Here is a 144,179-nt window from a genome sequence, read left to right as displayed (position 1 = left end):
TGCACCAGCACAATGCACGACATCTAGGGTCACCAGGGTAATACAAGTGTTTTCCTATTGTGTACGTATAGGAGCTAATATGGGCACATCTTTCCAGTAATAGACAAGTGCATTAAGAGTCCATGTCACATGGTCAGTGAGTAAAGTAGCAAAGCCCCTTTTGAGATGTGGGTTTCTAAACTGCAAAGATGCTCCTGAATATTTTGATGTGATCAATGCAAAAATCACACTGAAAACAGTTGCAAGCCATTGCACTGTCTCACAGCTTCCCCAGTAAACAATTACAACATGATAACAACTGTATTCACCAACTCAGGAGTTTATCCTTGAAACACAACAGAGATGCTGAGCCTTTGCTTCTTCCGTTCTAGGAACTTATTGTCTCTCTTACAGACCTTATGGGATGTCTATAAAATAGCTGCTGCACTTGCATTAAAATAATAATAATAATAATAATAATAATAATAATAATAATAATAATAATAATCCTGTGACTTGTTGAATTGCAAGCTCAGTGTTCTTTGTCCTTTATCAATAATGAGACTGTAGCTGTGGGCTAGATAAATGGGACAAGAATTACTTTGACCATTTTATGATCAGTAGAATTAGACTTCCAGCTGTTCCAAAGGTACCTGAAGATTTTCCATGCTTCAGCTTTTATTTGCTCAGTTTGTGATACTTTATGTTGAAAAGTGCCAAGAAGTGAGAAGTGCAGCTGAATGAGAGTTGATAGCACCAAGCCACGAGGACAGCAAGAGTCAACTTCAGGGACCCATAATATATCAGCCTGGCACCACAAGGCACAGACTGGTAAGCTTTCAAACGGTGCACTATATGACTTGCCCTAGGTGGCTGCCCAGCAAGCAGACCTGGTGGTTCTTGAGATTCCTGACAGTCACTGGCTTTTGTACACTAATACAAAGCATTGTTTTGTTGTTTTTGTTGTTTTTTTGTTTTGTTTTTTTCTTCCCACTTCAATACCATCACCCCTTTATGCACAGATGCAGAGAGCTGTCAGTGCAGCTGCAGCATCTCCACATATGAGCTATGCAGGTGGCATAGCCATAGCTATTTGTTTTCCAAACGTCATGGCTACTCCCTTCCAAGAACTGTAGCACAGCTCTTAAATCTTTGCCATAATGAAGTGGTAAACACTACCATCAAACCTCATGAATATTCACATCAGAATAATTCAACTAAAGTCCCAAGGGACCAAGAAGCCAATTGAAAGCACATATATACAGTTGTCTGTTTAGATGATGGATCTGAACAATGCTTCACCATCTAAATGACTCAACATGACATGTAAATAATTGCTTGTGATTGCAACATGCACCAAAGGTTTAGTTATTGATTCTTTAGCTTGCCTGTTGTCGCTAGTTAAATATTATAGGAAGCTGTCACAACAGATTTCATAGAGTGTGTCAGTGCATATGTGGGTGTAAAAGCCCATTTCTTGGCTTCTTTCAATAAGGGAGACTAAAATTGGATTCTTGTAAAATAAGTACAATTTAGGTTGCTGTTGAATGTGTGAAATAACTAAAACCCAATCTCTTACAACTTTAATTAGAGTTACATGATTATTCTCATATACTAATACAGACTGTTTTTATTTAATTAGCCAGTAAATCCTAGTTTGCCATAGCCACTGGATTAGGGTTTGATCCAGTCCATAATGAAGTAAGTAGAGATTGACACCATCAAAGAACACTTCATTTAATTTTTAATTAAAAAGACCCTCTGCCATTGTAGCTACTGCATTTATTTTTGTTTTTCAATCCACAGTATAATAGGAATGCATAATTTGTGAATATGCAAATAACATTCTGGGAAGTATCTACATTTAAAGGCATAACATATAACATTTCCCTGTGCAATATTCATGTAAATTAATTCAGAGAAAAATTCAGTGCATTTTACAACACATACCTTACCTTCAGGCAGAATTACATTGCTGCCACCTCTTTTCTTTCTTCCATTGCTTCTAAAAACTTTTTTTTTTTTTGATTGTTTGATTTCTATCTCAGTTACAGGAAGACAGATTCCATTCAAAAAATAAAAGCAAGCTACTCAGTCTCTATTGTTGCCTCCTCTCTAAGGACCTTATTTGGAGAAGCTCTCAGAAGAGGCACCTAAGACAGGTGAGGTTAATTTTCCCTTGAAAATGTACATAGAGAGAGTCCTGATGGCTCAGGCTAGCCAACTTCCAGATTGCAACAGCTTGATGCTATGGATGTCACCACTTACATGCCTTCATCTCAAGATAGTGCAATTTCCTGTTATCTAAATATCCCAATACACTTGTGAGTAAAACAGAAAGAAAGTAGAGTAGAAAGGTAAAGGTACAAGAATTAAAATGAAACATGCCAGAGAGAAGCCATTGTGTTGTAAGCAAAATCTGCCTTACTTACAGTGGTCAAATCCCTGTTTAGCTACTCAGTTCGTAGCTCCAAAATAGTAAAGAAGATTTACTTTTACTAGCTTGTATATGTTCTAGCCTAAAGTGGGCCATAAAAAGGATTTCTCAATCTAAAGTTTTAGTGTAACTACAATTTTTGCCTACCAAAGTGAAAATTACAATTGAATTGTTATTGGCGTTGGATATATTTTAAAATCAAGTTATAACTGCCTAAAAATGCAGGTTCAGATTGACCAAGACAGTTTGTGAATGTTTTTAAAAAAGTAACATATTGAGACATTTTATTTCATCATTTTTTCCATATCTACAACAGCAAATGACACAGTATGCTTGCGCATATCAGAGACGATATATATCACATACCATATTTATAGCATATGTAAAAAATTATAAAGAATTTCCTTTCAATCCCAAACCTCTATTAATGTCAAGTGGGTCACAAGAAAGGGAAAGCCCAACCCACCACCAGTCCCTAATCATCTTATGTAAATTAAAGCACTACATTCAGCTAGTTCCTGGATAACCAAGTATGAAAAAGAGACAGTGAGCATCTGAACTTCCTTCAGGACGTGTATAATTCTCCATTTACAGAACACGGAGCCTTCTAACACCCCGGTCTTGTAAGTAAAGAAAGGTGGATCTCTGCCTCAGTGGCTAGCTTTTATTTAATCACTTCTTAGTCAACTTATCTTCAAAGCCTTAAAATGTTTGGCCCTCTATTAACTCTACCTCAGAACCTCTGCCTTGCTGAGTTTAAGTCTCTGGTTGATAATCCACTCCTGCTATCACTGAAGGCTTATGTGCATCCATTTTGCAGTAAACAAACAAACAAAAACAGTTCTTTCATGTGCAGGCCATCCTGTCTTTCTCCAACATCCAGTTGTGCAGTGCACCTCAAAAATGGGGCTGTGTATTTCATGATGTTTAGATTGCTCCAGATCAATGTCACCTTCCCTTTACCCCCTCAGTTAGTTAGCATGTATGTTGCTAGCACCTCAGTGCGCAGAAGTGTTAAGCTTGCATTGTGTTACTCTATTGAAGATTGCCACTGGAGAACGAATAGAGACAAAAATATTTCAACACATTGATAAGCCCATTCTAGTGAGCTATGGTCACTAGTATCAGCATGGCACCTAGCATCATTTTGCAACTTGCAATTTTTTAAAACAAGGTTATTTAGCAAAGAGCCTTCATAAACCAGTATTTTGTAGAATGTCATTTGGCAGATCTGAGTTAAACTTGGAAATTGTTATATTTTGTTGTTGTAAGTAGAGTGTCATTTAACTTTATCACACACACAAAAACCACCATCACAGGCAGAGATTGTACAGCTGTGGTCTTTCGAGTACAGTTTGTCCTGTTGTCTGTCTGCTTCATTGACTCTAAACAGACTAAAGCAATGCAACTGAGATGTTATGGAAGACTTATCATGAGCATGTTATTACTTGAAATGGATATTTTTTTTCCTTTCCTTATTTTCTTCAGTGCATCTGCGTAGATTTGGATCATTAATATTAGATTTCAGTGTGAACATACGTTTTTCTCTTAAATTATGTTACAGGATTTTTTTTTTGTTTATTTCTTTTTCACCTCTGTGCCATCAGATACACCTGGATTGCTTTAAAGCCTTTCACATACAATGACAACTGGATGATAACTCTATGCTAATCTTTTAGAGAAAATGGACCAGATGTCTACAATATATTAAACATCCTTTGGTTCCTTATTTTGTTTGGAGCTCACACTTCTGTTGCAAATATCTATGGCAAACTGTCCTCCTGGACTAATCTATCATTTTAAAGAGAGGACCAAAGAAAATAGATTAATCAAAGGGCCTGGAGTTATTGTCTCCCCCTGTTAGCTCCAATTCATATATCATTAGAGAAAAAAAGCCTGTCAGCAGTATGGGATGTTATCTCTTTGAAAAAAAATATTTTCTCCAGCACATTTTTTTTTTTTAATCTAACGACAATACAGCATTAAAATACTGGCTTTTTTAATAGTTCTATACCAAGCAAAGCCAAGTCAAAAGATTCAGTACAGAACTTTCAGAAAACAAAATGTTTCCTTAAACAAGGTTGCAGCAAATACATGCAGTGCTGGTAGTTTCATACAGTGTTTTAATTTTAACGCAATGTCAGGCAAGATACAGGCTTTATTACAGATACCCAAAGGGCTTTGATACAGCTTAACCAAAATGGTAAATTCAGGAGGAGGAGCACTGAAAATTGCTTCTGAGTGGTCTCAACATTGAATTTCAATCATTTTTTTTCCCCACAAGTGTTTTTCAATATTTTTTCCACTGTTTCACTAGATGCTTGATCCAAGCCCTTTGAAGTTACAGGGAAGAGTGATGGTCTTTGTTTCATGTACCATATTCATTAACATAAGAGGATGTGTGTTTCTAAAATGGATATCACTTTTTTAAGACAAGTAGGTAGGAAGTGCTGGATTTTCAGTTATGTGTAACACACGAGGGGCTTGGGTTAGATCCATCTCAGCTAAACCTAGGCACCCAATAAGCTGTCTCCCAAGGGTATTCATGTAGACCAACTGCTACTTCAGTGCCCCCAGTAAAATTTTAAAGTTAGCTGGGATGCGAAGATATGCAAAGTCTTTCTTTTCTCCATCCCACCTTTGCTCCTTCTGCCATCACCTTCTCAGGAGCCAGCTGTCACTGCTGTATGTTTTTTCTGGAGACATGGGCTTTTGTGAAAGCTAATGGGCTTAGTCAGTAAATGTGCTCATCTTTGAAAGAGCTGTTTTTTCAATTGATGGTGGGAATTTACTTCTGCCCATTTTCAGTTGAGTGACATTGGTCCTATGCTCTGCTCATGGCTCTGGCTTGGCTTGACTCTCTAGCAGAAAGTGACCCGAAAGTGGCAGATCTCATGTTCTCCTTGATGAAGCATTGAGCCTGTCTGTCCATATTTGCAGGCTGCATGACAGCTTTTTGCAATTGCACTTGGTTTAATTTTCAGTTTTTTTGAATCTGTTGTTATCTTTGACATATGTCCCACTCTAGTTTTGCTTTTTTGTCTGAATGACAAAAATGATCCAAATCTTTTCTTCTCTAAGGAGATGCCTCAAATTTTAGCTGCTTCATTTACTCTTTTATGGATTTGCTCATATTTTCAGTGTTCTGATCTCTCTCCTTCTTTCCACAAGCATCTATGAGCTAGTGCACCTCAAGGAACTGGGATGATTATCTGTCATCTTCAGACTATTCTTCTACACCTGAACTGTGGAGTGAACAGGTTTGCTCAGAATTTTCCCAGAGCTGTTTGAGATTTCAAGTGACTTTTGACATCCGAGAACAAGAAACCTTTGAATAACCAGTTCTATTTCATTTCTTTTTAGGGATACATGCTCTTTTGCTGAAATTATTGCTGGGTTGCTTTAACGTAACTATCTTATATCCATGTGCCACCTCATCTGTGAGGTTGCCTCCTATGACGGTCTTTACTATAATTTTAAATATTACTGGGATATAAACTACCATTAGTCTGCTCACCAACATTGGCCAGATACCTGGCATTATCTCTGGGGTGAGGCTCAGTTTACATGTAAACATTTTTGTAAATAAGCTTATGCTTTCAAGTTTTAGGCCAACAGGCCTATGAAGAACGCTGATTGGATGGCTCATTTAGCTCAGTATATCAACAATTGGTTTTGGCACCACAAGGAGAGATTTTGCCCACAATAGCTCTGCCCTCAGCCATCAGTAGTGGGTACTAATTTCTTACCAGTATGTTATTAAACAGTGTAACTCCTCGTGTTATTTGTTGTTATGACCACTACTAGGCAATAGCATTCTTTTGAACTACTTTAAAGTCCAACATTACTTCATCTTCGCAGCCTTTCTAATTAATTCTTTAAAGTGGAATTCTGCATTTCAGCTGTCTTGTAGGATAACGTTCCATTCACTCTTGTTTTAGTGTTCTTCTAAGTCCCATTGCCTAAATTATTATTGAACAGCTAGAACAAAACACACAAAGATAATTCTGTCTCCTCTGGTCAAGAGAGGATAAACATACATTGCCAGATGCCAGACTTTCTTTTCCCTTATCCTTTTGAGCATGTACATCAAGAGCTCCTGACTATAACATCCCACAGCTGATTGTCATTGGTCCAAAAATAGTGTTAAGGAGCATATGCCCTAAGAGGGATGCTTGTCACTGGTGCTGGACTGACTCCACAACTTAGATGCGAGTTGAACTGGTTGTTGATCCAACATCTTAGCTGTTAATGATGAATATTGGCAACCTTTTCCACAGTGTGTGTAGGCTGAGAGCTTTTGAACCTGCCACATCACATTGTACTTGCTCTCTTCTTTCACTGGTATGAATATGTCAGGAGTATTTCATCTTTTTACTTTCTTAGTTTTCTTTCTTAACTAAGATAAGGAGTCCCATTGCCCAACTTGTTCTTTCCCCTTTTATGCTGTTTTATGTGTTTGTACAGTAGGGTCCTGCTGCTTGCCCTTCCACCCAGTCCAGATTTCCTCTGTGGTTGACTATATGACTACTGAATAGTTCTCTGCTACTGTAAATGCCTGGCACAGTTTTGTTTATTTTTCAGACATACCTGCTTTCTTTGTCATCCTCAGGCATTTTTCTAGAGTAAGATCAGTTTCTCTCAGCTCTCTCTGCTATATTTAGGTATCATGTGTCCCCCAGCAATCTTCTCTCTAATGAGGACATCTTCTATGTTTCAAGAACTGCAGGATGCCATTTCAAGTCTTTTGTAAAAGGTGTTGAGAGGTAATATTGAAAAGTGCTGTGAATGGTGCTTTGAGCTCTCCTGTTGTACTTCATGTTGGGTGAGCATTGCTTCTCACACAGTCAGTGATCATGTTTCAGTTGATGAGTTGGTAAAGTCCACCCAAAGAGGCTCTAACTTCTTAAACTGCTCCCACTTGATCATTTGGGATGATCTGTCCTTTCTCTCCAGTTTTTATACCTGTCGCCTTATCTGCTATTACATCTAGCTATAAAGTCACATTCAGTTCTTATCCTCTCCCCCTATGAAGTAGTGAAATGAAAGATTTACTTTTATTTTCTTATTTTTATCTCTCTAGGCAGTCTTCTAGGGATGGGTTGTTCTTTCCAGTACTCCAGTGTTTTTGCAAAAATGTTGCCTGGAAGCTCTTCATTACCATTGATCTGGATTCTTCCTTTGCCACATTTCTAGTTACTATTTTGCTCATCTGCCAGTCACCTACATTTCTTTACTGATTATGCAGTTAATCACCTACTAAATACAGACATTGTGGCTCTTTGTTTATATTTTTTTTCCTATAACTTTTTTTTTTTTTTTTTTTTTTAAACTGATAGTATAACTACATATTTCCTGTATCTGCAGCTCCCATTCTCCCCATCTGTACAAACACAATTTCTTTTAAAACATATCCCCCTTACACCTTATATTTGTCTCTGGAAGTCCAATTTAGTTTACTGGAGGCCAGCTATAGGACTGAAATGACAACACATTGGGGGACCCTGGGACCCTGGAGTTTAAGAAATTATATATTAATGAATAATAAATAATAAGCTGGACAAATCCAGGAAAAAGTGATGTAGTGTCTATGTCTATATCACGGAGATATATTGTAGTTGTCTCTGCTGGTTTGTTTGCAACCTCTGTGGGGAAGAAAAAAAAAAAAAAAAAAGTTGAGCAAATCTGTAGGCTGTTCCAACTTCTACACTCTGGGCATCATTTTTGGTTCAGTTTTTTCACATCTGCCATAGACACAAGTCAGTCTCCCTCAGAGAGAGCAATGGCGGGCATGAAAGAATAGCTGAGACTCTGCCTGCAGCCTTTCTGCCCATCACTGTCCCTCTCTCTCCAGGGATCAACTCTGGCATTTTTTGTCTTTGAAGGAAGAACTTGAACTTCACAGTTCAGATTTTGGTCAATCTGTAGCTGGAAGCAAGTAAAATCCTGGAGTTTATCTTTTTTTCTTTAGATATAAAACAAAAAATTGGCTCTATTTCATTCATAACTAGCCTCAGGTTTAATCAAAATGCTCAAACCTTTTGACAAAACATGGGCTGGATACCACATCTGTAGGAAAAGCTGCAAACAGCTGAATTTTACTTTGCTTTGGTTTTCCTAACAAACATTTCACATTGCTCCAAAGTAGACTTTTCATGAGTTAGAGGGATCATCCTGAATAAAGGTTAAGGGGAAAGAGATTATATGACAAGCTTTGTTACCTACTGCCATTTCTATTTCTGCTTTATATTCAAGGGCTAGGGAGAAAGGAGTAAAAGATACAGTAAGAACATATGGTTTCTAAAAGGAATACTTTTAGAAAATAATGTATTAGTTAAATAGTACTGCATCTTGCCAAAATGACATTATTATAACATCATCCCTTACAATTACTAGCACAGCTGAATCAATAATGTGGATAGTCTAAAGAAAAACTGGCTACAATGGAACTGTGAATTATGCAGAAATTATTGTAACAATTTTCTAGTGGTTTGGACTAAGCTTCCTAAACCTCTCAACCATTTCAGCATATTGTTTGCCCATACAACAATTCTGTTAAAACTAATGTTTGTTTGTGGCAACATATTTTTTCTAGTAGAACCTGGGGAATTTGCATCCCATGGAAATACAGTTATGTCATAAAAAGGTCACTTTTGCCTGCAACTTGCCTTTAATGGCTTAAAGTATTCTAGTAGATTTCAACCTGTTTTTCTAGATACCTGGGTCAAATATACATTGTGAGACAGATCTTTAACTTACATGAATTAGCAAAGAACAACTGAGATTAGAAAGAGTAATGTAGTTTAGCAGAGGAACCATCCCTTGTTTTCATCTAAGTGCTATTTCATTTCCATTTTGTATGCTACAGTGAATAAAATTTGGAGCATAATAAAATTAATTGCCGGAATATATTTGGTCTGTAAAGTTAAACTGACATTATAGCAATTCTTTTTAATACTTCTTGCTGTTAATTAGCATGCCAGTAGCTTTAAGAAACAGTGTTTTTCTGCATTTACTTCATGGGTGGATGAAACTAAAATATAAATTATTAAATAATAATCAGTTCCAAAAAATGTGAGTGTTTTCAGATCTGTGAAGAACATGATGTTGTTTATGAGATTATATTGGGCTGGTTCACCTAATGACAGCACTCATTGGCCCATAGCTAATTGTGTATTGAAAAAGAGATGATTTTCAGCAAGTGTAGAACCCTACCAGCATCCCTTTTCATTCTTCAGAGTTGCAAATGTTCAATTCCTAGTTCATCAAGCCAACAGATGGTCACAATTTAAGGAGACCTATAGGCAAAATAACCTTCATTTGCTTCAGGCTCCCAGGCTCTCATGATGTTGAACATTGATATGCTTGCTTTAAGTGTTTTGTGGATGAAGAAGCTATTACATATTACGTAAAATAGGTGAAGTATGCTCTGTTAACAGACCACAGCACACAGATTCACTCCACTCCACTTCACTTATTATAGGCCTAGTTTAAAACCTGTTGAAATTGATGGAAAGATTCCCAGAGGCCTTAACTTGGTTTGGATTGTGATCTGTGAACAGATCTGGTATTAATATTGGTCTTTTTAGTCTGTGGACTTCATGAAATCAGGGTGGTGCTTTGTTGTTGAAATATTGGCTGACATTTGAGTGTCTTACCTCCTTCTGCTTGTCCGTGATTGTATAGTTTATACATTGTTCACATGTTTTGGTTAGTATAAACAACAAGATATACACTATATATACATGCATATATATATGTATATATTTAAGTAGCTCAGCTTCTTGATCCACATCATTCTACAGACACAAGAACAGTATCAAAGAATGCTCAGTAAAGAGCTCAGCAAGAATGGGTAATAGAAATAGAGATAGTTAGGAATAGAAATTAAGTGGAAACAAAAAAGATTTTAACATAATCTTTTAATGTGTTTCCCAGTTTCTGAAGGGAACAGATTTCTTCAGAACTACAAGCCTTGCTCAGAGAGGCGATTCTATATGCTGACTTATGGTTATCCCATAATGAGACACAAATATCATGCTTTCCATTTATTTCATGCGGTAAGAAATTATCTACATTATAACCTTTGCAACCTTACTCAGGGCTATCTACTGTACAATTGCCTGTACAGCTTAGAAGACCAAGCTGTTTTGATGTAAAAAGAAGCTCCTACTAATAATTCAAGTGAACACAGGCCATCATGAGTTGTCAAGGTTGAATTCTTGCTGCTTCTTTCATGCTGTCTAATTGACGTGACTTTTGACATTGCAGTAAAGTATGCTTATATTTTGGGGTTGGAACAAAAGGACAATGGATCTAGTGGGTGGGGAAAAGCCCTCCAGTGGAGCAAGTCTCAAGATTCATTACACTCTCTAAACAGTGACATTTCCAGATCAGCAGTGCAGGAATGTTAGGGCATATCGTATGTTTGTCTGCTGACATTAGAAGATTAGACTCAACAATCAAACTAAAGAATCATTAGTGCCACAGTTCTGTTATCCATGGATGTAGGAATATTATTTCTTCTCTAACACATTGTCTCATAAGCCATCCATCTGAACACAACAGAAAGATTCAAACAGACTTTTTTCTCACTAAAATATATACACATAGGTAAATAATACAGTGCTCCACTTTGTTTGATATTGATTCATATTCGCAGTAGCAGGGATTCATATTTGAGAAAGAAATATTGAAAAGCTTTCTTGCATTCATGGGTGTCAAATAAACAGTCACTACACCTCAGGCAAAGCGTTTAGGCTGGTGAAAATGCTCTCTACACAATTGGACAGACTACTGCTTGCTTTACTAGACTTCCTAGGATTTCCAGCCAAGATGCAGATGTGGATGTTTGTGTCATCAGAGGCATCACAGCCCAATTCACTAAGATCAGAGCTTGTGGGAAGAGGGAGTCTGAGGACATTGCAGGAAGTCTACATGTATGATTAGTTAATGTCTATGATGGTGTCCATTGACTAACAGCAAGCAGATATAGAAAAGGATTGAGTTCCACGGATAGAAAAGACAAAGGACTGATATGGATAAGAAGCCCTGTGAAGATGCCTGAACTGAAAGAAAACATTGAGAGCAAACTGTAAGAGGAAAGAGCACACATTCACAGGAACAAGGAACACCTATGACTGATGTTTGGACAATAGGGTCTACTAAAGTAAAGGCTAAGATGTCCAGAGAGTGTCACTCTATAGGTGATGCACCTCTAGAAGTGACAGAAGTTGTCAAGATTTTAAAAGTTTTGATTTGTGTGTGTATGTAAGATGAAATCTCTGTTTTCCTGCATTTTTTTTTCCCCACTTGATGTTATAATCCTTTAGAATCTGGCAGTTATGAACCTTTTAACCACTTTTGTACAGTCCTGAATTAAATTTCTACACAAACATAAGCATTGCCCATTTGTTACTCTGATGGTAATCTGGACATCTGTTTTTTAAATTATAATTGTCCAAAGGTGGACATTCGAGTGCTGTGCTAGACTAAAAGTGACATGATACTTTCCTGTGAGAGGCATCTAAGCTTAGTGAATCTTGAATCTTAACAGACCAGCCTCCTTCAGACCCATGTAGCAAGTATCTATCTCTTAGCTAAATTCTACCTGTAGTTTAAGTTTTCAGTTTCACTTAAAATTACCTTTCAGCTTTGTTTATAGTCAAACTGCTTGGACGTTATGCTGAAGTTGTTTTTTGAGTGTTATGCTGGTACAGAACTGACATAGATATCTGTTAGTATTTAGTGTATTTTTCTTCCAAAGCGATGATGATGATGATTATTGAGATCCTGTGTAAAGTTATTGTGACATTTCTTCCTCACACATACGACATCCAAACACACACACAGTTCTTTTTATGAAATCCATCAAACAATCTGATTCTATTCATAGCAAACATATATATATATATATATATAAATGGTTGTATAAAATTAAGATCATAAAAAGTAGTAAATATTATTTTGATTACTGTTTCCAATGTAATTGAGAAACACATATGTTGGTCTTTCCTTCAAGACTTAGATACAATATCCTTTGCAGTTAATAAGAAAGTTGTTCTGACTTCGGAGGGCATGGTATCAGATTATGGCTATATAAACAATGAGTCTTCAGTTGTAGGAAATATAGAGATAATGGACAAGTGAGGCACTGACTGAGAGGTCTCCCTGTAAGTTTGCTGAAACCTTTAGGACACACACATTTCCAGTACAATCATCATGATTTGCAGACTGGATAATGTTTCTTCTTTTCTTTATGTCTGGGCTTGTCCCATGTTTGTATATGAAAGAATTTTTTTTTTACATTTGGAAGGCTAATATTCTTCTCCTTCAAGGTATCACCAGACCTTTACTCATCCTGATTAGATTATTGGATAAACATATTTCATAAGGACAGAAGGGAGTATTATGACCAGCTATTGTGATGTTATGAATAATACAGGAGAAACAATATTTATCCTGTAGTTCCTGCATAGAGCTTAAATATTGCTCTTGTGATCATCCTTGGGTACATGTCTCTCCTTAGTCCTTTCTTGGTATGACTTTCAAGGAGAAATTGAAAGCTAAATGATGTCTTCTCTAAGTTATATCTAGTGTATGGAGATATAATAAGAAGGTATCTCTTCTCATGTCATACATGGGAAGAAGGAATTTCACCCAGGAAAATCATTTCTACAAAATAATTTTATTTATTAAAGTACATCTGCGAAGTTAAGATGTTACTTTTTTATTATTATTATTATTTTAATATTTTATTTATTTATTTATTTATTTATTTTATCATTGATAGTTGAAATGATTTTTTCTAGCTATACTCATTTGTGCATCAATTTAGTAAAAGTGTATATTGGTTCCTGTCCTGCCTGGTCTTTTATTGAAGTAAAATTAAACAATTTCAGGATTCAATTATTAATACCTTCCATCTATAAACCATGTCTTCATCTATAAACCATATTGACATTCAGTCTAGACATCTCAAGAGGGGATTCACTTCATGAATATCAATAAACAGGTTGTAAGAAGCCTGGGAATATTAAATTATTTCAAAGCATTTGACAGTTGACAATGTTAATACAATAATTAAAAGCTCACATCCCTTAAACTAACACTGCTCAGCATTTCCATGTAGCAAGCAGCAAAGTCCTTAGAAGGTACAAATCAACATTGCTATGCTGTCATTACCGGATCTGTATAGTTTTCCACCAACACCTGCAGAGCCTTCACAAATAAATAAATACTCTTTTTGCCCCAAAGGTGTCCCCAAAACTGGCTTAATCTAATTTTATGCCTGGTTTGGCATTAATTTTTCAGCCAGGAGGAAGTGAAAATTCATTTGAAAATGCAAATCCTATCCTGCATTAGACCTCTTCTTTAAAGAGGCTGTGGCAGATAACTCAGTACACCTAGCTCCCCGCAGCATCTGCAGTTTGGAAAGCATGGAGACAGAGGGCAAATGGTAAAAATTCACAGCAGAGTCTTTCTGCCTGTCTCAGTGCAGCCTGTGTAAAGCTTCCCTGGGTAGGAATCCATCAACTCAGAAAAATCTAATGATGAAAGACAGCAGATTTCTGTCAGGCATTTGTCTTAGCAATGACCTTCTGTGAGAAAATAGAACAATTGACCACAGGAACACAAATCATGTCAGGGGGCTTCTTTGAAATTGCTTCTTGAGGTGGTTGGAAACTAATATCAATATTCCATATGTTTGAAAACAGGGAAGGCAAAAAAAAAAAAAAAAAAGAAATCATAAAGCATTTAGGGTTTTTTAAAAAAAGATAATGCAATAAATATAATACTGTACTATTGGAAGTATTCCACCCCTTTTTATTTTTTTTCTATTACAACATCACTAGTTTAACACATGTACAGATTTTTCTGCATAATGGACTAATAATGGGATCACTGTGCTTTCCTCTTCCTACTGCTTGGACTTAAGGAAGGCTAAAAATTGACTGCAATTTTCTGATGGGAGATGGGCAATTATATGGATAAATAAGAATGAAAATTACTATTGTTAACACTAAAATCTTGAGAGAAATATTTGGCTTCAGGTAGTGGTTAACATGTTCTTTATTTCAGTGGGATTAAAACCTAATGACATTTAATTTGAGCAAACTGAGAGCTTTTCATCCCTCACTGTTGTAACTCAAACTTGCCGTTGTGCAACACATCAGTTTAAACTGGTTCTAATTTTTGCCATTTTGAACTTAATTAACAAATATTGAAGACAATGTCAAGCATACCTATTTTGCATGTAAATCACATCTCCTACAGAAGTACGCCAGCAATTTCAGTTGCAACCCATGGTTTTGCTCAGGATGCTGGGGCTGTTCAGAATCAGGTCATATCCCTAAACTGATGACACTTTAAGAATCTGCAGGAACAGTCTGAGGTGTGAACTTGCTCTCATGACAGAAGCATCTCAAATCCAAGTCAAAATGTGTGTTCAGGATCAACATTGTCATTAGGTCAGTGCACCCCACTCCCACTACTGCCTCTTTTTCCTTCTGCCAGACCTCCACCACTGCCTCCCTGATGCTTCTCTCCTCCTTTGTTCCTTTCTCCCATGTTCACCTCCCCATCACTGATTACAGGAATGCCAATACAGAGCCCAATCTAATGAGTTTATCTGTTTGGGCTCTGCCCAGGATCCTGTTTCACAGATGTAATTGCTGTGTCCTGCAGATAAGGAACCACTCACACATCAGTAATGCCAGATATAACCCATGAGATTCATAGCTAGTTTGCGCATAACTTGAAGACCTTGGCTGTGATACAGTAATCCCACTGGACCAACCTGATACTTGTGAGTGGACATCAGCATGACCTTCATGTTGCCCTTAACTGTGTGTTAAATTGGAGCCAGGAAAGGCCTTTGATGTGTTCCTTTTGACTATGCATGGAACAGAGTCTTGGACAAAGACTCAAGAAAATGAGTGTCATAGCATCTGACAGCAGCGATCTCTTCATGAAATACCACTGACAGCACAGGATTTACCATCTGCTGCAAACTACTAGGTGATCATCAAGGTCCAAACACCCTCCCTAGCAGCCTGTGTCATGCCAGGGAGCCCCTGGTGATTGCCCACTGCATGGAAATGATTTCTTACAAGAGGACACTCAGCAATACCAGTGCCTGGAGGGACCAAGCAACATAGTAAAAGAATGGCCCTGTGATGTCAGTGGTGCCCCTAAATCTTGCCTGGGGTGCTGGTCCATCCTGTTCCCTTCCTTACATCAGCAAGGGATGTCACACATTCACCACTGGCCCTGAAATTCCTTTCAGATGAAGGGCTATGTTTATCCTGTTGCCCAAACTCTCCAGAGGGTTACTTCAGATTTCTGTCTTAACCAGGGTGGCAGTTTGTAGCACTGTTTTGGGAGAATTATTGATCCTCCATGGTCAAAATATACTAATGAATGTCCTGGTACTTGCCTTCACTTCAGACAGATTGTTCTTCATTATGAGAGAAATGCTGCCCTCCAGCTGTCAGGGCAAGTTATTTGTAATTCTAACTGATTTTATACTTCAATAAATGCACTTTATAAAAAAGTATCAGAAAGAATAATGAGCTCTTCTCATCATCAATGTTTGGTCAGGACTAGAAATTGCTGTCACCAGAATATTCATGAGGTGATACTGGCTTTTGAGACAAATGTAAGGTATAATTTCTAGTTTTCCATCAAACAATGTAAAAGACAAATATATATATATATATATATATATATGTATATATATATATATATATATAAAAGCTTAATTTTATAAATGATCTAAAGTGTATATAAGATAAATATTTCAGTAAGTTGTACTAGATGCACTTCCATTTTATTCAGCCTGGGGTTGTTTTTCATTCTGCTTTTAACAGAATCTAGGTGAATACCTGTGTTAGAATCAAGACAGTTTTCTTTTAAGGAATGGTGTCCAGTGGATCATTTACATGCTGAATGGGCATGTGCTCCTAAAAGTGCCTGCAAATGCAGATTTATTTCAAATCAGTTAGACTGAAAACTGCCCTTTTTGCTTGGGGCTGGTAAATTTAGATGTGTGTATAGATGATTCTGAGCATGGGAATGGGCTCCTGAATTTCGCAACTGTGTCAGAAACCCATGCAGGGTGCATGATAGCTCCCTACTATTCTTCCTACACCACTTCCCCTTCCTTTTTGCATGCACTCATTGTAATTAAGCATGGAAAAGCATGTCTTGGGAGATATTTTTATGATTTAGTAACTTTAACGCTATCCTATAATCTCTTAGTCATGTTTTTCCCACTTTACTATCCTATATAAGACAATAAAGTTAAGAATAATTTGCAGACATAAATCCTTTCCCCTCCGATTTACATTTCCATTTAAACGAGGCTGATAAATCACTCTGTAACCAGTAATCTGTGTGGGTACCTTCTGCATCAGGCTCTCGTGTTACTCTCCAATGCTAACAAAAAACAATATGTCAAGGTCCCTGTCATTCATCTTGCTTGCTGTGGTATATTGATGGCATCTAAGTGTCCCCTTGGATTGACTGCTGGCAAGCGTGGGGCTGGTAGATGGCTTTGATCAGGATGCTGAGGCTGTTCAGAAATCTTTTCATGAGTCTTTTACACTTTCTCTTTTTGCAGTACAGAGAAAATCTGCTTATAGCACAGACCAGGTCCTCTTACTTCAATGTGTTGAACAGTATCAGCTCCAGCTCCCTCCAGATTTGGAGTTGAATCATGGCATTTGTAAGTTTTTTGAAAGGAGGAAGAATGTTGTGTGGTGATGCTGGGGGAGCAGAGGAGTTCCCAGCTCTTGTGCTGCTGTAATTGTGCAGGGGAGCATACACCCTTTCTTTTACAGATATGTGTATCCTTAGGTAACAGAGATCTCCCTGTTTGCCTCCTCTGATACTTTCTTTGCAGGACATTGCTTAAAAAAAAAAAAAAAAAAAAAAAAAAAAAAAAGCCTTCTTTTATTGCTGTAATTTCATACTAACTGGTACAACCCCAAAAAATGCAGAAGGAAATTCCCTGTTAGTTTACATATCTTACATTCCATGCTTTGCCTCATTTTCTCTGAATAGTACTGTGATAGATGTAAATAACCTATGTATTCTTTAGCCAAAATATTATTTTGATTTTGATTGCACCTGGTTTCTTTCTTGCAAAATGCCTCTGAACTAACCTTAGATGGTATTAGAAATAATTATTTTAGCAATTATAAAACCTATGTCTGTATCAATCACAAAACTGATGCACAATATATTGAGAATAGAAATTAGACAGTAACAGAAGAACATCACTTTGGAATAAAACAGCAATTATTTACAATGCTTTAATCATCAGCACACTTCAGAAAACTCCAAGACGTATCCCAGTACCAATCCCAGAGGGACCAGCTGGACCAACAAACTGTGTATCGATTACGTCCTCTGGAACCCATAAACTCTTCAAGCCAGTTTTAATTGCTCAAAGGAGGAAAAGTAGTAATTGGGAGAGAGAAAGCTGACTGTTATTTTCTGGAGGTAAGTGTTTTCTCCGTGTCTCAGCAAATCAGAAGGTTTTCTGTTGTTTGTCTGTTCAAACACCCTGTCTTGATTTGGAAGAAGACAGTCAATTAGGGTAGGTAGGTAATCACCAGGGATTAGATCCACTTGTAATTGGGAATGTAATTTGACAGGAAACACTTTCTTTAGGGAGAAAAGAAAGAAAAAAAAAAAAGAAGAAGGGTGGGGGGAAATAAAAAAAAAAGAGAGAGAGAGCAGTGCTGAGCTTTTCAGTGCCTGGAGCAGAACATGTCAGTGTCTCGATTCCAAGGGTGGGGAAGTCCGTAAATCAGAAGTATCTCTGGTTTCTGTGGGAATACTGAACCTGCTCCTCGGTGACGCATTTGAGAATTAAAGAATCCCAGAATACTTGAAACTGTTTTCAAAAGGTGCACGGAGCTAATTACTAGAGGGGTAGTTCGTTATCAACTGTGAGAGGCTCCGTGTTGATCTTTTTGTGGGATATGATGCGAATATTAAGTGTCAGACACCCTGAATATCAGAACTGCCAGACCTTCTGGGCAAAACATGTTGCTTTTCAGCAAGATGTCTCATCAGGGGCAGGCTTTGCCTCACTGTTAGCACTTGCTGTGGGGTACCTGTTACTGACAGAACTCTCACAGTTTTCAGCTGAATGCGTGAGGTGTGTTTTCACTCCAGGGCTTGTCTCCTGGAGAAGGTAATGTGCTGAAGGGCAGGGTGAGCATTCACAGCCAGAATTTGGAAGAGGAGTCAGTTACCTCATGCTTTCTGTGCACTAAAAGCATCTGCAAGGAGCGTTAGTGCACTGTAGCTGGCATATGGCAAATCCCAGCCCCAAAATGCTGCAACAGCTCTTAAAGAGCTTTTTAAGAAGACAGGTTTGCAATGATGTCTTGAGATTTAGTGATGTAAACTTTCCCACACTGCTAGAGTTCACAGGCAGTTGGCAACAACACAGAAGAAACAAAAAACAGTATGCAGACAGCACGAAACATGCCATCTTTCATTTAAAGATATTCATTTCTCTCTACCTGTGAAGAAAAATGGAGCTCAAAAGCACAGCCTAGTGCCTGCACTTCTGGGTAACATTAGGCAGAGCTCTGCAGCAGTTAGAGGGATGTGATGCTTCCCCTCTGCTTTGAAGGACACAAACTTAAAAATAGGAAATTGTGTTTAAATATAAGAAAAATTCTTTTCACTGTGACCAATCATTGGCACAGGTTGCCCAGAGAGGCTGTGAAATCTCCATCCTTGGTGATGATATTCAAAACACAGCTGAACTCTGTCCTGGATAACATGCTCTGGATGTCCCTGCTTAGAGCATGTGGGTTGGACTAGGTGATCTCTGGAGGCCCCTGGCAACCTCAACTGCTGCTTCCATGATTGTGTATCCTGACTGAAGGAACCCCCTGCTTCTCCTGTCCCCAGGAGTCAAAGGCTGGTTTCCTCCAGCCCTCATCTGTCTTTCCTCATCACAGTCAATGCCATGCTTTGCACCCCCCTTGCAGTGTCATCACAGGGCCTGATAAATGCTAACAAACGTTGCCAATGTGCCTTGCTCTTTCCTTCCTCCTTGCTGCTCTGGTACACCCTTTATATGCTCCTGCACTGTTTCAAAGAATTGGAACAACGAAAAGAGTGCCCCAGTATGAGGGAATGTTGCCTGTACTTATAATCCTTTGCTTCATTTTAATTGAAGCTAAAATTGATGGCAATCGTGAAATGAGCAGCATGTATGTACTCTCTTCCCTCTCCTCTCTTTCGTCCCCCTCTAAAATGAGACATCCTTTCCCCTAAAGAGAAATGAGAAAGATCCAAATTGCATTGATGCAATGCTGACACTACCTTCTTTCCCTGCGCGGAGGGTGCTGGATGTGACGATGAGGCTGTCTGACCTCTTAAGTTAAACTCCATATCTGCAGCTGAAAGATGGTTGCCCAATTTGTGTACCCACCTAACCTGGGTACACAGCTGGTTCCCACTTTATTCTTGAGGGTCAGTGGCTCAGAGGTAGGAGTGAAAGGAAGATAGCGGACATCTGAGGGTGATGTGTGTGCCACATAGGGAGTGGCAGGAGCTCTGTGCTGAGCAACTGGTCACTAACCAGAGAAGGAGATGATAAGTGGCAGATGAGGGAACAACAGTACTGAGGAGCACTGTGTGTGATCAGAACTGAGAAGGACACCATACTGGTCATTTAAAAAGGACTTCAATGAGGTCCTGCATTCTTTCGAGGCTTGTATGAGAATAAGGTTAAGGGTTTGCTGAAGCTCTTTGGGCAGAGTTCTTGTGCAAAAGGGTCTGGTTTTCTTCCTATCACCCTGAATGGTGGATGCATTCACATGTGATGAACCACAGCAGCTGACTTTGTGAGAAAGGTGTACCAGTACCATAGCAGAGCAACACAGCCAGCAGGGCTGAGCCAGTGGGACCTGCACTGGATCACTGTTACTGATGCAGCCTTCTCACGTCAGGGTTCCTTCTGCAAAAGTAACTTCAAGAGAGCTCCAGAGAAATATGTGTAACATCCTCCAACGAGTACATGTACTGGGCAGCGATGACAGAAGAGAAAGAAGGAAAGATCCCAGCTCAAATTAAGATTTCATCAATGAATGACCCTAATGCAGACACTGCTCAGTGGTAATGGTGAGACTAGTACATGTCATGTGCAGATCACCAAGAGGAATATAAACTAACCCCATTTTACAAAGCTAAGGTGTAAACTATGAAAGGTAGCATCTCAGTCTGGAACAGCCCCTGCTGAATTTCACCAGGCTTTCAAACTAGCTGGTTTTGGGATGCAGATTCTCAGCCAGGTTAAACAGCACAGAGCTATATTTCTTTCTTGGCATTTATGTTACCCATGGCAATGCCAGAAGTTTCTTAATTTCTGCTTTAGTCCCATAACTGCCAATCAAACCATGCGTACAAGATGTGCAGACACAAAACAGGTACTTGCAGGAGTTGTGCAAAAGGTCCCCAGCAAAGTTAGCACAGGGCTCATGACTGACAAATGCCCCTGCAGCCTGGAGCATGCACAAGCTGATGCACGAGCTGATGCACGAGCTGATGCAGCTTGTGCTGGCTCTGCTCAGCTGAGTTTTTTAAGGCATTGCTGTGAAGTACTGACAACAGGAGGAATGTTCTAGGACAAAACCGTGACAGGATTAATGTTCCTGCTTGCTTCGCATTGATTCAAAGCATTTGGCAGGAGACACAGTGAATCACTAAACTCACTGCCGTGCAAGAATTACGCTAGCGTGATTATGCCTGATGGTTCTTGATGCTATTGTTCCTCTACAAAAAAAAAAAAAATAAAAAATCTCCTCCCTGTACCAAATACAAAGAAACCCAAATCCATGGTACACCAAATGTGATGAAAGCTGAGGATCGGAAAGCAGTGCCTTAACAGGAATGAGAAAGAAGTTTGTCAAATAGTGGAGTCTGTTCCCTCGGGACAATGTGATGTTGCAACATGGGTATATCTCTTGCTCCAGATACTTCTCTGCACAAAACACAACATGCCCCTAGTGTGCATAGTGCCTATTTAGCTGGGTGCAAACTCTTCTGAAGGTGCAGTTAAAGTCTGAGGAGGAGGAAATGTGGATGAAAGCCTGAAGCCAGAGGACACAGAGTCCAGATTCCTTGGTGTTATGTAGAAAGAGGAATACTCCGTGGGAACAATCTACCAGTTTCCATAAAACAGGACAATTTCCTTTTGAAACCTCAGTAATTGTACCGTAGTCTAGTAGAAACAAAACATTTCTCTTAAGTTTTCCCTGGAATAAAATATTTTAAATATTTATATATATTTGCTCTAAATCAGAATGTCTCTGTAAACAAGCCAAATGTTTTATTTTGTATCCGTGCAATAAATCTTTGTCCTTCATTTCCCTATTAGCACACTGGTTTATGCAAGGTGTGATCTAGGCCTCCCTTTACTCCTACTGCCAGAGAACCATGTTTCTCACAACTCACTGTAGATTTCCTGTGACTCATGGGTGATTACCCAGGTTTCAGAGAAGAATGAAAAATTAAGATACAAATACTGGCTTCTTCAAGGCATCTGGCACTATGGGAAAATTGCATGCAACACCTAAAGAAAATGTTTTTAATGCTCAAAATGTTTTTAATGCTCAGTAAATAAAAGCAAAATATTTACATTTTGTGAACATTAAAATAAATAAATAAATAAATAAACAAAATCTCACCCAAAATAGCAAAACAACAACAAAAAAGAATGCTGCAAATCAAATTAAAAAATATATATAAATAATAACTGTTTTTTTTTTTTATTATTTTTCCCCTCCAGGTTTTAAAGTTGAACTGAGATCAAAACAAGTCTAATGCTGGTGTTCTGCAGGTTATCCTGTGCAGCTTTACTTGTTCTCGCTATTGATTTAAATACTGAAAGATCATGGGGAATTCATAAAAAAACATAATCCCAAAGCATGTGTCCATAATGAGGCAATTTAAAACTAGACTTATTTTCAGTGAATTTATTTCTTGATTTAATGTCTACTACTAATTAGATAATTAACTGCTTTTAAAACAATTTGGTGAAAAAGATATTCTTTAGTTTAAAAACATGATGTTCTTTCTGCACTCCCAAATCTTTCTAAGTGGTTTTGTCAAGAACAAAAACACTTTTAGCATCTTCCACTTGCTCTTGAATGACATTTCTCCAGTACTTTACTGGAGAGAAGAGCACCTGCTTTGCTAAACCTTACTGTCTACCACACTAATTTTACAACTAATGTTAACCTGGCCAGGATGTAGTTATACTAACTGACATAAATTGGGTTTTGCCTGTATAAACTAGATGAAAATAATTTCATAAGTCATTAGGGAACCATATGACACTTTTAAACAATTACAATTGCAGAATAGTTCCTTTGGTCATGATTTTAATAGGATCTGGTCTGTTACACAAGAAAAAAAAATAAAATAAAAAAATAAAATAAAAAAAAAGAACATCTGAGACAAGTGTGTAGTAATTTGGTTGTAATTATGGTGTAGGCAAAGCCAAGAAGAGCAGAGGCAGGAGCAAAGTTCGTGGTTCCATCCACGATGGAGGAAATTCTAGGTGAGGTTAAGGTGAACTTAGGACAACTTCAAGTATCCATTTTACAATCTTGTTGCCACTTGCTATTTGTTGTATGAAAGCACTCAGTATTTAATAATCCAGGTGCTATTTGTGCAAAGGAAGATAGCCACTGCAGCAAAAAGCACCCTGAATAGAAAGAACATAGAATTAATTTTTTAAAGATATTCAACAAGCCCTTGCCCTGTTTTGCAGAACTGGAAAGTCATCTTGTAACCGAACCAGAATACTAAATCTAATTGCAAATATCTTAAGGTCATTGCTGAATTATGAAATTCAGACTCAGCTATACTTAGCGTGCAAATGTCTGTTTTGTTTGCCCAAGAGAAAATGTGGATCTGAGCAATACACATTCTTACATGTACAGGAGCACATCCTGCACAAATCTAAAATGTCTTCATCTTTACTGCAGGTCAAGGTCTAACAGTAAAAAGCACAGGCTGACAAGATTGGTATTGTCACTGTAGAAATGTTAGAGGAACAACTTGGAAGCACTGCAGAAGGGACAAGGTAGGTAATTGTTGCTGAGTTCATTTTCTGTCTCATTTACTGTATGAATGCATTGTGATGAAAGCTCACTCTTTACATCCAAGAAATTAGTGTATTTTATATGGACAATTAGCTGGACTGCACGTTATCTGCTAAAAATCAAATAACCTTGGAGAAGAATATGCTAACTTCAACAAGAGTACTGGCAACAGCTAAAGTGTGTTTCCTTTACATGGACTCATTGTCATAAGACTTACTCTTTTCAGTACATCAGTTAGCTTCATTATAGTATTCTTGATAGTGTATTGTGATTAAACTGCAGAATCCATAAATGGTTCAGCAGCGGGGTTATACAGTACTAAATTATGAAGGACACAGTGTTAAATCTATCAAAAGATAAAGGAGTAAAAATATCTTTTTATTATAAATTAGCAATGAGTTGTTAAACATTAGTTCTGCCTAGAAAAGCAAATCAGGCACACTGGGAGGCATATTAAACAGATATAGACCAATTTTATGCAGCCCTGAAACATGACAACTCCGTATGTCTTTGCTTGGTAGGAAGTCTGGATAAAAAATGTAAATGAAGAAAATGCTAAATTTTCTATAGAACTGAAAACCAAGTTTTATTTTATGAGATTTGTGATAGATATTATTTGCAAAGTAGGTAATATATGGATTAATTTCAGTTTTTAGTACAGGTACCGATCACAGACTGTAGGTGTCCTGTAGGCATCAATTAACAATTCAAAACAAGCTGAAATAGTTATTTATCTAATTCTGAAAATACTTGCATACATGATTAGTCACAGATATACCTAAACAGGTCAGGAAAATGCTCAACTGCTTTGGATTGATAATAATTACAATCTTCATGAAGCGGATGTCACACAGTCTGATCTGGAAAAGTAAAATCTGCAGGTGTATCTTTCATGAAAAATTTTCTGAAGTATGGGATTACAATGGGAGACTCATCTGGAAAGCAATTATTTTTTTGTTCTCATGATTATTAAGTATTACTTATTAAGAATCATGAGACAAAGGTCAGAGATTTATAGGGAGATTCCAGTCTGAACAGCAAATCATTGTTTAACAATAGGGATAAAGACATTATGTAGGTTTCTTTCAAGAAATTTTGTTTTCTGAGAGTTAATCCACATCTGTGGCGTTATCAAAAAGTGCCAAGCCATCCAACAGAATGTAGCTTTGGAAAGTTTGTATTCAAAGCTAAATGTTACTACTATGGGTAGGAAATTATCTGTGATGACATTTCTCACTCCATTATTTGACCATTTTATTGTAAAAAGAATTATATGAACAAAAACAGTCACACATTTTAAAAAATATGTTATCATAACTTCACCCACACACATAATTAAACCTCACTTTACAGAGATAATTTGACTATTCCAAACAGATCACAATTTTTTTCCCAAGGGAAAAGAAGTTTCTATAGATTTATATAATTGTTTCTAAATTAACTCAGTCATTTCGAAGCCTATGGCATTGAGATTCTCTGGATAACATTTTCAACTGCAAGTTGCTAGAATTCTAATAAGGGTACAAATATCATAGCATGTTTCATAATAATAACAATAATAATTATAATAACAATGCTGTTTTTTCTAAAAAAAAATAAAATAAATAAAATAAATCTCTGAAGAATTTATTGCCAGACCTACTCACTGCATGATTTCTCTGAGTACTGGAAAAAATCCAGCCTAATATCCATCTCCTTTTCAATAGGATTGTAAAAGGCTCAAGAAAGCTTTTGAACATCAAATTCAGGCTTTTAATTGACCTGTTCAAATTTTAAAAAAATATCTTATATTCTAATTATATAATATTCCCAGTGCCCTCTTTGCCTAACAAGATCTCTAAGAGAGTGAGGAATTGCAAAGACAAATGTAAAAATGACATTGGACTAGGAAATTGGGACACCAGTGCATCCATCTCCCATGCTAGTGGACAGAGATGCAGAAGTAACACTTGTTTCCTTGTTTGTGCAGCGAACCAGGAGAGTGACCCCAGCAAGGGCTGCTGGCATGCACAGATCTTTGGTTCTTGCTGGACTGAAGTGGTTCTTTTAATATTTCTGGATAAACTTCAGTTCACTCCAGTGACTAATGTGTTATGCAGAGATACTCTGTTGGGAGTTTCTTGCATTTTCATTTTTGGAGGAAAGGTGAAGGATTAATCCCTATGGAAGGTATCGTAAGTAATTCTCATACATATTTGCATATGCATAGAGTAGGCAAAAATCCCTCTTGCAGAGCAGAAATTGGATTGTGAGGGACACCTAATAAAATTACATGTGATTATTGAAAACTTGAGTATTTAATTACATTTTTTAATGCATTGGCTCTCAGACTCCCCACAGGAGTTATAATCAAACTGTGTCCATATTGGGAAAAATAAATAAATAAATAAATAAATAAATAAATAAAAATTCGTAACAACATTCAAGATGACTGCTGCAAATGGTAGCATTTTATTACAAGAAATGCCAACTTGAAAATATTTGAGGCCACTATAACAAGAGATAAATACCTTGTAGAATCAGGATGGATAAATACTTTAACTCTATCTTTGCTTTCCACACATTTTAGTCACACATTCTGGTTAAATTTTGTTCCAGCACTGTTCAAATGTTAAGGCTGTTAGCGGCATGGGCACGATGGTCTCAGCCGGTCCATGTCACCTCAGTCTGGTGCAGGTGACTGGGCTCAGATGCCCTAGAAACTTTGAGTTGTGGAACCAAACCACCATTTCAATATCTCCAGGCTGACAACATTCAGGCTGTGAGGATACTGAAACGGGAGAAGTCATAACCATCTTCTCCCTTTGTTACAAAAGGAGGAAAAAGGTAAATGTGCTTCCAGAAGATGCAACATCTGCAAATGAAAAGAAAAAAATAATATTGCACTGAGAAAGCTGGAGAACAAGAAAGAGCCTCAGGCAAGTGGTAGGATATCAAAGGAGACATCAGACAGACCATAGGTGCTGACTGGCTCCAGCAGCTTCTCATTCCAAAGTGTTCTCTGATGCTGTGCAACCTACAAAGAGGCACCTTAAAATATTCTCAGAAAGAAAGTGATGAGGATGTCAATCACACTGCAAAGTCTTCACCTGCAGAAACTGGCTTTCTGGAACCCTTTTGCTCCATTCTTAGAACCATAAAACCAGCCAAGAAAAGTCAGCCCAAAGGTCCACCTGGCCCCGTCTCCTGGCTCTGCCACTGGGCAGTGGCAGATGCCTAAGAACATAAAAAGCATAGATTATCCAGAAATACCTCCCTGCACACGTTTCAGCATTCAGTAATATGCAGCTCAGAAACTTTCCGAGGCAGTGGTAATGTCTCTGAGTGTAACAGTCCTTGCTGGATTTTCCAGATAAGAAACCTTTATTTTCAGGGACCTTCTATTTCTCCAAACTGTCTCTTTCTATCAAGAGAGGATGATATCATTCACAGCCTGCCATACAGGGTGACATACCCGGGGGATAAAAAGTCTTACCTCCGCCCACAAGGTCGAGGATATTATGATAATTTACTGCTTTCTAGACTCTCTACACAGTTTTAGTTGCCTGAAGCGGGCAGTATATCCACTGGATGAACAGAAACATTGAGGAGAGGAACTGAAGTAATCTCAATAGAAAAATCTTTGGTAAATTAAAATCTAAACAATGAAGCAACAGGCCCTGCACAAAGAGGCTTCAACAAATGCTAGTGTGGAGGCATTTTTGAACCATAAAACAGGTTGTCTGATGAAAGTTGGATTGTGCAAAATAGACAGAAAATCTGTTTGACATGTGGTTACATTCAAAACATGGAGAAGTAGAGACTTAAACAGAGATAAGATTGTTTCATACATCAAGGATATTTATGCTGGTAGTAATCTTCCTAGGCACTTGTAAGTTTGGATATATTCCTACATGCCTGCCTTACTTACATCACTTAACACATAATAGTGGTGTTTACTTTTTTCTTTATAATGTATACTTGCTTTCCTTCCACCCCCTCCATCAGACAAGAAAAAAGAAAAAAAAAAAAAGACTAGTTAGGGAACACCTATGTACATGAAGACTTTTCCTGATCAATATTTGACATTTCTATGCTCATTTTCTATTTGTTGTTCTCATAATCTTTGGATGTTTATATATGAAATAAACCGTGTTTTGCCTGCCAGACTGATGAATTAAGCAGAGCAATGTATGTTATGAACTGGTACTGACTGCTTTCCCCTTGGACTGTAACATTAGATGATAACCAGATAAAATGTAATCATCTGTGTTGTGTACATGTTTTCATTAAAAAAAAAAAAGTATAATAAAAATATTTGTAAGAAAATAAAAGGACCCTTTCATCACATGGAGTTAGTCCAATAGCCATTTAAAGCAGGAGGTAGTACATGTATTGGAAAAGAATAAGTTACTAAGACAAAGTCAAAAAGGATTTGTAGTTTGAATGCAATGTCAGACCTAATTTGCCCTTCCTTTATATGTTCTTCTGAACTGAGGAATGGCAACAATGTAGGTTTCTGACCCTGGAAAATTGTGCTTTTTCATACATAACACACTAATTCAAAGCATATTCTCATTTTATAGCTATTTATAACAGCTACCTGTCTGTCACTTAATGAATATGAAAAGAAGAAAATGTTGGCACTGCACTACCCATTACCATAAGAGAATTAGTATTCACTAAAATCCATTCATGAACACATTAGTTTACATCGTTGTTTTAATTAGAATACTTTAATTAATCCTTCAGTTCCACTGTCTATATATAGCACTGTCAATGTAAGACATTAGCTTCTCTATGAGAGCAACAAGCATTTAGCTTGGATCAGGGTGAAATGTTTCAGAATGGCCATTAAGAACATTAACGGTGTTTTTTGTTCTCAGTATATTTATGTATTCATAAAGAATAGAGGAAGAAGGGGATGAAATTTGCATACTAGATCCTTATGATCATTCATTTGCATCAAAATTTATAGATTTAACAGACGGGAAGTCATTTTACAATAATAATAATAATAATAATAATAATAATAATAATAATAATAATAATAATAATAATAAATAAAATAAAATTTAGTTGTTTTCTTTAAGCAACTACTTAGAATTAGTAGGATTAGTTCTTAGTCTTATTGGGAGCCTTCCAGACTTTTGCACAACAAAACAAAATGTGATTTGCAATCTGTTTGCAGTATACAAACAACACAGTACACTAACTAGAAGGAAGCAAAACACAATAGCTGATTAACAAAAGGCAACAGAGGACAACCTGAAACTATTATTGAATACTTCTACTATATGTCTTTGTTCTGTGCATTCCAATCTGTGACACAATAATAATAGTAATAAGTAACTTGTCATTTCCATAAAGTTGTTCTTCCTTTGCTTAGAATGGTTCTTTTCAGGTTTACTTCAGATAAAACAGGTCAATACCCAGCTGACTGAGGTCAATCAGGCCAAAACTACTCATTCACCACTTCATTTTCAGGTGTGTTCTTGATGTTATCAGTTGCACACAACCCTACTTTCACCTGCTCGTAATTCCTCTGAGTAAATGGAGCAAGAGGAAGTATCTGGATTAGATATGAAATAGCTCTGGGAGAATATACTCCTGACCTCTTGTTGGTTTTGTCTTTAATTTACCTTTAGCTAATAGATGGTTCTGTAGGTTAACAACCGAGTAAAGAGAAAGCTAGTTAAGAAGAGTAATGTGAAGATAAACAGTTTCACAAAATGTAAACAACTCCTTTGCCCAAACAAATGTTGTGTGCTTCTACCACTCACTCTTAGGCTGAAATGGTTTCTGCAGTGCAAGCCCAAATTATATCAGGTAATTCAAAACATGTCTAAGTTAACTATTTCAAATGTTCATGGTGTTTGTAACATGATTGTGTGCGACTCTAACCAGCATCAGTCTGACGAGGCTTCTGTTAAATGTAGTAGTAAAATTTCCTTCATCCCTGTTGGAAAAGGGATGAGGCCTACACCAAAGGTGTTGGAAAAGCTAGTCACCATCTGGAGATTGTCTACAAGTTTTTTGTTTGTTCGTTTGTTTTCTAAACAGGCAATTAAGTCTGAAAGCAGTGAAACAAATAACATTGGGCTTGCTATGAGTTTGTGTCATGGTCAGATAGATCCCCAGGGGTTCTTGGTAATGCGAAACCTTTGGCGCAGGACTTAAAGTTGTAACATTTTCCTTAGCTGTCTTGTCAACAGACTCCCTTTACATGCCCATCTATCCTCCCTTTTCTATTAAAGCAGCATCCCATAGGCCTTGCTTCTTCAGGAAGCCTGGATTAAAAAGCATCTCTGGTGAACTTGATTCTTTTTACATTCCCTGGATTTCACTTTTGTCAGTATGTTCAGGATAAAACAGGAAAAATAGGTAAATTGCATTTTTTCTTCCTTCGATTAGTTCAACAAAAGATGCTGTTTGGTTCACAAAGCTGAAAATGAAATTCACATGGAGAAGAGGAGATGAAAAAGATGAGAGGGAGAACTACTTCCAGTGAGACCGAAAGGTAGGGCTTGGGGTATGAAGCAGTTTTAGAAGACCTCTGTAAGGAGGTGCAGAAGCTGTAAGCTGTCATCTATGTGGAGCTACTTAGATGATACAAAACTTGGTCTCAGAAGCTTGATGTGTTGTGTAGTTGGAAAATAGTGGTTGAATATCTGGCTATTTTTGGTTAGAGACCTACCTTCTTTGCATTCCTTAGTTGGAAAATGCAGAGTTCACCATACCCAGGAACATGGCAGGTTCTCTAGATGTAGATGACACACCTGGATCTACCTTATTACATGTAGGAAAGGATTTGAAAATGTTTCACATTCAAAAAGGTTGCCTATGGAAACACAGACTTTGCAAGAACTGCGTTGCTATTTGGAGTTAAGTACACATCTATCGATTTAGCAGGTTGAACCTACAGGAATTTCAATAGTGCAGCAAAACCTGTTGTCCACAGTGAGAAAACTTTGAAGAAATCATTATGAATGGAAACCCACAGGAAATTCCTGTCTTTTAAGCAGGTTTTTCCTGTACAGGGAATAGCCTGGCCCGTTACTACTACTCTTTTGTTTTCCCTCTCACATACACGCAGAGGACATAAATATTGTTGAAATGTCAGTCTCTGTTCACACTCTCTGAGCTGCAGAATGCATTTGCACATTGTACCACTCCTGATGTTAACCCAGAACATTTCACTGAACAAAGAACTTAAATGTGTCTTCTAGTAGCATCAAAGACCATTATTACCTTGGCAGAACTAAAGGCACAACTACTGAGTAATTTCTATTTTATAAAAAAAAAATAAATCTCTATATCTACTGATTTGAATTTGAATCTCATTTAGAACCCAAATATAAATGAACTGACATTTAAAAAAAAAAAAGTGTCTTTTTTACTGAGCTAAGCAAGAAATAGGTTTTTGTATTCTAATAAATAAATAATCATCTTTTTTATTATTTTAAGCCATAGCTGAAATATAAATCTTTCTAATGTTTGCCACTGTTTTTTGTTTTTTTTCCTTCTTTCTTTCAATGACAGTTGGAAATTTAACACAACACAATTACTACTTTTTTTTTTTTTTCCCAAGTATTGTCATATAGAAACATATCAATGTCTCTTTGCCTTGTAGATCCATCAATTCTACATGTTAAATTTTTTGAATTAAAAAATAAAATAAAATTATAAATGCCTGTCAACTCTCCACTCTCTTCAAATTATAAGAATATCTTCACTGACTTGTAGTAATATGGAAGTGCTGAATCAAAATTCTGCCAGGAGAGTGACTGGAAGGATGACTTTCTGTTCTTCAGGCTCAATCATACTTGAGTTGACTTCTACAAAATAATAGAGTATATTTCGTAAACACTAAAAATTTAATTGAACACTTTTATTAAAAGACAGTCCCAAATCTTACTACACTAGAGTATAGAAATGTTTTTCTCGTTTCCAACCTTAATGAGTTTAAGGGTAGCACTAATTTATTCTGAGACCAATGTTACCTTTACCATAAATAGTCCTTTCCAATACTCATGCTGATCCCCAAAACATATTTATTGTCAGCCATCTCATCGTAGTGTTCATTTTGCTAGGTATCTTTTGGTTTCAAGATATGTCTCTACATGTCTTGAGTTAAAAATTCTACCTTCTACATGGACAATGGTTTGGTCTAGTGGACTGAGCTGTTTTACATGGTCAAAGTGCTCTATCTTTATTGTCTGACAATTTAGGAATAAGTACATGTAACTCTTAAGGACACAAGCAAAAAAAAAAAAAAAAAGATACAGCTAATTATTTCCTTATAAATGATGAAGAATAACTTCATAATCCAGTGCAAAAATGTATCCCTGATTTGTCTATCTCTTTCTTTCCTTCTGTGACAGTATCATAATCAAATGACTTTTACTTTCAAAAGCAACGAAAGTTAGTGAGCACATTATGACTTAACAAGAGAACTAAAGATTGACATTAATTAAGATGATAGTTACAGGAATAAACTGAGAGTAGGCTACATCGTTTCTTTACCATTCCACATAATTTAGGATCATTGCTACAATTGTTATTTATATTTTGAATTTTTAAAATTAATGACCTCTATGTTTTTCAGGTAGAGTGTGCAGTAATTGCTCTTCCCAAGTCCCAAAGCAATAGGCAGCAAACTTGGGTCTCATGGTGGATATCAGCCAAATCTAAGTAGAAAAATGACAAAATATGGAGAATTGCATTCTCCATACTGTTGAGAAAGGTTGGTAAATACTGCTGCTAAGAAAAGTATTCTCATTTTCATGATCTATAGAGATAGACTATCTCAGCACCGTAAATCAGTGAATTTCCTTCTTAGACAAGGAGTTTTTGGAATGTGTTATTACTAAAGATCTGTTTGATGCATCTTTGACATACATTCAACTGAAACAGGTCACACTGAGATTTTGAGAACATCTCTAGGTTTTCATTCCTATGTATTTACCTCATTCTGATCTACCATGGTGTAATTGCAGTGTGACTATTTACAGCAGTGGGGCTATACCTGAGGAAAACCTAAGTAAGTAACATACAAAATGAGTTTTAAAACACTTGCTTCTAATTCAAATTTTGAATGATCTGAAAAATTCAGACATACTGTCAAAGTTACATTCCATGAGATTTCTGTTCAAATAGAAAATGCCATAAACATTATATGGTTTCTGCACAAAACCTTGCACAGTTACAGTTGTCCCATTTTTCCCCCACAAAATCACTGCAAAAATTTGAGGCTCTGAAGAAGAGAGGAATTTGTAATAGAATAAAAATGTTGATATCAGTGTGAGCTTTATACTGTGTCCCTTTGGTGAGAGTGTTCCCCATTGTCCCTAGGACAAGTCCTGAAAGTCTTCCTCAAATACCATATTGACAGCTAAGTATGTTGATGTTACTTAGTGGAAATCATGATTCCCTAGTAGAACTAAGACACATATAAGATGGTCACAAATCCCACCCTAAAAGTATTCTATGACTCTACCTTATTTGCACACTGAGGTTATATCTTGAAAGTCTTATCCCTGAGACAGAGCTTCCCCATGGTATTAGTGTTTATCCAGCTGAATGAAACATCTGTAGGAACCTCCACAGCTCTCACAGGAGAGAAAGTGAGAAATGAAATTCAAAGGCTCTCCCCATCCCTGTGTATTCCTGTGCGCCTTTAAATCCAGGCCAAGGATTTTGCTCATTATTAGCTGTAGACTTATTAGTGATTTCTTTTACTGAGAATGACACACATTCTGAATACACCTAAATCCATCCTCCCCTTGCCCCGAAGGTAGCTTATTCTCTACTTAAACCTGCCTTTGGATAGTTTGAACAAATAGTAGCTCAGACTAGTTCAGACCTGTTTTTCCCCTGTTTTAACTGTCTTGCCAATTAGCTGGGCTTTTTTTTTTTTTTTTTTTTTCTCATATGATTCACACCTGTCCTTCTTCTGCCAAGCATGCTATGTATATGTGTTTAAAATTACATACATGGTAGGAGTTAGCCCTGCTTTTTCTTTCAATATAAAGGTGTAATACCCCAAAGTTATATCATCACTTGTCTTTGACACATAATATGCTGCAGTTAGCTTTATTTCTCATTACACATTTTTATTAGGTCTTTACCATCAACAATGCAACTATTGCACTGGAGGAGTGGGGGGAGCAATTTAGTAGTGATAATAATTCTGGATGGCATGTTTTCTTCACCCAGCGCAGCAGTGGGTGTCTTACTGATAATAATTGGCAGTTTTCAAAATGGGAATATTTTCCTAAAAAAAGAAAAAGGTAATGAAAATGAAGCAATATCTCTAAAAAAATCTAAGTGTACATTTAACAGTAATAATGATATGATGATAACAGTATATTAAATTCAGGGAGTGAACAATCAACTTGATTATGGACTCCTAAGTAACAGATTTCTACTAGTGATGCCCATGTACAGAGGCCCCACCTGAAAAGGTGACACATCATTATAAGTACTGTGCTAAGAATCAGAGTCCTCAAAAATACACAGAGGTTGGTAATTGAAGTGACTTGTCTGCCTAAAGTCACATGGGTGGTCTGTAGCAGAGCCAAAAATAAAAGAGAGGTCTCTTAGATCCTACTCCAGTGGTATACACACAACGGTAATGTCCTTCTATACCCCTCAAGACATTTGACAGATTCCTATGTGCTGTGTACACAGCTAATTTTATGCTGTAAGCAATTCACATGTTATCCACGAAGTACAACATGGCTACACACACACACACACACATGTTAGCAGTGAAAAATATTTTATCCAGTTGGCATTGATAAGTCTTCAGTTTTTCCAAATACGAAACTAACAAATAAGGGAAACATGCAAGGTTCCCAGTATATGATTTTCCCCCAGCAGAATATTAGTCTCAAAGATTTGGAAGGAGTTATGAACTCTTAAGTGTGGACTGTTGTTATTTTACAGACACATTAAAAGCAATGTAGCAGTAGTATCTGGAACCAACAAATAATGTACTTTATTCTCTGTGACATAGGTCCACCATCTACTTAAAAATATTTACTTTAAAAGCAAGAGTCATTGGGTAATGTCAGGTTTTCAGAATTTGCAAATATCATCTCTTGACCTGTTTCTCAGTAATAAAATAGTGAGTCTTATTTGAAAAGTCCTAGCCTGAGAAAGGAGTTGTCTTTAGCTTCAGGATCAAGCATTCATTAACCTTGTTCAAAGGCAATAGTCATCTCTATGGGATAGCTCTAAAAGGAGTAATAAAGATCTGATATGTCTATGTGTATGTCTAGGGGTTGCATGAAAAGAGTCTGTACATTGGTAGATAATTATTTTGTATGAGTTCTGGATGTTAGCCCAGATAAACAAAGGCATTTAGGAGATGAAGCTACAGTGGTTTCATGCTGAAATGTTTTATAAAGCCTTTCCAAGAGCTGTCAGTTCTTTTAGGATGACCTGTGGCAAGCTGAAATAAGATGGTACATGTTTTATTTATGGTGTTTTATTTCTATCTGCTCATATATTTATTGCTTTGATAGACAGTGTTATCTTTAAATGATCTTTGTTTAGCAGTATCCACTAAAGATGCCTTGTCATTAGTAAATTGCTTTTTGAGATGTAATCAGCAGTGACAGTCAGACATCAACCCCACTCAGGAGAGTGCCCAAGGAGTGAAAAGACATCACCAATAAATAATAATAATAAATAATAATAAAAACAATAAAACCCTCTGCTATCTTTAATATGCAAATATGGTTGTCTTTGAATCTCTCCTTGTTATCCTAGAAAAAAGGTGGAGATTTTCCATAACAAAACCTCCATAATACTAATCCCAGAGCCCTTCATGCCAGAGTTCTTCCTGGGGTACCCAGAGACCAGCAGGGACTAACATTTCTGGTAAAGAAGAAAAGGTACTGTGGACCTCGGAGCCTGAGAAGAAATACAAGACTTGAGTATGACCATCTTTGACAAGATATTAATCTGATACCAGGTCTACAGAATGCTTACAAATTCTTAAAATTTTATGTAGGATTGCATGTCACTGAAAAAGGCATTTCAGATGCCTGTGAGAGATTTTTTTCTACAGTATATTCATGAATGCATTTGTGGTTCTGCTGACATGGATAAGCTAACTCCAGCTATCATAGCTTTTAGAGACAAGAGCCCTTTACCATGCTGCTTAGAGGAAAAGAAGGATTGCTCCATTCCTTCTTTCCCAGCCAGAAGATACATGGAGCAGGTCTGGGCACAGCTGGCAAGGCCAGTTAAATAGGATGCAGCGCATTGCAAGAAAAGAACACCTTTCTCCCATGTATAGATGAGTTATAAGGATGCAGGCTGTCTCCCTTCAGCTAAAAGTCAAATGGACTCCATAGCAACAAAATTCCTAATATTCCTAGCACAGACTCCATCCTTTAAAGAATAATCCATTCCTCAGTGTAGCAAAATGCATTCATGTGGCCAGAACCACAATGACTCCACAACTAGCTCCGAGCTATTGTGTTTTAGCTCACACAGCAGACTCAGAAGAACAGTGCTTTATGTCTTTTTGTCAATACAGCACATAAAAGGTCAGAAATGAGGTGGGACCTCAGGCTTCCTGTCATGCATGTCTGTACTCAGGCCCTGGGGGAAGGAGGCCAAGCAGTACCAACAGAGGCATCTTCATGGGTCACTTTTGCTCTGGGACAGTTGGCTAGTCAGGATGTGATAAGCAGCAGCTAGGACACATGTAATGTGGAAGCTTACAGCTACTTGATGTGATCTATTTTGTGGCCTCTCATCTGCACTCTGTTAAGCCATATCTCTTCTTGATCACCATAGTGGAGTTCCAGTATAACATTACTAAAATCCTTCACATTAGCTCATATGTGTATTGCTAAGAATGAAAACTGAACACAGCTCTTGAGAATTAGCATTTGCATATCTCACTATAGCAAATGAATTGCACTGAGTCACCATGAAAATTGACTGGGTAAGCTAAATGCGTAGTTTGGCTAGAGTCAGCAAGCAAGATACTTTGTCTCCACTCCCACAGACAGAAATCCACACCAAGATTTTTTGGTGTGCAAATGAGCCTGATTTACTTTGATTATAAAACAGACTCATAGCTTAATAAAAGAAACCAAATTGCCTTAACTTGCATGTGCATGTGGAACCTCCATAAATTATGGTCATATATAATGAATGGAATAAAGCCGCAAAAGTTACATGAAAGAAAATGTACCAATCAAACTTATGCTATGGTGCAAATCTGAAGTGACTTCACCAATCCCAGTTAAATTTCTCTGAGTTTACATTGGCTTAAGTGAAGACAGATTTTCCTCATTAGCATTCAGCTGAAACTTTCACATGACAAGCAGCATCCTCAGGCAGATGTTTAAAGGGGCACTGTTCCCCACACCAGAGCTATGTGTGAGTTTCCTGGTCTTTGTACAGCCTGAAAGTAACGTCTTTGATAACTATCACCTCCCAAACAGACTGTTCAGTTGTGAACATTTTGTATTACTGAATATTTCTACACCTGTGCTAGCCCCTTGACATATCTAACAGTCCCCCTTTCACAGGTACAACATAGCCAGCTTCCAAGCAACAGTAGCAAACAGATTTTACTTGGCTTTCTGTTTCCAGTATTTATTTCAGGGAAGACACTCTGTATCTCCACTGGATTATGAGTGTTGACTTTTCCTATCAGGAGTACAGAACAGATCCTTCAAACTTCCTGAGACAAGATAGCTGGAATGAAAGCACAACCCTGTTTTAAAATTCAACATCCATCACAGCCATTGTTCAAAGCTTCAGACAGATGGAAATGACAGCAAACCTGTGAAACTCCAGACACCATGTATTAAGCATGCTGAGGGACTGGTACTGTAGCCTTGTGTTAGAGAATTGCTTCCCAAAGAGAGAACAAGCATCCCTTTATACACAAGGCTGGGTGTTCCGGTAGGAGTGCGTTATAGGATACTAGTGTAAGCCCACCTCTCTAGTAGGCAGAGCTGAGAAATATCCCCTGAAATCATCACCTGAGACGATACCCCTTCCAGCCACTATAACACTGCAACATCTCCAGCTGCAGGCTGATAGGTTCTTCAGTGTATTAATCACTGGGACAGTTTAGCAAAGGTGTTTATGTGCCTGGCATAGGAATGATTTCTGCTGCTGAGCTGTGAATAAACTCACAAGCATACACTATGTCCCTCTCTTACCCACAGTCTCTTGACTCTGAAAATTTGAGCCCTTTTGACAGGAGAAGATAAACGTTAACTCTAGTTTCACATCTACCCATGAGCAACAGCATTGCGTGGGAGTAATTGCTGGCAAAAATTTTGACCAGAGTTAGGCCAAGTAAAGTCACTTCAGATTCACTTTTCTCTTTCTCACGCACAGGAATGTTCCTATAGAAGGATGTTGTAATAAGGGCGTGACACAAAGGAACGTCAGGAAGAAAATTAACTTCTTTATTTTCTGGCATAAGAAGGTCTAGGGTAAGGGTTAAAAAAAAAAAAAAAAAAAAAAAAAAAAAAAAAAAAAAAGAAAAGAAAATGTTAATGCAGTTTTCTGAGATGAAGAAAACTGTTATCAGGGACCTTTCTAACTTCAGAAGAAATCTGTGGCTCACCAGTGGAAAATTGGATTTGCTGCCATGAAAGCATGTCCCCTCTTCCCAACATCTGCCTTTTAGAGAGGTGAAATTTTCACCCCACATAGAGCTGTGAACTTCAGCAGGAAGCTGAACACAGCAAGAACCTGACAGTCTTGGTGTCCTAAATAAGGAAGATGCTTTGTGGAAAACACATGAGACCTAGGAGCCAAAAACACCTGCCCACCACTGCCAAGTTGGGCTGCCACAGTTCCCCCCATGCTGCAGTGAGCAGCCAAAACCAGGAGCAGCTCCTGCCCTGGAGGGAAAGCATTCTGAGCAGGGCTTGTTCCTGTTCCTTTTCCTCTGAAAAAAAATAAATAAATAAATATTTACTGATGTTTAAAAATACACACAAAGCTATGGGTGACTGCCACATCCTTCCCCACTCCAAGCCCTGTTTTTATCACAAGACAAGGGGCTGTGCTAACAGCTACCATTGTGTGATGGGGAATGCAGGGCTCAGTTCTGGAGAACAGATTCATTAAAGAAAAACACAAACAACTCCCTGGCAGAGACAGGCTTTCTGTTTACTGTCTCTCCAGAGTTTCCAACTGAGGAGCAACATGAACCTTACTCTGTCTTGTGGTTTAATGTTGTTTTTATTCAGCTTCACATTGTGAAGGCAGGTTTGAAGCTGTTCTCTTCTCACCTGAAGTCATGACTGAGGCCAGTGCTGGGCAATGGGATTGAAGGCATCAGTCTAATTCCAAGGGAAGCACGTGATGGGGACTATCATTTTAATCTGCTCACCATTTACCAGAGATCAGACTCAAAGCAACAGCAGAGTAGTGCACAGGAGGACTGGCTTTCCTGAGAACTTTAAAATTGAGAAAAAGAGAGAATGAACAATTGCTGCCAAATGTTTAGGTATCAATCTACCCTTCTTCACTCATGCAGCTCTGTAGTGCCTCTGCTGAGGCTGTATTGTGTGTTTTGTACTCTGGAGACAGCAAATGGGCAGCTGGGTCCCAGTCTGGTGACAACAGATTGTGACCTCCTCTGTGCCGACTCAGTGACAGAGGAGGCAGTGAGATAGCATAACACCATCTCCAGCTGGACCCATGACCAAGCCCATCCCATGAAAGGTGTTTAGGAAGAGGCAGGTGATGAGGAACCTAAAGAATGGGTTTTGAGCTAGACAGTGGAAGAACATTTGATGAAATTGGTTTTGGATGTCAGGCCAAAAATATGAGTCAAAATAAAATTAAGAGAATATTGATACGAGGGATATCTTGCAGAAGCTGCTGGGATAGCTCAGTACTGAGCCAGGAAGGATTTTGCAGCCAGCTCTGAGCTCATCTTGACAGAGCCAAGAAGGGCAGTGTTAGGCTGTGAGCTGACTGGGGAACCTTATCCCACTGTTCCTCATTGTCTAAAGTTGTTGAGAGCTGCTGGATGGTGCCAAAATGAGATCATAGGTGTAACAAGGATCTTTGATCTCCCAGCAGAAACCCATAGGGATAGACAGACAAAGAGAAGAGGGGCAGACATGTACCCTAATACTGCAAGTGTTCTGCAGCAAAAATATCTCATACTCAAGTGTAAGGAGGACAGCGCATTACAGCATCGTTTTACTTCTGGAAAGTTACCTCAAGTGATTTCTGGTGAAAAACATTTCAGTTGCTACAGTTAGGGCCTTTAGCTGATCAGATCAGATTTCAGATAGATAAATTGCAGCCAGATAGACAGAAAACAGCAAAATATTTCGTTTGACACTTCCAATTTCAAGTTCAACTCAATGTCACATCAATAGCTATACTTAGAAAATATCTGTGAATCAAGACACTTAGTACTTCAAATAGATTCAACAAGATCTGTCTAAATAGCTACATTAGCAAAGAGATAATGTGTTCAGCCTCTGCATGCAATAAGGGAGAAAACACATAGATTTTCTGTCTGGTTCTTTTTAACTCTTTAATGAAAAGTTTTCATCTGTGTTTCTAGACTTTGGGATTTTTACCTGTAAGTTGGTAGCAAACTGTACTTCACAGTTTTAGTGTGCTGGAAAAAAAAAAAAAAAAAAAAAAAAAAAAAGCATGAGAATAAAGAAAAGTGATTCACAATGTATAGAACCCAATCTGCTGAAGGACAAATAGAAAAATCCCCTTGTGGTGGAAAAGATACAGAAACAGCAACATTTTAATTTTAAAAAGTACCAGATACTAACCAGCCCACCCTTCCAGAAAACATCCATGAGTTGCTGAACTGTTGCAAAAACATAGTCATTGTGTTGCTGAAAGAGAGTTCATGTTTGATTTAAACACAGCTGCAAAAAATACCTGGGCACAAACTTTGGGTCTTCAGTCTGATACTGTTGTCAAAATAAAGTAGGATGACGAGGAAGACCTACCACATGTAATATTTCCATTTTATTCTCAATCAGTTTACAATGTATATGTAAACAATCATGAGACTTCTTGTTTTGTTACTAAATTTTACCAAACTAATCACAGATAAACTTACAACATAAGAACTGCTCAGACAAACTTCTGAATCAACCTGCTAGTGAAGTTTGGCTCTCTGCAGAACATAGCCCTCATATGCATGCTTCCTTTCTCATATTTGAACTGGAACTCTGAAGCACCCTTGGACTATAAATTATTCCACCCAGCAGTTTATTTCATCCAAAGACAGACAGACATTCTGAAAACTGAATTTTGTGAACTACAGATCCAGAGCCCTCTGAAATGGAGAGAAAGGTTCCCCATCCGTGCCTGTGCTATCAAGTAAGTCAGCTGCAGGTGGAAGCACAGTAAACCCTATCATTCATACATTTTCTGTCCATACTGGTGGCTGTGGCTTGTCAAATAATACTTACAGTTTCATTTTACATGAGGGATATTTGTTACTAATTGTAGGTGTCTCAAGGGAAGGTATCTACATCTGCACAAGTCACCCTGAGCTGCTTTCATAGTGAACAGAGAGTTAATTCATAAAATCAGTTCAGACTGCATGTGATGTAGCTCAAGAAGATGACTGTAAGCTCAAGGGACTGTATTGGCACACTCTTTTGGGAGGCTATCAACTATTTCACTTGTAGAAACTACACTGTAGTCACCTAATGCTAAGAGAGATGAACCTCTTCCATAACCTCTGTGCCAGGCCTGGAAAATCAAGACTGGGGTATCTGACTCTATAATTTACTGTTCAAGGCTCTTGAAGTCCAGGCATCATGAATAAGAGCTTGAACTCCTGCTAAGGTATTCAGAATACCCAGGATTTGCTGCTCCGGGACGTTTGGTTTGAGGAAGGTTTAAAGGTGTGGGTGCGTCTTGAAAGATTTGTTGGCCCAGGCTTAAGTGACAAAGTGCACATGCCCTTGTTATCTTCTGTAGATTTTTGATCAGATACCAAATGTACACAACCATTTAAAATAAAATGACCTTCTACCTTTTTGGCATTACCTACCTAGATGTTTGCTTTTTCACCTGTATTGTCTATGTCTGCACTAGCCTTAAAAGTCTTTTCTGGTTCCTGTACAGGTAAAAAAACTGCACGTTGAACACAACAATATTAGAGACAATGGCCTTGGTTCCTAATGCCAAGAAATAATAAAACTTTGAGGAATGCTTGTAAACAGATATGTCCCAGTTTTGTGTACTGTAACACTTCAGAAATCAAGTTTCTCACTTCTGTAAACAGCCATTGTCCAGCGTTACATTGGAATCGAAGAACGAAATTGCATTCAGTGGGAATGGAGGCAAGCAGTTAACTACTGAAGTAGCTTCTGGTTACATTGGGCAGGACAGGAAAAATGAGTTCAGCTTGTGGCAAGGAAGATTTACGTCAGACATTAGGAAATACTTTCTAATGATAAGAATAGAAAAACACAGGAATTGCCTGAGGATGCTTTAAAATCAGGCCACAGGCACACCTATCACAAGTGGCCTTGGTATAGATCTTACCTCGGGCATGTGTAGGTGCTGAGTAACCTCTTCTCAGCCTCGTACTGCCACCATTTGTGCTAGTACCCTATAATCTCTTTTTGGAGGTTGAAACTGAATTGAAAATAGAAATAAACTAATCAGGCTCTTTGGATATTATTCACAACAGAAAGCTTACCAGGATACAGGGAAGTTTCCAGGAAGATCTCAGGATCCTGAGGCCCTCTAGTCCCTCCAGACAGAAGAAATTAGACTTAGATTCCCTTGCTTCAGATGAGACCCAAGATCACAGACAGTACAATGGTGTTTTCAGGGCTGGGGACTGGAACGGTAGCCATGACTCCCTGACCATTATGTCACCCAATGTTTGGGCTCTGGATTATCACTGTGTGTGCTGTGTAAATGAAAGAGTAGAAATGTCTGAGTGTGCAGAGCTCAAACACGAGAACCTGTGAGCAACAAAATATGTCATTGATCAAGCAGAAACATTGCAAGACCCACTGAAGAAGGGGAAGATAAGTCTTTATTGAGTGTTAACAACTTGCAAATTGCAAGCCTAAATTCAAGCATATGTGGAAAATGCCAAGCACATGGAAGGCACTTTTCAGCCAATACATTGGGAGAACATGATTTAGCTCTTGTCTACAGTAATCTCTCATGAGCTACAGCATAGTTGTTTCAGAGCTATATACCAAATATACCAATATACCAACAAATAACGAATATACCAAACCTGATGCTGGCTGGGAAAATAAGCTTCCCCAAATTGAATTTTTGGTGTTATCACCCACAAATGGATGACAGTTATATAAGATAAAAGGCATTGTAAATAGCACTGCACATAGACATGCAGAGGCAATCATGGAAGAGACTGTTCTAAAGAACTTACATGTATAAAATCTGGTCAACAGTACGTAATGTACTTCAAGTGCTCCAGTTTTTCACCTGCCACCCTTCTGTCATACACATAGAAGTTCAGGGACTGATACAGTGCAATCAGACACAGAGGTTATCTCTAGATTTTTTTTTTTTTATTATTATTATTTTTCATTTTTAAAAGAAGAAAGAATTGGGCTTAAATGTCTTTATATTATGTGGTCTTGGTTATTACCTACACGCACACATGCATTCTGTTCCTTCTTCCTGAGCAGACCATTTCTCCCATCAAGTTGCTGAGGGCTTTGCCAATTTACAAATTTATTATAAAAAGAAAATAAAGAAGAAAATACTATGTAGTTACTTCCAGTAGCAAGGAAAAACAATACACACAGTGACTCTGATTATTACTGCCTGGGGTAAGTGTGTGCCATGTGCAACCCATGAACAGTCTTTGGGCTAAAGTTCACTTGCACAGTAAAACATTCTTTTTAAAGGAATTCAAATAGCAAATAGAGATCTAAAAATCTGTTAATTCCCAAACTAAACAGATCAAAAGGGAAATAGTCTCAGTTTTCTATATTGTTCATTGTAATGTCTAAAGCCAAGTTTTAATTTGCTTTAAAATCCAGAATAATCCCACAAATGCGGCACATAGTGAAGCAATTGCCAACAACTGCTGACTCCTTCTCACAGATATTTACAGGGGGATTATCAGAAACACTCAGCACTGTCCAAATACTGTTCTACTGTTGTAAATGGGAGCAAAAATCCCCCAAATAAAGGTCTGAAAATCTTAACTAATAGTTATGTGAGGAGAATGAAGCTTGAATGACATTTTAATTATCACACTTTCACAGTGAAATACATTCACTTTCATTGAAGTCCCCTGCCCAGTCTGCTGTCACAGGGAATAACAGAACAGGACATTTTCCCTCATTTTAAATGTGTTTGCAGTAAGAAACCTGTGTTTCTCCTTCACCCTGCACTTAACATTTCAGACACACTACACAAACATAACAGGAAGAGTTTCTGAATACTAGTTAGTTCAAAGGCAAATGAGCATAAGTAATAATAATTGTCCATACTATAGCTCCTGCTCACTATTAACCCATCATCTTCGTCAAACATCAGAAGTAGCCTTGCAGATATCTCACCTTGAAAATGCACATGCTTATCATCAGGACAGACCAAAAGGAAAGATATTTTCCAATTAAAGTGCAAATGAGAGGTATTTAATAGTGCTAATCAATGTTGCACAGGAAAAATAGTGTGTCCTTAAAAAGATAATGGTAAACAGCTGATGGACAGAAGGGTTTTGTAGCCACCCCCTGCGCTGCCCACTGGTGCTTCTGGGCAGTTGTTTCATTAGGAGAAGATTCACATTAAACCACACTGCTTTTTCAAATAGAAAACTATCCAATTAAGAATCCTATTTCTTCTGAGCAGCCAACTATGTAGGCTTAACTGAGCTGCCGCTGATGACTAAATCTTTTCAGCCTTTGTAATATATTTTTGCTGTGTGCCCCTGTGTGAGACGGAAATACTTAAACTGATAATGACAACAGGGTGGGCATGTATGTGTCAGGCAAAATGCTGTGACTAAACTCCCATTTACGAAGAGGCAGCAAGCTCAGGCACTGGCACAAAAAAAAACTCTCTTTGAATCAGCACTTCCCAAACCAGTGTGTGAAACTGAAACATGCAGCAGCATTGCCAAGTTTTGCAGCAGAGAACAAAGGATGCCTGGGAGTTGAATTGGATTCTAGCATTTAAAACTTTCCTGTATGGGATGCTGCCCTACTTCTGATTCTTTGGGTAGCATGTGCTGTATTGGCTTGGGTGTCTCTACAGCTCTATATAGTGCAGACAGACAGACTCCTACTTTCTTTATTCATCCTTTCTCCCTCCTTTTTTGCACTCTTTTATCTGCTTTTAGGATAAATAAATAAACACTGCTCAGCTCCTATTGAGATGTAATAATGGTCTAAACCATGGGAGTGGGAACATTTCCCTGTTTCTCTTGCCACATTTTGCAAGGCATGCTGCTGAAGGGGAGGGTGTTCACAGGGAACTCAGTGATCTTGGCTTTACACACAGAAAATTCCTTGCTCCCTGGGATGGTTTTGAGAAAGAGAAATCATCCTGTGACCCTGTTACTGAGGAGCTTCAGGCTGGTGTAAAGCTACACCTGCCAAGCTTAGAGGGAGACAAACCTTTTGCAAATGGCAACCACTGTACTGTCATCTGTGAGCATGCTTTAGATGTTCCTCCAAGAGACTACACATGTCCTGACTGGTGAAGCAATGCAGTTATTACAATTGACCTAGACTTAACCTTTGATCCTTTGAGAAGAGCTCTTAAGTCATTTTTTATTAGTCATCTCTTCTGGGTCATGCCTCTGCATCTTCCTCTGTCACAATCCTTTGCTAACTCACCTCCAGGACAGATACTGGCTGGCTTCTGGCTGTATATGCCAAGGGAGAAATACGCTCTACCTACTTCTGCTAATACCCCAAGGGCCTCACTTATCTTTCTGAAGGAAGCTTGGGAAAGTCTAGTGAAAGCAGGCAGGGCTGTCCTTTGTACCTCCACAGCATCTGATGAGAATAAGAAATGCAGCACTCAGCACAGCATTGACTGAAGGCATGCCTCGAGCCCACTGACTCTGCGGGCAATCCCAGTGAGTAAATCACAATCTTGCTTGTCTCCCTAGACACACCACTATGGTGGCAATCTCCTGGTATGGGGATATCTACATGTTTACACAGCCCCTTGCAGACTGAGGTCCTTGCAATGTATGCTTGGAGGTGCAGGCGATAAACCATCCGAACAAGGATGTCAAAGCTGCATCTATTGCCATGTGCAGGGACGCAGGAAGGACTTGAGCCTGCCATCTTGAGATGGCTTTACTCATTATTCTGATTCTTCTTGTGCCTGAGGATTTAGCACTACTCCCTGCCAGTCTTCTCACTGTAGTCCTAGCATCAATGCACTTCATGTCACCACTCAGGCTGTCACTGTCATAGAGAGCCATAGGCAGGCAATATCTCATGTGTGTTTGCTTCCAGGCCTTAAATTCTCCTCAAATTCTTTGACTGACTGTTCCTGGTAGTTTCCTAATGCAGTTGGCCAGTTGCTGCCCTTCCTGCCTTGGAAATGTCCTCTGGGGAAGATTAAGAACGTTTGGCTTGCTGCAATTTTCACATCAAAAGCATAAAGCCTGGTCAATCCCTACTAGCAACTCTGCTCATTTTCAGGACTCAGAGATTTTGGCATCTCAAGAGTGCATTTTATTTTTTATTTTTTTAAAGGCAACATTATCTTAACTACCACAGAACACGTTGAGGAGGAAATATAGAAAACACACTAGGCATATAGATGGCTATAAACAGGACTGCAGCACTGCAGACTGTGATAGAGCTAATACATAAAACATACAGGATTAAAACTCATGGTATCTTGACCCAGCTCTAAATGGAGCTGGGATTCGCAGCACTTGTGACATGGGCTGTTAGTCCAGAAACAAAGAAATAATTCATCATTGACTGCACACCACTGGCCTTTGGTTTTAAGTAAACGGAAGTAGAAGTGCTGTCAGATAAATGTTTGTGCCCTGCCTTAATCTTAGCACAGACTTTTTCAGTCTAGATCTGCTCAAGGTTTTCCAGCAGAGAGCACAGGATGGAGCTGTCCTGTCCCTGTGCAGAGGGGTGAGCAGTGGATACCCCAACAGCAGGGGGTGTGTGTGAGCAGGGAGAGGCCAGCAAAGACGGAGGCTGTGCTGCAGGATGCTGCTGTGGCAATGACATGCAGGGAGGCAGCCACATTGCTTTTCCTTCCTTTTGCCACAGCTGAGGCCCCAGATGTGTCCACTCCCCCATGACCCCAGCCTCCCTGTCCAGTGTCCTGACATACCCAAACTGAACATCAGTACCATCAACACTTTTGCACCCAGTATTAAGGTATCTGTTGTGTTCAGCTCCTGATGCTGACCCTGAGTCCAACCCACTGGAAAAGCAACTTCACTAGCTGAGCCAAAGTACATCTGAGAAGCTGAGTTTTGACCTGTTGACAGGGTAGGGAGGCTTTGTGCCAGCCTTGACAGCTCAGTGAATCAATCCCCATGTGGCATTTTCCTCCCCCTTGAGTCTATCCCTGTGAAGGAAAATCACAGCACCATCTACCTAGTGATGTTTTGGTTTTAGTTTTGGTTATTGGCCTTGAGAAATAACCTCATTCACATCACAAACAAATGCATCAGACTCCTATATCCACTTAAATATATATATATATATATATGTTTTTTTTTTTTTTTTTTTTTTTCTGAAAAGCAACACAGAGGGCAAAGAGCTGTACAATTTTAATGTGCAAGTTCATTGTCAAAAGAGTTGACTAATATTCTCCTGCAAGGGCCAGTATTTACTATATGAACCAACTATCAAGTTCAACTGACAAGTTAATCCATTAACCTAAACTTCATCTAATAAATACCAAAGAGAACAGATTCCCATTGATCTCAGCTGTCACAGGGATTTTGGACTCTTTAAACTCAGTACTGCCTGTAGCTAATGGGTCCATCAGAGTTAAACCCATCACATACATTTTCTGCTTTCCTATGTCTTATAAATAATTCTCTGAGCCATTCTTATCTGCCCTAGCCACTTCTTCACTTACTTATTTGTTTATACTTATCCTGTGCTCTCACACTGAGTTCATCCCTGAAAAACTTCAATGAGCTCTTTTCTGCTTCCACAGGGCTTAGCCCACCTAATCTGATTGCACGTTCTTAAAGAAGCCATACCATAAAATAGGTCTACTTGTCTCCTGTGATCACTGTTTCTGGGCTCTGTCAGTGGCACACGAGCAAGGAACTGTTTGTGGAAACCCTCTTACCCATCACTGGGAGTTATGAAAGTGTCAGCTCACCTCTACACTGAAAGGCACTATAGGTCTGGCAATATGTGAACAGCAGAAAGCTGAGCATTCACTGACTGTCAGCAATCATGTAACATATCAGAATGGTGCAGTTTGATAGTAGTTTAGAGGTATAACTTTATTTAAAGGACTTTGCATTAGACGCTGCCTAAGAAACTTTTACATGGTATTCAGCCCACTCACAGACCCCCCTCAGCTTTTGGCATGCCAGGTTTGAGCAAACAGATCTTAACAAGTAGGACCTCAAGAGTTGCTGTAATGTGGGAATCAAATTTCAGATTGGAGGAGTACCAGGAGCTGGATCAACTCCCATTTAACCCAGGTTGGTTTTGTAATCCCATCTCTATCTTATCAGACCTAATTGATTTTACTGAATTTCCTCTCCCAGGAGTTCCCCCTTCTCCCACCCACTTTCTCCCTGGTCACTCCCTTTGTTGCCATGTAAATTTTGGGTCTTTTGTGGCATGTCTCTGTTACACATTTTCAAACTGCAGGCTAGGAATTTAGTGTGAAGCAACCCCCTTCTGCTTCCCATGAGCCCCCATTAAAAAATAAAATAAAATAAATCACATTACTGCTCTCTCTTATGTTCTTGTGTTCCCCACAACAGGCAGATGGAACATTGTCCATTCAGCTTGCAGAATGTATCAAGTCTAATCTTCTTGAGCTTTAGCTATGTAACCAACCTTTTGATATTGTATCTGTAAAAAATACCCAATAAACTTCAGCTTTTTGTTTATTGGAGAAGACTTATCTCACTCCTTTCTCTTAGGTTAACCATAAGATTTCCATCTATCTTTTATTTTGTTAATGATTTATTATTATCACATTGACTTAGAGCTCAGTTGTTAGAATAGACAACTTTAGAAAGTCAATGATGACACCACAACATTTGTAAAGGTGATTAAAATAAAATCTTGTAAGCATCAACAACAGCTTGTTAATGAAAATAATCAGGCTGATTTATTACTACTACTACTACTAGTACTTATAGAAGAATGGGAATTCTGTTCCAAATTTTCTCTGTAAATACTATTTGTCTCATTAGGTCTGTACTGCTATAGAATGTTGGTGTCTTTTTTTTTCCGCCTTTGTTTTCCTTTTGTTTTTACTCTTTTTAAAGGAAAAGCATCATTGAAAGGAAAAGGGAAGCTACACCAGAGCATAAATGTCAGGGGTATAAAGCAAGCCATCCTCAGCCACCCCTAGTGAATAATAAATGCCAGCAAAATTCATTCCACATCTGGAATGTGGTCTGTAGAAAACCCGACAAGTATAAATCACCACCCTTGATCGGCATATAAACCCTACCATGATGCAAATAATGCATAGCTCGTATGTTTGTGTATTTTAGTGCGGTATCATGAGGAGGAAGGAAGGGCCAGGTGACAGGATACAGGGAAGTTAGAAAATAACTTTGTCCATTTCAAGAAACAATGCACAGCTTCCACCAACAGAAGAATATTTTTTAGAAAGGAAATTTACTCTCTCCTGCTTCACCAGTGCTAACTCCTTCTCCCCCAACTTAGAAGCCTCTAGTGAAAAAAAAAAAAATTATAAATAAATAAATAAATAAAAGAGATGAAGACATGAACTCTGAAGTCAGAAGGTCACAAAATACCAGCTTGGCTATGCAGGCTACATTCACTTCTCTTTTGTACAGCAGTTATTTCAGATCAGATGCAAGTGTATGTCCTGCTTCTTCTCCTTGAAAATTTGCTCCTTCCCCCCTCATTCCCTCACTGCAGTTCACCAGCAGGTCACGCCAGCAGCTTCTCACTGCTTTGCAAGAGACCAGGTCTCACAAAGGTGACTCCCAACCCATGCAATTGAGTTAACATTGTCTTTCTCTATTTTTTTTTTTTTTCCCAGAATGCGGTATGAAATATTTATCCAAAGCCTTCAGAAGCAAACAAAAATTTAAAGGGAAACCCTTTATAAGGGTTTCACAGTATGGATGTATGGCAACTGAGTCCTTTTCTGCTCTAACTCTGAAAAATAAACTTTACGTCATGGTCAAGTCAGCATAGCTGTGGTGATTGACCCAGACTCAGCACCTCTTCCGTGTATTTGCTATTTGTTGCTTTCTTCATAACTCCTGCTTCACCCTGCGATGTTCTAGATTGCAAAAGGAAGGGGTGGGAGAAGGTAGAAGAGTTAATAAAACCCATGATTAAATGATAAAATGTCAGTCTGAATCTTTAGTGTCTATGGAGTCTCACAAGTCATGCTATTCATCTCCTTTTGGTATTTCCTAGGCATGCAGGGCTTACATATATCACACTACCTGTGTAATGTCCATTACTGAAGATAGAAAAGCTGCCTTTTGGCATGTTAGTGGAAATCAGAAAAGCCCCACTAAACTTATTATACTGTTTATGTGTATGTTATCCGGGAGAGATAACAGAGATTTGAAGGAGCACATGACAGATGTTCTTCACACAATCAAAGTGGACAATTCAGCTTCCAAGAGGATGACTGTTAATGTAGAATAATTACATTTGAGATTTATGCCATCGAAGCTGAAAAGAGAATTGGGTCTTTTATGGCATTTGACAAAGATATATGCCAGATCCTTATGTTAGCAATGTGTAAGGTGTCCCTTTGCTTCCAAAGTTTTAAAAATACTTTTTATTTTTAATTAAAACCAGTTTTTATTTTTATTAAAACCAGTTACTTAGCTTCATCATCTATAATGTAAAAATACCTTCATGCACATGCACAGTGGGCTGAATCTTCAATCACTACTAATTTGTAGTGATTCCTTCAGTGTCTGACCCAATGTCTTTTATGTACGATAAAACCAGAATACTTGTGGAAAAAAGGTAAGTCTGTCGAGATATGGTCTGAAGATTAAATGATTTCTCTATTCCCTGGAGGTAATTCCTACTATGCAGGGGAGACAGAAACCTCTGAGTCAGTACTTACCAGACCTCCTTCTTCTATCCTTCTCAATGGTACTTTATTTATCAAAATCACCTTTATTTATTTATTTATTTATCCATTTATTTATTTATTTATTTTGGGACCCTTTAGACACAGATATCATGATTAGGATATAATATAATATAGGTGGGAAAAGCTTAAATGTGCCATTTCCATTTCTGAGTGTGCCTTCTAGCCTCTACTATGGGGTATGAAACTATTCTTGAACTAAAGGATAAGGAAAATTTACCCACACCTCAAGCACTATGATTCAGTCCACTGACTTTAGGTAGTCTGAAGCAACCCCTCAAAATGCAGACACTGTGGACATGGAGCACTTGATGCAACCTGTCCAGAGCTACTCCTAAAAGGCAGCACTAACAAGTATTGCAGAAATGCCATGCTGCATTTCAGCTGTAGCTTTTTCTGGGAGGAAGTTCCCATAATTTACTTAGACTGTAGGAAATATCTTGGTGTTCAGTACAAACACACAGCAATACGGGTCTATATCAAATATCTTTACCTTAAATTCCAGTTCCCTCTCTTACAACAAAAATTAACCATTTTGGAGAAGAGTTTTTTGTTTGTTTGTTTGTTTGTTTGTTTTCCCAATTAGACAGTAATTTGTCCTGATTTTCCTAGAAGACTTTTTTGAAGAACAAGTTATGAGACTACATGTACCAAAACTTCCTTCTGTGGTCTAAAACAACAAAAAAGGTCTTTGCCACTTTACAGTTTATCTTGATGAGACACAGTGTCCAGATCAGTCTCAGGTGTGTTCCTGATGGTGCCAGGTGTCAATAGAAAGCTCAGTAATTAAAGGCTAATTAAAGGCTTCCCTTCCTTGAAACACAGCTCACTGAATCTTAACTATTCAGAGCATGAAGCTGAAAGTTCTGGTAGTTACCTGATAGTTCTTTCACTTACAAATAAGGGAGCTTGACTCTATCAAAGGTTATTCTTGAACCTCAGAGGTTTAAAAACATTTTTTAAACACTCTCTGCTTTCTAAATACAGCAGAAATGCTATGAAGTTGTGATTTGGGCACTACTAAATTTTATGTTGCCAAATCAGTTTCAGTGAATCCTCAGGAAAATTAAAAAAAGACAGCATCATGAGATTGAGATCCTCCAGTGGCAAGGGAGAATCTGATGGGGAAAGATGTGTTGGAATACAGAAAAAAAATAAGTGTTTTGATTTAGGAGAAGCAGTTAAAATGAACTCCCTCTTCTCAGATTTTATCCCTAATATACACTGCCTTGTGAGCTGCTCATCCATAAAATGTGAGCTGTAGCAACTACATTCTTACTAAATTTCAAGTCCGAGTTTGTAAGTTTATATGGGCTCCACAGCACTGTAGAGTTTGGACATTTGTCTTCTAAAATTCTCCCAGAAATATGCTTTTGGTCTTGAATTCAGCTACAGACAGATTCAGAGTTTGAGTCACTATGGTTTAATAAGCAGCCAATTCTCAGCAGAGTAGTTTAAGCTACCATAGATCTGGAAGAAAACTGTCACTTGGGTCAGTCATAGCAGTCCCATGGGTACCTCAAGTCAGCCACAACACAGGCTGGTCCTTGGGAGACCTCTTTAAAACCCCTTTCTTGTGGCATTTCTCACCTCTTCCCTCAACTTGTACCACACTTTTCTTTGCAAGTGTAGATTATGCTCAGGTCACTTCATCTAACTCTGTTCCTTCTCCAACATGTTTTTGTCTATTAAAGAAAGAAAGGGGAGAGAATTTGAACTAATTACAATTTCTTGTTATTGAATTATAATTAGTCTTACAAAGATTTTTGAAAATTTCCTCAATCCTCATACAAATCTTTTTCTAAATAACAAAACACCCCTTGCAAATCGGTAATCAAATAAAAACTTTGGCAGAGTATGTTCAATATAACCCACTTTTTTAATGTTTCTAGCTTGAGTTGTCATTTTTTGAGCCCTTCTTCTTATGTGTTGAATCTATGATTATATGTTATGCATTTACTGTTATATAAAACCAGTGTTTTTTACACGTATAAATATATATGGATATTTTCACCTAGATATTTACACAGAAAGCAGTACTTAGCTTATTGAAAAGAAAGAAAAATAGGACTTCTGGCAGGGCTTGTTTTTATAACACATGGCCTTCCAATAAGCTTTGTTGTAAATCTTTCAGAAACCACTAGTAATGCAAGACTTCAAGGAGTTTCAAGCAGTGACCAAAACCCTGTTTGCACTAGTGCAATAGTTTGCACTGCTGTGCTGTGAACTGGAACAGGGAAGTAACCCAGATTTTCCAAGCCTTGTCCTCTACAAACTGTTGAAGTTCTCAGAGCCACTTTGCAGCATCGCTGTACAAGCTGCTGTATTATCATAGCTGAGAAGATGTGCTAAAATATGGGTCAGAGTCATGTGGTAGGAAAATAGTAACACATCAAGCTGGTCCTGCTGGTGAAAACTGTATCCTGAAACCAGTGTCCCATGATAAGGAGTCTCCTAGTTCACTGTATCCTGAAACCAACGCACATGATAAGGAGTCTCCTGGCTCACTAATCATAGGTGATAGTGCAGCACCACCATATCTATCCAAGGCTACTCATAGATGTTTTCTATGGGGGTGTTCAGTTGTTGAGCCAACAATTGGTCTTTCTTTGAGATAACATGTATCGTTAATGACATATGCACCTGAACCTGGGAACTCCTAGTGAAGATCAGTAAGTAGGGTTATGATGAAATTTATATTCACATACCCAACAAGACTATACAGAACTGTAAATATTGCTATCAGATAAACACTTGCTTTTCAACCTCATACTTCAAAGTTTAAGCCAAAATCTAAATATTACAGATGTAGAACCTGTAGTAGAAGACGGGAGTGAGGGGAAAATATTATCCTTTATCTTCCAGTTATGACATTCTTAAACCTTCCTCTAAAACAGCCAGTCCAACACCTTGGTGGACATATGGAAACAAATACTGGACAGACCTTTACTGTGTTCCAGGATGCCAACTGCTGTCTTTCTGGTTTCTATTGATTCTATTGACTATATGGATTTCTGCTGGAACACAGATCATATAATGAGTGGACTAATAGAGGAAGGATTTATCATGATCATTCCTGAACCCAACAGGGTCTTCAAAAAGTTTCCAAAAGAAAACAGGAAGCTGCCAAAAAGAAGTGGACATCTCTAGTCCAACAGTTGGCTCTTTTGTTTGAAATCAAGAAAAGCACCATTCAGGACTCTAATTGATTAAAACTGAGAGCAATTGCCAGAGCACCAATAATTGCTGGAAGAGGGCAACGGTCACTCTAACACGTTGTCACTTCAGAGGAAGCAGAACACTAACAACCAATCAAGCAGCATTAGTTAAAAGTAACCTTTTAACGACCCCCGATTTCTCCTTCAGGAAATGTTTTCTACACAATTTGTATTACATTTTTAATGCTAGCCTGTGAGTCTCTGAATACCTTATTTATTCTAAATTCTAAAATATGCAGAAGGCTCAACTGCTCCGTTCTGGCTGTGTACTCTAAATACCTTCTGACATGATTACCAGATGAGCCCCAGGAATTCTGTAGCTCATCAAAAATTTGTCCCATCCTTGCCATTTTTTTTCAACAAAACTACTTCTTTTGATAATTCGTCCGCAGCTGCCATTAGCTTTACTTGTCTTGTTTTGTTTGATTACTTACTCCTGATTAACTCAGACTCCCACTTGACTAAGTTGTATTTTCTCATTCACTCACTTACACATTGTTGTACTCAGCATTACAAGAATGCTACTGATAGTCTCATAAACTTTATGTTTTCTTTACAGCCTGAAGGTTAGATTAAGATGTAAACCCTGGAATCACCACTCCTATTTACAGAGAAAGAAAAAAAAAAAAAAAAGGCTGGGAGGGGGGTAAGATTGCATTTCAGGCTTTTTCAGTAAAGCTAGGAAATGTAACACTGTTTCAGAAAACCTGGTGCAAATAAAGGAGAACTCAAAAGATTTTTTTGGAAAAGATTATCATTTTAAAAAGGATTTCATGATCTGTGAAAAATATTTACTCTTCAGGTCATCCAGATTTTTCTCTCTAAAAGAATTATGTTCTCTAATGTGCCAGAACCTCTGGAAGTCTAATACCAGTTTAATTTTATTTTGCTTTAGTGACATATTTCTTACACACAATTATTCTCCTAAGTGATGTATGCATATTAAAATGCCTTTTTATAAACCACAAATATGCATTACACAGAAGAATAAAACCAAGAAAGCATATGTCTTGAACATCCTACATCCCTATGTTCTTGTATTCTCATAGTTCACATTCCTCCTTCTCCTTGGCCTTTTTTTATCTTTTACAGTGTTATCTGAAAATACAGTGTAAACACTTAAGAATAGGGACTGCCTTTTGTATGTTGCCAAATTGCCAGACACATACAGAATGTTATTATAAATATTAAATTAATATTATTAATAAATAAACCATCTCTTCTCAAGTGACAAATGGAGTTCTGAGAAGTAATCTCACTCTGTCAAGACAGAAAAAAATCCCAATCATGAAGAGTCCTGTAATTAAGCAGAAATGTCTGAAAACCCAGTCAGATAATCTGTCTGGATCACCTTCCTTAACTTTAGATATTTATAGACAAAATGCATACAGCAGAGCTGGTCACACCATATACAGTCAATGAAGAGAAATATGCCCTGACAGTGTTTCTTCATCTCAACCTAAAGAAGAAGGCTCAAATACATCAGCTTAATAGTAGTTGTTCTTCTAAGATATGTTGTATGAATCCCACCACCCTATGCCCTCACAAGATTCCCTCCCATGACAATGCTTTTACCTGGACCACAATTTCCACCTTCCCCAAGTGTTTTATGGTACTGCTTGCCTGCCAGCCAATTCCTTTGCTCTTTATGGTTTTCTTCACCCCATTTTTTGCCCACTGTGGATAAAATCTGTGCTTATGTGTTCGCTTCTACCAACATCCCTCTTACGGAGCCTGCTCATCCCACGGTGGCAGAGTTCAAATTGTTCCTACTCCAGCTGGAGCCCTTGGGAACAGGTCTGACATGACCTGAATATTACTGGAAGAAACATTGCTGCTGAGAAAGCCAGACCTGCAAGGAAGAATATGAAAGAGAGGCTTGTTACTGAGTTTATGGAAGGCTATGAACCATGAGATGGAGAAGGTACTACTTGGCAAGATCATGAACTTGTAGTTGGTGACTGTGTTTTATGGGAGTCTCTATATACACACAGAAAATTATATAAATATGAGCTTAAACTGTACACTTGTACTCACCTGCATAGTGCATATTGCTCGCTCACAGAAGTTGTCACACAGTATGAGAAAAATCAGAGAAACAGGGCAAAAGTTTATTAGAAATATATTTTTATTTAGTGGATATTTGTTCTTGAGAAAGTGAGTTTCACTACAACATAAGATTTCTCTGTTTGGTAAGCTGGCCCTATATTTTGAAAGCCTTACAAAGGAGGCCTTGTGAGGAAGAAAATATTTTAGATTTATTGATGCAGATTGGTCCCCAAATTAAGGGTGCCTTCCACCATGAGAAGGAGAGTACTTCACCATTGCCCTTCCCAACACAAAGATCAGATCTCAAAGCAGAGGAAGCCCCAGAGCAATAATGGGACAAGGAGGCTTCCCCTCTGAGCAGAGATGGAAAGGAATGTGTCCCTACCCATGAATTGACACCAGAGGAAGACACTGGATGAAATATCTTTCAGAGCCTTGAAAGAGAAGACTAATAGCCTCCAAGGGAGTGATGTGACTCATTACTGAAGAGTTGGAAAAAAAAAAAAAAAAGTTTATCCATTTCTCCTGTATTTGGGAGCTGTATACTTGTCCTGGAGGAGACAAACTCATTCAGATCATCAGCTTGCCCCAAACATCCTTCAAGATGGAAAACAGAGGGACTGTGTCCCAGCCTGGACCAGGTACCTTATTTCATCACAACCAGACTGAAATAAGAGATAAAGGTGTCTGGGAAATATGAAGGACAGAAGTAACTGAAGGGGGATTTGGTCTGGCTCTACATGTCAAGCATCTCTCCATCTACAACATGGGGAGAAAATATAACTTTTGACTCTGGAAATAAATGGTCGGTGTGAGCTGTGGTGCCACCATTGTATATGTGCTGGAGTGTTCATTTACTACAAGAATTTTGTTGTCTAAGCTTTGCCTCAGTTTCTCTGTTTGCAAAATAAAAGGTGGTGGATGTGTTGGTCTTCCACTAGACAACTTTTTAAAAAGACTTTTTCAGCTCCCCTCAATCTTTGTTTTCTTTTTCCAAGCTGACCAGAAAACCTCTGCATGTTCTCTCCTCTGTGTTCTTAAAATAGTTTTGGCCCTTTTTTCACTTCTTGTTCTCTCAGCAGTATCAAAATGCTGCATTCCCCCCTTCAGTTCTCTTTTCATGTTTTAGCTCCTTTTGTTAGTTGAGGCAGATGATGCATTTGGGATTCATTTGTAAGGTTCAAAAGCTTTTAGGCAAAACATCTGTTTTGTCAAAATAGTGCACACCATCCCTGGTGTTGGGGAAGGAAGCAAATATTGGGCTGCAGCATACTCCCTGTATAAAGGGGAAGCGGCCATTCCTCTGGGGTCAGAGTCCAGAGGATCTGGACTTTGTTCACTCTCCTGCCTGCAGACAGGGCATCAGGAAACATAAACACCTACCAGATAAAAGCAAAACCTAACCCCAGAGAAACAAGCCTGGATATTTACCTCCACAGATCTAACTCCGGATTAGATCCATGAAACTCACATTGGAGCATACCAGCAGCTACTGGTGTTCATGATATTGTGTGAGAAGGACCCTACAATTTTAAGAACTGCCTTCACAGACAGCCTAAAAATCAGGCAGGAAATCAGACACAAGGAAGGATATGGGACAGCAAGATAATGTTATTTTATTGTAAGAAGAACAGGAATCTTTATACAATGGGACATACTGGAGAATGTCAGGTATGTACATAAAATAAAAGGTTGTTGCAACAAACCCAGAATATTTTGCTAATCGTTGCTGAGAAATCAGCATGAAAAATTCATCATTGCAAAGTCAGCTGTCCCTGTCATGTCTTGCCCAATCTACTTGACCTAGCCTATGATAAAATAAAAGGCAAAAGAGATACTGGTTTCTGATGGACTTTCCCTTGAGAACCTGTTGCCAGAGGGAAAGGTCTGGCTCAACAGAGAGTATGCAGAGCTCTGTAGTTGGTGTCTACAGGTGCCCACAGGGGTAGAGACCTCTACAGCTCTCCCTTCTGCAAGTTTTTCTCTGCCTTTCTTTTCTTCACCCAACAAATACAAAAAATAATTGTTTTGTAAGCCTGGTCTTCTGGGCTTCAGCCCCATTTCATCAAAGCTATTCAAGTGATATTGCTTATCATAAATCTGTTCATTTTAATTTCAGCTGCTCCATCTTCTATCACCATCAAATTGGTGTCACTGAACAAAGATATTGACTAACTCTGCAGTCCCTAATTTTCTTCTCCTCTTTCAGGAGCTTTCATGTGTGGGTGTTTAAAAGAAAGCATCATCCAGACTGGAGTGGAAAAGAAAAAATTGACAGGCTGGAAACACACTTACAAATACACACACAAATTGACTGAGGCACCTTAAACTATAAGGATTGGACGAGTCTTGAGCTCTGAAGGTGAGACTTGTGCAATGAACCCTTTCCACCAACTGTTCAGACTTAAGTTCACCCAGTTATATGACATTATTTTACATCCTCTCTTCATGTCCATAACTTATCTGTCACATCCTGATCTGCCTGGGTACAAGTAGGAGAGAGGCTGTAGCACTGAGCTGCAACCTGGAAATGTCTTCCTCTTCATGGGTCCCAGCTCTTAAAATCACCCTCCTGTTCTGCACCCAGTGCCAGCCTACTTACCTAGACATATGCTAAATGTACAGTCTACTTTGGGGATTTCATACACTAGGATTGGATAAATTTTAGAAGTCAGAGGGCAGAATGAATGTTATTTACCATAGGTAGAGCCTTCCAGACATGCTGTCTGATGGGTAGGATAGGTGTCTTCTGCTTTCAGAGAAAGCAGTTGGAGTCAAGCCCAGAAATTTTCTGCAGCTATCATAATTCAGCTGCACTGCACACAAACCTTAAGACATTAAAATGATACAGCATTAAAATGAAAGAAGTGCAACAGTTTCGGTTTAAATTGCACCGGGTATCATGATTTCACATTTCCTAGCTATGTGTGTGCTTTAGCTCTCATCCACAATGTACTAATAGCAACTTACCGCAGACAGTGCTGTTAAATAGGAGTCATCAAAAATGTAATATGTACTAGTCTTCTCTCCAGAAGCTAGCACTATAGTCCGGCTTTGGAAAAGTATGTGCTTCCCACTGGCCTTGTGGATAATTTTTTGGGGGGGAATCAATGAACAATATTAAGCCCTCAAAGCTTTCAGCTGGTCACTCCAACAGGTCATGCACTATTGTTATTTCTTAAATCCTTATGTTCCTTGTTGTGTCAAAGAGAGGCTGCTTCCCTTCTCCAAGTGGATATATTTCAGTGGTGAGTGAACAGATTCTAATACAAAGCAGGCTAAATTCTCCACTGCTCTGTACTTTTTTGTAACCACTTACTTTGCTGCAAGGTAGGGATGGAAGGCTGCCAGATCCTAGTGGTTGCCCTTCACTCTCCTATGCTATAGGTTATTACAGTAGTTACAGGGCAATGAAGCTATCAGACACATATATAAACTTAGGGCTGTATGTCTACATCAAGAACCAGTTTAACAACAGGTTGTGTTTTTGCATTTGATGAAGGGTTCAAACTTACAAATTCAAAGAAAAGGAAATGAAGAACTGGCACCTGCATTTGCTGTTACAAGTCACTGTGATCCTGATCACTGCAGCACTGCTAAGTAAATTTACACAGAGCTTCTTTGACTCCAGGAGCTGGTGGCTAGCAGAAAAGTAAGAAATAGTTATCTGTCCAACAATATTATAGAAAGAAAAGACAGAAGGGTGTAGAACCTTTAAGAAGATGCTTTATCAGCACAATATTGGACTATTGCAATCACAATCAGGGTACCAGAATATGCTTGGTAAGCATATTTTTGTCTTTTTAGAATGGTCAAAGATCATTTGCTCCTTGTGGTAACTTACTGAAAGGAGTCTAGGAGCACAGAATACTAAATTATCAGTACAGTAAAAAGTTATGTATTATTTACAAGCACAGTGTGAGCTGTCAGGTCAGTTAAATCAATTATTCACCATTTGTTCAATTTAGCTTTGTATAAATCTTCATTTTCTCACTCAGCAAATTCCAAATATACTACAAAGCCTTCTGCCATGTCTGTAATGAGAACAGACTGAAAAGTATAAAAAGGCAGACAGCTTACTAAGTTTATAAGCAATTTCTTGAAAAGAATTATCAATGTCTACACTTTGTTTTATTTTATCTGGAGTGTGATTTTTGATCACAAATCATACATTAATATGTACTTAAATATATAATATAAATATATCTATATATTTACATTTCAAGGAATTCTATTCCATTCAATTTTTGACTGCTACATACAGTAAGAGACATTCCCATAAGAACTGAATGCCTGAGTAGAGGAGGGATTCACGGACTTTTAAGGTCAGAAAGGACCATTACCATCTATGACCTCTTGGATAATACGCACCACAAAACTTCACACTGAAATGACTACAACAAATCCATAACATTTGATTGAACTAGACCATTTGGAAGAACTTTGTTTCCTCTCTAATTTGGCCATAACTTGCAGTCAGACTAGATCCAAAGTCTGATCTGTTGCATGATATACAACTGGAATGTATTGCTAGGAAAAGTTACTGATATTAGAGACCTGAGGATAGCATTGTTCACAATGCATGGAAACTGTGAGCTTACATATGCACTTCAACCTTGTCCAAGAAAAAACACTCAGCAGAGACATCAAGTACAATCTCTTTTCTTAGCATACCCAGCCTTTTCTGACTGGACCCTGGCTTTGTCACTGGATTGTGAAACAAAAAACAAAACAAAACAAAAAAAGTATGCATGAAAACATATGATTTATCAGTTTATTGATTAAAGATTATCATTCATTAGCTGCACAATCGTAGCTGGCCATATGTACCTTTAGTGTGTTCCACCCATGAAGCAAAATGAATTGGCTCAAACCACATGAAACTTCAGATGTAAGGCGAGTCTTTATTTATTTATTTATTTTCCTGCAGTGGTTTCTGTAGTGATCATTGTTTTATTCACTGAAACGTAAATAATGAGGCCTCTGGTGTAGCAAGTGAAAAATTTCTTCTCTCTTCTCTCTATACTTCTCTCTTTGTGCGTGGAATTCAGTGACGAGAAAATGTTAAATCACACCACATTTTTCTGTCTAGGTCCAAAATTTGAGGTGAACAGAATTCTTCAAAGAAGAATCATAAGTTATATATTCTGCATTTTGTTTAACATCTTATAAGATGTATATCCACCCCCATCTCCTTCAAATAAAACATTTCTGGTTCTTTGTACATTGAATTAGGCTTACGTAGCACAGTTGTCTTCTCTGAGCCCAGTCTGCCTCATGAACTGTCCTTGTCACTGGGTACTTTGAAGGTGAGTTGTGTTACTCACAGTAGAAATTGGAAGTGAACTGGCAGAAGAATTATAACACGTGGAAGACATCCCTAGAACAACAGGGACAACAATGGTTAAAGTCTGTAAGGTCTGAATTCTTGCATTTCATTCATATTTCATTCTGTTATATCCAAAAATTCATAGAGAATGAAACAAAGCAAACCATGCAATCTCCTTGTTCATTTGGGGTTAAAGATGGATTAGAGAGGTCATCAGACTTGCCAATTAAAGGTCACATGAATTCAGATGAAGGATTAAATATATTTTTGTAGTCCTTCAATTTCTGACTATCATAATTTCTATTGGTGCTCAAGGCCTCCTACCACCCAGAATGACACATATACATATATTTACACATACATATACATGTATATGTATTATTGAAACAAGGGTAATATTGTTTTTGCACAGTGAAGTGGGGATGGTTAGAGACCACCTGAATAGAAATGAGAGGCGTTCACTCTTTCTATACTAAATAGACAGATAGTGGAAAAGGTGAGACAGACTGGTTAATTTTAAGGAACCGGAGTGTAGGAGGAGCTTTATGTGCTCCACAGCAAAAGCATAGGTGGAGGCAAGATGTAAATTCATGCTCATCCAGGTGTTCCTGTTCATTCTCAGTCTGTCTTTGTAGTTGACTGGACCGAAAGACATCATAGGGGATGAGCCATTCACTGCTACAGAGCAGGTTGCTTTCAGTGCTACATAGTTATCAACTCCCTCTGTGACAGTTCAAAACCTGGATAAGCAGTGCAAATTACAGATAGGTGTTTGGAAAATACAAATCATTATATACATATATATCCCATATTTTTCAATGCAGAGAATGGAAGAAGTATTGCATGTTTAAAATCCACAAGAGCCTCTACATTTTCTAGAGAAGCCTGATATGGACAGAGAAATTTAACTTAAAGCATGGCTGCTGTTCTGTATCTTATCCTGTTATTGACTTCCCATTCCCATTTGAGGAATCAGTTGCTTTCTCTGTGTTTTTTGTTTTCTCATCAACATGACAAGGACACAATATCACTAAAAAGATAAGGGCATAATATTATAAGGTATTCTGAAATATCATTTAAAAATTTTAGATGTATCTGCCTTTGAACCTAAGGGTATTTGGAACAAAAACAATACATTAGAGATCCCAATAAAATATCAAAAGTCAGCCTTAGAAAAATAGCTTTATGAAATCATAAATTCTTTAAAAGCTCATCAGTTCAGTTAGTTGATGAAGACACTTGCTCCAGAGAGGCCTCCTGCAAGATTTTGATCCCATGGAAATTAGCATGTCAAAATACGTTGCAAGTCTGACATTTTTTCCTTGTCTATCCATGCAAGAATGTAATCGAAGAAAAAACTAAATTAAACATTTATGATAGAAGCTGTTTGAAAGCTGAAATAGTAGCTAGCACTAATGTGACAGCTTTCCAGTCTGGTACCTTGCAGACAAGCTTTGTTCCTTACTGTTCTGTCTATGTTTCTTGGCTATTTAAAAAATATTTTCATTGGGAAAACACCCCTTGTTACTTAGGCAGGAATTGATTCAATCTCTGCCACTTCTAAAAACGATTTTTTTTTTTAATGGCAAAATTTACACCATCTACCCATCTGAAGCATCTACCCATGTGCTATGAAGCCAAGGGGTAAACTGGCCAATAACCTCAATGTTATGTACAGAAAAATTAGTTCCTCAAACTTGTCTTCAAAAATGAGAGTACCTGGCAGCTTCCGAAACCAAGAGCCACCATTCAGCTGCTTCTCTAGAGCAATATATGGTGTGTCAGTTGCAAAAGTGGTTTCCAGCACAGTGCTTCTCAGAAATAATTCTGTCCTGACTCCCATTTCAGCCTCAGTTTCACTAGTTCAAATGTCTGAAACAATCTGGAAAAGATGACCCACATCATGACCCAACCAAAACATTGTCACCCTACACTGGTTCTTCAAATCCTGCTTTGACATCAGGCAGCTTGGTTTTGTCACAGGTCCCAAGAAGGAAGCAGAGGGGGAAAGATAATTGTGCCAGTGCTCCCATTTGAAAGGGAGCTTCTGGTTCTCTACAGCTTTGATGAAAAAAAAAAAAAAACAGTCTTGGCTATTTGGTCTGACTGTTAGGAAGTACAGAATCTAGGAAGTCTTTCTGAGCAAGGACTTGACAGACAAACATTTAAGACTTCTTGTCCTTTTCCCCTTCTTTTAAAGAAGAAGGGGTATCTCTAAGAGGTATGACTTTAAATTAAAAAAAAAAAAAAAAAAAGATATAATAGAAGATAAATGAACAAAAGCCTTGAACCCTGAATCATCAGGAAAGATAAACAAATATAATGGCTTTTACTGTGGGTGGTCACTGCTGAATATCTACAGCACAGCGTAGGAAATGGACCACCGTCTAATACATCACGTCCTGTCCTGAGACATGGAATTCTTTGAATAATCCTGTTATTCTTTCTCACTCTGAGTTCTCTATGGTCTCTATTAAGGCAAACTCATGTTGTGGAGGATGAGATATTTTTCCATTAGCCACCTCTCTCCTCTAAAGGATCCTCTCAGGGCATCTGTAACTTGTCCTGCAAAGGCCGAATATATAGGCTCTGATGTCAGAGCATACCAACAACAGTGTTTAGCAACATCAAATCATCTGGCTTTGTTGGTGATATTTTCCAAATAAACCCATTCAGAATAAAAATAACTTGCTTCTTTTATTATTTTTTTTTTTATAATGTCAAATTAAAGGACGAGCATTGCATCAGCAGACTTTCACAACACATTAAAAATCCCAGAGAAACAATATATCATACATGAAGAGCTTCCTACCAGATTCATGCAGCTAATGAAATTCTACGCAACTTCTTCCAGGAAAATAGCTTGTGTACTCTGAAGCTATATCCAGGATTTTTACAAACTGTTCTGCATGATTCATTCAGTGCTCGGTAGATTAGATGTTATTGAATTCACATGAGTTCACGTTAAATAAATAAAGTGAAACACAACAGCTGGGGCTACTCATCACTCAAGCATATGACATCCATTGCCAAACCCAAGAGAGACTCGGCAGTGTTGTAATTACCAAACTGGGTCAGTGGTGAAATAGAAAGTGGGGATTGTTAGAGCAGCAACTCCTTGGATTATCTGTGCTCAGAATGAACTATCAGACTGGTAAGCGCCAATGGTCCAGGCCTCTGCATAAGGAATCACTATATGCATCATTATATTTCATCCTGTAAAATTTAATTACACAGAAAAGGGTATGATCGAGCAGCCTTACCCTACCCATTACAGTGAATTGAATGGCCTATGTTGCAAGCACTGCACATACAGAAATCCAGCAGAGATTAGGGAGAAAAAAAGGGGGGCAAGCTGTGAGCACTGTATCTGCTTCTTATTCCTGACGTTGCTTTAAACTTCCAGGGATTTCTTCCTTAATGGCTGCTCAGAGCACTGTGCCTGACCTGTGCTTTGCCAGGGCCAGGGCAGGAGCAGAAACAGAGGAAATGAACTAAAAAATTGGAGATATGTGACTATAGAGCAATTCTGTGTCAAGTAAGAGATGGGTCTTGAGATCAATGTGTGCTAAATGCAAGTAGAACAGACTTTACTATATGGAAAGGAGGGAGGCAACTCAAAGACTTTTTATTCATGTTACCATAGCCTCCATAACAAAGGTTCATCCCAAGCCTATGCACCATGCAAGCTAGAAATATTAACGTGCATCAAGAGGAGTCAGGGGATCTATGTGACTAACAAGGAGCTTGGCTTGTTTGAACTTTCCAAGCCTGCAGGACCAGAAACAGCTGGAAAGAAGAAGATAGTGGCCTTTGGCATGAGTCTGCTGCAAGACTCAAACACGGAGTTTCCACTCCATAGTAAGACACCTTCACCACTCGGTACCCCTCCCCTGAAGTGTGCATACTCATTCTTTGTTTTGATAAGCAAATCAGTACGCACTTTAATGTATTATACCTGGGGGAATTTAACTCAGTATGCTGTGCTGCAGTTCCAAGAGGATGTAGTTATTTTTGACGCCAGTAATTTCTGTTTTGTTTCTTTTCCAAATAGGACCAAAAAAAAAAAAAAAAAAAAAAAAAAAAAAAAAAAAAAGTTAGAGGCTAGATTTTTGCCTGGTTTCCCTTCAAATCAACATTTATCCCCTGCTCAGATGACATCAGTGGAAATGTCAAAAATCTTCCTTTTGTATGATAGCAGAAATTATACGGATATATAAAAAATAAAAATAACTAAAGAAGACACAAGAGTCACTGCTTTTCTCTTGCTCTCATCCTTGTTCCTGTCCTCATGAATAGCAGGTAGCTCTGCTTCACAGCCATCAAAGGATGGACATGCCTGGGTCCTACCTAAGGATCTAACTCACATACTGCAATTCACAGCTTTGGCTCAGCTCTTATTTATCTGGAAGCCTCTAAAACTTCATGCATGCCTCAATTTTGACCTAGGAAGTCACCTAAAATCTGCCTTTGTACATATGGAAATGAATCTGTCTTTCTAAAAATAAGCAGTGAAAGGTCATAAGCAAAATTTAAATGCTTCAGAAGATATTTGTTTCTCACTTATGTGTTTCTTGCTCTGAAATATGAACCCCAACCAGACAGAAGTAACAGCAACTACACTCTTGTAAGACTTGGGTTTGTGGGATGCTGAGCTTTGCAGGTGGTGTGACAGAGGGATGGGAGAAGTTGGGTGACAACGTTGATATAACCAGTCTTTGATGTTTGAGTTGAAGCAGTACAGCATTAGCTCATATTGGTTCAAATCAGTCGTTGATAGTTGTCATTAACAGCCATAAACAGAGACACTCAGGACATTTTTTCTCTCTCCCAGACTCTTTCTTTTAATTTTCATTAACTTACCTGCTGCTACAGTAAAGACTTGCTGCAACTTTCAGCTCTGATTTCCAGTTACTCAGCCCCTAAGAACACAGAGCCAAGGACAGGAGCCCTTAGCAGGCTCTTCAGTCAAAATTTTAGAAATTTTAATAGGTAGAGAGTTTGGGGGTTCAGATGTCAAACGTTATCTGTTACACCTTTCTTGGAGAGCTATTTATAATGCAGCCAGCCAACCCAGCAGGCGCAGTGGGGCAGGGCCACAGGATAGAAACAGTCCACTTTGTGCTGAGGCTGGCACTTTATAAGGCTATGACAGGTCAAGAAATAGGGAGAGGGAGCCTCCATAAATAGCAAATGTCTCACAGCTTAAAAATCGTGACAAGTCTTTCATTTGAAACAACTGCAAGGAGGGTGCTGAGAAGACCGAAACTCTGAATATCCCTTGTTCAGCAAGCTGCCTGGCTGGGCTGGGAGCGTGTTGGAGCTTGCAGTCCTGGAGTCTAACATGCTCCCTCTGTTCCTCTGTTCACTCGTCCATGATTTTATAGCTGCTTTTTATAACAAGCACACAGGCACCTTACACCGCCGGGTGTGTGCAGTAATCAGATTTTAGCTGCTGTTCCAAACTGCAGCTGGTAGTTTTAAAAAAGCTGCAACATTTTCCTTTCAGTTTCCACTATCCCTTGAGGCTACTCCTGGCATTTTGGGACAAAAAGAAAAACAGAGCACCCAGATAAAGCATTTCTCTGTGTGTTTGCATTTTTATGGGAGAAGAGCGTTTGAGCCACACCCCAGAAGATTTTCACTAGAGCCAACAACTGTCCTCAGATATGGATACATAGAGGCAGCATCTAGCTCTCCTGAAAGACCTGCCAGGACTCATGTACTGAGCACAAGATCCACACAGCCAAACCCTCCTCCAACAGCTACCGCTACCTCCTGGCATCTCTGTCTGCCTCTCCTGCATTTACAGCACAGCCTCTCTTGTCCACGGCTTCTCTCCTTCTTTTGGACCTGGTTAGCCCAGTATGTGGGCTATCTGGGCTTCTCCATCTCAGTGATGGGGTCAGCTGTCCTGACTGTGGACCTGTTCAGTAACCCCTAGACTCCTCCAGTGCATGTGTGGTGGTGATTTACTCCACCACCCCCCAACCCTGGGTGGCAATCAGCCTTCAGCGAGCCTTTCCCTGTGATCTGCCTACAGATAGCATTACCCTGTGTGTCAAAAACATGCTCTGTATTTGGTTGCTGGAGGTGACAGCTAACACTAGGCTATTTCCGTATGTGCTGCTATGTATCCCACTTCATTTACACCAAAGTTGTGCCAGTTTTGACAGCTCCATCTCTGCCTACATGGGACACAAGCATTACAGGTGAAGCTAAGTGTGAGAAGCCCTCCAAGCACATTTGGCTGAGAATCACATCCCAAACACTGTGCAGATCTAGAGCCAGATTAGTGGCTCAAGCCATCTGATCTGACCTCCCAAGTGATGCAGAACACAGACATTCATGTGGGCATTCAGTCTGTGCAGCAAGCAAAAAGGCAACCATGTAGATCAGATGGTTTGACCACAGGGAGGTATCAATACTGCAGCAAACAGGGGGATTCACTGCTCCTGTCCCGCCTGGTTCTGTCCTCTGAGACTGCAGTTAATTAAGTTTAATGACCTTGGATCCAAGCAGCTGCCATAGGACACAGCCCCCAAGTCCTCAGAGTTCAAGGGGGAATTCAGGATGGCTCCTGTGTGATCCTGCTTTTGGCAGCCACTTCTGGGGGACTGGAAGGTGGCAGCAGATGAGGAAGCAAGGGGCAGTCTGGATGACTGCCCGGGGCAAAGAAGTGCATTCCCTCATGTTGTTACAAACACAAATGGTAATTGCAGGATAATTTGGGTTGGATTTCAAACTGCACTAAAGCCCCTTTCTGCCACTTTGGCAACATAAGGTGACCTAGCTGAGGGGACAGAAACAGAAGATGGCCACGGCAAGGGCACAAGCAAGGAAGAGTATGTGACCCTCTCGGTGACTGCCTAAAGGGTAGGGTCAGGATAAATATATCCAAGCCCTGCTGGCTGCTGCTATCAGCCTGCAGCAAGGCAGGTTTGCTGTGTGGTCTGGGAGGACAGGTTGAGCTGCGGTCACTGGTGAGCAAGAGGTGACAGCGGCAGCGAGAAGAAGGGGCTGGGGGCCCTGCCTAGCACAGGGCAGGATGCAGTGACCCCAGATGGAGCTGATGTTGGGCCGTTTTGCTCCTAGCCCCTGTTCATCTGGGAAAGCCTGGAGGCAGGCTGGGGGTGGAGGAAGCTGCAGCTGCAGCCTGGAGTGCTCTGGCTAATCTCTTCTCAAAGCTGCTGTGATCTGGACAGCCCCAGGCTGCCCAAGAATAAGGGGAAGAGGAAAGGTTATAGAAAGGCCTGTGTGTCCTCTTCCTTCTTTCTTACCCCAAGGATGGAAAGCAGACTTGGGTCTGCTGGATTTCTACAACCAGGATGCATTTCCTTAGGAGAAACCGTGGCTCTCTGCTCCATAGCATAATTTGGGAGAAAACCCATCCTTTCTAACCCATGCATGCCATAGCAGAGGGGGCAGTGTGGCTGGGGGCTGAGGGTGAGAGGAGACCCAAGCCAGTGCTTTGGGGATACCCTGCCTAAAAAATCCTGCTACGTGTGTTTGTTCTTTTGTTTTACGACATTTAACACCGAGCACTTGAAATCTAGAGCAATTATCTTTTCCTCCTGTTTTTAAGGAGGACTTTGGCAAAGGAAAACATTAACTTTTGTCTCTTTGATTTATCCCCCTTTCCCCTCCCTCCTCCTGCCTGGCTGTGGTAGGAAGGAGCAGGGCGGGTGGCCCGGCGGTCCCTCGGCGGGGACATGCTGCCATCCAGCGGCTGCCGGACACCAGCCCCGAGGATGGCGAGGTCCTGGCATCCCGCTCTGCCCTTCCCTCCCCTCGGGGGATGGAGGAGGCTTCTGGAGGGGGGAGAGGAGCAGAAATGGTTGCCCACCCACCTCCGAAACGGTTGTGCTGGGGTCCGGTGCCCCCCGGGTTTTCTGTTCCCCTGCTTTTGCAGCCCCTGTTGCTCACGGTACCCCACGACCCCCGCCTCAGCCCCCCAGCAAAAGTGTTCACAGAAAGGAGAGGAGGGCGTGCCCTTCCTGTTTTTTATCCTTTTCTTTTTTGTTTGTTTGTTTTTTTTTTTCTGCTTCACCTCAGACAAAAACTGGATCTTAAAACCTCATAGACGAAAACTGGATTTTAAAAGATTTTTAAGAGTTTTTAAAGACTTATAAGTGATGTCATTTGTGGTACCCAGCTTCAGCTCTCCTTTTCTGCTGATTCCTCCCAAATCACCAAGGAGGTCACATCCAAGACAAGATGGTGCAGTTAAGTAAATGGGAAATCACAGCCTGGCACAGGTTGCCTAGAGAGTGGTATCTCCCTCCTTTGGAGATCTTCAAAAGCTTCCTGGACGTGGTGCTCTGGCTGTCCCTGCTTGAGCTGGGGTGGGACCAGGTGACCTCCAGAGGTCCCTGCCAGCCTCAGACATTCTGGGATTCTGCAAATGTTCATCTACAACCACTGTTTCCTCTATGCATCTCCTAAAGAATGGAGGTCACTACATGGGACAAACTTGCCAGTACTTGACACCATGCTGTCACATACACCCCAGTATTTGGGATGATGCTTCTAGCTCAGGTATGCCCCATCATGCTCTCCACCACTCAGTCCAGCACTTTGTCCTTCCCTCTCTTCACTTTGCCCCTTAGGCATGCCTATCTCTTTTATTTTCATAGAGGTTTCTTCCTGAATCCAGGTCACCAGGTAATTCTACTACATACAGTGCCAGCATGAAGAGACAAGAGGATGTGTCAAGGCAGGAAACAAACCCTATCCCAAGACACACAGTGTCAGGTCACCTACAGGATGTGTGCACTACATTGGCTTACACAGCAGCTCAGTGCAGTACAGAATAGTGTCTTGAAACAGGGCTCTTAAGTACAGGAACTTTCAAAATAGCAGACATCTAGCAAAACAGCACAGCACCTACAGCTATATCCAAATTCATGATCCAACTTGCCGTCCAACTGAGTGTGACATAGGAGGAAATGTCATATTGCCCCTCTGGGAATATATGAGGTGTTGCCTTATCTGTGAGGAAGTATGAGGCAAGAGTCAAACAGATCAGGTGTCGCATCCAGCACAAGAGGCCTGACAGTCCTGCATGACACAAAGGCTGTTGACTTTACCTGTAATTGTATATACACGTGAAAACACTCACTTCTGATGGCAAAGCCAACAAAAAACAAAAACAAAACACAACACCCACACAGCATTGGTAACTGACGTCAGTGATTTTGTATGACTAATGGATATAACAAAAGTCTTAATTTCCCCATCTGTGAACTATGAATGTTTTGTGTACTAGCAAGATTGAACTTGGAGAGAGTGACAAGCCATAACTGCAAACTCCAGCTGATACACCAGAGATGTTGTTTGCTCCCATCCTGCACAGCTGGGCACGTGTGCGTAGATCAGGGGTGAAAACAGGGCATTCCTCACTTAGCCAGAGTGAAAAACCCAAAACCAGGCCCAGACCAACTAACCTACTGAGTAATAAACCCAGTACAACACAAAGGAAAGGAAGAGGATTGAGGGGGAAAAGGGGAGGATGGGACAAGGGCATCTGGGGCCATCAGTTGCTCTGTGGGCCTGCTGGTATTTCATGGAGTGGAATTTGCCGGAGGCGAGCTGCACTCATTCCAAATTCCAGATGGGTATCGTATAGCTGTATGCAGAAGGAATGCTCCACAGTGCAGGAAATTGTACCTTATTTTTCAAACCCTTCAGCAGGAAGGAACCTCGACTGCCTCCTTGGAAGGACTCAGTTGTCCAAACACTGGGTTTCCCTGGGTTAAAGGACTCATTGAGCTTTAGTCTGCGACTGTCTTTTTGGTTCGTATTTTCCTTTGCTTTTCACTGCCTGGTGATGAGAGGTTTTGAGGTCTAGGACTAAGGACTCACAGGCATTTCAAAATGTGATGCAGCTTCATATAGAGAATTTTCAGCTAAATGGAATTATGGTTTACCCTTTTTTTGATGAGAGCCCTGCTAGTCTCCTGACCATACTGTCCTGCTCCACGAGGATTCTAGAGCTTTCCATACAACACAACCCATTGACCCTTAGGGCTCCCAAATTAAAGAGGAAGATTGAGGCCACAGGAGGAGTATTTTCACAGTGGCTAAATTACACTTGTTATCCCTCAGTAGTTGTCATATCTGTCCTGGCCTCCACACTCTGAGCAGAGCAGGGCTTTAAGAAAGAAAGTGAGTAATGCCTTGAAACAAGCAGAGATCTGGGGGGATCATTTTTCTTCACCATCAATGTTGATGTGAATGAAAAAACAACAGCTTAAGTGTCTCCTCACCATCTGATCCTTGAGCACATTCACAGTAATAAATGGAGACCTCTAACCCTACCGAATTCAAAAGAAAAAGCGCAGGCTGTGGGATTTCAGCAGCTTACAGATGGGTGATGATTCTCCTATAATTTCAGCTCATTCTCAAATGCATTTATCTAAAAATTTGCTAGGGCCAGTTCAATCATTTTTTTCTCTTTGTGAAAAAGCATTGTAACACTGAGGAGCAAGAGAACAGGACACCCTGCACCACCTCAAAAGAGCAAAGGGAGGGGGCTGCTTCAACATTATGTTTTTCTCCTCTAACCAGTTTAACTGGGCTACTGAGGGACCTGGTGATCAAAAGAGAAGTTAATTCTCTGGGTTTATGTGAAAAATCACCTCCCTCTGCTACATCCCTCCCACTGCCTCTCCACTCCTCTTCTGTACATCTGAAGCCATTTGCAAGCCCTTTCCACCCCACTTAATCCCCCCTCCTCTTCTCGTGGTAAAATCAACCCTCCACACTAGACTTCAGCTGTTTTTTGGAGCTTGTCTGTTCACATCACTGAGCAAGAGATGAAGTAATGAAAATTACAAGCTGTGGAAATTTGATCTCTCTATTCTGTAATTACTGTTCTCTGAAATCTGAGAATATATATTTACTTTAATATTCTTGCAGAGGAGGGGAAGTTTCCCCAAGGCATAAAGCAAAGAAAGAGCTAGGAAGAAGGAATAGCATGAACCCATTTGTACTTGATTAAATGCTATATACAGTAGTGAGTGGATCTTGCCTTTAAGGCTGACACAAAATCAAAGCATTCAATGCATGTTGGTATTTAGAAGCAGTCAACACTTCCTCTTTGCAACATACATTTGTATACAGTAATTGGAAGGTGAGGAGTCATAATCTTCTCCAGCTACTCCAACACATAATTGCCAGTATCATGAAACTACTATTTCACGATAAGATACAGGCATTTTGCTTAAAAGCATAGAATCTGGCATCTTGTGAACACAGTAAGAATCATAAATGTCATTAAAAATATATAAATAATAAAGTGAAATAAATTCACTTTGTTGGTCTTGAAGTTATCACAAAAGCTGGAGAATATGAGAAAAATGACTTCACAGTTCTAAATCTGTAATATCTAAATGATCTACTAGAATTTGTTTTAAATGTGTCTAGAACCATTGAGAATGCCACAGCATTGGGAAAGCAATTTGGCATTGGCTATGTCAATATTATTGTTGTTACAGTGTTTCCTAAAAAGCTCCAAACACAACTCATGTGGTAGGTCCTTTCAAAAAGTAGTCAGCTTCTGCCCTGAAGTACAGTATCATCTATGGGTTAGCTTTACTTTTCAGATAAAACCATGGAATAAAGCTAACTCATAAGACTTAAGGATTAAACAATTTCTGGCCTTCATCAGTTTATACCTTTAATGTTTTTCTTTGCTGTCCCTCCAAAATCTTTAAAGAAAAAGGCCCAGCAGTTGCCTTTCCAAAATTTTTGATTTTCCTTTCTCAAAACATTCTTCCACATGTCTGCATAGTCTCTGTTGTCTTCCCGGCTCTATTGCCTCTTGGATTCCTTCACTGGAGAAAAAAAAAAAAAAAAAAAAAAGCTTATAAAATTGCATAAACAATCAAAAAAGCTAAAAACTGTCTTGTGTGAACTATTTCAGAGCCATCTGAATGCCACGGCCTATTTTTAAATCCTGATCTGATCTAGTCCAAGAGTCAATGCCTTCATCCACTATCCATATTATAATAAATATAATTATTGCTGAAATATCAGTTGAGTAACAACAAAAGTCTGGCAACTGAGTAGGCTTCAGAAAGTCAGCCAAATCAACCTCCCAAGGTTTTCTCCTTTTTTTTTTTTTCCTCCAGGAAAAGTATGTCATAGAGTCATATCTCTCAGAATTTCAGAATTAGGCTTTTAAAGCCCTATTCTTCCTGGTAATTTGGTATCATAGAAGCATGAGAATCAAAGCAGGGAACACTTTAGAGCACAAAATTTCTATTGAGTACAAGTTTCTGATCATCAGCTAAAAGTGGCTAACGTATTTCAGGAATAAGATCATTGTTCAAGCTGTTCTATATTCCTGTTAACTTTCTGCTTGGGTTACTAGAAGGAGCAGGGGCCTGAACAGGTTCTGTCTATCCCGTGTAACTCATTATCTTCATAAGTGCTGGGAAGATGCTACTAATGTTATATGGAGAAAATCTTATGTTCCCCACAGATTATTAATTATACAAAGAAGAATCTGCTTTCCCACTGTGTTTTCTTTCACTGTTTTCATGAACATAGATGGACCTAGCCAAGTAATAAATACAGGCATTTGACTTGATTTCATGTTTTGTTTGCTACGTGAAAAACATGTACCTGTCAGCAGTGGGCTGTTCCTAGAAGATACAGATTTTTCTAGAGCTTTTGCTTTTATAAGCTTCTGCTGATATTGAGAAGAAAGCATTTCTAAGTTTTATTAATAAAATATCAAAGGTAATGCCTAAACAACATTGGAAGCATTCTGCTTAGCATAAATTTTCCCCCTCAAATTGCTGCTGGAAATGTGGCCAATCAAACTACTAAGTTCAAAATCTAGAAATCTATATAGTAACCTTTTAAAGATTGTAATTGTCTGGACAACAAAGCTGTAAAAAAAAACAAAATAATAATAATAATAAAAAATAAATCTTCTTCCAATATTCTGGCTTGCCTATATTTGGAAGATTTTTTATACATTGTGCTTAAACACAATTATTGTGCCTCACCCTATCTTCTTCCACCCCAGAACAGGAAACAAACCCTCTTAAATTTAGCATGCTTCTATCAGTCTGTGGGAACATCTCTCTAGTTTGAGTTACTAAAATCTATCATTCACTTCTTAAAAGCTGGGTATGTAAGCTCTCTGTCTTCCATGTAGACAAAACAAACACATCTAAAGAGAGGTTTTTGTCACCAGCTTAGCTCAGAAAATCTGTAGAGAGTCTAGATGACTAACAAACTAGATGTCTAACTTGCAGATGACTTAAATAAGGTAAGTCACATCATAAGAGTTTCCTAGATGTCTCTATGTCTCATAACTAAAACCAAGCTAGGTTATAACCACCTCTAAACATACAAATTTTTTAACAGTTCAAATAATTCCTTCTGTTAAGAGTAATACAAGACACTGTCTACATGTATCTAGTAATTTTTTTCTTTTTATCTTTTTGATTTTTACTGCCGTGGAACCATTTTTCCTAGAGTTTTCATCTGTTTCTGAAGTTCTGCAGGTATACACAATAACAGTAAGTCAATGAAATTCAGAACATCCAAAAGCCTCCAAGGATTTTGCTTTCGCTGACTAATCCACAGTTAGAATATCTGAAACAATATAGTGAAGAAGTTGGTAATAAACATCTCACTACATCCTCCTGCCACTCCAGCTACATCCAATATAAACTCAGAAGATACATGGGTAAAAGCTTTAGGCCTTTTCCAACAGTCTTTTTTCTGACAGAAGCTAGATGACAATACAAGTTAAAGCCAATGCCACTGCAAGTTCTTCCTTGCTTTAGGGAAGCTCTTTCCAGATTAACTAGAATTGCTCTTTACTGTATATTACAGTATTTAGGCAGATATCCTCTCCTCCACAAAGATCTAGGGTACATTAAAAACACAAGTCATTCCAATCAATTGAGTCAATGACACAGCAACTAAAACTACATTAAGTAGGGCCTTGATACAATAAACTATGACAACTCAGAAAGGAGTTGTTTGATTTTATTGGGACATTGATCTGTGAAATAAAGTTTCCCTAAGTTATCTACTGTAATACTTTCTAACAGCTACTTTAGAGACATTGCAATGATTTTGGGGTCAGTGATCTAAAAAAAAACATAAATCACTAAAATCACTACATTTTAACCTTGGAAGAATATCCTTTATTCATAGAGCCGTAGCAGAAAGGTATATTTAGTGGACTACCTTTAGTTGTACTTGTTACTTTCCTTGAACTTACCCGTGTTTTGGTCAAATAGTTCTCTGTCCTTTTTAAACAGAGAATATGCTTCAAATACCAGTCAATAGTTTTGGTCATCCTTCTTCATGAGGTCTAATATCTTAAACTTAGCTGTATAATCAGAGGTAATTGTCAAGACTCCTATTATTTTAAAGAAAATATTAGGAATATCTACAGGGTGATTCATCCCACCTGCTCTATCCATGATGGGCTGAATTGCTTTCTGGAAGTGCATTTAAAAAAAAAAAAAAAAAAAAAAAGCGGGGGGGGGGGGGAGAGGTAAGCGATGATGAGTACTATCTTAGGCTGAATGCCTGTCTTTATATCTTCACTTGCTTTTATCTCTTTATAGTCCTTCAGTCTATTAACTCATAGCCTCATCTGTAACTGGGCTGAGAGTCATTGCCCTATTGTCCTCAACTGCGTATTAAGGTGCTTACCTAAACCATCAAGTTGCCTTGTAGCTTAGTACTCTTTCTTAGCCTACTGTGCAATCAATGCAGTCAACACAATACTTACAACATATTTCAGAAAGCCAGATTCCATGTCTTTTGCTGAGTCACATAGTATATTAATTGTATTATTGTAGATTCACTTTCTTGTCTAACAACTGTGGATTTATAACAATGGAGGTGGTCTGCATCATTAGAATGGATTTTGCAAGTCAGCTTACACACCATGGTGACCAGGGTGTTGATACAGACTGAATTGCAATGACTTGGATGATAACCCATAGCTGCTTGAAATGCAGACAACTCTGTTTAGGTGATAAAATCAAAAGAATAAAAGCAGAGGTCCTATATTTTGTGACAGTTTCACATGTGAATAAGGAAAGGCTGCACATAGGCATTTGTCTTTTCTACCTTCTCCCTTTCTCCAATAAACACCAGGTGTATCTCGTGCTTGTAGCTGGTGACACATTTTCATAGATGCAGGCACATTCCTGGGGGCTTGTTGAAGCAATAACATGGTGTACATTCAGGAATGTACCTGCATTTATTGATCAGTGGGGCACCAAAGCAACAAGGAAGATCTGAGACAGTTAAATGAAAGAGGAAAACTCAGTTAAATGCAAGATGAAAACCTGCCCATTGGTTGTGCTGACATGACACAAGCAATGAGTAATAATACCTTGCTCATAGCAAGAGGTGAACTTTAAAAAAAATAAATAAACTTTGCTCCATATGTTACACCATAATCATTACCACAGCAGTTATTTTTCATTCTGAGTTGTGTAGAGCATTCAGAAAGAAGGTATAAAAGTCTGACTGGAAAGGAAACTTGCATGATAAATAGCACAAGTGTTTCCTACAGACCGGCTAGTTCATGCCTGTGTGACTATGATGATAAATAGTCACTTGTTGACGTACTACAGGGAGGATGATAATATCCTCAGATGAATATCCATTATTTCATTGGCTTTGTCAAAAAGGGATTAAACTTTTCCAACCATTTAGTTGTTCTACCACCTCCCTGAGAAAAAGCAAATGCTTTCCGATGAAAGATCCTACAACACAACTTGGATCCAAACATCGAGTATCCAATATCATCCTACTATATCCTAAGTAATGTGTCCCGTTTCTGCACAAAATGCTATATAAGCTTCTGAGAAAGAGAGTTTAGCAAAGCAGTTATGTGAAGCAGAACAGGTGGATCTCTAGACATAAAGCAGATGACATAGGATTCATGACTGAACTCTTCTATCTCTGTGATAACAAAAATAAATCTAGAGGGAATTCCAGTCAATCACTACAAACTATAATAGAGTCACTTCACTGAACTGAATTATCTTAGAGTTACTTTCATACATACAAGACCACAAAACTAAGATCTTTGTGTAAGCCTTATCCTCATGCCTTCTCCACTGTTTACATGTTGGAGGACAATATTACAAAGGCAGGAGTATACACTGCAAATATCTCAAAAGAAATATTGAAGCAGAAAGGGTGATAATCTGGTGAGAGTGAGGCATTTAATCATGGTGAATCAAAAAGAGTTGTGCAAGCAGTCTTTTAGAGTGCCTCAGATTCAGGCTAGAAATAGAAATGCAGCAACCAGCAACATCCACAGAAATAGAGCAGCTGGACAACCTGTACCCATATAGCTATACATATATTTAATTCAGAGAGGTTATTATTCTTGCTTTATTGTTGCTATTGTATTACAAGAGTGCCTACATATTTCCTCTGAGATCTGTGCACAACTGTGTTAGATGCTGCATAAATAGGATAAAGTAGTCCCTGCTGAAGTCAACAGAAAGATGCTTTGAGAGAGTGTAGATCAGGCTACAGATGTCCTAAAATTTGCCAGGCTGTAGCTATTAATAAGCTATTCCTTTCCATCTCTCAGTTCAAAATCACATGGGGGGAATTAACAAACAAAAATACCAGTACAAGGCTTAACATGATGCAAAAGATCTCCTGCTAGAAAAGATGGTGCAAAAAGGAGGACAAAGGCAGGTGTATCCTACAATGAGTGGTGTTAGGACAGATGCTGCTCTTTAGTTTAATGTATTAAACAGCCTGTGGAGCATCCATTTAGCCAGCAAGGTCACTCCATCTTTGAATGCATGTCAGCTCAGACTTGGGAGAATTGGTTGGTTAAATCTCTGTGTACTCTTGTACTAATAATGTAAACATTCTCCACCCTCAAAACAGCCCCCAATGTTTGTCTTTATCATCTTCATATAAATGTCAAACACTATTTGCTTACATTTGCATAGAGCCTCTGTGCTTGTCACTATGATTAAAGATCTGGTATCACAGCTGCGCAGCACAACCTGAGGGGGAAGAAAGAAGAGTCAGTCTTTTCCTCTCAAGCAGAAAATGTTGTGGAATTTCTAGCATGTTGGGTAGGTGCACTCATTCAGGGGACAGAAGAGAAGCTGCATTAAGCAGAATGAATAGCAGTAACAAAACATGTTAAATGATAAACTATATTTGATACCCAAGGCTAGGAATCTGCACGTCCTTTTCTTTTCTCACTGACTGATTTTGTGTTTAGGCAAGTCACTTCACCCTCCTGCCCAGTGTTTCCCCTTCCACAATTTATTTTAATCTTTAAAGATCTTGATGTTTTCCAAGAAAGGTTTGCCTCCTATTCTATTTTTGTACTGCACCTAGCACAAAGTGACAGCAGTCATTGTTTAAGCTTCTATTTACTACAATAATAAATGATCTAGATGGTTATTTAGAAAAGGAAGTTAAGATACTTGTGGGAATAGATCGGTAATTAGGAAGGATATGAATACCTTTTGTAAAGAATAGGATAGAAGCTTCAGGATACCTTTGAATTTCTCTATAAGGTCACTGAGTAGCAAAGGGAAGCTTATCCTCAAGCTTAAGTTTCCCTTGATTCTGGAAACACTCAGAAAGACAGAACCAGACAGCCCCAAAACAGCTGATCTAGGCCTTACATCAGTCAGTGTTTTGACAATCTCCATGTTATTGCTAATAACTTGCATTTATGTAGAGTTTCTTATCAGTAAACTTCAAGTGCGTCTCATTCTTCACTTAATTGAATACCCTGAAGCTTAGACAGCTCGTGTGGGGGACTCTGGCTGTGTCCTATTCCCAGCCAGTTAGTAAAGCAGAAAGGCCATGTTGGAGATGGAGCACTGACTAAGAGGTAACAAGCTCATAGTGAGCTAGGAACAGAGTACAGTGATGACAAGCTGTGCTATAACCATTAGGGAAAATGGCCACACATGTCGCCAATTCTATACCTAAAGAAATTCCTTCATAATCCAGAAAATGAAGGGTCAAAATCTTAATAACCACTCTTCTCTTCATAAGCAGAATTGCCAGTAAACTCCTATCAAATTATTTTTAGGACAGAGTCTTCAAACTTGGTTGTTAGAAATTCTAGGTAATGCAAATGCTTAAGCATGAATTCAGGCACATAATTTCAAGCATACAGGACTTAATAAAAACAAAACAAAACAAAAAAAAACAGTCTGTTTCGTTGGGTTTACTAGGGCCAGTGGTGTCACTGATGTGGACACTCTCCCTGTAGCATTCCATATGTCTTAGGAAAATGTTCTTTTAGAATTTCTATGCCACCAGAAGTCTGTATACAGTCAATTAATAGTAACGGCAAGAAGGATCACCCATTTTCATTTTATTCTATATACATTTTGCATACATGTTATCCTGATATCACCCTTTCTCCAATGACCCTTCAAAGTATATAGAAAGATGATGGATAACATAATTCATAAATCTATCCCTCCATTCCCGTGTGTGGTTTATTTTCCATGCCTTTGATAATTTCTGACATCTACCTCTGCCTCTCCCTGCTTTTGTCTTTTGTCATGTCTTGCTATTCCTGGATCTTAGACAGACTTTCAAGCTTTTTTTGTAATATTTTCTGGTCTCTCCCACACTGTTGCTTTCCTCTGTCTTAGTTTTCAGCTGCAAACCCAGAGAGGGAAAGCAATATGACAGCAAGCCAAGGCTTCTTTAAGTTATCTGTCTCTGGACACGTACTTGCAGCATCCTCAAAGTGGCTCAGTCTTCTGTTGTATCTGTGGGACTTTAAAGGAAAGGGATTCAGCCATTATGCTCTTGAAAGTCACTGAGCTACCAAACAAAGTGGTTTCTTTGCTTTTAACTTCCTTGGGAAACTCAAGTGACTTCAGGGAGGAGAGCTGTGTGCAAATGTTCTGACCTTCACTGCTTTATGTTTGTGTTAGCATCATCTCTCTTTCCCCTTAAGTACCCTGATTTGCATAATGTTATTCAGGTTTCTCCATTAGCTCTTTATATCCTGCACATCCACCTCGTGGCTGCCCAGCTCCAAATGCCCTGTGGTCATTCCTCAAGATTTGTGCATTGGTAAAGGTTCATGAAGTTTTCTTGCACTCAAGTGGCCAAGCACTTCTGTTAGCAAATGTTGTACATGGGGTGTGCCTCTGGGAACTCCTCTAGAGAAATTAAAAGTGTTCCACATCAGGACATCAGTTCTTGCCAGAGTTTTAATCTGTGACTGAGCGCAAATCCGACAGCACTGTGGCTGCTGTGGGACAGTCATCCCACTATATCCAATCAACTTCCACAATAACTGATAAGATCTTTTCTCATTTGACTGTATACACCTAAAACTTAGGTCTCTGGTGTCAGCTGATCCATTAAGTTGCTTTGACAGCCTAGAAACAGAAAGCTTTTAGTGGGTTAATTATCCATCTGTCTTTGACACCAAAACAGGATGTATATGTAATTAAGTATTTCAGGATCTTTGTATTCTTGAAGACAAGCAGCACATAAGAGGCCATGTGCCAACTCTAACAAGCTCCATAACATCATGGCAGCATCTAAACCACACCTAGGATGGATGTGGAGAATCAGGTCCCAGTGCCTGGGTGCGTACCTTGGCTTTCCTTCAGGGACTTGGGTTGATATAGCCCTGGAGTCCAGAAGGGCCTTGGCTGTGTTGGAGCTGTGCAGCCTGGCCTCTGCTTGAAGACCGAGCCCCACCAGGGAAGAAATGCTCCTCACCCTAGATTTCATGGCATAGTTATTCTCAGGACAAGAGATCCCTGTAGCCTCCAGGCTAGAGGTTATTTTGGAACTGATATATTTATTCATGCTTCCTGTTGAAGCTGGCCCACTGCATGGAAGAGAATTCAAGACTCTTGGGTGAGGTAAAGGAAGCAGAAATAAGCCTGGCTCTGCAGCCTGTGAGATCACTCACTTGGCAGAGGAGTCCTGTGTTCCAGTCTTTTCCTTTAGGGATTATTCATGCTTCTTCGTCAGTGAAGTATTCAGTGTAAAATGCATAGACAAACCCATGGAGCAAACTCTGTAGTCCAGAAGTCACCACCTAGGCATATGCACTAGTCACTGTGCCAAGCATTGCAATACCTAAGTCCCCTCTAGGGTCTAGTCTGCATTTTATATTACATAAGGAGCCCTTTCATTAATGGATAAGCAGAGCCAGCCAGTCACAAAAGAAGATGCTTCAACAGAAGGACCCACCCTGTAGGCCCCATGATAGAAGAATATTTGGTCCTAGGGGCATCTTCACATGCCCAGTGTCACAGCACCCAGCCCTTGTGTGCCTCTTGCTGCCATGAGTTAAGGCTCAGTCCCCCTCCTGTGATGGATTTGTCTCTGACAAGTCAAAAGGAGATGGCCTCAGCATAATCAGCCTGACCACTGGAATTGTCAGTCCAGCAAAAGTCTTTCCCAATGAGGTCGTTGTACCATATTAGATGAGAATTTTTGGCTTCTTCTTGAGGTTCGTGAATACGAATTATTTGCTAACTGTCTGTCTCTCTGATGGAATGCCAGACTCTGCCAAGAGGCATTGCTCTAGACACTGCTTTCTACTTATTATGAAAACTCAAGGCCAAATCTGCTCCTGATAGATTCCCTATGGAAATATATTGGTTTTAATGAGATTGTGTTGCTTGTGAATCAGGAAAGACTTTAGCTTTGAAATCCTGATTCTATTGATTCATAATCTAATAGATATAAAGGAGCATTATGCCACTCTAGGCAATAGCAATTGCTCAGCAAAGAAAATAAACTTTCTGGAAGTGCTGATGTTGATCTGGATACACTTTGGAAATAAATGCCAGTTAAGGAAAAATAGATTGGCAGAGAGTGCTCTTTGAAAGGAACCTCTGGACAAACAAACCAGTGTGGTTACCCAGAGCAGCAGAACTGTGGCAAAGAGGGGCTTAGCATCTCAGGATCGAGGAGATCTTCCTTGTCCTAAGTTAGTAGTGGGGCTCACCCACTCAGATTACCTACACTGCAGTCACACAGTCTCTACCAATGGGCAGCATGCTGAATTACTCTTGCCTCACAGTGCCTCAGCATCTCCACTCCCTGGTTACTTCAATTTGCCACGTGGTGTTCCTTCTTTAAAAAGCACTTCCTTCCCCAGCTTTTCCTTTGAAACCAGAGGCAGAAGTTGCAAGTGTCTGTACATATGGCCTCACTTTTCTCGTCCCTTACTGAACAGCTGAAGGCTGATAACTTCCCTTCTCATATCTTAATTTAGGTGAGAAGCTTTTTGCTGGAGACAGTGACCTTTACTTCTCTGAAAATGCTATTCACAATTATGCTGCTGTCTAAATAATGTCTGTGGTTATATTGAGGTGAACTAGGCACCTCGTAAATAATTTCACTAAATTCCATTACTGCTGAACCAAAGAAGAGAGTGAAACTTATTTACGGGAGAGATTTTCAATTTGAGACACTGCCTCATTTATTCTCCTTCCTTCTCCTGCCCCACAGTATTAGAAGAGATATAGCTTTAAGAGAGAAATTTTAAAAAGAAAGAGAGGGAGGGAGTGAGGGGGGAGGAGAGAAGAGAAGAGAGTGAGTGAGAGGAAGAAAAAAGAAAAGAAAAGAAAAGAAAAGAAAAGAAAAGAAAAGAAAAGAAAAGAAAAGAAAAGAAAAGAAAAGAAAAGAAAAGAAAAGAAAAGAAAAGAAAAGAAAAGAAAAGAAAAGAAAAGAAAAGAAAAGAAAAGAAAAGAAAGAAGAAAAGAAAAGAAAAGAAAGAGAGAGAAAGAGAAAGAGAAAGAGAAAGAGAAAGAGAAAGAGAAAGAGAGAGAGAGAGAGAGAGAGAAAGAAAGAAAGAAAGAAAGAAAGAAAGAAAGAGGAAAGAAAGAAAGAAAGAAAGAAAGAAAGAAAGAAAGAAAGAAAGAAAGAAAGAAAGAAAGAAAGAAAGAAAGAAAGAAGAAAGAAAGAAAGAAAGAAAGAAAGAAGAAAGAAAGAAAGAAAGAAAGAAAGAAAGAAAGAAAGAAAGAAAGAAAGAAAGAAAGAAAGAAAGAAAGAAAGAAAGAAAGAAAGAAAGAAAGAAAGAAAGAAAGAAAGAAAGAAAGACTTTCTGAAAATATGCTATACATTCAGGAACATGCATTTAGAAATTGGACCATTTAGACAAATTAAGTTAAGCAAAAACAGATTTACCTAGTTTCAGTATATATCATGTATTTTATCAGATATATAACACAACTTTCCTAGTAGGGCAAAATGTTTCTAACAATACTCTGTGAAAGTCTGAAATTATATTAATGAAAACAGATGAAACTCAAGGAATACAAATGTATTTCTAAGTAAATAAAATGCTGCTTATGCGTATTTTTCACCAAATTTGAAAGAAAAAATAATTTTAAAATGCTGGAATATATTATTTTATTTTTGCTTAGAAACTCAAGTCATTAAAAGAAAGCACACTAAGAAAAGTGGTCATTGAAGTTATTGAGAAGACATAATATACATGTATATATAACTATATATAGATAGTTATAGGACTTAATTTTACTTCTTGCTTACTACCATTTTCCATTCACCTTCACAAAATGCAGTACAGATGTTGCCAAACTCCATTTCAAATGCTTCAGGGAGTTATTAATTTCCAAGACTGTGCAGCTGGACCTTTCAGTGAGTGACACAAGTAGTTAGCAATAGCTGGTTTTATTTACTATTATTATTATCATCCTATTGTTAAAGTAAGCATTACCTGCCATTCAGGACAAATTAACTAATTGCCAAACAATTTTCTTAATGACTAATGACTAATGATTGACTGCAACCTAAAGACTTCATGGACGTATACATGGTTGCAACAGCTGCCCTCTACAAGACGTTTTCTTATGTTGTGCCTCACCTTTGGAGATGATTTCTGATTTTTTAGGGTCAGAAGCTATTCCATGTCATAATGAAATTGATATCTACTTGTGGGTATGGCTTATCTGGGTAAAAATAATTACACTTATGGCCCCTAATAAAGGAGATCTTCAGCTGGGCACCACCATGAGCAGGACCTGAGACCTTTTGGAAGAATCATGAGCTGGAGCGCATGAGCTGGGGTGCTTGACCTGTGAAGAGATGCTTGTTCAGCATGGGAAGAAGAAGGTCTTAGGAGGATCTAATAGCAGATTTCCAGTGCTTACAGGATAAGACAGAGCTAGACTCTTCACAGTAGTTTATGGTGGAAACACAAAAGACACCAGCGATGAGTAAAAACAAGAGAAGTTCAGTCTGTTTCTAAGAGAAATTCTTTCACAATATGGACAGTCAAACAGGGGAGCAGACTGCCCAGCAAGGTCGGGCAGTTTCCTCCTGGAGGCTTTCAAGTCTGGATAAAACCCTGAGCAATTAAATCTGACCTTGTAGGTGACCCTGCTTTAAGCAGGAGATTAGCCTAGATGACCTCCAGAGGGCTCATCCAACCTGAATTTTCCTGTGATCAGGTGACCTGGTGATTCCTGGGTAACTTCTGTCTGGGAAGGCTTGTTATGTAGTCCATTTTAATATTATATACATTGGTCCCTTGATCTTACTTCTCCAAAATTATCCTCCTTGCTCTGTAGAATTACTGTTTGTTGATAACTGCAATAAATCATTATTGAGGGAGTGTCCAGTCCACATAGCTGAATTGTTCTGATTCTGTTCAATACAGAAGAATGTGCTCCATATACACAAGTTAATTTACAGTGTTAGAACAGTAGTGACCAGGTGGTATTGAACTTGAAGAACAGCATTATGTGATCTCTGAACTTGCAAAATGACCACTATTTGCTTCTGATATATAGATAATGATTATAACAGTTGGTACAAGACTTATAGTTTTCTATACTTCATAAAGAAAAGAACAAAATAAAAAGGGGGCAGGGAGGGAAAATTACATCTGGAGACACAGGCAAGCATTATGTTACCTTTCTAGGGGAGTCCCAGTACTTACTTTCTTAGATTGCAGTTGAAACGTTTCACTCGAACAATTTCCTTATAAATGCACGTACTTCAAAGGTCAAGCCAGAGCCATTGTGAAATAGGCTTTAAGAGAAGCATAAAACTCCTATCTGACACAGAGTCACTGGCAATTGAAAAAGCAAAGACTGGAAGGGTTAAAGGCTAATTGCTAGAAGAAATCTGGCCTGCTGGCCTAAGGTATTTTGAGTAGGAGCACAGTCAAATGGCAGTTGTGGGATTAATTGGGTGAAAGACATTGTCACCTTGACATTCATGAAAGTACTTGGGAAGAGCACTTTTTCCTGATATACTGTGGACAGTTCATTTAAACCATGGAGGTAAGATTTCTTTTTTCCACAAAGATTTTGCCTTTTCTTTTTAATTGGTGTCAAATACAAAAATTAAAATCTCCAGTGTTAGAAAATCTTGCACTTATTTTCTAAAGTTTGTAAATGTCTCTTCCTGATTGGTTCTCGCCATATAATGAAAAGTAAATGTATATCCCAAGGACAAAATGTTCAAGCCCCTGGCTTAATAAAATGAAGAGAACAAAACTTGCAAGCTACAAGCCCCTTTGGAGCTCTTTGTGCTAGTGGGAACATAATGAGCAGTTCTTTGTGCTTCTTATAAATAACTCCAACATCCACTGATCAGCAGCATGACCTCAAGCCAGGCAATTTAGATCTCTACTTCACTTTGCCCAATATTTTTTGTCCATGCAGTAGGTATCTTATGGTTAAGGATGACAGTGCTCTGGCTGCAGGGGAATCAGGTACCGTCCTATGCATAATAAATGCTGTTTGCTGCAAAATTTTACTGCAGTCATGTCATATCAGTGCACAAAATTGTTCTTCTGTTCTTCTCCATCATTTAGTCACTATAATTCTCCTGCCTCGTGATATAAGATCTGTTCATAAAAGTTTACACTTTCCCTCATTTTCTTTTTTTCAGTCAAGAGGTCAAAACAGTTCCCCAGAAATTTGCATTCAGCCTTCAGGGTACTTTTGAAGCACAACATAGGAGATAGTCAGTTTTGTGAACTGGAAACGTAAATTAACTGAAATAGCTGAAACTTCATTATTAGTGCTTCAGAAATGGCAAATCTCCTAATAAAGGATAGTAAGTGCAGAGCAGGGTTATCTCATTGATCAACTTGTTATTTTTTCACCTCAGTATCACACTGGAGTAAGGAATAAAGGTTCTTTTGAAATTCCCCAGCTCACAAATCTGCCTACTGTCCAGTATGTAAATCTTACTCTTGCACTACATCATGATAAACATGGTAAATGTTGAGCTGAGACAGCACAGATCCACTACCTTTCAGTACACCTAAAGCAGTTGCCAAAGACTGCACCGGGTTTCCGTGTGAGGTGGTAACCCAGTAATTCCAGCAGAATCACACCAAACATTTCCACAGGGACAAAAAATTTGTACAACTGCAGTTTGGCCTATTATGGAAGGACTGGTTGACATGGCCTCTCCAAAACTGGCCACAGTTCCCTGGCTCTGAAACTGAAAAAAAATAAAAATAAAATATGCTTCAGTCAGCTTTTCAAGCTACTTAAAGATACAGAGATAAAAAGTGCTTTAGAAAAGATAATCATTCTCCAAATCCTTAGCTGAGTTATGATTCTAGCAAAAAGGACTGATCTTTTTTATGTGTGAGAGAGAATTACCTTGTAGCTTTCACATCTTAAATCTGTGATATGAAATATTCACTCTGCTGAAGCCAATCAGTGTTTCACTGTCAATGGAAGTAGGTCCAGGCTTTCAGGCAGAGAAAATCAAGGGCAAGTTATGTGACTGGATATGTGAGAGCCAAAGGTCCTTTACTTTCATTTGAGTTCTGAAGGAAATATACATCCAATACTGTATTTTAGTAAAAGTAAGTGTCTGTGTGAGCATTTTGAGCAAGCTGAATTTCAGAAGAAGGGAAGAAGCAAGAATACAACTGAGTAAGAATCTTTCTTTTTGAACTTGTCCTTTCAAAATCTTCAGGAAGTGAAACATGTCCAGTACATGTATATGCTGCTGTAAGGGTGTTTTCCCTATTTCTTACTTAGAAAAAAATATCCGGTTTAAAACAGGGACAAATACTCAGATTGTCAATTTAAATTGAATTTTGAGGTTGCTATTTGACTTCAAAGCAACATTATCTTAGGCCAGAAGTTCACTCTTATAAAAAGTCCTACTAGGTTTCAAGCTACGTTTTTTTTTAAAAACTAAGCTTCTTTGGGCTAAAAGATAATGCTTGTCATAATAAAAAACACATGAAAATTGTACCTATGTGTATATTAGAAAGCAGAATCTGGTTTCTGTTACCAGAGAAGTTTGTTTAACTGCCTCCTAAGTATAAAAATAAATAAATAAATAAATAAATAAATAAATAAATAAAATGAGAATAAGCTAAAGATGGAGCTTGATCAAGGTATATATGGGATCAGGGATATCCTTAGGCACACAAAAAATACACAGCTGCTAATACGGATACTAGAGTGATTAGAGCAGCCAAATCAAATGGGAATTGAGTCGATTTACCAGATGGCAGTATTTCAGAGCTGACTAAGGAGTTGAACCTACGCAAACCTTTCATCCTTGCTAAGAAACGGCCTCATTCTATCTACTTGGTGCATTGCCTCTGTAACTCATCGTGTCTCCACTACCAAGGTGAAGGAAGCTGTGCCAGTGTTGCCTTAGCATGAGGGAACAAGTGCTGGATTACAAGTCGGATGCATTCCTTTGGTCTTGAACATGGTGTTGAGTGGACATGGTACCAACTAGCAGTGTTGGAAGGTCATGCTTACAGAAAGAGAAGGCACATGCCATCTGTGCCTTGTGCTCAGGAACAGTGGTATTACAGGGTAATTAGCAAAGTGAAATCTGCTTAAATTATTGAGAAAAATGAACTGCCTGTAGTGGTCTCCAGTTTTGGACTTGGTTTTCAGTCCACATTCCTGACTTTATTCCTCATCAGTCAGTTCTGACCCAGCCTCTTGCATTATGAAGACTGATTTACATATCCAAACAAGTGGCTCTAGAAGCGGGAATTCAGGCTGACAAAATGTAACTCATCCTCATTCTTTTTAGAGTTTAGAGTATTTTGCATAAATGAATAAATAAATAAATAAAATATATTAACGAACAAAACCAGGGAGATAAAGAAAAAGATTTCATGGAACCAGTGGGATTTTTGAGAAACTATTCAACTATCCATGTACATTTATGAAGATGGGGTTGGGAGAAGGGAGATTTCCCAGTTGACACGTTTCTCCACTTGTGAACATGTTGAAAGATCACTCATATGTTTTCAATGAAGTCACTGACAGTCAGGAATGCTGGAGGCAACAGCTGTTGGGGATTGATTTACCCCAAGGCTATTTAATTTCTCAGCCTCTCATAAGGATGCTTGCTAGGGGGAAGGTAAAGAAGCACAACTAAAAATTGTATTGCTTTCAGCAGCTGTTGTTATTCCTGAAAGCCAAGAATGGGTCAAAAAAATGTGATGAAAGTCTTGGATTGTTATCAGCTATAGGGGTGGCCAAAGCTTACTGCTTCCTTTGGGAGTAAAGTTTCCTTTGTGGAATGAAATACAGTAAAATTACTAACTCCAAGAGGGCTTAGTTGCCTGGGAGTTACCATGAAGTATATATGTGTCTTGGAATTTCCAGAATTATAAGTATATTATGTCAGTTGCAGTGATATAGGTTGTGAAAGGCGGCCCTTGTGTTCAGTAACAGGAGCTGGGACAATCGGATAGCAAGAAAAGATAACATAAAACATTCATTAAAATGGTGGAAAAAATGACTGAAAAGCAGAGTGCAGCTGCTGTGTGTGTCAGTTACTCCTTCAGAATGGTCTCCCTCTGTGAAACGCTGGATTCTCATTAAATCACATCGTCCAGCCATGCATTAGACCACCAAACTGTAAGGTATCTGCCAACCTAGTTAAAAATAAGAGACATGCATCTCCCAGCAGAATTTCTTTTTGTAACTATGCATTTTCCACAGCTTGCTAACAGGACTCTTCAGAAAGAAGAATTAACATGGACCACAGTTTCACTGGGGAAGAAAATAGAATAATGGTTTTGTTTCACTTGGGACTTCATGGCTGTGAATACGTGAGATGACTTGTGGCTTCTCAGACTGCATCACCAGGCACAGAACTTGTGTCTTTTCCCTCCAGCAATGCAAGCTGTTTCAGCCAGTGCCCCATCCTGGGCATTAGCTGTCTACAGCCTGACAGGTCCTTCATCCATTCCAAATCCTTACAGTGGCTCACTCAGGATGTCTACACCAGGGTTTTAGTATGGATCAAGAGTATACTTTTGAAGCAAATCTCCTGTTATCCCCACTTACCGTGCTTTCTTTCCCATTATGGATCTGTTTTGGAGAGTTTGAGCCAGATTCATTCCAGATGAAACTGAAGTGGAAAGTGTGCTCCAGGAGCATACTTCATGTATTGTACCATAAAGGGCTCCACAAGACCAGAGTAGAGCTAGTTCAGCGTAGGATAAACCTGAAATGTGAATAAAGGGACATTAGACACTTAGTACTAGTTTCATTATGCAGATCTACTTCTACTGGCCCACAAACCTTGATGATATAGTTCTACACACCTGCCAGTTAATTAAAAGCCTCTTCATTAAAAACAAATAAATAAACAAAATAACAAAACAACAACACAAAATCGTCAACAACAAAAACCACCAGGTAGTGGGAGAATGGATCTGGAAGTCAATTATCCTCAAAATTACTATGTTCAGATGAGGATGAGAATTTTTCATGCCAGTGCTGTCTCATAACACTAGCAGAGTTTTCAGGAGCAACACACAAGACTGCAATGACAAAAGAGTTCAAAGACAGCAACATTTGGTTAACATGGACATAAAATTGCTTTGAATATTCCTCAGATGCTAAAATAAATGATGAAGTCACAGAAATTATCATAATGCTGAAAAATAGGTAGCGTGCTCTTGAGTATCTTCATATGCTTTGCTCCTATGACAGCAGTTAATTGTACAGTGTATGTAGCCACACCACACTAGCACAAGACTGTATGGGAATTACTCATCAAAATGCCTTGGGATTATTATTTAGTCCTGTGGACACACAAAATTTGATGCATAACTACGGTTTATCCAACCAACTCAAAATCTTTGGCCTGAGAAAGCTGGAAAAGTCTGTGGGAGTGGTTTGGGACTACAAGGAAGGAATCATTAAATTACTGAAAATTTCTGTCCCACAAGTACTTAAAAGAACAGAATAATAATTTTTCTTGTGGCTTTTCAGCACTTCTCTCTCTGGGACAAAATGGAAATGAGAAAGAGGAAAAATGCAGAGATTAAGACAAATGAATTATGGACTGTGTCCAACAGAGTTCTGTAACAGTTTTTCTGCTGATTACACCGAAGATTGGATCAGGCACTTTTCATGCAGAAGTCTTCAGAATATTTGATAGCTTCATATCCAGCTCCCTTTCTTATTCACCAGCCAAGGTGCCATTGGAGTGATAGCATATACAAATCCCATAGCACAATGCACTTCCTAAACGAGAAGTGTCATTAAAAAATTATTTAACTGTTAATAGAAGTCTTATACAACAACAAACAAACACACACACACACAAAACAACAACAACAACAAAAAGCCCAAAGCTTGTGAACTATTCAAAAAAATAAATAAATAAATAAATAAAATAATAATAATAATAATAATAATAAAAAGACACCCGTCCTTACCCCTCAGAGACTAAAAAGTGACAATAGTCTATGGAAAAATGGAAGAATGAAAATATTTGACTGTTACATGCTTTTTACCCTATGGAACTCTAACACTGTATGCTTGTACTCACCAAGCTGAATTGTAACCTCTTCTGGCCCATGGATAATCCTTGTCCTCTGAGGACCACCTGCACAGATATCTGTGCTCTTTTTGCAGTAACATTAGGCACAAAGGGAGGCTTGCAAGGACCTGACTGAAGCTCTCGCTAATCTCACTAGCTGTAGAGTACAGCCTGTTCTTATGGCCAATTCCTAACAACTGAAGGATAAGAGATTGTTCAACTCTAGCTCCAATGTTTATAGAAGTGTTGTCCAACAAAAATCCACCTGTGGAAGTCTTCAGGATGGTTTTCTTTTCCTTGTAAATTTGATCCCATCTTTCAGAATCTTCTATTCCAGACATCCGATGAGGACCTGGTGCACCCAGCTCTCTTACCATCTTGTAAAATCAAGAAAGTGATTTTGTTTTTTCAGCCATGAGACAAATAAATTTCTACACTTTACTTGAAAACATTTATTTATTTATTTAAAATCCAAACCTGACATTTCAATTTGTTTGGGAAAATGTTCAGATTTTCCTTCAGATTCACCCTGGGCTTACTCTGCAACACTGACTATTCACAGACAAACGTTGCTTACAGGAAAGCTTTTGTGTTAACAGTTAATGAAGTACCAGATCAGGCACCAAAAGTATGGAAACGATGTTACCTAAGCTTGCTCCTCAGCACAAGCTGAGTTCATATTCTCCTCATATAAGTGCTGTTTCAAAACAAACCTTTATGCAAGCAGAGGAAGAAAGCTGAAGCTCCCAGTCTCCATCAGCCTGGAGCCAGCTGTTGCTGCACTCCTGGGTACAACCTGGGCATAGCCATGGTCATGCTGGCTGAGCCTTTCATTCCCACCTCATTTTGAATTTGTGTAATACTGGGCAGAGAAGTGAACTGGAATGTTTCCTGCAAAGGCTCTGTGTAAAGGGAAGGAAATCAGTGTAGGCAGTGTAGGCAGCAGTGCCACTGGCATTTTGCTGCTGTAATGACACATGGAGCTCAGGTCAAGAGCAAAGTCTCAATGACAGTGAGTAGCAGTGTGTAGGTTTAGCAAGGGACCCATTTGTATCATGATATATTTCAATGTGTTTGCTCTGAGTCCATAGAGCTTGTCAAGTTATAGCAACAGCTGATGCTATTATAAATGTGTGAGCTCAAGATGTTATAAATCAGATAAAGAACATACTTCTCAGCCCTCTTTCTTTCCATAGACCTATTTTCTTAATGCATAGTACTTTAATATGACTGTCATGAGGAGTCCTAGAGACTGTGGATAAATATAACTCAATTTCATGCAGAAAGCCTGGATCAAGACACAGTTTGTGAGGTCTCATGTCATTGTAAAGCTTTCCCATAATGCAGTCTCTTTTGTACTGTTGATAGAACTCTTGAGGGCAAGGAGACAGTTGCTTCTGTCTTGTTCTTAGGCGTGAAAATCAGTAGGAGAATGTGAAAGGGTTAGAACATACCATCCTAGAGAAGAAAGTCTCAGCTTGCAAAGGAGACTCTAGTTAGGCAATGACAAATTCCTTCCTCTTATTAGAGACAAGTTCCTCAGCATCAGGAGACTTCCCTGGAATGTGGCTTTCAGCTCCAAGGTCATTCTAATGATGCTTTAAAATAAATAAATAGATAGATAGATAAATATGATGGTCTAAAGCAAAAGCCTGCAAAGCAGCTTTCTCAGACCCTACAAGCCACTAGTGAAGGAATGAGCAGCAGCTTGCTTGGAGACATTGAGAAGTTATGAGTTGTGTTCTTTCAGTGCATGGAGAGGTCAGCTCCTGGGGCAAAGCACAGAAAGGCAGATAAGGCACCACCCACATCACCTGCAATTTCAAAATCAGTATCTGTGCAGAGCACTGTTTTCCACAAAACAGGGTGAAAAGAAAGAAGAGGCATTTGTGGCCCTTTCCACAAATGGTAAGCATGCATTAGGTTATGGCAGAAAGTGAGGAAGCAGATGCAGTTCCCAGGCTCTTCAACACAGCACAGGGACAGCGAGATAAATATGACAAAGTACTAGAGAATGAGGAAAGATACATAGAGGGTAAAAATAAACACTTTGATTCACCCAGCCTTGTCAACCATGAATGAGAACTCATGGAAGCTAAAGAATAACACTAAAAATGGCTTTCATCAATCTGTCTGTCCCTCTGCAACCAGACACAATGCATAATTCAGAGGCACCAGGTATAACTGCAACAAAAGGCAGAGGTACAGATACAACAGGGGATTAGTCTTGGTACTGAAGAAGAATATAATTTTTACAGAGGGAAATTAAAAGTAACCATGGATTCATAGGAAACGTTGTTGAAGAGTGTCTTGTAAACTTACCTGGTTCTGACCTCTAGGCCAAGGAATACAATTCATCTGTGTTCAGGAAAATTATATATTCTGGTTTGCATATAAATGCTTAATTAATTACCTATTACAGAAGTTTTACTCTTGCATCTAACACAATGAGGCTTTTCTTTACACTGTCACTGGCTGAACATCAGACTAGACAACCTGAACTTTAGAGGGCAAATCTAAGTTCTGAAATGGTCCCCTCATCTCTTAGGATGTCTTGGTTATTAAGGGAAAATAGGTCCTCATATTATCAGATTTCTTTCTACCAAGTGACGCATTTTGTTGTTGAAAACATAATATCTATAAGCAAACTGTGTATACTTAAGCAGGTGCACATTCACTTATGAAGTGTTAGTATGTTATAGTCAACACCAGTCCCAAACTCACAGCCCTTTAAAAACAACCAGTCAGATTGCTGTATGAAGTTGCATGGGAAGGCACTCCTCTAAAATACTTCTTCATATAAAATGTCTTGAATGAGAGCTGCATTACAGGAGAGTGCATTCGTGTGTATGTGTGCATGCACACATGACTTCAGACTGGAGGAATGTTCTGTCACACAGAGGAATTTCCATATCCCAGATTACTGCAAACGGGGTGAAAAAAAAATTAAAATTGGTATGATGCCTAGTCCTATTTCTTAATTCCTCGTGGAGCCTGTAGGCACAAACTATTCAGCAGCTGGGCTGGGAAAGAAAATTCCCCCTCCATGAAACATTATAGCGCAGTTGAACACATTTACAGTTGAACAAAACTTTTCATGGCATCAGCTATTTCCTTTTGGGAAAGGCAAAATACTTGAAAGCACAGCCCTGCTCTACTACTGCAATTTTCTAAGGAAATTTTCTCTTTTACCTAAAAGAATAGCCAGTCATGAATATGCATGCAGATGCAGGCACTGGGCAAGCTGGGAGAACAGAGCGTCTTTCCCAGGCAGCCAGCCTGCAGGATGCCCTGGAGGGACTGGCCACTTCCAATGCACAAACCTTTAGCCTCAAAACAAACTAATGGCCTATTGGAGATGATCTGAATGAATGTACTTAAGCACAGTGCAGCAGTACATTTCCCTAAGGAATCAGTTCTAACGCCATTTTAAACTTCTCCTTACTCTCTTTCAGGAAAACCACAAAAAGCAGGATAAACAGTGAGAAAAACTGGGAAGCTTTTTCTGTTTTAATATCTGGAGACCAGAAGTGAGGGCTGTGTTGTTTGTTTGCTGTCATTTCCTTATCACCTATGAAGTTATGTTGTCTGTGCAGGATGTGGTGAAGAAATATTTAGTCGTGTTTTACCTTTCCTTATCTTGAGTTCAGAGTCATTTTAGAGTTACTGGATAACAAGAAACCAATCCCCTTCCAGGCTTGTATTGACTCTATAAGCAGGATGACCTTGAATGTTTCAGCTCCTTTCATGTTCTCCAGAGGAGCAAAAGAATAGCTAAGAAGGTATAGGAATATATGTATAGGTAGTGTGAGTCAGGAAAGAACGGGTATTGTGGGGGTCAGAAGAAGAGGCAATTTTCCATAATGAAAGTAACTCTGGAGGCTCTGTAGTATGCCTCAAGATCTCAGGAAATATACCTTAAAATGGGGATCCACAGAGTGTTATTTATGGTTTTCCTTTTAATTAGGCGTGGATCAGACCTCCCTAGTTTATAGGGACTTGACCTTCTACCATATCATCCCAGCTCAAACACATTAATCTGTGAAACCACAGAACACCACCTGAAGCAGAAAGTAATATATAGGTTTTAATGTGGTGAATTGGTGAGAAAAAAATATTTTCAATAGATTTTTTTTTACATAGTTCCCAATTCTGGTTACAAATCTCAAGAGATTAATTTCCAGAGTACCTGCAGGTACTCAGCATTTCTAGCAAATAGATTCCAATATGGCCCATCATGTTCTTTAAAATTGTAGAAGCTAGTTTTGAGCCTTCATTTTTAGAATAGCTCTTTCAACTGGCTTCCACTTTCTTAATACTTGTTCTATCTTATCACCAAATTCATTTGTGTAGAAATAAACTCCAGAGGCCATGTTCTGAGATTTCAAAACCTGAAGTGAGTAAATGTATTGATGTCTGTTGGTCACAGAAAATGTTATCTGCATCTGCACAAGATACGACTTCCCTAGACTATAGGATTTACAAGATATGAGATGGGACATCCCACAGATCCAGTTCTGCTTATTTATATTCAGCACATTTTTTTCTCAAAGTGGAATCGGTATGATCATAAAAACTGTAGTAATCTTCCTCATAGGAATAAATAAACCCGAGATACTGGGAAAAAGAGTTCATCTTATTAACTTCAGAAAGAATGCCTGGAGATACTAACTGATAGATATCGTCCTGTCTGAAACTATGATGTCCATTACAAGTATCTGCAGCGGTAGAGAGGAGTATGGAAGTCAGAAGGTTAAAAACACAGCAAAACAGAGAACTTAGCCTGCCTGACTAGTTGGGCAAGTGATCAATTGTAGAACTTTGTCTACCTTTGAAAACTTTGTCTACCTTTTTTTTGAACACAAGGATCTGAAAGAGGGTAGGGAAGAGAACAAAAAAGTCAGTCAAATCAAAGACCTAGCAATTCAAACTCTTTGTTCAAGAGGCTTCTGTTTCCTTATTTGTTTAATTTTTATTTTTTAATTTTCATTCAGTTACTAAGAACACTACTGCTACAATTACTACTCAGATCTCAGAGATTACCAGACCCATTTTCAAGAGTCTACCTTGATTTGAATGCTGTCCAAGCAAACTTAGACAACATTTTTAAAACATCTAACTGACAGCCACAATAACCTTACGAATGATCTTTCTCAGCAATGTTTTTGACACTATTATTGAATCTGCATTGCAAAACCTACGTATAAGAAATACTGAAAACATTTTCAACTATTGATGGTTTGGCATTTCTTGCAAACAAGAAGATTCAGAGATGCTAAAAGCAGCTTCATCAAACTGCATGTGTTTACAGTGCAACCATATCCATGTTCATTGCCTAAGCAGTTTTTAGTTGGTGGCAAGTTATTCAGTGTAATTTAGGGTGCGCTTTCATACTAAAACACACTCTCACATCTGGTTCAATGAATCACATCCTAAATGCAATTGACTTTATTGATCAGATCTCCATTGACTTTCAGGGGAACTTAGACACCTTACCCACACACATTATGCATTCTAGACACCTAAAATAAAGTGACATAAATACCAGCTTAAGTTCTCACTTTTGTTGAAACAAAAGGAAGGATACTTTCTAGAGATGTCTCTTTGCTATAATCAAGGCTAAAGTTTGTAATTTAAAATCTTTTTCTTAAAAACTGAACAGCAGATTTCCTTCATTCCTTGTGCTTGGATCCACCTGATTTAGTCCCACCACCATCTTATCCCATACTTTTCTCTCTCCTCCTCTAAACCTTTTTTGATACAGCTGTAAGAGGAAGGTTGGTGTTACCCCAAAAGCTATTTTTTAGTACTACAAATCCAGCTGGGATTAATCTCAGTTCTTCAGAGTTTCTCAGAGATGCTCATGCAGCTGGTTCTCTTTTTTCCTTTCCATTTTTAAAGAAGTTGGTTCAGTCTTATATGACATACCCATAAGAAGGGAAGCAAGGGAAATAGCTCCCAACAACTGTGATGAGTTCCCCTTCTAAAGAATGCTAATGTCAACATTGCACTTTGATCTTCAGTCAGTCAGAAATATTTGAAAAATATCTCTTTATTCAAATATTTAACAATTTCCATAGACCATACACACCAGGTGACATAATTTAGAGGTTGTACAACTCAGTTCCATAATAAAACACACTGCTTTCCTCACACTTAGCTGCAACAGATTTTGCTCTCAGTGTAGAGTCAAAAGACCTTTTACCCTGGTATAGATCTGGGATAACCCTGCCAAACTCAACAAAATTAAAAGGCTGTGAAATAGAGTAAATCACAGCCACAGCAACTCATTTAATTTTAACAAAGTTACTTCAGGTTCCCTGCAGTCTAACTAATTGTTTGGCCTTGCTCCACTTTCCCTAAAGACCGAAGCATACTTATTTTCTTTCTCTCTTTCTCTGTTTTTTTTTTGTTTTTTTTTTTTTTTTCTTTTTCTTTTTTTTTTTCTCCTCCCTATGAAATGTTAACAGAAACCTATGCATTGCTTGTCAGAAGATGCCTAACAAACCTAGCATCCTCCAGCAACACTCTCTGCAGCCTAACCCCAACTGCTTCTCTGGGCTTTGCCTCTCTTCTAACTCTTAACGTAACTTTAACCCGAACACGAGGTTTTGTCTGAGTCTTAGCTCAAGATCCTCAGACATGGCCCAGACAAAAACGTTTTCAGGGGACACTTCTTTGTGCAGTTTACCCCTTGTTTTGGTAGCCCCTTGTCAGCCCCACTCCAGCTGAAACTGGATTATATTTAGAAGGATGCTAAAAAGTGTAATGGGAGCAAAACAATAGAAACAGAAAGCACACCCGAGAGTAAAGTAGCTAAAGGAAAACACAGAAATATCTGAAAATGTGAGTACTAACTGAGAAGGATAACAGCAGTAAGCCATTGTCCTAACAGCTGTACTCCATCCACTCCCATATTTTTCAGCCCATTTATCTTTTAATCAGTGACATTCCTTGTCATACCCTTCAAACCTCACAAGTTTATTGCTGTTTGCACAGTGTAGCTTCCATCCCCAAAGGCTATATGCCTGACAGGGGGAGAAATGTATGCAAATATGACTTTCCCTGTGCTCGCTTTGGCAGGCAGACGGCTGCTTGTCTTCCATTCTGAAACCTGACAGTTATAAAAACTTGTCAGCTACACTGGTGGGATTTGGGGCCAAAACGGTAGCAATCTAGTGAGGGACACGGAGACAGAACAAGTACGACTGCAAAATCGTCTGGGTTTTGGCTGGAAAGTTCAGTGCTCAGGTTCGAAGTAGGCTGGGTACAAACCTCAGATTCCTAGACACGAAGGCAGATTGTAAAGTGATTTGGTGCCCTCTAATGGCAAGGATCCTTCTTACCAAAATGTTATGAACGTTAACCCCCAAAACGGTCACCACCAGTGCTAACAAGCTCAGTTCAAGTAGCATAGTCTTATTTTCAAGCATTATTTTAGTTTTCTGACTTGACTGATTGGATATCTCTCTCACTGGCTAATTTATATTTCCATTTATCATCTGGGCTTTGTAAAGGATGAAGTATCATGTGAAGGCAAGTCATTGACATCATACTACGTTTTATGAGCATGGCAAGGACATGGTCACCCCATCAACTCTGTCATGGCAGAAACAATGACTGCTTGCCTCATCTAGGCTACATCCTATGCTGCCAGAAAATTCTGCTCATGCCATGGTGGAAACAGAGCCCTATCTGCGGTGAGACCAAAATAAGCACCGCGTGGGTCAGAAATTGTGCACATTTCTTGTGTGGATTAATTTGATGGACTACAGAGTATATTTCTTAAAGGTTCGGAATTTAGTGAAGTGCAGTGAGCAGTTCAAAGATCCCTGTGATCACTCAACCATTCAGTTCCTGGAGTCAAATCAGGGCTGTCAGCCTCAAAGAGGCACTTCAGCTGCTCACTCATCAGGTCATACTACTTGGGTGAAAAGGGGAAATAGAGAGAAATAAAATTCTCTGCCTAAATTTAGGCTTTTCCTTTTCACTTTTACCCTAAGCTGGTGCTATTTTCTCCAACAGCTGTCTAAATATCAGGGCTTTATATACACACACACACACACACACACACACACAGATATATATAACAATATATTTATATATTTAGAGCTTTTATAAAATAGAAGCACTTGGAACAATACAGGTAGCTGCAAGTTTCCATGTGGCTTCTATGCTCTGGCTGAACAGAAGCTAACTGCAAAAGGATGCATTTTGTTCACTTGCCTTGTGTTTCAGTTAATGAGCCCTGGAAGAACAGCAGAAGAATCACAAGATTCTGAGTGTCTGGATGGTAACATAACAGATAGCTTTGATAAATCCAACTCAATAAACACAAATAAAAACAAACACAACTGTATCTAAATACAGCGATGGCCTCTAAATCAGATTTCAACACGCAGTGAAATGATCTTGCAATGACTGTGTAGTGATTGTTCATGCAGTGACTCTGGAAGAGGCAAATTGAATCACTGAAGAAAGAGTAGATTAAACAAAACATCATTATGATATTATGTTCAAATCCTATAATGTGTCTAGAGCTGTCTGTGTCTCTGGCAATCACAGCTTAAAAACAGACTGTGGAACTAGAAAGCACTCAAAGAAGCGTGACAGGGATGAGCAACAGCATAGAATAGTTTCCATACAAGAAACAAGTAAATAGACAAAGGTGAACAGAATCATAGAAGGGAGAGTTCAGAGAGACTATCCACTGTTTTTCATAGCACAAGACCCAGGGGCACCAAATGTTTTTAAGCTGTGGGTTTGAAAATGAAGTTCTGCCTTTTCTCACCAACCTCTCCCTTCCCCCTACACACAGTTAAATGTTGAAGTATTGTTACAGGATTTTGTGGGCTAAGGATGAGCTGGACCCATGTTTGAAGGCTGGATCCATCAGTCCAGCAGGGAAGCAGGATGGACCTCAAGTTCAGGGATTCTCTATTATTCACTTAGGTCCATGGTTTAGTGGGTGATATTGGTAGTAGGGTGATTGTTGGACCAGATGGTCTTGGAGCGCTTTTCCAAGCCTAATGATTTGATGATTCATGGCTAGAAGCTGGGTGGAGGAAAATAGGAACTGTTCATGGAAGCAGTGGAAAGGACAGGTAGACAGAAGTTTGACTGAGAAAGATCTACAGCTCTGCAGATCTTCAAGATCTTCGATCATTCTCTGCCTTAGCACTGCTGAACACGAGAGAGTGTGACCTGTGACCGAAGTGATATTGAAGGAAGGTCTTTCTAGTGGCTTGAACAGATCTTTCACTCTTTTCCTGAAAATCCCAAGAAACTTACAAAGCAGATAGAGGTGGTTCTTATTTTAGCAGTTACCAATACAATAGAAGTGTGGTGTTGCTCAAAATGTTCTGTGTCAAAGATTCAAGTATTAACACAAGTATTAATTAAAAGCTATGAGATGTCAATTCTCCTCACCTGTCATCCAAATACCGTTATTTTCTTCTCAGTTGTCTTTAAATTTTGCTTAGTGACTTCTCTTCGCTTTTTGTCTGCCCCTTAGAAAGACCACCAGTTTGGATGTGAGGGTATCAAGAGCTGGCAGATACATTGTTCTTGTCAGTTCATTTCAGAGGAAATTCTCCTTCATCATCAAAATACTTACCTCATTATCATTCGAATTCATCCTGTTTTTGCATTCAACCATGAATTCTTTGTATGCCATCTACTAAAAAGATTTTGAAACCTGCTGCTTTTCTCCCCTCAGAGGTGATCACACACTCCGATCACATTTCTTGCAGCAGTACTATGCAGTACACGTGATGAACCATGGACAGAAAACTCCACGAAGGGCAGCATCACTCCCTTCCTCTTGCCTCCACATCAGTTAATGTGTTCCCCTGACTGACACGTTTAGAAGGATGCACTACCGGGGCTCGCAATATCCTTTTGGATAAAGGATAAGCAAATAGAGCTCTCCAAGCCTGTCAATAAAAGTATCACTCTTCAGCCTTTGAATAGATAACATATATAGTTCTATACTATCTCTTCTCACTTAATATCCTTTTTAAAACCTGGGGAATTGAATTGTATATATGTTTCCTGTAGTACCACAAAAGGTGCCAGAGGCAAAAATCTCTACTCCAACACTAGTATTTTTACTAGACTACCACACCAGGACTTCGTACCTGATTTCTTGCCCAGTACTCCCTTCTTCCTTCTCATTTTATTTTTCCGGAGTGCCTGTGATTGAGGAGACAGTCCCTGCTCAGTAAGTCTGACCCAAATATCCTTCTCCTAAATGACACAACTACTGTGAAAGCCAATTACTGCACAGTGGGTTCTTCAGATCTATATCTTCCCAAAATTCAATATAGGTGCTGGAAAGTATATCAGAAAATAGATTAATAATGGACAGTCTGAGTCTTGGTGTGCTTCCCTGGGATTTACGCTTAACCTCTGACTCAGTTAAAGGCTGTGGAGGGACCATACACAAAAGAGGTGCTTTAATTCCTTTCCCATGCAAATTAAATCCCAAATGGATATCCAGTATCTGCAGGCACCACAAATTACAATTCAGGGAGTCAGAGACAGAAGCCTCAGTGAAGTTCCTGGTGTCTGGGCATTGCAGCCTCCTAAGGGGGTCACTCGGGAAAATATGACAGAGGTGACTGGAAGCAGGAATAAGGGAGAGATGTTGCCCTTGAGAAAGCCTTCTATCCACATCCCAGCACTTTTATTAAAGAGCACCACAGCTGCAGAGAGAAAGAGAGGTTAAGCTGTTAGAGCAGAGAAAAGCTTCATTATGGTTCCACACCCTCAGGCATGCGAAAACCAATCTGCACCTTCCAGAGTTAGGCCCATAAAGATGGGAGGAAAATATATGTGAAGCAGTGAGCTATTAGAAGACCAGATAAATAGTTCAAACAGAGTTATTTATTGGTGTGGTTGGATATATTTCTGGAGCATGGTTACATATCTCCTCCTTGCTATTATGTACCTGTGCAAGTGGTTAGTATTTTGGAAGCAAAAATCCCTGCATGGCTCTACAATAGAAGGTCAGGATGCTTTTCTTTCAGGGTCTCTGCTTAAAGGCTCTTTTACGCTACAGAGTCTGAAAAAGAGGAACAGCTGCCTTACTCTGCTTTGAAGATGCGTCTGGATCCATCACATAGAAGTGCCTTACAAAGGCACTATTTGACAAAGACTTGCATTTGGGGGTTCATTAAAACCCCCAGTAAAAAAGAGTTTGGGATTGTGAAGACAAGGAAAATATTATTATTATTATTATTATTATTATTATTCCTATTATTATTATTATTATTATTATTATTATTATTATTATTATTATATTAGTTAAGTAATAATAATAATAAGAATATTTAACATAATATAATAATAATAATAATAATAATAATAATAATAATAATAATAATAATAATAATAATAATAATAGGAATAAGGCAAAGAGCCCAGAGCCTTATCTTTGCATAGACGATTAATGCATAACCTGAACAACTCCTCAAAGACCAGAGTAGGCTGGGTCCTCGTCCCCCTGCAGTTACTAACCACAAAAGAAAAGCAACAGAAAAATGTGTTGCAGAAACTGTCTATAAAGACTGTTTCTTGGTCCCCTCTGGAAAGTCCTACAGACCGCAGTAAGGATGATAACAGTATTTGTCAAAATCAGAATAAGGAATGCGATCCCTCTCACTAAGCAAAAAGAGCGCTCAGCCTTCTGCATAGGGGAAATCCCTTTCCCCCTACAGAAAGGGATATTTCAAGGTGCTGCTTCCCACCCAACCCTAATAAAAGTGGAAACCTCCCCGACCTTTCCCAGATATCTCTGGAACTCAAAATGAATTAGAAACTCTACAGGAAAACCATAACAAAACAATATCACCATGCAGTATTTGCTTCTAAAGCACATATTAAGGAAGTATTTTCAAAGAATGCTATTGCTGCCTTGAAAAAGAATACCCCAAGCTGTTCCCAGCAATGCAGACAATCTCTTTACTCAGTCCCAGCCATTCCAGAACCTATTACAAGGATGTCCAGAGAGGTTAAAATGCTGAAGGACTACATCACCTGATGGTGCATGAGTACCTCCTTCTGTGCCTGGCTTTACTTCAGGCCTGGGGACCAGAGGTTGGAAAAGCATGGATTTTCTGTCTCACTGTTCACAGACATGCCCAGTAAATGTTCACATTATAGCAGTGTTGGAAACTGCTGGCAACTCAATAAATAATAGTGGCCAAGTGCTTTAGGATCTTCTGTTACCACAGTAACTAAATATCTCCCAAGTTTTGAAACATCGGCCCAAGTTCCTCCCAACTATTCCATAATAGTTTATTTTTTCCTGGCAACGACCACATGGTGGTGGTGTATCACCGTGAGTTGTGTTCAGGCCTGACTCCCAGGAACTGAAGAGTTGGTTAAAGGAGCTGGATATTTACGGCACAGCACATTTACAAGGATGCTTGTAGAATGAACCCTTTAAACCCACTTTACCTTTGAAATTATACTTATTTCTTAGCTGCCTTGCTTGCAGGGCTGTGTGGTTTTCCAATCAGGAATCTCCCGGAGTATTTTGAACAACATAGGCATCACTCAGAAGTCCAAGTGCAGAAGTATTTGAAGTTACATGCCATTTATGTGTCAATCTGGTTCATCTCAACCTGTATTTTTTTATTTTTATTTTTTTAATTAATCCTGTGATACTCTATCCACTTCCAAGAAAAAGTGTTTCTGAGATCTCTATTAGAGTCAAGCAAGGTTGAATGGTCATTGTTCTGAATTTGTTCTTAAAACTCTTCTTCCACGAAGTTTTTCAGCCACCCTTCACCAAAGAGAGGTGCTAAAAAGAATGTGTACTGCATTGTCATTGTGCTTTTCAGCCCATTCACAGTATAGGCCTTAAATTAGCTGCTGTATGTCCTTGACTGAATGTAGACAGTGACAGCCTGATCTAATACTCAGTGAAGTCAATGGGAGCCTTTCAGTTTTCCCTCATTTGGCCCTGAATCAAGTTCAAAGTTGTCTGGTTCAGGAACCAGATCTTCTGTGTTTGTACAGAGATGATTATTCTCCAGTATGGATGTAGGTTACAAAAAATCCATTAGGACTTTTGGCACAAAAGAAACTATACGTAACAAAGACAGCATGTCTCAAACCAACAGAGAGATTAGCTCCCGTTTAATTGGTTTGAAACAAGGGCACATCATCAACAGGGACAGGAGAACTGGTTTGGACTTAATGAGAAATGCATCATTTCCCACTCGCAAACTTTTACTGCAAACTCACCCTGAACTTTTTGAGTCAAAACTATTTTAATGACCCTTTTCTTTGCATTGTCATAGGCCTTTCTATCTTAATGTTTTGTCAGGGATCAGAGAAATTTATACCACCACTGCAAGAGGGCTCTTTTTGCCAAGGGAGTCAGTACATACAGGAAATATCAGATATGTCATTAAATATTGTATTCCTATATAATTTCTTGACCAAATGTACACAGGCTCTGACAGTTCAGATTGGCCACTCAACATTCTGACCAAAAAAATCCTTCTGTGCATTGCAAGTGTAGTGTGCTTGGCATCACAACCCTCTTTTGGTAAAGGCAAGTAACAGCATGCCTTCTTAAAATCTTTGGAACTTGAGAAAATATTAACCCACATCCACCTATTTCAAGCATTTATTAGATAATTTAAGTCCTTGTGAAGATGCTACTTACCCAGGAATAACTGAAAATCCCCAGATTTTTCTTTTTTTTCTTGCTGCTGAATATTCGTGGATCCACCCAAGTCCCCCTAATACAAAGGACTTGGATATCTACTTCCTTTTTCCTGACTTTGGGGCCAGCTCCACCAGTGTTTAAAAAAAAAAAAAACAAAAACACAAAACTTATTGGATCAGCCCTCTCTGGAAGGCGAAGTCTGGAAGCCCTCCTCTTGAAGCTGGAGCTTAATGAGCTAGAGTTCTTACTGAGCTCTGGTATCTTCAGGTTTGTTCACCTGCTTTGAAGCAGGTCTTCAATCAGTCTTCCAATGCTTAGAGCAGATGCTGAACCTGGCCACTAGAACAGTTTGTGGAGGTCTTCCCTGTTAAAATTTTCTTATACAAATTCTCTAAATAGTCAGGAAAAATAACGTTTGAAATATCTATAGATATTTCTGTGGCTATTTTCCCAAAAATACAAAGAGCAAGTGGGTTATTTGGTATGGTTAGAAAGGATATATCACTCTGAAAACAAATAGTTGTCTGAATCAGATCTATTAAGGCCCCCTCTAAGCCATATGTTGCAAATCAGGTCCATTTATCCTCAGTCACTTAGCCACAAAAATAATTTTACAAAGAAGAATATGGCAGAAATTAGACCAGTCATTTCTGTACCTACTTTTTTTTTTTTTTTTTTTTTTTTCCTGGAAACTGGCAGTCTGTGCTAGAGTTTAAGTTCAACCATAAGCACTAGTTGTACTTAGAAGGTATGAAACATTGAATCCTCTTACTGAAGATTTCTCTCCGTTCCCTCAGTGTTCCACTCTTGGCTCTTCTCTGGGCATAATGTGACCACAGCAACATTCAAAAATAACATGAAATTCTTCCAATGCTTGTACTACACTAATCCAAAAATATAAATAAGGGTGCTACTTGCAATGAATACTCTCCTGAAAGTCCTTTAGAGCCTCACTAACAATGACAACTTCAGAGGTGCAGGCTTGGCTCTTGGCTTTTCTGGGAATGACAGAAAAACAACATCTTGCCTGGAATTACAAAATAAGACAAGTTAAGGCAGGATGAGATGCCCACTCCTTTGCTTATTAACCTTCATAAACACAGGTTGAGATAATGTTGAACAAAGAAGAGATTTCAGAGTTCCTTACCTGCATAGCACCAACAGGGACATCCTTTCTTTCTCTTCCTTCCCCTGGCACCACAGACACACGTCCTATCCTCCAATAGCCTCTCCAGGCAGAAATCTTGCATTACACTACTCTGCTTCTTTGGTGTGAGTAGACTGAAACTTCTTCTTCTCTACCAATTTACCTTCTGGTATCTGCTCAAAGGAAATAACTCTGTGTGTTTTATTTTTTATTTTTTTCCTCTGCTTTCGCTTATCACTGCCTATTGTGCTTATCAGGGACTGGATACCAAAGGTTCAGTGATCCTTTAACAGTGTGGGTGGAGGAAAGAAGTGGAACCAGGCAAAACCTGTGCTTTGATCCTGAATGAGCCAAGGACAATTCACTCAAATCACTTGACCCTTTGTGCCAGAGGCAACTCAGCTGGGAAATTGAGTGAAAACAACAATTTCACTGCAGATCAGACCCAACCTCTGAGCTGAGCTCTCCTGGGCCACTGAGTTCCAGTGCTTGAAACAGCTCATTTGAGCACAGGATCTGATTAAAATCTGAATAAGGTGGTGGAATTAACATAGTTAGTTCTTTATAAAAATGCTCGGCAGGACTTAGGCTCAGAAACATTGCTTTGTCTGGTCAAAGCTAATCACAGAATTGCAGACTGGTTGAGGCTGGCAGGGCCCTCTGGAGGCCATCTGGTCCAACCCTGCTCAAGCAGGGACACCCAGAGCAGGGTGCCCAGGACCCACATGCAGGCAAATTTGAAGATCTCCAAGGACTGACTCCACAGCCTGTATGCCTGTATGGACAACTTGTGCCAGTTTTCACTCAAATCTTTTCTGCTTTTCTCTATAATGTCCAACTCCATCTACTCTTTTCTTTTCACTGAAGGTTTTTGTTTGTTTGTTTGTTTTTTGATTTTTGATTTTTTTTTTTTTTTTTTTTTTTTTGGTGGGCACCTCTAGATATCTCATTTAGAAGTATAAATTGCTGCTTATTGGTCAAACCTGGAATAACATCATGGAAGCTCCCTCTTTCCTTCAACCATAGGAAATATTCCACCTAGGACTGCAGACCACAGAATGGTTTGGGTTGGAAGGGACTTTAAGATCACCTAGTTCCAATGCCCTGCCCTAGACAGGAAGGGACACCTCCCACCAGACCAAGTTGCTCAAAGCCCCATCCAGCCTGGCCTTAAGCACCTCCAGGGATGGGGCATTCACAGCTTCTCTGGGAAACCTGGTCCAGTGCCTCATCACTCTCATAGTAAACAGTTTCTTCCTTATATCTAATCTAAACCTAACCTCTTTTAGTTTAAAACAATTTATCCCTTGTATTGTCACTACATACTCTTCTAAAAAATCCTACCTCAACTTTCCTGTAGTCCTCCTTTAAGTACTGGAAGGCCACTAGAAGGTCTCCCTGTAGCCTTCTCTTCTCCAGGCTGAACAACCCCAACAGATGTGCACATATGGATTAATATTTATGGGGCTTTTCATACTGCCAACAGGAGTTTTTCTCTCACCTCTGGGCCCAATAGGAGAAGAAATATATATATATAGAGAGAGAGAAGAATATATAGAAGAAAAATGGTTAATTGAAGTCCAGTGTGCTTTATGCCATCACATGGCTGTGAGGATTTTTCACTGAACTTCAGCTTCTCTGTTAAGAAGTGGTAAGCCACTGTTTCTGGTCAGGATACATTTTCATGTACATCTACATCATCCTGCTCTGATTGCAACCTATAGAGATTATATTGGGCTAAGCAGTTAACCCAGCACTCTTTCTGTCTTTGCCGCAGCGTACTCCTGTGTTGATGACAACAGCTGTTCACACCACTTATTTGCCATCAAAGAGATGCACAGAGCATGATTCCCTTGACCAAACAGAGGTGCCTCTAGTATATTGACTTCACTTTAAAGTCAAAGATAACCAAGGACAACCAAAATGAAGCTTTATAGACTTTAGCAGAGGCTTGTAAACCCAAATCCCACGTGTTTTATAGGACTCACCTGGACTAACATTTGGTGTCTCTGATACAAGTGTCTGTATCTCAGGTACTAAGTGGTCCCTGGGTGGTCAATGGAGATCTAGTCAGTACAGCCAACAGGTACTTTGATGTGGTTCATCCAACCAAATGTAGGCATACATGAAGGTGAACTGCACCCTAAACAGCATTGAGTCTGTGAAGGGAGGAGCCCAGGGTGACTTGTTCACCTGTAGATAACCCCATCCAGACACTGTCAGGTAAGTGAGTGGCAGAAACTCATGAGTCCTCAAACTGAACCAAGCTCTGGAATACCATATGCATTCCTTTATAGAGCTGTCAGTCAGGAGTGATAGTGGCATGCTTCAGAGTGCTCAGGCATATTTATTGAACGGAGTCTCAGCAGTTTTGAACAAACCTGTCCCGTGTGACTGCTATAACATCATTCAGAAGGAAGACTTTACAGGATCTAAGATGTAATATTTTTAATGAAAAGTAGATACGGACAGAAACTACAAACACAGTCTGTGGACTTTCTTTTCTGTGGTAACCTCTTTCTGACACTGTATCACACATTAAATATATTATCTAGAGACTGGAGATTGACTTCAGAGCCCTAACTCACCCCCAGCTGAGCATTGTGTGCTCCTCTGTGGAGTCCCTGATGGCCCCCTGGATACAGGGTCTGAGCTGAGCAGTTGTTGCTTTCCCTTTAACATCCTGCTGGAAGAACTCCTGCGCTCCAAGCCATTAGACCGTCTAATAGGAGTAATAAAGCTGATATCAGGTACATTTATTTTAACTATACAATAAGGCACAATGTTAAAACTGCAAGGTGCCAGCTCAGTTTTCAGCAGTACATAAAATGTCTTGCATTTTTTACAGTAACCAGCAAGGCATAAACATGTCAGAGAAACTACCCAGGATGCAGAAATATTCCTTGCAGAGCCACTTAAGGAAAAGCAGACACAATTCTTTAAAACCAAGCATGCACAATTAACAAGAAAAATATTGCCAATAAAAAGGGGAAAGATGGCCAGTAAGTAAAATTAGATGGGATAGTTCAGGGTGTGGGTTTGGCAGGAAAATGACAGCTAGAAGTAAGAAAAGCACTTTCAAGGGAACCAGCGTGTGTAGCTGCAGCTTCACAGAACATTGTTATGTGCAAATGGAGCTTTACAGAGGTCTCTTGGCTGAAGCACATGGTGACTGTATGTCAGATAAGAGTGGAGTGGGATCCCAGCAAGTTATGATTTGTCTTTGTAGGGGAAAGGATTTTTGTTGTTATTTATCTCTGGTGAATGGTCAGACCAGAAGGTGTTTAGGTGTCCAGGTTTCAGAACTGGGATATAAAATCTAATTTGCCAGAGTTCCTATCAATTCACTGTCTGAATATTTCTGAGGATCTAGACCCAACTGATTTGGAAAAGGTCATAAGCAAGCAGTAAAGAGAGACTGGGAATACATCCACTCCACAACATATATTGTGGTGTCCTTTTTTTTTTTTTTTTTTTTTTCATTAGCCCTCTTTACTCATGCATTGATTAGCTGGCACAGTTACCCACAGTCTTCATCTGATCTCTCTTTTGCTCTCTTTTGAGACAAAAAGAGACAAGAGGTTCTGGCTCACCAATTGTCATGAAACTCCCCTGAGGCAGGGAAACATGAACTGTCCTATTGGGAATTAAGACTCAGATCCACATAGACTTAAGGATATGTTGTGACAAAACAAGCAATGGACTGTACCCCATGCTTTTGTTTAAAATCCTTTGCAACCATATTTTCATCACCTCATTGTATTTAGAAGTATAGATTATCTCTGGTCTCTAGATTGCTTCGTTAATAAACAGCTCAAATTCAGAGGGTTCAGCTCAAAAAGCCATCCATATGGGAACATTCAATGAAATCCAAGGACTTTGTTGCAAACAGCTGGCAAATATACAGAACTGCAGGCAAGACTGGAAGCAATACAACAGTGAGCACCACAAACTCAGCATGGATTTGTGTCTTTTATAATGTAAATGTCCTCAGTGCTTTGCAGCAAAAAGTAATAAATGTTTTACAACATTTTAATTGAAAGCCCATAAAACTGAGATGACTGGAAAGAAAGAATCCACGACTATATATTCAGTGTTGAGCAGACATAGAAGCAGTTTTTCATCAAACTCCATTGTAAAACATACATTGAAGGAGTTGATCTGGAAAATCCTTGAACTGCACAAAATAGGCTTGGAAGAGACCTCGAAGACTCTTATGGCCTACTGCTTATCTCAGAGCAGGGATGAAGAAGCTCACAAGATTTTCTTACCTATTCTTTAAAGCCTCCAGTTAGAGTGTCCTGGGATCTCATTAGGCAGAAGAAGTATCTTCCATGGAGCAGCCCAAAAATTCAACGTCAATCTACTCTACAGTGAGAGGAAATATGCACGTCAGGTACCTTCATTCACACATCTTCCATTCCCATGTCTGATGTTTGCTGTCTCTAGGTTGGGTTCAAAGTAGCCTTACTGAACACTCATCAGCTGATGATCTATTTTTGTTGGTAGACACAATTGGCCACAAGACTTGAAGATGTTTTCAGCTGAGGAATCCATACCAAAAGAAGAGCTTTCTATCCAAAGAGCAATGTGCACTGTCTGTAAAAGCTCAAAAAAAAAACCAAACCACAGTAAACACAAAGAAGCTGTGCTGTGTTAGCTATTTGATACCTATCATGACCTATCCTTAATAAATAAATAAATAAATAAATAAATAAATAAATAAATAAATAAATAAAATGCACGTAGTAGTTACAAAGAGAAGATTTCAAAATAACTTGTGTAGAATGGTCTGTGTTTTCTTGTGCTGGGGGCCCCAGACCTGGATGCAGCACTCCAGGTGGGGCCTCACAAGGGCAGAGCAGAGGGGGACAATCACCTTCCTCCCCTGCTGCCACCCCTCTGGTGATGTATCCCAGGACACAGTTGGCCTTCTGGGCTGCATGAACTCACTGCTGGCTCATATCAAGCCTTATGTCCACCAGAACCCCCAAGTCCTCTGAAGGGCTGCTCTCAATGAGTTCTTCTCCCAGTTTCTACTTATGTCTGGGGTTGCCCCAACCCAGGTGCAGTACCCTGCACTTGGACTTGTTGAACCTCATTAGGTTCACATGGACCCACTTCTCAAGCTTGTCCAGTTCCCTTTGGATGGCATCCCTTCCTTCTGTAATGTTTTTTTACTCAGCTCTTGAATCCACATAAGACACCCACAGCAAACTGTGGTGCGACGTCCCACAGCTCAGCTACACAACCTATAAAGAGTCACCTCTTCCTGAACACTTTGAACTCATCATTTGTTAGCTTCATTTAGTGCCCACTAATCCTTTTCTTGGGACAGACAGGCAATAATAATTACTTATGTACCTACTTTTGGCCACTCATAATTTTATAGACCTCTATCATATATCCCCTAATAGTCCCTGAGGTCTCCTAATCTACTTAATCGTTCCTTGCAGAGTAGGTGTTTTATACCTTTATCACCCTTGTTGCCTATCTCTGAGCCTTTTCCACCTTTATTATGTCCCTTTTGAGACACAGGGAGCAGAACTGTACACCTAGCTTTGGTATTTATATAGACACACACTCATGTATTCTGTTTTGCCCATTATCCCTTTCCTAAAGCTCCTAATACTAGGTTCATGTTTTCCAAGTGTTTTGAGCACTGAACCATTTTTCACAAAGATACTATCTCCTATGCTGAGATCATATCCCAAGATCATGTTCTTGGTTGATTAAGTTCTATCAGCACATAATTTCCTACAGAAAGTTCAGGAACAACTTTTTAACACGTGATTATTATTATCCACACTGAATTTTGTCTGTCTTGTAGTTCTTTAGAGTTAGACTTTGGTTCCTTTATCTTAACTTTGTTTGCCCTTCTTTCCAAGATTTTTGATAAATATGTTGAGCAGAATGGGCCATAGCACATCTCCTTACAGACCTGTGCTGGTCATGTCCTTCTACTATGATAAATGATCATTTATTCCTAGCCTCTTTTTCCTATCCTTTACCAAATTCTTTGTCAGAGAGCTGAAATTCTTACAACTATATGAGCATTTTTATAGATGTCAGCCAGAAGAGTTAGTTTTCATCACTAATTTCTACCTGATACTGATTTTAATTAAAAGGCAAGTCCAGCATTAGCTATTAACAGTTACTATCGGAATGTCAGATGTTAAAACACGTAGCATGTAAGCAATGCTCCAAGATGAAAATCATCCTCTTTTCAGAATCCTCCCTTTCACCTCCATACTATCTTTGAGAAGAATCATAGTATCAAAGTATTACTCAGGCTGGAAGGGACCTCAAGAGTCCACACACCCTGCTCAAAGCATGGCAGTTTTTGAGGTTAAGTCAGGCTACTCGGGGTTTTCTTCAGCCATGTTTTACATGTGTCCAAGGATGGAGCGAACACATATATTGAACCACATTATTCATAAAATGTTGTCAGATTTAACTGGAGCACATTTGGGGGGTTTCGCTAACCTAAGACAAAGCAATATTTTTTTTTGGTCTTCAGTGGTAACATACCTCTCCCAGCTCACATTTGTTATTGTACTGGTGTTTTCAATGATGAATACTAGGATGATGTTGGTGGTGTTTGGTTGCATAAATATAGATATGTGCCATTTGAGATGCCCTAGAGTATTCCTTTCAGCTTCCAACTCACGTTTCAAAAAAAAACTTTCCAGTATCTTGTATATCCTGTAAACTATTGGTCAGCTCCTGGAGAATGTCTTAGACACCAAAGCATATCACAAATAGCACAAAGGCTTATGTTCAGTCAACTAAGCCATCTTAAATGAGCATGATACTTCCCCCTCTCCCTTTTCCTTTTGTTAAATGTACACTGGTCAAAATCCATTTGGTTTTGGCTCTTCACCTGATGTGGAGGGATGGCAATTCAGTCACACCTCTCTACTCACCACATCACTTTGATTAATAGATGTGGGCCAAAGATAAACTTCTTATTTTTTCTCTTGTGAAAGGGTATTGATTTTCCACTGTGAAGTTTACCCATGTGTTGTACCCTCTTATGCACATAAGCAATGCAGCAATAATGGAAGCAGAGAGCTGAGATCCCGACGGTTCTTTCCCTGTGCAGAGGAATCTTTCTCAACATTTATCGCAAGCCTGTCTTAGATGCAAATAATGGTATAATAAAAAGAATTGTGGGGAGCTCCTCCCCTTGCATATGTGCTTCTTCTCAAAAAAGCTAGAAATGCAAAGGCAAATTGGAAACTCAAGGACTGCAAAAGAACCTGTTAATATAAAATGAACTAGTAGGTCCAAAATATTTCTTTCAGATTTCTTCAGGAGTTAAAATTTTCATTGATGTTTTGTGCACACATTTTAAGCACCAGCAGGAGAGTTGGCCTTTTTTTTCTAATTGTGACAATCTACCTCAAACTCTGTTCTACCTTACAAAATCAAACCTTGCTGCAAATGATATGTTAAATGAAGCCTACATACTGTGAAAAGGGTTATATTGGCCTCTGAGCAACAGGGAAACAATTTTGCATCAAATGGATTTAATTAAATGGAAGTTTGCATTTACTAATGTGAGTTGAACTGTGAAATAGTGAAAGAAGGGAGTAAGAGTCTTTGTTTTGTTTCATTTGAGTTATGCTAACAGAAACTAACTTGGAAATTTAGCTCCTTTACCTAACTCAGCTGGTTAGACAGTGTATTCCTTCCCATTTATTGAAAATCAGGAAATGTCTTTCAGAGAGTAGTTGCCTCTTAAAACCTTTTTTTTTTTTTCTGTCTTTCCCCATGCAAAGTTATACAGAGCAGAGAATATTTCTATTTTCCAACATGGATTTATTCATGACCAGCCTTTGTTTTTTGGTTTGTGACAGTGTTTTCCTGAAGGAAAGCACCTGTCTTCTCCCTGATGCTTGCCTTTATGCTGCATGTATGGATAGCCACTCTAACCCCTCAGCCTTCACTGTGCCTACTGAGCACACTGAGATCTTTATTTCTGCAGTCCTTGCAGTCCTTTTCTACCCCTTTCCAGTCTGCATTCATCTTTTTGGACCACAGGTGACTGTTATTTTCTATCACATATTGTCCAAACCCCTTGGAATGAAGATTGGTCTTAAAAGATAAGTAAATGCTTAAATCAATTGGGAAAAAAAAAAAAAAAAAAAAAAAAAAAAAAAAAAAAAGAAGTGGGGGGGGTAAAAAAAGCCAAGGATTCTCAGACATTATGATTACAACATTGTAAAATGTTCCCACCTTGGCAGCTGACAGCTGATCTCTGGCAGTGTGCATTCCCTTGAGGTGCCAAGTTGGACCACCTCTGTTGTTGCAGAAGCTAAGCTTTATCCAGACCTTTATTTCCTATTGTAATGGACTGGGAACATGGACAAGGTCGTTTTCTGCAACTCAGCTGGTACAGCAGTAATTATCCGTTCAGGGTCAGACTGGAATTTCCCTATGTGCTGTTTCCCTATATTCTCACAGATTTCCAGGACACTGCTTTACACAAAGAACAATCCACCTGTATAAGGATGGAAAGGCAAGATCTATCTGCAATGTCTACTCCTGTTGTTCTTAAACTCAGAAGGAGCCTATGGGCTGGGGAACAAGGAACTGGTGTGAAGCTGTGAAGTTACTGACAAAGCAGTGGTGTTAATGTGGAAAAACCTGACACTTAGATTTGTTAGCCTCTGGAATCATTTTCCAAGGTTAATGATAAAAACCCTATCCATCACTTAGGTCTTCTAAAACTAGTCAGAGCACTAAAAAAATACACTTTAGGAAAACAATGCTCTATTATCAGGGAGATGGGATGGATGACCTGATAAATCCATTCCATCTTTGATCTTTTGTTCTTCTGAGAGCTGTGAGAGGTGTTTTTTTTTTTTTTTTTTTTTTTTTTAGTAGATCTGCCAAGCCTCTGCTTTCTGGGAAAAGGCATTTCATTCTGGACAATTCTGAAGCGGTGATTTCATAACCTGTCTCTCATAAAGATTTTTTCTGTATCTTTTCTGAGATATTTATATTCTCTTTTGTAAATATTTGGAATTGTCTTGAAAATGCCAAAATGTTCTGTTAGCCTCTCAGCAGAATACGAAGAATTCTGCTGGTAAATTACAAGATTTACTTTTATACAACAAGCTCTTTTTACCTATCTGCTTATCTATGATTCCATGAAATCAGTATGGGGAAGACTTCATGGCTTTCCAGTCAGGTCCTGTGTTAAACTGGTGTATCAAAGTCATTTAGTAAAGTAGATTTTCTTCTCATTTGTACTTATACAAAAGGGGAATCAGAACCTTGCCATAGGAGTCATTCCATCAGCATGCCCTGAAAACCGTCCCAAGTGTTATTTGAACAGACACAGCACAGCATAAGATTCCTAGCAAAAGTTTTTAGGTGACTAACTAATAAAAGCAGGAAGCAGGGGAAAAAAAAAAAAAAATGATGTCAGAAGGGGAAAAATCAAATACCAGGTACTTCTGTTGTCAGGAACCTTTGCCTTAAATACAATTCTGAGAACAGTTTGAATAATTTCCTCTAAGACACCATTAGAGTAACATGTGATGGAATTTAACAGCCTAATCTGTAATATCTAGTAGCAAATTATCTCCTTGCTGCAGAATTGTAGGGGTCGCTCAAAAGTCCTAAAGAAAGGATAATGTTTTCCATTTAGTACTTTAGACCTTTTTGAGTATTTCTGATAGAACTCCATTATATTGTTCCATTATTTCCAAAGTGAATTACTCTAGGAATCTGGGTGGTTATTTTCAAAGCAATAGCAGTCTTTAACATAAAAGGCATCAGGAACCAGACAGGGCTGAAGTACAGCTGTGTACATTGCAACTTTTTCATCTGGAAGGAAAGATTTCCCCATGCGTATGGCTGTGTTTGCTGATTTGCTTGCATAAAAAAAAATGCAAAGCAAACTAACACTGAGACATCATCTTTGCCTGGATTGGCAGAGCTAAATCCCGATTTACACAGCTGGCAGGCATCCTTTAACACAGCAAACGACCAACACTAATGCTCCCCAGCCTGCCTGTCAGATGCTCCTTCTGTGAACATCTTTCCTCTTCCCTCAGGTATTTACCTGATAATAAGGGCCACAAATCCAAATGTTCCTCCTCAGTCACATCACAGGAAGAGGAATTTGTTTTACCATCATTTTGTTGTCTGACAATAACTTGCCTTATTTGAGTCTTCAATAGCTTTCTTACTGGCTTTTTAAGTACCTTTGTGCAGCCTGCTACAGGCTTGTTTAGGGAGAAACAATGACATTTTGGGTCTGCAGATAAGAAAAGTCTCTGACCACATCCTTGGATGACAGAAAGATCCCAGACACTATTCCTTACTTCCAGAGTGCTAAGTATGGTGACTATGCAGCAACACATCTGCCCACCTGAACGTATCAAATGGTCCACAGTCAGTGGAGCTCAGGGTTAGCAACTAAATGCACATAGCCAGACAATTAACGTCATCAGATACCTCTCCCAACTCCCACCACAGGCAGTGGGAGATGCCTGTGAATGCCGCCTCTCTTTTCTCTGCTGGAAATACCTCCCCAGTGCATTGTTGCTTGGTCCTCAAATAACTACACCGGCTGGCAAATAGACTGAGCAATCTGAGATTGCAATTTGATGATAAAAGGGAGGCAGAAGCAATGCTGGGTAAGTTCTCTCTCAGGCCAGTTTCGGGAAAGAAAAAAAATGGCAATTTCTTATACCAGTCAGTTCAATAAGCCAATTACAGCACAGCTGCATAGTCAGACATGGTCTTTTCTAATGCTGGCATTTATCAGGCTTTCTAGCATGATGCATGACCTGAGACGTTTCTGTTGCCTGTTGTTTCTGAGGTCTTTATTTCTTCAACCTGAGCTATCTGGCGAAGAAATCCACTTGTACTCTGCTTGTGTCCACAACACAGTTAACACAGTGTGAGTCATCAGGCAGCATTTCCATGCATCTGATCTGGCAACAGAAGGGACTGAGACACAGCATGCAGGAATTTACCCTTATGTAGCCCACAGCCCCAGCCCTGCTCCCTAAGTCCTAACAAGGCTCTGACACCACCAAGCACAAACAGGAGCCAGGTTCTAACACTGAGCTGCAATCACATCCATTACATCAAAGAAGGAGTGAGCAGCAACTAATGTAGAATCTAAACAGCAATAAATCACGAAGAGCAGATGGCTTACTTATCTGTGAATCAGGAAGGAACTAAAGCCTGGAGTACTAAAGCAACAACACCCCAGTACAGGATGGAGCATTAACAGCAGCTACTATACCTAGAGACTGCAGTGTCCATCGCTGTGCCAGGCTCATTGTTACTGCTGTGACAGCACCAGGAGAAATAGCTGTTAACATCTCTGAAGGCAGAGCTGTAAAACACTGAAATGTGTTTAATGTGACAGGGACATGCTAGCAGAGCTCTTATGCTGGTAAACATGCCTGTTAGGATGTTTTGAGAAGGTCGAGGAGGGAGGGCTATTCAGCGCTTGGTGAGGCTGTAGTTCTGTGTCAAGTTCTGGGCTCCCCAGTGCAAGAGAGACATGAGCATACAACAGAGTCCAACACTGAGATGATCAGGGGACTGGAGCACCTCTCCTGTGAAGAGAGGCTGAGAGAGCTAAGACTGTTCAGCCTGGAAAAGGGGAGAGTCGGGGGGATCTCATCAGTATGTACAAATACCTGAAGGGAGGTCACAATGATGACAGAGCCAGGCTCTTTCCAGTGGTGCCCACTGCCAGGACAGGGGGCACTGGGCACACACTGGCACACAGGACACTCCCTCTGAACACAAGGCATCACTTCTGTGCTGTGCGGGTGACAAAGTGCTGGCACAGGTTGCCCAGAGAGGTTGTGGAGTCTCCTCCTTGGAGATCTTCAAAAGCTGCCTGGACGTGGCCCTGGGCACCCTGCTCTGGGTGTCCCTGCTTGAGCTGGGGTTGGACGAGATGGCCGCCAGAGGGCCCTGCCAACCTCAGCCATTTTGTCATTCCATGACAAGGGACAGGGGCTTGTCACAATCAGTCCGGGTGTGGATGCTTTAAATGGCTGTCATGAAGGCAGTCCTGGGTGCCTTACAGCTCCCTGGTAACGGATAACCTTCAGGCCTGGCCCAAAGGCTGCTCATAAGGCTTGGGCAATGGCGCAGTAATAGGCCAGCACTCACCAGTGTTGAACCAACACTGACCTAATGGAGTTTAAGAGGAAAGGTGACAAAACCTCTCATTGCTTGTTCATGGGCTGGGTTACCTCTTCAGAGGGAATTGTGTTCAGGATAACATTGTGACAGCACACCTCTATCAGAAAAACCCTGCCAGGGATGAAGCCAGAGCTGCTGCTCTTCTGCAGCAGAGGCATCTGTGCTTCATACAGATGGTCCTGGCCTCCCTTTCGATCAGGTGAGATTTGCAAATGTGCCCTGTGGCAAATTTTTCAACAATGGGGTCAGCTCCAGCTGCTTTCATCTCGCAGAGACCTGGCAACAGCAGTAAAGCCAAGTATCTCTACACACCCACACAAATCTTTGCCCTTTTTAGCAAAATCCATGAAAGCAATAGTATCAGAATTCCTTCTTTCAGCTAAAGATTTGTCCCCAAAACAGTAGAAATACATATGTACCTATGCCTTCTTTTGTTGCTGCAGTTTGCTTCTTAGCTTCTAAACCTACCATTTCTCTTCCATTTCTATATATTGTGCTACCAGCTGACATATTGCTAACCCCATGCCAAAGCACAAGCTGTAATAACGCTAGCAGACCAGCGTTTCAGAGAGCTTTTTCTCACTAACCTGTGTCTGACCTTTAATTGATAAACAGCAAAGTGGATCTGATAGTGGGGTGATGCAGAGGCCTTATATCTCTCTATAACTTCAATTGATTGCCCTTAAAATTGAGATAAAGTGATACAAGGCTGCAGTATCTGATATAAGAAAACACATTACTTAGCACATGAGCAGAATGCCAAGGCAGAACAAGGAAAGGTTAGACAATTGGAAGAAATGGAAAGGAATATGCAACAAAAATCTCTTTGCTGAGAATCTCAGCTGGACTATCAGAATTAGTTATGCAGTTGTCTACCGATTAAAAACATCTTGTTTGATTAGTCTTAAAGCTTACTGGGGAATTTAGCTACACAAATCATTAATTTCAATGAGCATGTTAGCAGCTAACTACCTTTTCTGACTTTGAAAAACACAGTCTTGACAGTAATTTTTTTTTTTCCATGAGTGTCTCATAGACTGAGAGCAGCAACAATGAAGAAATGTGCTACTACATATATGATTTTATCCAAAGAAATGTCTAATGCAGTAATTTTTTTTCAGCTACTACTGCTGTTATTAAGAAGGAGATGAATTTAGAAATACTGCTATAAATAGAAGGCCATGTTCATGACCATGTGCTGTGAGTCATTGCTGTTAATTATTCAGATGCCTTCTCAAGATACCTGGGGATTCACAAGAATGAATGGTTGTAGAATTCAAATTAGTTATTTAGCATTGTTACTAATATATATATGTGTATATATCTGTTTGGTTTTGTCCTGTTTACAGCTGCATTTTATAATTTAAGGGAAGGAATTGTATCACATGTTAGAAGTGGCTAGTCACACGATACAGTGAATAATGAACTCTGTGTGCAAAACAGCTGACAAATCCCCCATGCTAAGCTATATTGTATGCAAACTATTTGTCAGGTGCTTGTGACTAACAGATTGATTTTTCTAGAAATCATGGCCAGTTAGTGGACAGCTGACTAAACCAAAAAGAGACAATATTTCTAATGTGAGTTAACAAATAATGTGAGAAACAAATTGCTTTCACAGGTTTATTAACTACCATGATCTGAAAGTGGGGGTGTTTTGCTTCTGTTCCTGTTTTAGTTGTTGAGTCTGTTTGTTTTCGTTTGTTTGTTTGTTTTTGAGAATTGTGAGCAAAATGCAGATAGTATTGATAGAACTAGACTGAACTGGAGCAAGTGTCCACTTTCAAGCAGAAAGCAGAAACAAATAATAGCTTCAGGAATAATAGTAGTAATTACTTTTTTTCAAAAACAAAAAACAAATACTGGGAATGTGCCCACCCTGGAATGGAATTATGTACATGTATACCATTGAATGAGTATAATGGCCCTTGGCCTGATTCTGGTGCAAGTAATACCTTCCCAAACAGTTCCCAGGTACTGCTCAGTAGTTAGCACCAGCTAGGGTATGTTCCTGGCAGGCTTTGCGCATAAAGCCACGCTATTTCAGAGACTTAGGGACCTAGCCATCAGCAGCATGGATGAAGGATATCTCACTCCAGCTGCTCTTGCTGCCCAACAATATGACATTTGATCAACTAAGCCTGACGTAACTGCTGTCCCCAGGAAAGCTTCTCACCACGCAATAACTCCTCTGCTTCCCAGATGGGTAGAACACCACTTTCTTGTTATCATCTGTCTGGGACCCTGAGACAATCTCTGTTTCATGGACATGTATATCTGTCCTTGTGTTCCTGCTCCCCATGAGAGGATTCTGCCTCACACTCTTTTGCTAAGCCAACGTTCAGTTGCTTCTTGCTGAGCCCTACAGTTCAGTGACTGCAGATGTGCAAGGAGTGCTCTTGTGCAGGAGTCCACCTTGCTCTCATTAAAAGGTTGAGCAACCCTTTGCAAAACTTCCCATTAATGTCTCCTTGTTTGTTAAGAAGTCTAACAATCAGTATGGTTTAACATATCAGTCCTGAACCTGCCATCACTTTACCTCAGTCCAAAAGTGTCCCCACTGAAGGCAGTATATCCCCATTTCATCTTAACTCAGCCTGTCTCCAGCAGGCACAGGCCACCTCTCTTTCGGTCATTATTTCCCTTTGTTACCATTATTTCCCTTTGTTACCATTCCCACAGGTTACCTCCTCCAGAGAACAGCCTAGCTGAGGTCTCAGGTGTGCTAATATCAGTAAAAAATGACAAAAATCACAAATAAATGAAAGCAAAGCAGTATTGCCTCCTTGATATCAGCTATTATTCTGGTCTCAAATCAGTTGTGTGGATCATGTGCACAACTAATGGCACAGTTTGGCAGCAAAACGGTTTTGACGCAGAAGAAGACACAGGAGGAGAGAGGATCAGGCACATTAAGAAAAAGGAAAATCAATTCACCTCACTACTTGGATGTCTTGCAATGCCTTGTCATGCTCTGAAAACACAATTAAGGAAGACCCAAGGTATTAAAGATGCAACAAAGCCTTTTCTCCCATATCCTGAGCAGGACTGATTTGAATCCCTGACCCCACTGGGTGTAAGGGAGACCTCTGCATGACTGGGTACTTGCTTGCCCTGATAAAACCTCAGACAGACTGGAAGCATGCCTGCCTCCTCCTCCTGGAGAGCACTACAGAATGGCTGTGTCATGGCTACTGGGACTGACAAGAACAGAGCCTCTACAAAGAGCCATTATTACCCAGCCAACACAGATGCAATGTTTTGCTTCTTTACAGTTCACATTAGTCAACAAAATCCATCAACCGACTAATTTATGTCTTGCAATGGGTGAGGGAACAACAAAAGCAATGTGTCTCATTTAATCTTCATCTATGAGGCAGATGCCAGTGGGTTTAGTGCAATTTTAGTGCAATAATCTCCCATGTATAGAAATACCAGGTGCCAGGTGCCCCAGTAGTAGCAGGCTGGGGAGTGCTCTGTTGTGACTCCCTTTCTGGTAGTTGTGCAGAGCCTCCACGGTCAGTGGCATCACCAACAGGAGCTGCTTGTCTTTGGCAGGGCAGCTCGTGAAATGTTCAGTACAAAGAAGAACTAATGAAAAGCTGAATGCAGGAATTTGTGCCCCTCTTTGCCTTTTCTTGTGAGCACAGCAACTGACATAAGAACTGATACTCATTTTCCTATGTCTTTGAAATCCATGCCATTGAGCAAGGTTTACCTCTGGGGCTAAATTCTCATCTTGCTACCCTGGAAGAAATTTGAAAGGCCACCATAAAAACTAAAGGGTCATACTTGATTTGCACCCTTATTAAGGAGAACAGTTTCTTTTTCTCTCTCTTTCTCTCTTTTTTCCTTTTTCTGTTCTATTTTTTTTTTTTTTTTTTGGGGGGGGGGGGGAAGGTGGTGGGGGTGGTGACTCTAGGCATTTGGAATCTTCTAGTATTTTTTTCATCAGCACAATTTAAGGGAACCAAATCAGTCTGTAAGTTGCTACAGATTGTTGCTATGAATTATCCCAAAGCCTTTGTGCCAGCATATTGATTGCCTTAAAGTCAAGTGAAAATAGATGCACAGCTTAGAGAAGCCATAAAAAACCCTCTACAAGAGCAAAGGGATTATTCATCCATACCATTTAGAAATGTAGCTTGTAGGTACACGGGTATGATTAGTGAATAAGAATAAGTGCAGCTCTGACAGTTTCAAAATTGTGACACATACACACAGCCAACTGTCTGCCAATTCCTTAAATAAACTGATGATCTAGAAAAAAGCTTTTTTTTTCTGATTAGTAACAGAAGATTCAGGTAAGGACTTTTATTTTCTGGGAATGTATAATGACTTGAGTTGTAGTCTAATTTTATAACACTACCCAAATCAAGGCATTATTTTAAATATTTATTGGAATTGTTACTGTGGCTATATCCTTCGTCTGCCGTGAGCTGTTTTATAATGTATGACTTATAATTGTATAGGTTCTCAATGTGCTGTGGCCAGACTTTGTTCCTCTCTCTGCCTGTCGACTCAATTGGTTGCTATCTCTTTTATGCTAGATTAGCACTTATTAGTTCTGATAGATGTTGCCCTTTCAAGTTGCTAGCTTGACTTTGTATCTGGGTTAGGATGCACAGGATGAACAGTCCCAGCTCTCTCAACCTTTTCTCACAGGAGAAATGCCCCAGTCCCTTCACCATCTTCACGGCCCTTCACTGGACTCTGCAGTAGCTCAATGCCCCTTTTGCAATGTCCTCCATGTTCTGAGAACACAATCAAGAAAAGCCCAAGGTATTACAGCTGTAACAAAGCCTTTTCTCTCACATCCTGAACAGGGCTGATTTGAATCCCTGACCCCACTGGGTGTAAGGGAGACCACTGCACTGCTGGGTACTTGCTTGCCCCGATAAAACCTCAGACAGACTGGAAGCGTGCCTGCCTCCTCCTCCTGTTTCATGGCTGCTGGAGAAGCTGGTAGGAACGTGTGCCTATCTTGGTGAAGTGGGGTGACTCAGGAAGACACCCAGGATGCCAGCTGAGTCTGGTCACTGCTTACCACAGAGATAAAATGAGGTGAGAGCAATCCTACTCCTGGAACCCCCTTAACTGAGTATGCTAGCAAAAGCTGCAGCAAGCACCATGGGTTTCAAAGGGTTAGTGCAAGAGATTTGCCCACTAGGAAGGTTGCTACCTGTCAGTACATGGAAAAAGAATTTTTGTTCATTTTTTGCATTTTCACTCAGGTTGCATCTGAGCCCTTCTAAAGCATGTGCTTAACATTAGTACTGGATATTTTTGCCTTCAGTACAAACAATCCATTTCTGAATTTCATGACACTCTTTAAAGTTAATATCTTATGGTAATGAGTTCCTCAGGCTAATTGTGCATTGTCTGAAAAAAAAAAAAATCGCCTTCCATCAATTTCTCTGAATATATTTGTTATACCAATTAAAGGACTTCACTTTCCACAGCAGTTTAATATTGCTGTTAGTTTGAATTCTTCACACAGGTGCTGGATATATAGAGGTGAGAGCTAATCATAGTGCTGGAAATCAGGAATTTATGAGTTCCTTAAAACTCTTCTAATAGCTGTTGCTCAGGAAAGGCTCTTTATTAAGCACTCCTTAGCCTCTCTGTATTGTTCAGTCTGAACTAATACGTGCAAATGCATGTACTTTGGTATCTATACTGAACAAGGACAGGACTGCTGAGCACTGACACCTCCAAGGTGCTTGGAGACCCTGTCAGGACAGGCCCAGTTTCGTGTCAAGGGAATGCAGGGAGAACCAGTTCAGGTGATTCCCTGTGATGGGTTAAACTAACAGAGACTGGTGTTTGTTTTCCTTCACATGAACGTGTTTAGTGAGGCTCAAAATCAATCAGAAAAGAGATGTTCAGAGCTTAAATACACAATCTTTTTATTTTCTTTCTTTTTTTTTTTTTTTTTTTAAATGTATTTATTTGGTTGTGTGGGGGATTTTTGCGTTAGAAAAAGCCTTTTGGCTTGGACACCTGGCTGCCTCGGCTTTATGGGTATATCAGTAAGGAATTTGTAAGAAAAAAAAATAAAAAGGGACATTTGGCAGGGAAAATTTCTAAAGTAAGACATAATAATTAATCTTTATTAGGTCCATTAGTCTTGCGAGTATGGTAAATGTTTATTCCATACATTCTTTAGAGGAGTTTACTTGCTGCCTGTTTGGGTCTGATTCCGTTTTCTTCTCCCAGCTTTCTAAGCTCCCACTGATGTGACACCAGCCAATTACCCAACCATGCTGCCTTAACCTCTCTTTATGCCGAGCCACTCAAGAGAGACAGTGACTCCACGACAGATTATTGCATTTCCAGAAAGGCTGTTGTAAACCAAATGATGCTGCATTGTGTGCTCCCTTCAGTGTCTTCTGGCATCACTGATAATGGGCTATCACTTTTTCTGGGCTGCTGCTATCTTTGCTGTATTTAACATTTAGGGAGATAATTCTGGGGGCAGGGCTGTACACCTAGAGCTGCCAACGGCACTGAGGGGGTGGTGTTGCTTCATGCTGAGCAATGGAAACTGAATGGCAAAAAATCTCTGAATTTAGACTTAGAGACCACAAGTGCTGAATAAGCTCCAGTTAAGCTGTGGTGCTGCTCAGTTCCCCAAAAAGCTGCACCTTACAAACTAGCTCATAGGGCTTGAAAGGAGGTTTCCATTTCCCTTTTTGTCAGTATGAACCTGGGTTGAAGAGAGTCACTTCTCAAGCAGACATCTGAGATGTGGAGGTATCCAGGAGGGATGCAGCACTGCCATTGGCACCATCACCTGATGCTCCAGGCCCATAAAACCCCACTGCAGTGGGGCAAGAAATGACAAATATAATTGAATTCTTCAAGATTGTTTAGAAAGCACAGAGAAAACAAAAAATCCGATTACTAATATGGTTTATGATTGTTACAAACCCTTGAAAAAAAAAAAACAACACACAAGATAGTTCTCATTTATCTGCCATTTTGATTTTGGAAATCTTAAAGCATATCGTCTGTAGGAAATCGCAGACTGACTCCATTTGGGCTATGGTACAGACATCACTTGCAGACATTTGCAAGGTGAAGGTGGAGAATAAATTTTTTTGTCAGGAGCCAAGTTTCCTCACAGAACTCAGGCTTTCTGGGCTTAGACTGATTAAAAGAAATCTCTGCACAAGACCTTTGGCATTCCTGAAAGATAAAAACTGGGAAGGAGCCAACAACTGATTTTGTTCTGGGGCCTCCAGCTAAAGTTTCCTCACTGTTTGACCCATTAAGGGAATGCAGGATACGCAAAATGACTGGTTTGCCCATCAGTAGTGACCAGAGGAGGGTTTTTGGAAGACCCTTGGGCTGGTTTCCTCCCCCCACATTCCTGCCCCTGTTATGATTTCAGCAGCTCAGACAAATGGTTGGATACACCCGAGTGCACAGCCCTGCAGCGCAAAGGGGTTGCTGCCCTCGTAGTGACTCCTGTGTTTAGGTATTTCCAGCAGAAGGAGGAGACAGGAGGAAGAAAAGGCAGAAGAATGTGTGAACAGTTTTTTTTTTTTTCTTTTCTTTCTCTCTCTCTCTCTCTCTCTCTTTCTTTCTTTCTTTTTTTTCTTTTCCTAGCTCAGTCTTTGTTAGAAGAGCTGTCAGCCATGCACCAGGCAAACCTACAGCCCAATGTTATGCCAAACAAATCCCCTTGCACGGATAGCAAGGTCCTGCCCAAAACACTGAGCAGATCCAACCGGAGCATTACAGTTGGGTTTCCTGAGATACTGATTATGATTTGCTCAAAACTCTCGTGCAGGCACGAGACCAAGTTTTTGCCTTTGGTCACATTTATGAGACCTCATTAGGGTTGCAAGAATGTAGATGAAGGCAGGGTTTGGCCAGAAAAGCAGTCTGCAAAGCAAACCACTGCCATCTTCATGCAAGTTATGGGGGTCAGCCCTTGGGGTTCATACCAAGACTTGTGCACTGCAGACCTTACACAGCCCCACGTGTGCACTTTGAGCCTGAGAGAAATTTGTGAGGGATGCACTCCAGCAGCCTGCAAAAACTCCGACGCTGTGAAATGAAATTGCAGCACACCTTTGTACCCAGCAGTGACTGGAAATACTGAGGGGGGTGTGCCACTCCCCTTGATTTTAGCTTTTTTGACACAGTGAGGTAACAAGTCAGGTATCAAAAGCAAACAAGGATTATTGCTTCCTCCTGTTTCCTCCCCCCTCCCCCCCGCCACTGCAGCTGAGACTTGAGCTGACACAAGAGGGGGAGGACAGGCTCAGCTTGCCAGCAAACCAGTCGAAATCTGAAATTATTCAGTTGAAACCAGTAACAGGACTGGGATCAAAATCTGGCTTCATGCCCAGCTGTGGAGTCCTGTATGAACAGACTAAGAATAAATAAATAAATAAATAAAAATGCTGTGTATTGCAAACAATGTCTGCAGCAAAAAGTAGAATTAGCCACAGAAGCAAAGTTCTCAGCACTTTTGCACAGCTTTTGAGCAACTTGCTCTGAGATATTTGAAGCACCTTTAAATAAACACCTAAACTTAATGAGCTTATGCGTTAAATGAATGAGTGTGGAAATTAGGACATGAGATATTTGCATAGTAGCCAGGAGATAAATGTTAGGGGCAGTCCAAGCTGAAGAATAGTAGCTATTGTTTCCAGCAAGCTAGTTTTCATAAAATAACATGGACTTCCTGTACGTAAAACACTCATATCAGCACTGCCTACAATGATATGTGGTAAAACTATTAAGAAATTAAGTAAATGGAGGAGGAAAATTCAACCCTAGACAAACTTTAAAGGTTTAAACCTAATCTGCAGTAAATCTGTATGCTTAAAAGGTCTCTGTACTTTATAACTTTCTATCCAGCATTAAGTAAGTGCAAATATATGCTGGTGAAAGACAGTGGGTTTTCATTTCAGAATGACTGGATTTAATGCATATTTATACACAAGCAGAAATATAGAAATTAATTAATGACCTCCTCAGGTCAGGAGACCTGCAATAGCTAGGGACCCTAGTTATCCATGGCTATGAATAGTTCAAGGTTTAGTCTAACAGGGTTAGCTTGTGCTATGCACTAGGTAATATAATTAGTCTCAGGCAGAGGAATTCATCCTTACTCTGGCACAATGCAGGTCAGTTTTCTCCATGTGAAATGCAGCCACCCAGATACAGATCTCTCAGACCGGTGAAACAATTATTAATGCTGCTTAAGAAAAAGTTACAAATCCAGTGATGGTGAAGTGGCAAATACCACAGGGAGTTTTAAGACCATAAGCAGAGAGGAAAAATCTGTCAGGTTTGTCTAGTTTGTAAGCCTCTTGATAGTCACCAAAAATATATATATTGTTGTTGTTGTTGTTGGAAATTTCCCAAAGAGGTAAGCAAACAGGAATAAGTAATGCCAAAACAGTATGTAAGTGACATGGGAGTTGTGAGGGTGTCCTGGAATAGAAGAGCTCTTATTTTCTTTGTCGTACCTTGCTCCCTATGCATCTGTTTGGGGCCACAGTTCGACATGGGCCTGTGGACTTCTTGCACCTGGGGCCGACCTGTTCTGCTGGTCCCTATGTTCCTGTGACTCCTTACAAACAATGAATTACTGAAAAAAAAAAAATAAATAAAAAATGATGTTGCTTGACTTCAGAAAAAGGGATCTGGAAGGCCAGGTCTCAGTTACACACAGTTACTGCAGATTTACTATGAAATCAGCATAGCTGGAAATCAAGGCTCTGTGTCTTAAATAGGGCTAGGGACCCCAAGGACCCCACTCCTCCTGACTTTCCTAAAACTCCTCATGAATTTGGCAGGACCTCAGTGCCAGTGAGAACGGGGCAAGGTGCTGAATGTTTGCCTGAATGCTCTTTTCGTCCTCCCTGTCAGGCTGTGTCACACCAGCAGATGCTGGGAGCAAAAGGCCAGGCCCCAGGTGGTCTAAGCTGCAGTAGTTCCATGGCAGCAGCAAAGCAATGCCAGGCTATATCACTTTACAGATTGTATTATCAAGACTGGAAAGGATCATTATATGTGTAGGGTTTTTTTTCCTGCTGGCCAGAAACCTCAGATTTTTTTTTTTTCTATACTACTTTTCTCTTTCTTTTTACTCTTCCAAGGTCAGCTTTTGATAGGAAACAAGTGTTCAGATAATGATAGGATATGTGTGCCAGAAGAAGGCAAGATCAGAGATGCTGTAATATGGCTGGATGTATGGCAGAATATCATTTTCCAAGGAAATTTGTGTTTGTTACTTAATCCCCTCCTCCACACTGCCCACTCTCACTGAACACTGCTTCCTATTTATAGAGATCCTCTTGCAGTCTTTTCATGTCTCACAGTTTTATTTCCACTGGGTCTTGTAGGGGCTCTGAAGAAAATATTATCACCCCTTAGAATCCACCGAGAAGTGGATGGAGATCCTGAGCCTTAGAGATACGCAGCCAACTACCTCTACCTTTGAAGAGCCTTTGAAGAACCACACCAGACATGACTATGAAGAATGACAAAAAGATTTTGGAACAGCTCTGTGAACTAATCCCAAGTCCTCTGATACCTGAATGAGTGCACATGTAATCCCACTCATCAGCTTTTCATAGAGGTGGTCCCTTTTCTGGGACTACCCAAGGGTCAGCCCCTCAGGCTGTAAATGCAGCAGGGTGATAACTCATCAAAGCAGGACAGCTGCACCTGCAAGGGAAGAAAAAAGAGAGCAGGAGGAGGTTTTCCTTCCTGTCTACTTGCTTCTTGAGAAGGTTTGCAGGTTAAATCATTTTAGGTCAGGTTGAACCTTTTAGAGCCTGACAGATATTATGTTATGACTATCCTTCATTTCAGATATGACAGTAGGAGAGTCAAGCACACATATCCACCCAACACAAAGTTTCAGTGCTCTGAGCAGGCAGGTTTCGGTGACTATTACTATGGGAGAGGTGTGTGGGTGTGTGTTTCTTTATGCAAGAGCATGTAGGGGAGCATAGCACAAGAATATAATAAGGAAAACCTCGAACAGCCTGTCTAGCGTAGAGAGAGTACCAAAATATACAACTGGACTTTGGGTGCTGAACTGGGATGGGGAACTGTCTGATTGCTCCTATGCTCAGAGAAAACAGGCCTAGTATCTTCCTGTAAATACACTGTAAATAGATTAAACATCCCCACTCCCAATTCCTCCTCCTAATTCAAAGTGCCTATAGCAGCCCAGACTTTGGCAGTCTATTCAGGTCAGAATGGATCAGACTATCCTTCCCATTTCTATTTCAAACTGAATGTAACTAAACATGTTACAACTGGTCAAGTTGGTGATTTACTGCCTTAGCCTCCCGGTTCATATCTAGATGCTAATTTCTGCTCTTCAGTTATTCCATCTAGCAGGAGCACTGATAAGGTTTTCAAAGAGGCTGTCTTGGGAGAGCCTTGCCCTTAGACCATCAATATCTCATCTTGTGCCCCATACAAGTTCTGTGCTCAGAAGGAAAGATAGGAAACATAATCTATTCTTTTTCATACCTCTGTGCCATAGGGATTCAAACAGTGCAAACTGGCATGCCAGGCCCTTTCATAGAAAAGTGCCTCTAGACTTATCAAACTGGGCTCTTTCTCCAGTGCCTTTGGCTCTTAATGCAATTTCTTTACATTCCTAAGGATCCCCCACAGCAGTCTCTGACACAGGCAGAGGTAAACACAAGTATTCAGAGGTGTTTACTCTCCTACCACTTAATGCATAAGGATGGACAGAAGAGCAAAGAAAAAAATGTTAAGAGATCACAGCAATAATGACAGAATCATGGAGATGCTGCTGACAGGGAATTATACGTGCTGCTGCTGCTGAAAACAACTAATATATCCTGCTGCATGGCACTGGAGACATGGAAAAGAAACATATACATGAAATAATATCCTGTCACATGTAAGTTTATTTCATCCTTTTGTGGTGTAGCAAAAACAGTGAAGTAGGCAACCCCTCCAAAAGGCTTGTAGTCTGCTTTGTTGATAAAGAAAATAGAATGGAAGTGCCTTGTAAATTATTGATATCACATATTGCATGTGAACTTTTGACATGGCTGTCTCCCTGCTGTCGTTCACTGCATGCCATAATCCTTTCCTTTCCTGCCAGATTTCAATCTGTTCCACATAACCCTTGCTATTCCTCCAGCAAGGGAATTGAGCAGCAGCGTAGATTTTGTACAAGAATTGCATTTTATAAATCATTCCTGCATTTAGCCTCCTGGCAAGCAATCACTTAACATGTTTTAGCCTCTCTCACATCGATTCTCAGGAGTTTACAGGTCTAAGCTTCAGTAACAGGATCCTGTCTTTGGATAAAGAATAAGAAGCTACTGAAAAGTATAGAAGTCAGACCTCCAAGAGTCCTCAGGTGTGAACAAATTTTTCAGAAGAGCTCAACTGTCTTTAAGCCCCTGTGTAGGGGTCAGATGTTTGAAAGTGCCCAATACTGTAATAGCTCCCACTGTAATCCTTTTAGCTAGATTTTAAAAGCCCATGTGTTGATTTATTTGAAGCCTCTGGACTCAGTACTGAGAGTAGAGCTCTGAAAAATTCAGCAGTATTTTATCAACAAAGCCTACAAAAGAATAAATGTTGCAGTCTGAAACTAAGTAAATAAATAAATAAATAAATAAACATAGAAACGTCTCTCATTACTTTTTCTGTTTCATTTTACTAGGAGCTGCACCAAAATCCTACCACTAAGAAAAAACATTTTTCTATGAACTTTTGAGTAAGTGCAAAAAATAGCTTGATAGTTTCCAGGTTAAAGGTTATCTGGAGCTGCATTGATTTCAAAATTTCATCTTAGGCAAAATTTAAACATTGACGTAGTTTGAAACAAAATTCTTAAAGGCTACCATTGCTCACAGCAGACAATATTAATTTGCAGGCCTTATGCCCTTGATTTTTTTCCTGAGACAAAATTATATCATATCAGCTGGTCTGTCTGCAGGCTAATCTAAATCATTTGATAAATGCCGGAGTGCTACTTATTATCTTTCCATTGTTCTTTATAATTCAGCAGACTGACTGAAAGATAAGAGGAGCCCAGACCAAAGACCAAAGCCCAAAGAACTGCTAACCATCTGGTATCAGTTTGATAATCAAAAGCTTGTAAGGTAGGAGTTTGATAACCAGGGTTATTGCTGTTTGTCTTGCCCTAGGATGTTATGTACCAAATTAAAAACATTTATGAGGTTGAAATTAAGGTTTTAGTTAGGTTTATATAAATTCATTTGGTACAGAGTTTTAATCGTTTATCTTATGTGTATCATCATTTCACATCTACACATTTTACAACCAGCAGATGACCTTGAAATGGGGTAGAGAACAACATAATGTTATACATCCTCACACCAAGGTTGCAAGTGACTGAGTAATGCTTTGGACATCAGTTGCTGAGCATCACCAAGGACCTTTACAAAACAAGAAAATTCTGTAAGCACAAAATGAAATGTCAATTTGTTTCAGTACTGCAAAAATCCTGGAAAGGGGTGGGAGGAAGAGAATTCCCTCACTATCCATGAAAAATGGCTGAGGCAAGAAAAACTGGGTGCTGTAAATAGCAAAAGTCTGAAACTCAGTTTTAAGTATTTTTGTGAGTAGCATAGCAGACAAATAACTCATGAGGTGCTCAACACTGCCAAGGTTAGTGAAACCCTTTATAATCATCTGGTTATCATCTAGTTGTATAATCTAAAATGACTTGGGTGACCTGCTCTTACAAGCATATTTTTTTCCTGAAATTTAAGTGGCAGGAGAGACTGTAGTAGATTCAAACTGGAATGAGCACAGGGAAGGACTCCTAACATTAAAGGGAACCTGATTTACTAGAGAAGAAGAAAGTACTGGAGAAGAAAGTCTCTGTGTCCCTACTAAGTGTGCCAGACAGAAAACACCGTCAAGGAATATAAAATATTTAAAAGATGGTCTGAGGCCCATGTTAAGGCTGAGCACTAGGACTGCTCCTGGCCCTTGTCAGTTACCAAGTGACATTGCTACTTCATTTTGGAGAACTAAGTTGCTCAATTGCAACTCAGAGGTGGAGAGAGAGCCATCAAAATCCTTTGAAATCCACCAGGACAGTGAAAGTCGCACTGAGTAGAGCTGAGAGCACAGGAGGAAGCAAGCATCTTGCAACTGACTGGCAGCACAAGTCCTAGGCACTTTTCCGCAAAAAGATGGTGTAAATGATGCTGTTATGTCTTCCAGAAATGATGAAACCACCCTGCAATAATGCTGGGGATGGGGAGCATTCCTCACTTCTCTTTCTGAAGAGCAACCACCGTTCAATGAACAATAGTGCCAGCTTCAGAAACAACATGTGTTTTTTTGCCCAAGAAAAAGTTGTTACACAAAATACACAAACCAGCACTAGAAATAGGTCCCAAAACCCAGCATTGTGCCATGGTACATGACTCTACCGTGATTTCTCAGCAAGGCAACTGTAGTGCTTTGTCATAAAACCAATTAATGACATGAAAACAAATAAATACAAACTGAAAGTGAATAAATGTAGCTTATAAATTAGAGGAAAATGTAATCATCATTATTAAGGTGGGCAAGATTCTAGAATGAAAATCCAGAAGTTTTAGGTGAAACAAATATTTGACTAAAGGATGGGAATGGAATGTGTGGCCAAAGGGTTTCCTTGTTCTTTACTGGGAGCTGTTTTTTCCATTATTCTGTTCTTTTTATCCTTTCCTCTGTACTGGTGGGAGTACTCACCACCTGTGCTTACATCTCCCTTTGCATTCTACTCTATTTTCTCTAGGTGGACACAGACTGTTGAAAGTGGAAGGCATATTTTTGTGCAAATCCCTTCTTCATTCAAATTAACTTTAAGCTCATTGAGAACTGAGGTGGAATACAGCCTGAAGAGTAATTAAAAAAATGCCTAATGGCTTCTGTAGGATGTCAATTGATGTGCTTCATGAAGGAAGATTTTTGATAACTCAGTGAATATTCTAACTGAGATAATTTTCAACCCAACAAGAACTTAATTGTTTTACATGCCATAGTCTGTATAAATCACCCACTGATTTTCACCCTTTAATGCCTATAAACTAAAGGCAATACATATTCTTCCACATAAGCAATAAATAGAAAACATTCAAAAAGATCAGATCTTATGGGATACCCATTAGTTCCCACAATAAAAGAACACAAATCAAACCCAGCAGCTGAAGAGCAGATGAGTGAATGATTATTCTGTGCTTCTAATGAAATGATATTGTGAAAGGCATTAGGCAGATTGATTAGAGCTCAGTTGATGGACAAAACTGCCCACTCTGTCCACTGTTATAATGAATCTACCTACAATACATCTCATGCGAGTTTGCATTGGTGTGTACATTTATACACAAGTGTGCATATGTGTTTGCGTGCTTTGTTGTACGTTATTCATTGTTGTTTCTACTCAGTATAATAATAGTCTAACTTGCAGAGATTCATACTTGAGACTTCCTTATGAATACACTTTCAAGGTAGAACTCCTGGAATGACTCATTTTCAGTACATCTGACAGTCATTTCAATTAACACATTTATCAGTGTATTTACAACATGCAGAGGGATCCTGTGAAAGGATGAAGCAAGATGAATCAAGCCTCTCACTTAGATTAAAAAGAAGCAAAACTAAATCATTACTGCAAGTTAATACTGAAGCTAAAAGCAGAGTAAGAATACAAATGAAGATTGGATGCTTACCATTAAGGATGATATTCAAAGAAATGATAGTCAGGATTAAAAAGAAAGCAAGATCAAGATCTTCTGCTATATAAATATTGTCGGTTCCATTAGCTTCAGTAGAACCATGCCAACAGTCATTAGTGATGGATCTGACCTGCAGTCTCAGAACCTGTGTATTTTAGATATACAATCTAACCTTGAAACCAAGGCTTAGAAATTGTTCCTGGGAAGGAAAGAAAAAAAAGAAATAGTTCAAAGTCTTGCACATGGGCTGGAATAATTTCATACAACAGTAGAGGCTGAGGTCAGACTAGGAAGCACCTCTGCTGAAAAGGAACTGGGATGCTGCTGGACAATAAGTTGAACAAAAGTCTGCAACACAATGTTACAGTGACAAATGTCAACTTCATAATGGACTGCATTAGCAAGAACACAGCTGACAGTTTGAGGGAATTGATTTTCCCCTCCATTTGGCATCTGTGAAGAGTGCGTGTCTGAAGTACTGTGTTCAGTTTTGGGCTGCCCAGTACCAAGCTAAAGTCCATCAGAGATCCACTGAGATGGTTAGTGACTGAAGCAGATGACATACAAGGACAGGCTCAGGAAGCTGAGCTTGTTTAACTGTAAGAAGAGAAGTCTAAGGGGAAACAGGAACCTATTTTCAACTACCTAAATAAATATTAAAGAAGAGATGAAATCAGACTAAGATGTAACATACCCAAGTTACAGCGAATGAAAATTAGAAATATCAATTAGCTTTAAGGGAAAAATTATTCACAGTGAAGGTGGTCATACGTTAAAAAAGAGGCCCAGAGAGGCCGTGCAATCTCCGTCCTTGAGATATTCAAAGCAAGATACCACAACGGCCCTGAGGGACCTCATCTAACATTGACTTCACCCTGGCTTGGCCTCTGGTGGTCCCTTTGAATTATATAATTGTGTGATTCTGGAAAAGACTAGAAAAAAGGCGTAGAGAGAAAATCAGAAATGCCAAGGCACAAAATGAGACTAAAGAATCAAGGAATACAGCAGCCAGATAAGAGTTGCCTAAGCTAGATACTGAGCTAGACTCAAAGAATCATCATTCGGTTGTAATAGACTAAACAAAGACAAACTTCTTCTCCCTTTGGAAATCAAAACACTGCAGGCTTCTTGTAGTGAGGTAAATGAAGATAAGAATAACCTTGAGCTACAGTCACACTATTTATTCATTGCTTATTTAAGACATAGCAACCTATTGTATATTGCTGCAATTTGTCTAGCTAATTATATAGAGCTACAGTTACACATTGTGGCTAATTGCTGGAATATGCATCCTCTGAAGCCATTAAGATTGCTACCACTGACTCATTTGAGGTGTCTAATTTAGCCTTCTGAATTATCTGACTCATCTCACCAGGCTCTTCTCCGTAGGCTTTTCTAATGTCGCCTTTTAAAGGAGGTTGTCTCTACCAACGACTACACGGAGAGCTCGTGGAGAGTAACCCAACAGAGATACCCAGAGCTAGGCTCCATGAATACTGCCCTTTTTTCCTCTAGGATAAAATGGAAATGGTAATAATTGCCTACTCCCACATTCTGCATGTGTCTGTTGGTGTCATATGAATTTAACAACAGGAATACTAATATATCCATGCCATTTGCCAAAGTATTGAAATATCAGAAGGATAAATTGGAGGAAGGATTTCTGGCTGCTAAAATGCCAACTTTTCAGCAATGTCAATTAGAGTGTTTTGGGCTGTGTGAATGCCCTGGCAAAGATACAACGCTGAAAGGACAATCAGTGAAATTGGGATTTGCAGAAGATATGAAATAAATAAATAGATAGTTACTGAACAAACGTAACTAATCTCTTCTAAGAAGGCTTCATTGAATAAAGGAGCATTCAGTTTTTCTATCTGTGATTTACGGTCACTTGAGTGGTGGTTACACAGGTACTTGGGGGTTTATGAAGCATCAAAAATGTTCTGAGAAACACATAAAAGAAAACACAAATTTTAGACTATGTTCAAGACACAGCAATGTGAGGTCAAATACAGCAGCTGCAGAATATATATTATATTCATATATATTCTACATATTTTATTCTATTAAAATAGATTTGCTGCTGTAACTATGATAAATGAATAGGGCATGAGGAGAGACACAAATAGTTCATTTATAGAATGGAATTACCACTTTGTGGAAAAAGCGAGAAATATAAAGAAAGAGTTACAGATGAGGAGAAAAGTGTGAGAGAATAGTCAAATGAATATGGCCCATGCTGTCAAAGACAGCTGAATGTAGAATGTTGGTTCCGAGATCTGGTTGGGAAAAGATTATTTGTCATATTGGTTAGGTCAGTGCCAGTGGAGCTGAAGGAAGGGATTAGAGAGGGTCTGGGATGGATAACAGGAAACGACCTCCAAAAACTGATTGTAGGTACTACATCTAACATTTCTGAGGTTGAAAGCAAGGGGCTTTGACAATTGCAAACTAAAACAGGGCTGTATTCTATGAAAATATGTCATTGAGAGGAGAAGGATCATGAAAGAAGAACCAAGGTTAGGAGAAAATGAAAACAGGCAATTGGTTGGGGTGGTGACAGTAAATAAAACTGTAGGGGTTGGGTGAGGAGAGTTTCTGTAGTAGGGAACTGTTGGTTTTATTTCATAGAATCATAGAATGGTTTGGGTTAAAAAGGAAAATATGTTAAAGATCATCCAGTCCAACTCCCCTGCCACAGGCAGGGACACTTTCCACTACACCAGGTTTCCCAAAGCCCCATCCAACCTGGCCTGGAAGGCATTTACCTGATATGTGAGATCTGATATGGAAATGTATTTGCTAAGCATTGTGCAGAGAGCAAAGTGGACAAGAGGGCTTGAGAAATGACCTGCCCCCAGGAATGTGTGACATGATTCACATGAATGAACCTCAGTAGGCTTTACCAGGGAAGTAAAATGATGATAAATAAAAGAATTAAATCTGAACTGAAGAAGGAAGCATCTGTGGGAGGCTGTTCGGATACTGCTGGAACAGCTGTGCTGGAGCTGCCTGGCTGGCTGAGAGCTCTGTGGATGGCACTTGCCCATCCTGTGCTCTGGGCAGCACCAAAGACCAGATCCAGCTTTTGTGGTTTCAGCCCTTGGGCTGCTTCTCTTTGCCTGAGCGGAAACATTTGTCCATTAGGTACCTGCGGAAACATGAACGACTCATTGCATCAGTTACCTTCAGGCTTTCAAAACACTGGAGTCATTCAACAGAGGTGGATCTTTTCCCTTGGAACTGGACAAGTTTGGCACAGACAGGCCAGATGACCAACATGATGAATATCCTCCATTTGCTATTCACCCTTGGGCTATGTTGAGTTACTTCTGTTTGTCTGCAGAGCCTGCTTCGCTAGGGCATGCTCAAAGATAGTCAAACCCATTTTCAGGTGCAGACAATTAAAAATACCCCTACACTACACAGAAGGAAAAGATTTCTGTGACTCAGATTGCAGCATCCTAAAGAATGACTTCCCAATTTGCCAAACAGTGTGTTGGTTCTGGCAAAATGTAGGTGTCTCCTGTTAACTATCTTCATCATGGTCCATTCATATCCTTGTAACCACCCAGGATCACAGCACTATAGCTGCCCAACTTCATAAATCGTACGAGGCATACACACCAGTGTAACAACACAAGGGCAGCCTTTGCAAAGACATTACTGTGCACAGACTTGAATGGGGTGTGATTCATCTCTTTAAATTAGGTTGTCTCTGTTGGCTGGGCTCCCGTTACAGTGGCTGGGGATCTGGTCAATACAGCCGTAAGGCAACAGTCATTTTATTTTAAAGTAGATATCCACATTTAGGTCAGATGAGTCATGCCCAAGGTATTATGGACTGTATTGACTGGTTATCCACAAAACAGAGCTGAAGCCCAGATATCTGCCATGTGTAGCTAATATTAGGAAAAGAAGGTGAGTAAGTTGACACACAGAAATTGGAGTGATAACCTAGATCTTAGGAGGTTCACATACACTTCCAGGAGGAAGGATGAACTCACAGCTACAGAAATGGTCTGACAGCACTATTTCAGTCCTGACCTTAAAACAGGCTTCATCTGCCACCTTCTCTGTAACCCAGACATTTTGGCTCTCTATGCCTTTGCATCTCATATAGAGAGGATGATATCCTGCTTGCAGGACTGTTCTGTTCCCTATGTAGAGAGCAAGAGCTTACTGCTTCTTATAGGGCTTAGCACATGCAATCTTTTATTTCAAACCTCTCGATGCTAGTGTGATATGAGTAAATAATGGAGAAGCCATGGCAGAGTCAGAAGAGCTTTCAGTCCCAAGAGTGATTGCCCTTTTAACTAAGAATAGTATGTTTTTATATTGGATTTCTTTCTTTTGTGTGTGTGTTATTGTTGCTGCTGCTGAAAAAAAAATGATTTATTTCAATACATTTTCTCTTGTTTAAAAAACAGAAGCTTAACCCTTGCTCTTTCCAGAGTAAAAGTAACCCTACAGGGTATGTAATAAATATTTAAAATGGATAATTGAAGGAGAAAGGAAAAAATCATGTCACTGAGGGATAGCAAAAATTTTATTTCAGGGTAGTGACAGCTTCTGTTGTCTCTGCCATCAAATAACTCTGAACTCGGGAGAACTGCTGCATGCAAATGAAGTCAAATTAAATGTAGGTGTCCACATCAGGCACATCAACTTCTTCAGAGTGGCAGATCAGTCCCCTCTGCACAGAGACCAGGCAGTGGATGCTGAGTGCTCTGCCCATTACAGATGGTCCCTCGAGGACAAGGTGAAGGCTGGTTAATGGCACAGCAGGGAGAGCCCCACATTGCACCTTCCCTTGCTTTCTTCATGTTGGAGCAGATTTCCTCCCTCGGTGCTGTCAGGCCAGTATGCTTCTCCATTACTGGAATTCATTTTATCCATGTTTTAACTGGCATGAGAGAGGAATTGTATGCTGATGAACTGACTAAGCTGTCACCATCCTACCAGCCAGCTCCCCTATACCTGTCTTGAAATCAAATGCTGGGCCAGAGAGTCTGCTGCAGCAGAGCAGCATGATGCCAGCCTGGTGGGATACGGAGAGCATCCTTCCAGAGCTGCTGGTTTCACCCCTTGGCAGGAGTTTGGCTGTGGTTCCCTCATCTCATTTCATGCCCCTGTCCATGTATATTCTGGGGGAGCAGGGTGGGGGAAACTGAAGCTTAAGTAATTCAAGAGTTTTATTTGCTTTTTGCTGGAAATTTGGCAGAGCAGGCAACTGGTCCTGGCTCTCCAAAACAGTGCCAGCACTGTGACAACAAGCAATGCTTATTTATCACAAGGATCTTTCTGGACTTGTGTTTGTCCTAAGACCCATACCAATACATACGCTGCTGCATCCCCAGTCTCTCCACATGTTTTGAATTCAAGCTCTGACAGAAATCCCACTGACTCCCTGTCATGGGGCATGACTTCCCATCTTCCCTAAAGCTCAATGAGACAAGAAATAAAAATGTACTTTGGGCAACAAAAGGCCATTGTTACCTGCACTGATTCCTCCCAGTGCAACTGAGTACAAAGTATGAGTTTGAATTACTTTTCCAATCTGGTAATGTGCAAACCACTATCAAGCTACAGGGTGATGGTGATTGTATCAAAAATATTGATTAATTAAAGAAAAAAAAAATACCCTTGAAGAGGATCTTCTCAAATGTTACTAATTCAAACATCTTTTGTCCTCCAATTGTGCTGAAAAACACATCTAAATCTAAAACCATTTTTGATATGTATGAATGGCTGAAATAAAAATGACTTTTACTAACAAGTGATTATGTAATATTAAAATACCGTTATCACATTTATCTGTTTACCAGCTGGAGTTCTAATTGAAATTTGTTCAGAACTCATAATAGCATTAGGTCATGTTATGCTTACAGCATTAAGCAATGATTACATCTGTGGCTTTTGTTTTTAATTAGCTTTTTCAGTTATCTGGGAGAGATAGAACCTTTCAAGATCGTAATTCACTTTTGATTACAATGGAAAGAGAACAAACTGAGTCATCTTACAGAAAAGTGTGCGACTGTATAATTTACATCCCTGACTCTGAGGCTGTTAGATCTGACTGTATTTTGATTTCCTGTCACTCATCAGTTATGTTAATTGCTTTTTGATGGCAATGAGGTGCTGGCGTTTGCACATTCGGGGATCTAAAATGACTTTTTACAAAAGAGAGATGAGCGTATATTGTGTCTTACTTTTTCAGTGGCAGGACAGAAGCAATGCTGCTAATGCAAAGTACTGAAAAACAGACACTTTGTACCAGCTGTGCAGCTCAACATAGACAGTCGAATTTTAAAGAGGGCCTCAAAGGTAGCCATAGCTCTGAATCAGAAAAGTGTTTGAGCATGTGCCTCCATCCTTCATCCCAGCATACAGACATACAATTACTCACCTGCTTTAGGTTAAATATCTTGCTGAGTCTCATCCTATGGAAAGGGCAAGCCTTTGCAAGCAAGCAGCCCGCAGGGGGTACTTTATGTGCCCTCATCAGTGGGTAAGTGACACTAACTGCTCGTTAGTAAAGAACTGACTCCAGCAGTTCCCCAGACTAGCACAAGTTCCCCTGCTGCCCTTTTTCTTCAAACCCTTGCTTAGCTTGCTGTAAATACCCATGCTTGGGAGAATGGATGAGTAACTCCATGAGCCAAGACGGGGAATAACCAGCTTTAATTCACTGGAACAAGCAACTGCTGAGAGCCAGCAAACAGCCCAGCTCGCCCTTCTGCTGCTACTGCCAGCCTGGGGGCACCGCCAAGCAAAACTGCCACCTCCACGCATGCTCATCGTGCCATGCCGTGCCTCACCCTAGCCCCCAAGCAGCACCCAGAGACTGGAGAGAATCTGAACATGACTAACCAGGGGAGCTCGGCATCATTCACCAGCCAAGTGTTTGTGAAGATAAACTGGATGAGGGTGGTAAGATACAGCTGCAGGAAAAGAGCAAGGTCATTTATGTCTGACACACCTATGGAGGTGTGAGACACACGCAGAGGAGCTATAGTAAGGAGACCAGTCTGGTGTGCTTACAGGATCGTAATTGGTATCCCTGGAGGAGTTAGAGAAATTGTAGAAATCATAGGAAATAGGTTCAGAAGGGGTCTTGAGATGTAGCATAATCCACTCCCCAGCTGAGACAAATCAAGGGGAGAATTGGCCATAAGACACATTGCCTGTAATTCTCTTGTTCTGCTCAGTGCCAGAAGAGCTCAGCTGTTTTCTAATGTCCCGTTGAAAAAAACATCTTTCTAAGAGGAAGTGTAGAAAATCTGGGAAGCGTTACTGAAATGATCAAAGGTCTAAAATCTGTATCATTTATTCTGTCACTAAAAATGATGATAACCAGTTAATGCCACTTACAGGTGTAAAAAAGGCCAGGGTTCAAAGTACTGGACCTGATTTCCACCCCCCACACACCAGAAAATTCTCCTCCCTCTCTTCATGCCTCACTTTGCCCAAATAGTTCCTTCTGTGTTGACCTGAGCCACGACTCCAAGGTCTGAGCCCTCTCCCATCCTCATTCATTGTTTCTGGGAAGATGGAGCAATGTTTTTTCCCTGTCACTAGGTGGGGAACAGAGTCATTACCTCTCACTGGGGCTGGCTAAGTGCATCCTTTCCTTCCTTGGAGTAATCGTATATTTTTTTCTGAACTGAATGATTGAGAGGTTTGGGGCAGGCTGCCCATTTCTGCTGGGATGCGATGCTCTCTGTGATTTGCCATGGAGCAAGGGGCATTACCATTACAATCCGCCCATGCTACACTCTGCTTTATGGGATCACTGAGAGCCAAGGGACACTGGCTTGAGGGTCTTCTATGCCTTCGACAACAGAGGACTTTCTGCTTCTGCTTATAAGAACAGATAGTTCTTAAAAAGCTGTGTGAGTTCTAATACAGGAGGTTAGATTGATTTTATTCTTAAAAAAAAAAAAAAAAAAAAAAACAAGCTAAAAAACATTGTGTTCTTTGCTGTTTATATTGACTGCCCTGCAGGATCTGTGGTGAGGTCCAGGACAGATACCTGTGCTGAAGAAGAGCCCATCACATCTTCCTGATGACACCCTGAACTGTCAGGAGGCCACACAAGGATGCAGACGTGGACCAAGTCCTGCATTGCACAGGGGCCAGCCAAGGAGATGCAGACAGGCTCAGCAGACTTGGGATCAGACCTCCTGTGACATCCTGAAAGCCTGCAGTGGCCACACAGGTGAACGTGACAGCAGAAAGGTTAAAAGGTGTCCCGAGATGGGGAGTGCTTCACTGGGGATTAACATAGCAAAAGGAGAAGGCAGCTGCTGTCACTGCTTATAGCCACAGTCAGCCTTCACCGAGGGTGAGCTGGGCAGTGAGCAGTGGTCCTCTCACAGAAAACCTTTCCTGCTCTCGTTCTGGGTTTTATTCTTGCTCTTAACCACTAAATACATATATATTTTTTTTCTTGTGAAAACATAGCAGACAATAAGACTCTACGGTCTTTATGCATCAAGCAACCACCTTAGCAAAGGTGCAGGAGTCACTGTATTTCCAGTCTAGCTTTGAGCCACTTCCCACTGGGACTCAATCCTGCCTCTTCTACTGCATAAGGCTCAGGGGAGACTTGATCATGGCCTTCAAATAGATAAAGGGGCCCTATAAGAAAGACGGGGAGAGATTCTTCACCAGGGAGTGTAGTGATAGGGCAAGGGTTTAAGGACAGCTTTAAACTAAAAGATGGTAGAGTTAGGTTAGATAATTAGATAATAGTTGTGAAGAAATATTTTACTCTGAGGGTGGTGAGGAACTCAAACAGGTTGCCCACAGAAGCTGTGGATGTCCCATCCCTGGAGGCCAGGGATAGTTGGACAAGGTCCTGGGCAATCTGATCTGGTGGGAGGTGTCCCTGCCCGTGTCAGGGAGTTGGAACTGGCTGATCTTTAAGGTTTCTTTCCAAGCCAAGCGATTTTATCATTTTATGATTCTAACCCAGCTGCCCAAATGCTGGCATTTAACAAAATTCCTTCTGGGACCCGAACAACCTTTTGCAGGCAAGATTTCAGCAAAGTGAGTGCACCACCACAGAAAGTGCTGGCTCATTTCCTAAGTTCAGGTTAAAAAATATATAAATAAATAAATAAAAAATAAAATCCAACCCAGTTTAAACATCAATGAAACGCCATTAAAGCAGTGAAACAAAAATAACTCTGGCCTGAAGACTAAGGGATTTAAGTGAGACTAGAGAGGGCCTTTAATTACTTCCATTTTTACTCTTCAGCAGCCTCAATGAGATTAAAATAGTTCCTCCCTCCTCTTCCCAGTGTGTCAGTAGGACAGAGCCATGCAGAGCACTCACGCGCAGTGCCTCCTCAGACACAACAATACCTCCGTTGGCTTCCCTCCCCTCCCACAGCAGGCATTCAGCATGGATCCGTCCTACCACAGCCAAAACAAGAGGCACAACAGGTGGATTTCTTTTTTTGTCTCCATTCTGTCCCTCTTCTCCCTTCCTCTTTTTTTTTTTTTTTTTCTTTTTTTTTTCAGAGGAGATGCAGATGGCAGAGTCACTCCCTTTGCAGTGTGTGAGCGGCTAGATGCAAAAATTCCCCACAGCTTGTGCAATTTTCTGAGCTGCCTTCTGCTCACCTCCACCTCCTCATTTTCCTTTTTATCCGCTTTCCGTATTCTCCGTGCTGCCACCGGTCCTGTGGAAATGAACACATCAAAGCCATAAGTAGTCATTTTTTTCACTGCTCCTGTGTCCTCTCTCCCCCCTCTTCCTTTAGCATTAATATTAATAGCTACTGTACCTTTCTTCACTGTTGCTTTCTTCTTGATCCTCAAGGGAGTAAGCCTTTTCTTGGACTTTCTGCTACAGCGAATGCTTGTTTGAAGGGATTCTAGGGCATGCTGGGAAGCACAACGCTGGTGATGCCTGTGATACAATATTGGGCCAAGCAGCAAAGATATAAAATGTTATTGTACTCATTGGAGGAGTCAAGCACGCTTTTATCCCTGCCACGTATAGCTGGATATTTTTTTTTCTTGTTTTTCTAGAAAAAATAGCTTTTTAATCAGTCCAATATCTCCAAGGAAAGGGAAAAAAAAAAAAAAAGAAAGAAAAAAGAACAACAAAACAAACAACAAAAACAAACCAAAATAAAGCAAACCCCAAACAACACAAAGCTCTTTCCTATTCCCTCCTTGATGCTTTTCC

The 144,179-nt window shown here is 39.6% G+C and overlaps 4 long non-coding RNA genes across 8 annotated transcripts in view; 1 reads left to right on the top strand and 3 right to left on the bottom strand.

Moving 5' to 3' along the window:
- The first annotated feature begins 57,441 nt into the window (after window positions 1-57,441).
- On the top strand, window positions 57,442-60,996 carry LOC137851480 (uncharacterized). Its single transcript, XR_011093224.1, has 3 exons — window positions 57,442-57,767; window positions 58,306-58,458; window positions 60,899-60,996. It is a non-coding gene; the product is annotated as an uncharacterized lncRNA (long non-coding RNA).
- On the bottom strand, window positions 57,788-106,418 carry LOC137851479 (uncharacterized). Of its 3 annotated transcripts, XR_011093223.1 has the most exons (6): window positions 106,056-106,418; window positions 92,679-92,822; window positions 89,739-89,898; window positions 78,389-78,455; window positions 73,104-73,262; window positions 57,788-61,476 (listed from the first exon to the last, which is right to left on the bottom strand). It is a non-coding gene; the product is annotated as an uncharacterized lncRNA (long non-coding RNA). The 3 variants fall into 3 exon arrangements; XR_011093221.1 differs by lacking the exon at window positions 57,788-61,476 and having other exon boundaries at window positions 69,485-73,262; window positions 106,056-106,414; XR_011093222.1 differs by lacking the exons at window positions 57,788-61,476; window positions 92,679-92,822 and having other exon boundaries at window positions 69,485-73,262; window positions 106,056-106,397.
- Window positions 106,419-138,505: 32,087 nt separating this feature from the next.
- LOC137851478 (uncharacterized) lies at window positions 138,506-140,604 on the bottom strand. Its single transcript, XR_011093220.1, has 3 exons — window positions 140,385-140,604; window positions 139,320-139,414; window positions 138,506-138,881 (listed from the first exon to the last, which is right to left on the bottom strand). It is a non-coding gene; the product is annotated as an uncharacterized lncRNA (long non-coding RNA).
- Window positions 140,605-142,796: 2,192 nt separating this feature from the next.
- Window positions 142,797-144,179, bottom strand: part of LOC137851477 (uncharacterized) — an 11,107-nt gene continuing 9,724 nt past the window's right edge. For 2 of the 3 annotated variants that reach the window (XR_011093217.1, XR_011093219.1), the window contains 2 exons: window positions 143,773-143,897; window positions 142,797-143,667 (listed from right to left, as the gene is read on the bottom strand). This is a non-coding gene — a long non-coding RNA (uncharacterized lncRNA). The remainder of the gene's footprint in view (window positions 143,668-143,772; window positions 143,898-144,179) is intronic. The other variant, XR_011093218.1, reaches the window with a different exon arrangement.

Source organism: Anas acuta, chromosome 2, assembly GCF_963932015.1.
Source record: "Anas acuta chromosome 2, bAnaAcu1.1, whole genome shotgun sequence".
NCBI lineage: Eukaryota > Metazoa > Chordata > Aves > Anseriformes > Anatidae > Anas > Anas acuta.
Note: the sequence above shows the minus strand (reverse complement) of the source record. Positions and strands in the feature narration are given on the sequence as shown.